Source organism: Melopsittacus undulatus (assembly GCF_012275295.1).
Source record: "Melopsittacus undulatus isolate bMelUnd1 chromosome W unlocalized genomic scaffold, bMelUnd1.mat.Z SUPER_W_unloc_2, whole genome shotgun sequence".
NCBI classification, from domain to species: Eukaryota; Metazoa; Chordata; class Aves; order Psittaciformes; family Psittaculidae; genus Melopsittacus; species Melopsittacus undulatus.
In genome coordinates this window covers 2226227-2370405 of record NW_022993944.1, presented here as the reverse complement: position 1 = coordinate 2370405, position 144179 = coordinate 2226227, and the positions used below count along the sequence as shown (strand labels likewise).

General features: G+C 44.1%; 2 protein-coding genes and 1 non-coding gene across 15 annotated transcripts; 1 reads left to right on the top strand and 2 right to left on the bottom strand.

The window, feature by feature from the left end:
* Positions 1-11888: 11888 nt before the first annotated feature.
* On the top strand, positions 11889-26660 carry LOC117438231 (CCR4-NOT transcription complex subunit 1-like). 2 transcript variants are annotated; one of them, XM_034073740.1, is made up of 6 exons: positions 11889-12043; positions 14367-14547; positions 14967-15099; positions 15202-15336; positions 15481-15578; positions 26548-26660. In XM_034073740.1, exons 1-5 carry the CDS (start codon positions 11900-11902, stop codon positions 15557-15559), a joined length of 672 nt encoding a protein of 223 aa, XP_033929631.1. In that variant the 5' UTR covers positions 11889-11899; the 3' UTR covers positions 15560-15578; positions 26548-26660. The 2 variants fall into 2 exon arrangements, with proteins under 2 accessions (XP_033929631.1, XP_033929630.1); XM_034073739.1 differs by lacking the exon at positions 26548-26660 and having other exon boundaries at positions 15481-16647.
* Positions 26661-38503: 11843 nt separating this feature from the next.
* Positions 38504-139395, bottom strand: LOC117438218 (CCR4-NOT transcription complex subunit 1-like). Of its 12 annotated transcripts, XM_034073707.1 has the most exons (50): positions 139328-139395; positions 128975-129253; positions 125117-125224; positions 122133-122231; positions 121535-121603; positions 121381-121435; positions 120744-120947; positions 118969-119137; positions 116141-116267; positions 115417-115527; positions 114008-114178; positions 113298-113425; positions 102740-102980; positions 101150-101269; positions 99708-99830; positions 99311-99462; positions 85104-85254; positions 83583-83784; positions 83078-83224; positions 81257-81381; positions 80193-80479; positions 78208-78286; positions 76567-76797; positions 75506-75646; positions 74486-74665; positions 71242-71358; positions 70730-70840; positions 70087-70164; positions 69598-69772; positions 68514-68644; positions 67663-67959; positions 64729-64869; positions 64522-64626; positions 63832-63951; positions 63113-63307; positions 61329-61471; positions 60641-60749; positions 60377-60546; positions 59022-59274; positions 56743-56991; positions 55974-56137; positions 55578-55695; positions 55029-55130; positions 54632-54805; positions 53123-53272; positions 50617-50797; positions 50065-50197; positions 49828-49962; positions 49586-49683; positions 38504-38616 (listed from the first exon to the last, which is right to left on the bottom strand). In XM_034073707.1, the coding sequence occupies exons 2-49, from the start codon at positions 129074-129076 to the stop codon at positions 49605-49607; spliced, it is 7152 nt and encodes a 2383-aa protein (XP_033929598.1). In that variant the 5' UTR covers positions 129077-129253; positions 139328-139395; the 3' UTR covers positions 38504-38616; positions 49586-49604. The 12 variants fall into 12 exon arrangements, with proteins under 12 accessions (XP_033929598.1, XP_033929597.1, XP_033929601.1 ...); XM_034073706.1 differs by lacking the exon at positions 38504-38616 and having other exon boundaries at positions 48517-49683; XM_034073710.1 differs by lacking the exon at positions 38504-38616 and having other exon boundaries at positions 48517-49683; positions 83093-83224.
* On the bottom strand, positions 84652-84779 carry LOC117438234 (small nucleolar RNA SNORA50). Its single transcript, XR_004550672.1, has one exon. It is a non-coding gene; the product is annotated as a small nucleolar RNA SNORA50 (small nucleolar RNA).
* Positions 139396-144179: the final 4784 nt, after the last annotated feature.

Sequence of the window (144179 nt, the reverse complement as noted above, 5' to 3'; positions counted from 1 at the left end):
GAGCTTGAAGAGGAAATCCCAGTCATCCAGGCATTCTAGAAGTCATCATGGACTGGTCAGAGGACAAAGATCTTGGAATGTCACCAGAGGAGGAGGTGATGCATGCTGAAGAGGCCCCACTATATGATAAACTGTCTTAAAGTGAGAATCAGTATGCCTTGTTTACTGATGGGTCCTGCCGTATTGTGGGAAAGCATCGGAGATGGAAGCAGCTGTATGAAGTCTCTGACAACAAGGTGCAGAAACTGCTGAAGCAGTGGGTGAATCAAGTCAGATCACAGAGGTGAAAGCCATCCAGATGGCCTTAGACATTGCTGAACGAGAAAAGTGGCCAGTACTTCATCTCTATACTGACTCATGGATGATGGCAAATGCCCTATGGTAGTGGATGCAGCAATGGAAGCAGAGCAACTGGCAACACAGAGGTAAACCCATCTGGGCTGATGCACTGTGGCAGGATATCGCTGCAGAACCTGGTGGTGAAGGTACGTGATGTACCCAAGAGTCGGGCCACTGAGGAACACCAGAACAACCAACAGGCGGATAAAGCTGCTAAGATTGAAGTGGCTCAGATGGACTTAGATTGGCAACATAAAGGTGAATTATTTTTGGCCCTGTGGGCCCATGACATTTCAGGACATCAGGGCAGAGATGCAATTTATAGATGGGCTCGTGATTGAGGGGTGGACTTAACAATGGACACTATTGCCCAGGTTATTCATGAGTGTGAAACATTAAACAAATCAAACAGCTAAAGCCTCTCTGGTATGGAGGATGATGGCTGAAGTACAAATATGGGGAGGCCTGGCAGATTGATTTTATCACACTCCCACCAACTCGCCAAGGCAAGTGCCATGTTCTTACCATAGTGGAAGCAGTCACTGGATACCTTGAAACATACACTGTGCCCCATGCCCCTGCCTGGAATACTATCCTGGGCCTTGAGAAACATGTCTGGTAGCAACATGGCCCCCCAGAGAAAATTGAGTCAGACAATGGGACTCATTTCCAGAACAAATGTACAGAGATTTGGGCCAAAGGGCATGGCATTGAGTGGGTATATCACATCCCCTATTGTTGTGATTTAAATCAAGTCTCCCTACTCCCGGAGAGTTAGGAAGAAGAATCCAAAGAATGTAGCCCCCACGGATTGAGATAAAAACGGTTTAAACTAAATCTGCACAGTTCCCCCTCTGTTTCCCTTCCCCCCCCCCTCACCTTCCCACTCCCGGAGGGATGGGAAGGAGAGCCGGAGGGATACAACTCCCACGGATCGAGGTAAAATCAGTCCAGCAATCAAGGTATAACAGAAGTAACTACCGGTACCAATAACAAATCAATGTTAGAGGAGACAAACAGAGAGAGAGAATACGATACCACCCGCCGCCACGAGGCCAGCAGCCGGAAACCCCAGACCGAGCTTCCCGTTCCCTCCCCGAGCTCAGCCCGGCGTGTTAACTCCTTCCCTCCCCAAGCAGGACGTGCTGTGGTATGGAATACCTCCCCGACTAGCCCAGACCAGGCGCCCTATCTCTCCCTCCTCCCTGGCAGAGCATGAGCTACTGCTGAACCCATGACACCTATCATGCACCAGCCTCTGGGAAAATCAAACGGTACAATGGGCTGTTAAAAATTATACTGAGAGCAATGGGTGTTGGGACTTTTCAGACATTGAATACACACTTACCAAAGGCCACCTGGTTGGTCAACACCAGGGGATCTGCCAACAGGGCTGGCCCGGCCCAGTCAGAACTTTTACATATTGTAGAGGGGGACAACGTTCCTGTGGTGCACATGACGAATTTGCTGGGAAAGGTAGTCTGGGTTATTCCTGCTTCAGGTAAAGGCAAACCCACTCATGGGATTGCTTTTGCTCACGGACCTGGATATAACTGGTGGGTAATGCTGGAAAATGGGGAATTCCGATGTGTACCTCAAGGGATTTAATTTTAGGGGAAAACAGCCAATGAACTCAATTGTATGCTGTTGCCTGCTATATAACACTTTTACAGCCCATCAACTAGATGCCTTCAGGTGACCAGCGACTGGCCCTAATTTCCCTCCAGCCATCATCCCAACAAATAATGGACTTTGACAAAAGCATACGAGGTCAGCAGTGACCAGACGAATTCCTCAATGCATCAGCAGGCAACAGTCCAACACTGCACACCATCTCTTCTGCTCCGAAAGACTTTTACAAGAGATGGAGCCCGACATCATGGACCGAATGAACTCAGCTCCTTTATAGGGATTGGTCTGTGCAGTAAGGAATGATACTTCTCTCTTTGTGTGTTTGTGGGTATATGTATATATATAAGAGTGATGGTATATTGAAAAATGTAGGATCTGAGCATGACGTGAATGGCATGGAATAAGGGTTGGATACTGTCCTGGGTTCAGCAGTAGCAGTCACTTTTTTCCTTAGTGCAGTGCTGTGGTTTTGACTTTCAGCCTGTGGTATTCCGTACCACAGCACATCATGCCCAGGATGTAAACTGGGAACAGTTACCCTGAATGGCTAGATCACTGCTTGTATTGGGCTGGGTATCGGTTGGTGGGTGGTGAGTGGTTGTATTCTCTTCCCTTGTTATTTCCCTTATCATTATTATTATTGGTGGTAGCAGTAGTGGTTTTGTGTTATTCTTTAGTTACTGGACTGTTCAGATCTCAACCCATGGGTGTTACATTCTTGGGGGTTAATGGAATTGGGGGAAGGAAGGGGGGGGGGGGAGTGAGAGAGTGGCTCCATGCTTCTGGGTTGCTGGCTGGTCTTAAACCACTGCATTGTTCCAGTCAGATGTCCAGGAGGTCTCTCCTGTTTCAGCTATGTAACATCACTCCTGCCTGTTCCCTGGGCTCCTTCCTGACATGCTGCAAACCACCCCTTAAAGCTGGGAACAGAAACACGCCTGTCTGGGCTTTAAAACAAGCATCATTTCCATGCTCTGTGAGCACTAGTGTGTGCCAGGAGCTGTCAGATGTTATGGCCACATCCAATATACATACAGGCAATGAATGCACTGCACTGCAATGGCCTGCAGCTGCTGAAGACTGCTGAAGTCTCTGGGGTAAGGAGACCCTGAACTGCTGTAAAAAAATCAGAATAACGAGCCAGTTTGTGTTGGAAGGGACCTTAAAGTTCATTCAATTCCAACCCCCTGCCACAGGTAGGTACACCTTCCACTAGACCAGGTTTCTCCAGTGTCATAGAATCATAGAATAGTTAGGATTGGAAAGGACCTCAAGATCATCTAGTTCCAACCCCCCTGCCATGGGCAGGGACACCTCACACTAAACCATATCCTGGCCTTGAACACTGCCAGGGATGGGGCAGCCACAGCTTCTCTGAGCAACCTGTGCCAGGGCCTCACCACACTCACAGGGAAGGACTTTTTTCTAATATCTAACCTGAACTTCCCCTGTTTAAGTTTAAACCCATCACCACCCCTTGTCCTATCACTACAGTCCCTGACGAAAAGTCCCTCTTCAGCATCCTTACAGCCCCCCTTCAGATACTGGAAGGCTGCTATGAGGCCTCCACATAGCTTCTCTTCTCCAGGCTGAACAGCCCAACTTTCTCAGCTTGTCTTCATATGGGAGGTGCTCCAGACCCCTGATCATCCTTGTGGCCTCCTCTGGACTTGTTCCAACAGTTCCATGTCCTTTTTATGTTGGGGACACCAGAACTGCACACAGTGGGGTCTCACCAGAGCAGAGTGCCCACTTAACTCTCATTACTCATTGCATATGGTAATTTGGGTAGATCAAGCACTGTGAATTACTGGAGTGGTCTCTAGGGGTCTTTTGGGGAGAAATATTCCCACTCATTTTACACTTATATGTAAATCCATTAATTAAGGACATTGGAATGCTTGCTTAGCCTTGCCAATTAACTGCATATTCTCATTTGGGCTAATTTATGAGCCTGAGAGGCTCCTTGAGCTGTTTTCTTTCTTTCCATTTATCTATCAGTAGGAGGAAAGCTCACATCTATTTGAAAGAAGACAGCTAGTTTTCTTGTTGCATGCCTTCCTTATCCTGAGAGTCTTTGAAGTTTTGTCCATGACTATGTCTCTATACAATGAACCCCTCTCATGTCTTATTCCCCCCATATCCCCATAGGAGGAGTGCGGTGCTGGGGCAGCTCCCAGCTACCACTATTCCCTTAAGTGCTTCCTGCCCTCTTCCTGAGGGGAAGGAGGAGGGAACATGCAGTCATGTCACATAAGCTGTCACCATGTTGTCTTTCCTGGAGCTGCATTTTAATGTGGGTAATGGCTATCTCAAAGTCTTAGTGTGCGGTTTTAAGATGGGGCTGCTCTGGAAAGGTGACTATGTGACCTTGGTGCAGTGTGTCACGGCAAAAGTAGGTCAGAAAAACTCTCTAAGACTCAGTTTGGAGTTTTAGAAAGCAGCATTCTTTATTGCAGTGCTGAGCACACACGTCAATCATTTCATAAAGGTGAGCACCCCCGTTACTTGCCAGCAGCAGCTCTATATTTAGCATGCTCATGCATATTCACAGTTTTTCCATGAAATTAGTTACATATTATCCCCAGGAACTAATTATAATATTTGCATCCTAATTACGCATGTACTTTCTTGCTGAGTGGGGGGCCTCTGGTGGTCACTGATAGTCTTCCTCACTGTGTTTACTAAATGACCTCAATGCTTGCGCATGCTCGCAAGGTCCTAGTGCTGAGTTAGCAGTTGGTATGTCCTCACTTCTGTTCTGTTCCAGTCTCTGTTATCTTGAAGACTGGCATCCCTGGTCTTATTTACTGCCTCCTTAGTTACTATCAGTCCCATAATGCTCCTTCCCTTGTCAGCCAGACATTCCTTACTCTCTATATGTTAGCAAGTTAGAACAATTTGCTGTATTTTACTATGTTGGTTTTAAGCCACACACATTATTGTTAGTTCAAAACTTTAATTTAAGCCTACATGACAGCCTGGAGGGTGAGTGGTGATGGAGGTCTTAGGCGGGTGGAGGAGCCCTCCCTTCATACTGAGGGGAATGGTTGGCGGGCTGAGGGGGAAGCTAAGATGGAGGGGTGATGAGGAGGTGAGGTGTCGACGCAGGAGTCCCAGACAACGCGGAGACGATCAATGTGATCAAGCAATTGCCAAAGTTTATTCAGATACAGTGCTCCTTTTATACCCTTACACCCTTAGGTTTCTTATGTAACAGCCTTGGATACTGAGCTCTAATTGGTTAGTCTAGAGGTTACTACCGTTTACAAAGCTAATGTTTATAACTTGTTATAATTGCGATTAAATACCTTACTCTAAAAATACAGTGGGAAACTACAACCTTGGCAGAGATCATTCTCTGCACGTTTTCAGTGGAAAATTACAGAGGCCTAACAAGACAATTGACCTTGCTTATGCCTGACAAGAATCTTCTTACTTTACAGTAACAAGGCTCAGGGTATCGGGCTTGGCCTTGGCTCTTTAAGAATTCCCACAGTGAGGGAGGGACTGTGTGGCAGTGGGGAAAAGAGTTGATAGAGGCATTTTTTAGCTATTTTCCCCTCCTCTCTTGTTGGCTGAGCAGGCACTTGGTGTCCCCCTACTGTGGCTGCACCCTCAAAGCAAAGGTAACTCAGTTTGGCAGTAGATCTGGCTGTGTGATTGCAGCAGTTGGTTAAAGCTTGAGGTTTAAGAAAGCTCAAGCTCCCAGTGCTTTCTTGAGGTGGTTTTATGCCTGTGGTGCACAACCTGTGGTTGTTGGAAGCCTGGTCAGTTTGTCAGGTTTTGCTGAGGAGTCTTGCTTTGGGCTTTCAGTCCCTAAACAGTGGGCAGATCAGGAAAGCTTTCTAAAGTGAGAAGCAAGTTAACTGTGGTAATCTAATTTAATCCATTATACCCATGATCAGTTGTTGTGATTTAAGACCAGCTGGTAACTCAGAATCACTCAGCTGCTCCCTCACTCTCCCCCTTCTTCCTCTCCCCGCTCCTGGAGGGATGGGGAGGAGAATCGAAAGAATGTAACTCCCACGGGTTGAGATAAGAACAGTCCAGTAACTAAGGTATAACACAAAACCACTACTGCTACCACCACCAATAATAATGATAAGGGAAATAACAAGGGAAGAGAATACAACTGCTCACCACCCGCCGACCAATACCCAGCCCAACCTGAGCAGTGATCTGGGCCTTCCAGGTAACTCCACCCAGTTTATATACTGGGCATGACATGCTGTGGTATGGAATACCTCTTTGGCTAGTTTGGGTCAGGTGTCCTTTCTCAGTTTCCTCCCAGCTTCCCTTCCTCCCTGGCAAAGCATGAGACTGAGAAAGTCCTTGGTCAGAGTAAGCATTACTGAGCAACAACTAAAAACATTGGTGTTATCAGCATTGTTCCCAGGCTGAAAGTTAAAACCACAGCACTGCACCAGCTTCTGAGAAGGAGAAAAATGACTGCTACTGCTGAACCCAGGACAGTATCCAACCCTTGTTCCTTACCATCCATGTCATGCTCAGATTCCACATTTTTCAATATACCATTTCTTTTGTCTCATATATATATACACCCACACACACACAAAGCGGTATCATTCCTTAATCCATGGACCAATCCCTATAAAGGAGCTGAATGCATCCGGTCCATGATGTTGGGCTCTATCTCTTGTAAAAGTCTTTCAGAGCAGAAGAGACGGTGTGCAGTGTTGGACTGTTGCCTGCTGATGATATTGCAGAACTCAACTGGTCACTGCTGACCTCATCTGGTTTCATCAAAGTTCACTCTTTGTTGGAATGATGGTCAGAGGGAAGTCAGGGCCAGTCGCTGGTCACCTGAAGGCATCTAGTTGGTGGGCTATAAAAGTGTTATATAGCAGGCAACAGCATACAATTGAGTTCATTGGCTGTTTTCCCCTAAAATTAAATCCCATTGAGGTACACATCGAACTTCCCCATTTTCCAGCATTACCCACCAATTATATCCAGGTCCCTGAGCAAAAGCAATCCCACTAGCAGGAATAATCCAGACTGTGCTCCCCAGATTCTGTCCAGTCAGAATCTCCCCAGGAATAACTTGTGCCCATCACCCTTTGTATGTTTGTATTGGCATCGTTACTGTCCTGTCCTAACAGCTCCCTGGTGGTGGCTGCTTCTGTGCTCTTTGTCATGCTTCAATGAGAGCCTGAAGGCCATTCTAAGTTCACTGCCGGTCTTATTCCTCCTCCACTTGGCTTTCTGTGCCACTGGAGACACAGAAAGTGCCAAAATCCCTCTACATGACACTCTACATTGGTGCTCTTATAAAGGGATTTTCCTTCAAAAGAATATTGCTCTTGATCACTTACATAGGTCTGTGGTCAGATCATTTCTTTGTCCCTTTAGTTACGATTTTCTTATTTCAGTACCTGTTTACTGTGCTCTGCAGACTTCTAACATTCTTTCTCTCCCAAATTGTCTGCACTAAATCCAGAGAGTAGCTACCTTATTAGCAGCTCAAATAAGTACTGTGGCATAAAATACTCATACATTCTCTGCCATTTATGTTTTGTCTTCACTGCTACCTCTTGCCTGAGTCTGGCTCTGTAGTTAGTTCAGTCTTGGAGTGAATTATCACCTTGGCCATAGAGAAATCCTGAAGAAACAAGTCTGTCTGGGGGGCTGGCCCTGGAGTCTGGTATCTGGATGGTTGCTGATTGTAGGATGTATTGCTTCCAGGTCGGAAATGCTGCTCCCTCATTTGCTTAGATCAGTCTGGAAGCACAAAGGAATTGACTTCTGTGCTTCAGGGCTTGGGCTGACAGCTTAGTGCTGCTGGAAGGAGGAGATCATGCTTTTCTGTGTGATTGTCTGTTGCCTCTACTTGTCTGATCACAAAGAAACCTGATTCGAGCTCTGGCTTCTTGATGAGTTGGAAATAGAGAGCCAAACAGGCGCTCTGTGATCAGGTTCCTGAGCTGTCTGTAAGAAGGGACAGCAAAACATGACCAGGACTGATGGGAAGGTGTGAGTGATGTTTTGGCTTAAGCTTTCTCTTGAAACCCTCGCCAATAATATATTTAATCCCTTCTTTCAGCTCCAAAAGTCATGGCTGTTTCTCTGCCAGAGGTCCTTGTGTGACATACGCCTGTGCTGGATATCTCTTGGAATCTGCCTGGCTCTCTCTGTTGCAATCAATTCCTGCTTTTGACACAAGGTGTCAGTGAAGGACTTTGAGCTGCTTTCCTCTGCCTCGATGCTGTATGAATGCGCTTGAATCTGTCTTTGAGTCACCCACGTTTCTACTGTCAAAAGGATGGTGAGTCGTCTCCAGCTTCTAAAAGCTGTGGTGGCCTGTTAGAGGGCTGGTATCATCTCTGGAGGATAAAAATCTGTTGATGCAGTTAGACAGCAGTGCTGCTTTTAAGCAGTGAGTTCAGGCTGGGACTGGAATGTAGGTTATTGGCAGGCTTTACTGTTGGTCTGCAGTGCTCTGTACTCTTGTGAGAAATGGTCTCTAGACAAAAACTTTTCTTGTAAAAGCTCATGGTAAACACAGCAGTGAAGCAGCAATTTATTAACATTTTTGCAAAAACAGGTGTTCTAGCAAGTAAGTATACACAGCAAAGGCAGAACTTTGATTTATATTTCCTATCCCATCTGCAAGTTCCCTCCCTTGTTTCCCCATTTGTTGGGTACTCCAAGGTTTACAGCCTATCTGACACATATAATCTACATGCCAACTGTCCCGCCTCTGGTTACATCTCCCCTTACTTGATTTCTTACACCCCTTCCTCTTATTTATTTATCTATCTCTTATGGTTCAATTTCGTAACTATCTGTCAGACGTGTTACCCCAACTTACTGTTTAACTAGCCTGCACCAGCCTAGTTTCATAGGTTGTACAAAGATAGTATTATTTTTAACCACAGAGTGTATCTTTTGTCCAGAGATGATATTGTCTTTAACCAGAGTGTGCCTTTCTAAGTTATGGTATCTCAAACCCTTTGTTTCATTTCCTTAGTAACTTAGCCCCAGCCCCAATATTGGAAAGTCACATTATTGCAAAGTCTTAATATTACAGAGCCCCATCCCCAATTATGCAAAGACAACACTGTTTCTCTCACACTCCAAAAGTTATATGGAGCCTGGGAAGTGCACAGAAGCATCTTCTTTAGAAACAGGAATTTCTTTACCTTGAAGTCAGTGCTCATGAGCCTCCTATTGCTAATATTCCTCTTTGTTCCGTAGTATTAGTGTAGGAAAAATATTTCTTTTTTGACCTGCCAGTGTTACAAAGGTGATTGGTATGGTGAAATCCAGCAGCAGGATGTGTCACCTTCTACCAGGGTAAGGAGGCTGTGAAATGGCCAGCTGAGAAGTGGCAAGTAGTAGGCTCAGTCTTGTTAGTGTGGGCCTTTGTTGGGAAAGGCTTTCCAAAGGCAGCATGTTTCTTCCACCACCACCTCTCTGTGGGTGCTAGTGCTTCTGTTGGTGGAGTTTGCCCATCTGGCGTCTTGTGCACCTTATGGAAACAATGGTGGGATGGGCTCTGTCCTGTCTTCAGCTTAAAGTGTGTGTAGAACTAGTCTCATGCCCCTGCAGGGCTCTGTCATGTTTTATTTGTGCATCTCAGCCTGCATTTTTCCTGTGAAAGCTCTTGGGTTTTCAGTCCTTGTAACCTTAAGGTAGTGGTGTTGCATCACATCAGCTTGGGGAAGAGCACAGCAACCATCTGAGCCCCAAAGATGTATTTGGGAGGTAAAGGCTGGCTAGGAAAAGAAAATACATGCGATTCTTTTAGATAGAAAGTATTTCTAAGACTGTGATCCTCTCACCTTCTCAGTTTGGTCCACAGGCCTCCATTTCTAGGACACTTATGAATCAACAGTGAAATTGGAGAGCTTGAAGCAAGTAGGTCACACTTGTCCTGGACTGCCTGACTCCACACCAGCTGGAGGCCATGTTGGTCTGCCTGAATGGTGTCCTCACATACACTGGAGCCATTTCCTGTCAAATGCATCTGTAGCAATACATAGTGAGTGCCAAGCTCTTGATACAGGGCTGGGTGGTGTGGAACAAACCAAGACTGGATGGGTTGGTTGGTTTTGAGTCTTGAAGAGCTTTTCCAGGGTTGCTGTGTGTAGCCCTCCCTGCCCAGAAGGGGGTGTTGCTTTCAGTCAGCTGAGGAATGCATTGCTTAAGTCTTGCTGCCCTAAATGACTCTTCAGTGTAATGGCATCCACTTCTCCCCCACTCTTTCCTCTTCCTCTTTCTCCATACAAAGGAGAGATGATGAAATAATTAGATGTGTACGGATTATGTAGTTGAGTCACTGTAGGGTGAAATGTGTGTCTTGTTGTCTAACCACAGAACAGTAGACACACCAGAGCAAATTCCTGCCCGAGCAGAGCTGTGGATGCTTGGAGGAAAGAAATAGATGTTGGAAGTGTGTCCTCTGTGCACCAGGCTTCTGCTGAGTGAAGTGTGTGCTTTTGTTTCCATAGTCCCAGTGATCTTTTTTCTCCCTTGGAGGCTGTCTTTGCTTTATGGCATTATGTACTGAGTGTTCACCACATCTCCTTTTGCTGAGAAAAGAGTGGGAGAGGCTGTGCTACCCTTCTCTCTTCCACTTTATTGCTGTGGTCCTGGAGTTCAGGCCCCAAAAGGCTGGAGTTGGGCTTCTCTTTTGGCTTAATCACATGGGGTGTGTACCCCCCTTGTGTGTAGAAGTTGCATTGTTACCAGAGCTACAGACTGCCTCTGAGCGTGCTTTTGGCACCTTGGTTCATGGTGGAGCTCATGGTGTTCTCATGGGTGTGGGGGGAACGCAGTAGATCCTTTCCCATGTGGCACCCTCTGCTGTACAACCAAGCAAGGAGCAGCCACTTGATGGTCCTGAAGTGTGGCCATCTTGAACTCTGTGAAAGGTTCAGTCCGAATCCCAAACTCAGTGGGTGTAGAATCCAAGCTGTAACGTGCATGATGGCAATGCTCTCTATCTCCTGACATCTAGGAACCCTTTGTGAAAAGCTGACGCTTGCTAGGACTGTGCAGGAGGACTGGTCCTGTCCCCAGGAGCTTTCATCTGCTGGATGAAGCTGAGCATATGGGAATGGTGAGACCTTAGAAGGGTTTAGACAGTTCCTGTCCTGTGAATGCTGGCTGCTTGTGCAGGGAGAGAGCAGGAGCTGAAAGGCTTGTCCTGCTAATCTCAGGGCTTTGTCCTGCATCCTCCAGTGTAACCACTGGCTGTGGTGGGTTAATCAGCTGTCCTGTTAAAACAAGCTCCAATAAACATTCTTTATTGGTGTCATGGTTTAAGCCCAGCCAGTAACTCAGAACCACGTAGCCACTCGCTCACTCTGCTCATGCCCCTACCAGCAGAGGCCCTGAGTATAATTCATGTTTAAGGAATGAATACTGACCTTTTGAACCACTGTGTATGCCTAGTTTGAAATCCAGTCTGCTGTAGGGAGAGAAGTAGCACCAAGGCAGCAGGCTGGACTCCAACTAGCCAGTACATTGCACCACTCTACAAGGGGAATTAAACAAAGCTACCCTGGGTACTGTGAAATCACCCTGGCCCTAAGCAGTGCAAGTAGGGCTGTAGCTGACTTGTGTGGATGTTGACATTTTCTTAAACTACCAAACAGTCTTGAGTGTAGATAGGGAGACTTCAGAGGCTGCAATTGAATTCCCCTGTGGCCCTCAACCTTGACTTCTTTTATCCTCTACTCTCCATTCCTTGAGATGGTCATCTAACAGGTTTGCACATTAGAGACCAAGTTTCCTCTGGAATCTGCAAAAGCCTAGTGTTTCCTTTTCATTGCTGGTAGGAAAAAGTGATCAACAACAGTAGTTGATGTAATAATTACTTACGGATTTGCTTTTGCAGTTTGTCCCTTTAGAGATTACTTATGGTTTAGCTGACCAGGTTTTCTCTCCACAGGTAGACATGTTAAGTGAGATTAATATTGCGCCACGAATACTCACAAATTTCACTGGAGTGATGCCACCTCAGTTCAAGAAAGACTTGGATTCCTATCTCAAAACCCGCTCTCCTGTCACTTTTTTGTCTGACTTGCGCAGCAACCTACAGGTAAGTGGTTTTTGAGGATGCTTAATTCAAATAGCATGGGACAGATGATTTCACTGCCTGAGTCGCCTTCCTTCTTTGCAGGAATTTTGTTTGGTGTGTAGCAAGCATGTGTTCCAGGCAGCGGTAAAGCCCTGTGAAACGCATAGGGAATGTTGACTTTAAGGACCCTAAAATGTTTTAATCTTAAAGCAGATGGTTTTTATCTACATGAGCTGCCAAATGCTTGTGGTGAAAATGTAAGGTTGTTTCTTCCCTTTGCATGTCTCCAGTGTACAACCTTGCAAATCTTAGTGAAGACTGTACTTAAAGCTGCTTGCATCAAGCTTGCTTGGGTTTTTTTTTGGTCTTCAACTTTTGTGTGATGAAGAATCTTGTGGCTTCTATCATGACTCCAGCACTGCTTACCCAGGCATTGTCTGAGTTTCAACAGTGTTTATGGAACTTGATTGAATCTTTTTAGCATCTGATTAAATTTTTATTCAGAATTGATTCATTGTTCTAGAAATCTGTGAATCTGCATGCTAATGCCTTAGGAGTTAAAGGCAAATTAGATAAAGGCCAGCTCATGCTTCATACATCACAGGGCTTGGCTTGCAGTAGACTTCATGCCTGGAGTTGGGCTTACTCAGAAAATTGCTCATATGGAAGCATTTGTATAGGTGGTGTGTGTTTCAGCCAGCCTCTGGCACTGCTGGTGAATTCACGTTGCCTTTGCCTTTTGACGGAGGCACAAAAATTTGTTCATTGGGTCTGTCAACACGTTTTTAATGCTTTTGATTATACACACACACGCACACGTAGATGCAGGAGTCACGGACAACGCGGAGACGATCAATGTGATCAAGCAATTGCCAAAGTTTATTCAGATACAGTGCTCCTTTTATACCCTTACACCCTTAGGTTTCTTATGTAACAGCCTTGGATACTGAGCTCTAATTGGTTAGTCTAGAGGTTACTACCGTTTACAAAGCTAATGTTTATAACTTGTTATAATTGCAATTAAATACCTTACTCTAAAAATACAGTGGGAAACTACAACCTTGGCAGAGATCATTCTCTGCACGTTTCAGTGGAAAATTACAGAGGCCTAACAAGACAATTGACCTTGCTTATGACTGCTAAAAATCTTACTTTACAGTAACAAGGCTCAGGGTATCGGGATCTCTCACTACGTGGCCTTGGCTCTTTAAGAATTCCCCCCCACACACACACACACATATATATATCATCATAGAGTCATAGAATGGTTAGGGTTGGAAAGGACCTTAAGATCATCAAGTTCTAACCCCCTGCCATGGGCAGGGACACCACACAGTAAACCATGCCATCCAAGGCTTTGTCCAGCCTGGCCTTGAACACTGCCAGGGATGGAGCATTCACAACCTCCCTGGGCAACACATTCCAGTACCTCACCACCCTAACAGTAAAGAATTCCTTCCTTATATCAAGTCTAAACCTCTGCTGTTTAAGTTTCAACCCGTTACCCCTTGTCCTATCACTACAATCCCTAATGAATAGAACCTCTCCAGCATCCCTGTAGGCCCCCTTCAGATACTGGAAGGCTGCTATGAGGTCTCCACGCAGCCTTCTCTTCTCCAGGCTGAACAGCCCCAACTTTCTCAGCCTGTCCTCATACAGGAGGTGCTCCAGTCCCCTGATCATCCTCGTGGCCCTCCCCTGGACTTATTCCAACAGCTCCACGTCCTTTTTATGTTGAGCAAACCAGAACTATACACAGTACTCCAAGTGAGGTCTCACGAGAGCAGAGTAGTGTCACGATCACCTCCTTCAACCTGCTGGTTACGGTCCTTTTGATGCAGCCCAGGATACAGTTGGTTTTCTGGGCTCCAAGGGCACACTGCTGGCTCATGTTCATTTTCTCCTTGACCAACACTCCCAAGTCCTTTTCCGCAGGGCTGCTCTGAATCTCTTCTCTGCCCAACCTGTAGCTGTGCCTGGGATTGCTCCGACCCAGGTGTAGGACCTTGCACATGGCATGGTTAAACTTCATGAGGTTGATATCAGTCCATCTCACAAGCGTGTCAAGGTCCCTCTGGATGGCATTCCTTCCCTCCAGCATATCAGCTGAACCACACATCTTGGTGTCATCGGCAAACTTGCTAAGGGTGCACTCAATCCCACTGTCCATGTCACTGACAAAGATGTTGAACAAGACAAAAGGATAAATGTTAAATTGAATTTGTGGATGCCCTGTGTTATTTTCTGTATAATCAAGAGATTTGAATGCTGTTGTTGTATGTACTGTACCTTTGGTTGCTGAAGCAATATAGACTGTTAATGCTTTTTCTGTCTTTCCTATTAGGTATCAAATGAACCTGGCAACCGCTACAACATCCAGCTGATTAATGCCCTGGTGCTCTACGTAGGCACTCAAGCTATTGCGCACATTCACAACAAAGGCAGCACACCCTCTATGAGTACCATTACTCACTCAGCTCACATGGACATCTTCCAGAATTTGGCAGTAGACCTGGATACTGAAGGTGAGCTGGAAATGCTTCTATTTCATGAGATGTCAAATTTAACAGTGGATTATCTGTTGGCACTATGAGAAATACAGGTGGTGATTTTACGTAGCTGCTAGGGAATTCACAGCAAGTCATGCTATGTTAGAATGTTCAAACCAAATGTTTAGGATATTCAAGGGAATGAGAAATAAGTTTAATGAAGAGGAATTGAATTCTTTCTGCCACATCAAGTGTTGGGGTGTTTTTTTTATGTTTTTGGGGGAGGATGGTTGTTGTTTTTTGTTGTGTTGTTTTTTTTTTATATTATCAGTTGGCTTCGTTTCTTGTACCTTTGTAATGCATTCTCACAAACCTTCATCTCAATACTAGCTGCTGCTTATTTCTTTCTGCATGTGTGTAAGGGAGACCATCTGTACTCTCTGTTTCTTCTGTAGGCCGGTACCTTTTCTTGAATGCAATTGCCAACCAGCTGCGATACCCCAACAGTCACACCCACTACTTCAGTTGCACTGTGCTCTACCTGTTTGCAGAGGCCAACACTGAGGCCATCCAGGAGCAAATCACTAGGTGAGATGGAAGGTGTTTTGAGTGCCAGCATCCAGCTTTTTACTTTCCTTCCTTTTGTGTTGGTTCTTTTGAGCTCTAAGTGGTTTTACGTTTGGATTTCAGGGTTCTCTTGGAACGACTGATTGTAAACAGGCCTCATCCTTGGGGTCTCCTTATTACTTTCATTGAGCTGATAAAAAATCCAGCATTTAAGTTCTGGAACCATGAGTTTGTTCACTGCGCCCCAGAAATTGAGAAGTGAGTATAAGTTAACCACAAAATTAACTGAAACTGTATATCTGAAGCAGGGGCTGAGTTGCACTATGAGGTTTTGGTGCTTCATAGTGGAAGCACCACTTGCTGCCATAAATGCATCTAACACTGCTTTGCTTCTGTGTCCAGGTTGTTCCAGTCAGTCGCACAGTGCTGCATGGGGCAGAAGCAAGCCCAGCAAGTGATGGAAGGGACTGGTGCCAGTTAGATGAAACACATGTCATGTTGTAAGTGTGCCAGCCTGGGGATCCTCATCCCATCAACTGACAGAAGACTCTGTAAGACTCCTCCTGATCTTCCCAGCCCCCTTGATTGGGTAGACACAACCAATCCTGGGTGAAAGTTGTTCTAAAAGTTTCAGTCATTCAAAAATGTTCCAAAGTTTTAAACCATTTTTTTTTTACTTTTGGCCAAATTCAGACGATGCTGTGAATATCATTTTGAACTAGTGTAAGTACAAGGAACAGAAACGTTTGTCTGGACTTCTGGGTTTGTGCAAATTGTGTAAAAGGCAGGTGGGTAACTGGTGCCTGTCCAGTTTTGTAATAAAGGGGCAGCTGCTGATGCCAAGCACTTGTCTGGAGCAGACCTCCTTGTCCTGATGTTCCCAGACTCCCAAAGAATATTGAAAAGCTAGTTGTCATATTATATAACTTATTTTTCTTTATGTGGATGGGGGACCTTTAAATCACTAAGTTGTTTTATCAAAAAAAAAAGTGGATGTGTTTGGAATGTGGGAATACTATGGAACATGGGAAAGGGGGAGGGGAGGGGGTTAAGGTTCAGTGTTGCTTTTTCATCAAATGCTGATAGATAGCAGGAGAGTACCTCCTTTCTGTTGAAGATGACACCTCAGGCAGGCCCTTTGGGAGAGGGTCAGCTGGCTTTAGTGAAGAAACCAGGGACCAGGCCTATAGGTTTTTTGTTGTGGGGGGAGTTTTTTGTGGTTTTTTTGGGTTGGTTTTTTTTTTGAGAGGGGGTATGTTTATTTGACACCTGTAAATTTCGGAAGGTAGGGGGGTTAAATCTAGACCTTTTCCCACCCTCACACCCCATGACCACACATTTTAAGTTAGCAAAAAAAAAAAAAAAGAAAAGGTAAAAACAAACAAACCCCAATAAAACAAAAAATCCCAAAGGCCTAATGCAGCCTATTTTGTAAGGACTTTGAATATTTTATAAAGTATTGGTCTATGTGTTGTATTTTGTAGCCTTTCTAGTTCTTGGGCTTTAGTTCTTCCACTTCTTGTATGTATGTATGTATACTGTAGTTACACATTAAAGTTATGAGACGCACGTGCCACTGTGCTTATTCTCTCCAGTTCCATCCTTCCTGGCCAGCTGGTCTTCCAAATTCTGTTCCACCCATCCAAAACCTGTGGTTTTCCAGTGTTTTGCCCTGTCTATTGAAAGCAGCTGGGTTTTCTAGGTGAGGTCTAAGGGGACAACAGTTGGGACTAGATAGTAGGGTCTTGCTTTGATGTGCAAAAGGGAAGGGCAGTTGTGTGGAGAGAGAAATATCTTAGCTGCAAGATCAGGAGCAGGGTTTGTCCCTGACACAGTTGTGCTAGAAAGGATTGTGCTAGCAGCAGAGGGATGCTGAGCACAAACAGCAGCTCAGCTTCATTTCTAATGACTTGTACCCTGCTATGATATTCTCTTCAGCAACGATCTCTACAAAGTTGCTAGTTAGCTGGAATAAGGATAGGTGGCTTCAGTGTTGCCAATACTACAAAATCCTGTGCCTCACAGCTTAGCAGATACTAGGAAACAGTTTCACTGATTCCTCTTTGGATAACACAACTAGTTTGTTAAAGCTAGTTGGCTGCTAGTTTTAAGAGAGGAGAGGTCAGGATTTCCAGCTCAGGTTTAAGTGATTGTGTACTTGGTGTGCTTTACCTGCAGAGCAAAAACCAGCTCCGAGGGACCATGGAGCCAGCTATACCAGGGGACTGCAGCTCAGGGAGGATTCTCTTCCTAAGACCTGTTTCTAGGTGGTGTGTTTCAGTCACTGGTGTGTCAAAGAGCAGTTTCTTGCCAGTTCCTACAATTTCCTGGATTTTTTTTTTTTGATCTGGTGTTGCAAATCCAGCTTGTTCCTCTTCCTGTATTGGATTAGGATACAGAGAATTACCAGCAACCAGTTTTTATCTAGACTGGATGCTATGGGACTTTTTTTCCTGCCATTTATCTCTAGCAAACCTTATGCAGAGCTTACTGACTTGTCTAATGACTCAAAGCTCAAAAGTCTCTCTTGTTCTGTACTAACACTGCTGTCCATGGCTGGTTCCCTTGAGGCTTTAAGAACTGCTAAGCTGGTGTAAAGAGGGGGTTGGAAGGTGGACAGGACTTAGCCAGGATCCCAGTAATTTGAGTTGGGCTGGTAGGATAGAGGCTGCTATACTTCATACCCTCTCTTGGCAGGTAAGGAACCTGCAGCTGGTTAGCATAAATCATGCTCATGCCCCTACCAGCAGAGGCCCTGAGTATAATTCATGTTTAAGGAATGAATACTGACCTTTTGAACCACTGTGTATGCCTAGTTTGAAATCCAGTCTGCTGTAGGGAGAGAAGTAGCACCAAGGCAGCAGGCTGGACTCCAACTAGCCAGTGCATTGCACCACTCTACAAGGGGAATTAAACAAAGCTACCCTGGGTACTGTGAAATCACCCTGGCCCTAAGCAGTGCAAGTAGGGCTGTAGCTGATCTTGATCTACACAAGTACAGTTTGGGTTTTTCTCATTTGCAATACTTCAAACTGCAGCAGCAGCAAAGATCCCTCCCTCTTACATGGGGCTCTGCACCCTGTTGAAGTAGATTGCACTTCTAGCTGCACCACTTGCTTGGCCTGCAAACCTCCAGTGCTCTGTAATGCAGAAACTGCTGAGGGAAAAGATATTAATATAGCTAAACATGATGCAGAGTAGTGCCTGAGTTCAGGGAAGAACTGTATTAATCAGAGGGTGTGCAGAACTGTGGCAGTGTTCCTTCAGAGCAGTCCCAAGCCCATACAGAAATGCCTTTTATAGAGGTAAAAGGAGATACCTGCTCTATTGAGCCTATGTGAAAACCAGATGGATGGGCTTGTACTCTTTAAAATGCTCAATATTAGCCAAATACAGTTGAAGAGTTCAGTGTTGTCAGCATCTCCACCTGTCAGATGTTTACTCTGAACAGTAAGGTATAAGAGTTAGCAGCTGGATTTCTGCCCTCTCTTACCTGGACAAGGAGCTTTTTTTGCCTTAAATTTCTGGTGCTACATGAGGGAACCCACTTGCTGTTCTGACAGTGTACATTTGCCTTCCTAAAGCAGCCATTAAGAGGTCTGGGCTTTCTGAAGTCCTCTAGCAGGTGGTTGTTGTGTTCCAGAGCTCTCGTGGTAGGATAAGGCCACCCAAAACCACTTTGTGCTATGGTAGATGGCTTAGGTAGAGGTAGCTAAAAAGCCACATGCCAGGTGCAGGACAAATGGGCCTGTATTCAATCTTTCCATCTGTTCTTGGGTTGTAGAAGAGATAGCTGAAGGCCAGCCTCTCCCCTTCCTGCACACAGCTCCAGGCAGTTCATTTCCAGGAGCAGTGAGGTTTCTAGTGTACCAGCTTCAGCAGCAGATGCAAGATCCTTTTCTGTCTGTAACATGCAAAGCTTGCTGCTCCCTTCAACTCAGTTTCTCATAAGCCTTCTTGTTATTTAGCAAGTCCTGCTCTGCTTTCTAGTCTGACCCGTAGGACTCCAGAGTGAGCAGAACACTCTCATAAAGGAGGTGCTTGCAAGGGGGTGTGAGTATGGAGAGAGCCTCACTTGAAAGGGTTGAGTTTTCCTCTTCCTCACTGTCATCTTCCCAGCTATCTTATTCCTTACACTCCTTGAATTCTTCTGACATGTGCAACACCTGTAATGGCTCAGGCAAAAAGACAAGTAACTGGCAGCGTGAGTACATCAGCTGCCTTTGCTGCAGAGCTGTGGGTTTAGAACCACGTAGAGCAGGTAAATTACTCCTCAGCTGCACTAAAGGTAAAACTGACTCAGATACCTAATCAGAAATAACTTGTGAGTTAGAACATACAAACAGCAAACCTGGGTGTTGGTAGCAGTGGTAAAGGACACCTTAGCCGACTAAACGGGCTGGAGAAGGGTTCAGATAAGGGCCACAAAGATGATCCAAGGGCTGGGAAACCATGTGAGGAAAAGCTGAGAGAGCTGGGAATGTTCACCCTGGAGCAAAGGGCAGGGGAGACCTTATGCCCAATGTTTTATTACTTAAAGGGTGGCCACAAAGAAGAGGAAGATTCTGCTTTTACAAAGAATACCATGGAAAAGGGGTGATGGGCACAATTTAATCCTGGGGAGTAAATTTACAGCTTACTCCTAGGCACAAGAGAAAAAAAATTCACAATGAGAACAATCAGACATTGGAATAATCATAGAATAGTTCGGGTTGCAAAAGACCTTAACATCATCGAGTTCCAACCCCCTGCCATGGGCAGGGACACCTCACACTAAACCATATCACCCAAGGCTTTGTCCAGCCTGGCCTTGAACACTGCCAGGGATGGAGCATTCACAACTTCCTTGCACAACCCATTTCAGTGCCTCACCACCCTAACAGTCAAGAATTTCTTCCTTATATCAAGTCTAAACCTCTGCTGTTTAAGTTTAAACCTGTTACCCCTTGTCCTATCACTACAATCCCTAATGAATAGTCCATCCCCAGGATCCTTATAGGCCCCCTTCAAATACTGAAAGGCTGCTATAAGGTCTCCAAACAGCTTTCTCTTCTCCAGGCTGAACAGTCCCAACTTTCTCAGCCTATCTTCATACAGGAGGTGCTGCAGCCCCTGATCATCCTCGTGGCCCTCCCCTGGACTTATTCCAACAGCTCCACGTCCTTTTTATGTTGAGCAAACCAGAACTATACACAGTACTCCAAGTGAGGTCTCACGAGAGCAGAGTAGTGTCACGATCACCTCCTTCAACCTGCTGGTTACGGTCCTTTTGATGCAGCCCAGGATACAGTTGGTTTTCTGGGCTCCAAGGGCACACTGCTGGCTCATGTTCATTTTCTCCTTGACCAACACTCCCAAGTCCTTTTCCGCAGGGCTGCTCTGAATCTCTTCTCTGCCCAACCTGTAGCTGTGCCTGGGATTGCTCCGACCCAGGTGTAGGACCTTGCACTTGGCATGGTTAAACTTCATGAGGTTGATATCAGTCCATCTCACAAGCGTGTCAAGGTCCCTCTGGATGGCATTCCTTCCCTCCAGCATATCAGCTGAACCACACATCTTGGTGTCATCGGCAAACTTGCTAAGGGCACACTCAATCCCACTGTCCATGTCAGCGACAAAGATGTTGAACAAGACCGGTCCCAACACTTATCCCTGAGGGACACCTCTCATTACTGGTCTCCACTTGGACATTAAGCCATTTACCACAACTCTTTGAATGCGGTCATCCAGCTGAGTGGTCCATCCATCAGATTTATGTCTCTCCAATTTAGAGACAAGGATGTCGTGTGGGACAGTGTCAAACACTATGCACAAGTCCAGGTAGATGATGTCAGCTGCTCCACCCCTGTCCATCAGCTCTGTAGCCCCATCATAGAAGGCCACCAAATTGGTCAGGCAGGATTTCCCCCTAGTGAAGCCATGCTGGCTGTCACCAAGCACCTTGTTGTTTTTCATGTGCCCTAGCATGCCTTCCAGGAGAATCTGCTCCCAGATTTTGCCAGGCACACAGGTGAGACTGACTGGTCTGTAATTCCCCGGGTCATCCATGTTCCCCTTCTTGAAAATGGGGCTTATATTTCCCTTTTTCCAGTCATCGGGAACTTCACTTGACTGCCTTTATTTTTTAAATATGATGGCCAGTGCCTTTGCAGCTTCGTTCGCCAGCTCCTTCAGGACCTGCCAGTGTTCAGAGCATCTGCCAGTGAAGACTGAGGCAAAGAAGTCATTAAGAACCTTGGCTTTCTTCAAATCCATGCTACCCAGTTCTCCCGAAAGCTTCCAGAGAGGCCCCATGTTGTCCCTAGTCTGTCTTTTACTTGCTATGTAACTATAGAATCCCTTCCTGTTATCTTCCACATCCCTAGCCAAGTTTAATTGTAACTGGGTTTTAGCTTTCCTAACCTGGTCCCTAGCTTCCTGGACAACATCCCTGTATTCTTCCCAGGCTGCCTGTCCTTATTTCCACTTTTTATAAGCCTCTTTTTTCCCCTCCAAGTTTTCTCAGCAGCTCCTTATCCATCCAAGGGGGTCTCCTGGCCCTCCTGCTGCACTTCCTTTAGTTGGATGCAACACTCCTGAGCTTGTAACAGGTGATCCTTGAATATTAACCAAGAGTCTTGGGCCCCCCTGCCCTCTAGGGCTATATCCTATGGAACATTACTGAGCAGGTTCCTGAAGAGGCCAAAGTCTGCTCTCTTGAAGTCCAGGGCATTGAGCTTGCTGCACGCTCTTCTCACTGTCTTGAGGACCTCAAATTCGACCAGCTCGTGATCACTGCATCCAAGACTTCCCTGGAGAGTCACATTTCCAACGAGCCCTTCCCTGTTGGTGAGTACGAGGTCAAGCAGGGCACCTCTCCTTGTCGCCTCCTCTATTACTTGCAGAAGGAATTTGTCTTCCACACAATTGAGGAACTTCTTGGATTGCTTGTGCCAGGCCATACCATTCCTCCAACAGGTATCAGGATGGTTGAAGTCCCTTATGAGGACAAGGGCCTGTGAGCGTGAGGCTGTTCCTATTTGTCTATGGAGTGCTTGATCCACAGGTTCCTCTTGATCAGGTGGTCTGTAACAGATGTCCACAGTAGTGTCTCCCATCGCTGTTCTCCCTTTAACCCTGACCCACAAACTCTCTGTTGATTGCTCACCTGTCCCCAGACAGAATTCCATACTCTCCAGCCTATCCCTAAACATAAATAGCAACTCCCCTTTTTGTTTGCCCATCCTGTCTTTTTCTAAAGAGCCTGTAACTTTCCATTCCAACACTCCAGTCATAGGGGCCATCCCACCATGTTTCTGTGATGCCTGTTATACCACCCTAAGGCATGCATACATCTCTTAATTCCTCATTTGTTCCCCATGCTATGGGTGTTTGTATAGAGGCATCTGAGCCGAGTTCCAAATAAAGCCAGCTTATTTGCTGGAGTGGCTGGAATATCTCTATGTTGCTCTGAGCATTTATTACAGGTGCTGGCAACTGTCTGGGTGTGTTGGGATCGAATGATGCCCCCCTCCCCCAACATATCTAGTTTAAAGCTTTCTTGACCATCCTGGCACGTCTCCTACCAAAACTGCTCTTCCCCGTCGTTGTCAGATCAGCTTCACCAGTCTCCAGTAGACCTGGCCTCTCAAATCAAGTCCCATTTTCTAAATACCAAAACCCCTGGCTATGGCACCACAGTTCTAAACATTTATTTACAGAAAGGCTGGACAGTGCAGCACTGAGAAGAACCTAAACCCCATTTCCATTCAACAGTCAATATGTGCTTGTTGAATTCAGGAAATGGGTTTTGCTATTATAAGTGCTCTTAATATCTCTTTGTTGCTGCCCTACAGAACATCGCTGCATTCCCTCAGCTAAACAGTCAACTGTGTTGGAGTGGAGATGTTAACAGTCAACTTGTGCCTATTGGTCAAAACTTACTGTGGTCTTTTGGAAGACATGGGGAAACACCAGCAAGGAGCTGTATGGCAAGACACAGAGCTAGCAGGTGTTTTATAGACTGTGACAGGTTTAACAAGTTGAGCTTTTCCTTGCCAGAATATGCAGTTCCAGAGGGCCATCAGCTACAACCACCACTTGAAAAAACAAAAGGGAAATCAGCCAACTTCCATTTTGGTACTAACAATGCAACACTTGTCACAGAAGAGTTCTTGGAGAGGATTTGAGCCAGGAAAGAGTCAGTGTGGTGCCAGGAGAGCACAACAGGACAAATAAATCAGTGGCAGCAAGTGACAGGTGGAATTGGCTTGCTGCCTAGGTGCATTCTTGGGTTAGTTTTGTTTGTGTGCTTCTAAACAGTGTCCTTTCCCCTAAACTCAAGGGGTAAGTTAACTCGTGCCCACTTCCAGAAGTGACCATCCTTCTTACCTAGGGTACGGGGTGCCCCAGGGGATGGTCAGTGACAGGGTCGGAGTGTCACCATCCGGCAAGTGATTCGTAGGAAAACCTAAGAACTCTCCAACAAAGTCTAAGTTGACAAGCACGTATTCTTTATTGCATCGCCAGGAGACATGGGGAATAGCTCTTCTGAGTGTGTCTCTCTCAAGCACCAAACAAGTCATGATTTTATAGTCATTAAACATACATATTCATTACAGTATGTGCATATTCATAAATCTACTTATACATGACAACATTCATCTAGAAAATTCCTCCCACATGCAGACAATAATGTGGTAGTGGTCTTTGGGACCCCTGGTAGTCGTTTCTTCATCATCTTCATCACTTTGTCCTTTGTCTGAACTTTGGAGTTGGCCAGTTTTGTTGTCCATTTGCCAGCTCCTCAGTTGGTTCAAACTGGTTTCCCTAAACATTAACAGAAGAGTTCTCTTCCTTATCACTGTTATAGAGTCCACCTGGGGTCCAGGTCGCTTAGTTACAAGCAAAGTGTTCTTTCTATTTACAATGAGCTATCCTTTATCTTCTCTTTCTTGTCCTTTCTCCATCTCACAAGTCACAGGCAGAGCTGCTTTGTGGGAACTGCAAGCTGTCCTGTTCCTGCTATGTGGATAATTAAAGGTGAAGAAGAACTGCTGAGAGTGCACCTGGGTCTTGAGTAAGCCAGGGAGTGTTTGGGTACAAGGTCAGGCTGGGAAGCAGCCTGGAGAGTGACTGTTCGTAGAATCATAGAATAGTTAGGATTGGAAAGGACTTTAAGATCATTTAGTTCCAAACCCTCCCTGCCATGGACAGGGACACCTCACACTAAACCATGTCACCCAAGGCTCTGTCCAACCTGGACTTGAACACTGCCAGGGATGGAGTGTTCACAACTTCCCTGGGCAACCCATTCCAGTGCCTCATCACCCTCACAGTAAAGAACTTCTTCCTTATATCCAATCTAAACTTCCCCTGTTTAAGTTTTAACCCATTACCCCTTGTCCTACCACGATAGTCCCTAATGAAGAGTCCCTCCCCAGCATCCTTATAGCCCCCTTTAGATACTGGAAGGCTGCTATGAGGTCTCCACATATCCTTCCCTTCTCCAAGCTGAACATCTAATCATCTATTACTAGAAATTATCTTACACACAATTGAGGAACCTCTTGGATTGCCTATGCCAGGCCATACCATTCCTCCAACAGATATCAGGATGGTTGAAGTCCCTTATGAGGACAAGGGCCTGTGAGCGTGAGGCTGTTCCTATCTGTCTATAGAGTGCTTCATCCAGAGAGTCCTCTTGATCAGACAGTCTGTCCTGGGTTCAGCAGTAGCAGTCATTTTTCTCCTTCTTAGTAGCTGGTGCAGTGCTGGGTTTTTGATTTTCAGCCTGGGGACAACACTGATAACACCAATGTTTTTATTTGTTGCTCAGTAATGTTTACTCTGACCAAGAACTTTCTCTGTCTTATGCTCTGAGAGGGAGGAGGGGAAGCCAGGAGGAAGCAGAGACAGGATACCTGACCCAAACTAGCCAAAGAGGTATTCCATACCACAGCATGTCATGCCCACTATACAAATTGGGGGCAATTACCTGGAAGGCCGAGGTCACTGCTCGGGTCGTGCTGGGTATCAGTTGGCAGGTGGTGAGCGGTTGTATTCTCTTCCCTTGTTATTTCCCTTATCATTATTATTATTGGTGGTAGCAGTAGTGGTTTTGTGTTATACCTTAGTTACTGGACTCTCAACCTGTGTGAGTTACATTCTTTCGATTCTCTTCCCTATCCCTCCAAGAGCGGGGAGAGGAAGTGAGGTGAGAGAGCAGCTATGTGGTTCTGGGTTGCCAACTGTGCTTAAACCATGACACGGTCTGTAACAGATCCCCATAGTAATGTCTCCCATTGCTGTTTTCCCCTTAACCCTGACCCACAAACTCTCTGTTGACTGCTCACCTGTCCCCAGACAGAGTTCCATGCTCTCTAGCCTATTCCTAACATAAATAGCAACTCCCCCTCCTTGTTTGTCCAGGCCTGTCTTTTCTAAAGAGCCTGTAACCTTCCATTCCAACACTCCAGTCATAGGAGCCATCCCACCATGTTTCTGTGATGCCAATGATATTGTATCCCTGTAGACATGCCCACATCTCTCATTCCTCTTGTTTGTTCCCCATACTACAGACATTTGCATAGAGGCATCTGAGCCGAGCTATAAATGAAGGCGGCTCATTGTGTGGAGTGGCTGGAATATCTCTGCATTGCTCCGAGCATTCTTTATAGGTGCTGGCAACTGACTGGGTGTGTTGGGATGGAATGATGCCCCCCTCCCCCAACACATCTAGTTTAAATGTTTCTTGATCTTCCTGGCAAGCCTCTTACCATAAAAGCTCTTCCCTTTTCATTGTCAGACCAGTTCCACCAGCCTCCAGTAGACCTGGCCTCCTAAACTGTATCCCGTGTTTGTTGTCTTTTAAGCCCAGCTGGCAAGCCATAACCACACAGCTGCTCACTCACTCCTGAATACCCAAACCCCTGACTATGGCACCACCCTTCTAACCATTTATTAATCTGGCCAATCCTCCTAGCCTTTTTAAAGTCCTCCCTTTTATTCTGGAGAATTGATGAAAAGACTGTCTGAGCTTTGGAGCCCCTAATCACCTCTCCCAGGGCTCTGTAGTTCTTCTTTATGTTCTCTGAGCTACTGATATCTATATCACTAGCACCCACATGGACCACAAGAAATGGGTAATAGTCCATGGGACTTACTAGACCAGGCAGCTTCTCTGCATCATCCCTGATCCATGCCCCTGGTAGGCAACACACCTCCTTTGAGACTTGGTCAGTCTGACAGATGGGTGCCTCTGTTCCTTTCAAAGTAGAGTCCCCTATCACTATGACCCACTGCTTTTTCCTGTCAGCACCAGTAGTGATCAGCAGGTTGTTCATGGTTTGAGGTGTGGGTTTCCTTGTTAGCCCTTTGTAGAAGTGTGAAACGGTTCTTGGTGGGGACATCAGATTTAGGAGGAAGCCCCTTGCTTTTAATTGTCCTCTTCCTCCTTTTTTGTTGTTTTTTTTTGTTGCTGTTTCCCAGCTTCCCAGGTTAATGGCCTCCTGCTTTCCTTCATGAGCTACAGTGGACGCTTGAGGCCCCTGCACTGTTTGGGCCTGGAGCAAGCAGTCCTGCTTCCTCTCAGCTTCCCTGACATCTATCAGCCTATTGACAGCATCCCACAGCTCAGCCACCTGCTGCAGGAGGACCTCCACCAGGGAGCACTGAGCGCAGCCCTGCCCATTCTGCACCTTTCCCTCACAAGACCAGTGCAGGCACTCTCCACACTCTGAGCTCTGCACCACAACCTCCCCACTTACCGGCTCTGTCTGGGTGCCTACTCTGGCCACCACTGGGGCAGCCAGAGCAGAACTCCCAGACCAGGCCCTGGTCATAAGACAAGTGCTCACCATCCTGCTTGAAGTGCCACGTAAACTGCCCTGCCACGCCCTGTTTGTCTGCCCTGTGAAAACTGCCTCAACACTCCCTGGTTGCCACGCTCCTAGTCCCTCGCGCTCATTTAACCAGTCAGGGCTGGTGCTGTCCCTCCTGGGCAAGTCCTGTCTAGGACTTGAGGCTCCCTTGGTGACTCTTGCCACTCTGAGTTGAGGCTCCTGGACACTGAGCTTCCCTCTGCTCAGATGTTGAAGGTGTCCTCTCTCGAGCTACTCACCTCAGCAATTTTTTATTGAATGGAATTTATAGTGACTGAAAACAGTCACTAGGAATTATGTAGTTGCTCTATGGCTTCATGGAACAGACCTGTATCTGTATGCTATATATTACCATGCTTGAGTGAATAAAGTAGAACTAGTTGTGAAAGCAGTGTGTGTGTTTAGCCTCTTTCTTTACAAACGTCGTAAATGGTGCTCTCTGTGTGTGGTAACTAAATTGCTTGACATTGTGGTGTCTGCGCGATCCAGTGGGGAATTTCTGGTACTGACATTCACTTGTTACAGGTCAGTAATACCTGTTGAACAGGGAATTATGGGATTGCATTAGAAAAATGAGACAAGTAGAATCAGCTGAACAGAAATTATATTTGAAAGTTTTACAGCAAATTTTAAAATTCTATGGATATCGTTTGTCTGAGAAGCAAGTAATGAATATTTTGTTATGGGTGAAAACAAATTCCAACTGGTTTCCAGCAACAAGGTCATTTCATACTCAGATAAGGGAGAGAGTGGGAGAACACTTACAGACTCAAAATTGCCTTGGTATGGAGGTTCCAGTTGATTTAATAGTGACATGGCATTTTGTCTATTCTGCATTATCTAATTTACAACCTGCTGAGGATATAATTCAGAAACATGATAAAACAAATTATCAAAATACTGACAATTTGAAAGAGCAAGGACAGTGCCGCGGCCAGGTGGAGGGGAGAAAACACCGATACGATGTAGGTTCACAAAATGCTCCGTTTATTGATTACAAGGCTGCTCTTAATATACTGTCTTACACGCGATCACGCATTACTTGATTGGCTGCTTTGCTTTGCCCACGAGGGATACACGCTCCCCTTTACCTCTCCTGATTGGTTTCACACCTTCGCTTCAGCTTAGCGTTACATCATGCTTCTGCAATTACTGGCATCCTGTTATTGCATTCCTGTTTTGCTGATCTTGACACTTCTTCTTCTTTTAACCTGGGGTCATAAGTTCACTTTCTCACAGCTTGCTGTAGGCCTGTTCAAGCGCCCATGCTTGACCCCCAACATCTCCCCCTCTTTTTTCAAATAAAGCGTTAGTCATAATACATTGTAACAAACAAGGTCCAAAAAACAAAATTAACAACATAATCATTATTGGTCCGCTAAACATCATGATTAAACTCCTTAACCAACTACTTATTCCTAACGATTTTAACCAAGAGTCTATAGGATTTGTTTCTACAGTAAGTTCTTTCATTGTGAATAGATTCAGAATGATCAGAAAGATTCATACAACACATGCCCAGAAGCATTCTAATGCAAAGGGGATGTGAAACAGCTGCAGAAGTAAACTGTACAGTGTTAACAGTCAAGGAGTTACACTCCCCCTTTTTTTTTTTTTTTTTTTTTTTGATCAGACAGAAAGCCATTTATTGCAAAGCATTAACTCCTTATATACTATTGCTTACACACACCTACAGCAATTTGGCATATCATGATTGGATACTTGTCTTGAAGACCCTTAGTGACTAACATATAATTGGTTAAGCACAGGTGTGAGAACTTGACCTCGAACACCCGCCAACAGTCCACAGCTCTCACAACTCAGTGAACTACAGCTTCCTCTTATCTTGCTTGCTTAGGCTTCCTCGGGCCTCTCACGGCCTTGCTGTATCCCCCAGAGTTATTCAGAGCTTATGTACCAAATATCCATTCTCCTGTGAGAACACTGTCTCCACATCTCCCTCTTTTTAGTTTTACTAAAAGTTTTTGACAATGTATTGCGTCTGCTCTATCACTGCTTGACTTGTGTAACATAACAACCCACTACTCTAGGTAGCATTATTTCAGTAAGATTAGTCTGATTTGAAGTCACTTGAACCTTTATAACATGTGGCATACCAGTGAATCCTATACACCATGTAATAGGATGGAATAATTGGGATTTAACAGATGTGCTCAGTATACTTGTCCATTACCCATGGTCACACATAATAGCACAGATATTACAAAGATTTTACAAAGATTTCTACCATTGCTGTTTCTTTATGTGGTTGAGTTTTGGGGCTTTACATATTTCGCTGGCAGTTAGTATGGTCCTGTTGATAGCTTTACACAGCTGGGCCTGCCCTTTTCCCCCTGGATGGCTCTCTGATAACAGCGGAGGCCATCCCTCACATCAAGGTCTGGCATGGCATGTGTCTCCACCGCTCTACACCTGCTGGTTGCAGCCAGCAGCGGAGCTAAATGTTCTTCTTGGTGGCAAACACAGAGGCCAACCCAGTCTTGCCCTTGACTGTGGTAGCAGGCAATTGGTCAATCTCAGTCCTTGCACCTTGTTATCAATGCAGAGTTTCACCTGCTTAACCCAGTAACAAGTCACTACTACAGCAAAGCACACACAGATTTACATTAGCAGAGTAACTATTACAGAGTGCAGCAGCATGTTGAAGATGCTGATGGCAGCGAGTGACTAACCAACGAAACTTCTTACCAGTGGAGTTCTCCCACCCTCTTAATTTGTTCCATTACCTGCTTTATAACACTACCATCATATTAGAATTTTTCTAGCTTTTACCTTAGCATTTTCTAGCAGCTGCTGCAAATTTGCATTCTTTAACATCTCTTTTACAAGTGACAAATCCATACAAGGTATTGTTTCTTGTTAGCAAGTGGCTAGTAAATACAGGTGGTTTTATATGCAAAATCACAACCTCTAATAATAGCTACTTTACAGGCACGCATATTCAAGGTGTTAATTTTCAGTTGCCCTCAAGTGATGTTTTACAATCATTTGTTTCTCTCTATCTCATTCTGCTTGGGGTTTCATGGTCAGCTCCTGTAGCTGATGCATCAAGTTCTTCCACTCATCTTTTTTTCTTTTTTTTTTTTTTTTTTTTTCCAAAGTCGCTCACCCTGCTTTGCACAGCTAAAACCACCGGCTTATCGGCAACTGCACTTTTGCATTAACCTTTTCTTGCCCAAAAGGTTAAACTGCTACCTGTTAAAACTTTTACATGAACCTGACAACAAAAAATATACAGAACACTGTCTGCCCTCATCACACACACACACACAGACACGCACATATATGCACATGGGATCCCACATACACACTCCACACAACTACAATATTTGAAACACAAAATCCAGACAATCATCGCTCCTACTGCACAGTCCCACATACAGGACGTGGCACAAGGACCCTGTAAAGACTATCAGGAAACCAGCTCCGAGAAGCATCATCACAGTGTGGGGTGGCAGGCTCAACCTTAGCAGGCGTCCCCGCAAAGGCTCTGCCTCCTTCACATCGCATGAGGCTTGGGCTTTTATACTGACTAAAATGCACACTCATTCCGACACAGGTGGCCAGCCTATGTCAGAAGAAGTTGCCAGCAATACCTCTAAAGGTTTCCAAGGGTCAATAGAAACATGGACATACTTATATTTACCAACTTCTAGTACATGAGTATCACAGAGAGACTGTATCAAAGGAGTTGTATACGGGGTCCCAACTCCACGGTCTGACACATTCTGCCCGATACCCCTGATAAGAGCATACAAGAGACCTTCCCATCTCGGGTGGGAAGCACACACACCACGGGAAACTGTGCAATACATCCACATCCCCCACCCATCTCACTTCTCCCTTTACAGCTACCCATTTATCATGAGGATATGGGGGATATAAATCAGGCTTCTTTTCCGGATGAATAGGCTCCAGGTCAAGAGCACCATCCAGGTCAGCATCGGCATTATCAGGCGTCAGAATCTCAGGAGCAGCAACAGCAAACTGATGAACGTGCACAGGCTCCTTCTCGGGGTCAATAGGGCTCAGGTTGAAAGGATCGTCTTCATCCCCGTCCTCAGTCTTCGCTGCTGCAGCAGCAACCGGTGGAGGTTCGGGGGGGGGGGGGGGCACGCTGGTCTCCATGATCTCATTTTCTGACTTTAACGTCTCTAAAACAGTTCTCCAAATGACCAACAAACTTTTCACAGCATCATTGCCTTTCGTGGCTGCATTCCACAGCTTAACTCCTGCCCCATTCCACAAGGATATCTCAAATCCGGTAGACTCATAAATCTCTGGGTAACGTGTCTTCGACCATTTCAACATTAACTTTAGGTCTGTCTCTTCAAGGGTTGCTCCCCCCACCTCAAGAAGGACTGAAAACATCCACAAATCAGGGGCTTCTTCCCTAGCAATTTTCTCCCAAGTCTCGAGATTAAAAGCTTCACCGACTCCCACAATTCTTCCCCTATCTTACGCCATTGATCTTTGGAGAATAACTGTCCCGTATTTTCTAACAACCCCCTTCGTCGGCACCAAAATAAAAAGTCCACAGGTTCCTGTCGGGGTATCGAGTACCCTGTTTTCTTGACTACGCTTCTATAGTAGCCTTTTCTATCGCTGATACAGCGAAACCCATCCCGAACCAGACCGCAGTCTGCCTGACTCACCGGTCAGCCGTGGCCACGTAATTTCAGCTCTTTTCCTGCCTCTCTCGGGCAGCCTGCCTCTCTCAGGCAGCCGGGATCTCCACCTTCTCTCGTCCGCGGCCTCTCTCTCTCCTGGTATCACGTCGGGGTCACCAGAATGCCGCGGCCAGGTGGAGGGGAGAAAACACCGATACGATGTAGGTTCACAAAATGCTCCGTTTATTGATTACAAGGCTGCTCTTAATATACTGTCTTACACGCGATCACGCATTACTTGATTGGCTGCTTTGCTTTGCCCACGAGGGATACACGCTCCCCTTTACCTTTCCTGATTGGTTTCACACCTTCGCTTCAGCTTAGCGTTACATCATGCTTCTGGCATCTTGTTATTGCATTCCTGTTTTGCTGATCTTGACACTTCTTCTTCTTTTATCCTGGGGTCATAAGTTCACTTTCTCACAGCTTGCTGTAGGCCTGTTCAAGCGCCCATGCTTGACCCCCAACAGGACAGACTGATGCAAATATCTTTTCTGAGAATCATAGAATAGTTAGGACTGGAAAGGACCTCAAGATCATCCAGTTCCAACCCCCCTGCCATGGGCAGGGACACCTCACACTAAACCATATCACCCAAGGCTTCATCCAACCTGGTCTTGAACACTGCCAGGGATGGAGCATTCACAACCTCCCTGGGCAACCAATTCCAGTACTTCACCACCCTCACAGTAAATAATTTCTTCCTTATATCAAGTCTAAACCTCTGCTGTTTAAGTTTCAACCCGTTACCCCTTGTCCTATCACTACAGTCCCTAATTAAGAGTCCCTCCCCAGCACCCCTGTAGGCCCCCTTCAGATACTGGAAGGCTGCTATGAGGTCTCCACGCAGCCTTCTCTTCTCCAGGCTGAACAGCCCCAACTTTCTCAGCCTGTCTTCATACAGGAGGTGCTCCAGTCCCCTGATCATCCTCGTGGCCCTCCTCTGGACTTGTTCTAACAGTACCATGTCCTTTCTATGTTGAGGACACCAGAACTGCACACAATACTCCAAGTGGGGTCTCACGAGAGCAGAGTAGAGGGGCAGGATCACCTCCTTTGACCTGCTGGTCACGCTCCTCTTGATGCAGCCCAGGATACGGTTGGCTTTCTGGGCTGTGAGCGCACACTGCTGGCTCACGTTCATTTTCTCATAGACCAAAACACCAAGGCCTTCTCCGCAGGACTACCATGAATCTCTTCTTTGCCCAACCTGTAGCTGTGCCTGGGATTGCTCTGACCCAGGTGTAGGACCTTGCACTTGGCATAGTTAAACTTCATGAGGTTGGCATCAGCCCACCTCACAAGTGTGTCAAGGTCCCTCTGGATGGCATTCCTTCCCTCTAGCGTATCAAGAGAGCCACACAGCTTGGTGTCATCGGCAAACTTGCTGACGGCACACTCAATTCCATTGTCCATGTCAGCGACAAAGATATTAAACAAGACCCGTCCCAACACTCGATCCTTGAGGGACACCACTCGTTACTGGTCTCCACCTGGACATTGAACCGTTGACCACAACTCTTTGAGTGCGACCATCCAGCCAGTTCTTTATCCACCGAGTGGTCCACTTATCAAATTGATGACACTCCAATTTAGAGACAAGGATGTCATGTGGGACAGTGTCGAATGCTTTACACAAGTCCAGGTAGATGACGGCAACTGCTCCACCCCGTCCATCCCTTTTGTAGCCCCGTCATAGAAGGCTACCAAATTGGTCAGGCAGGATTTCCCCCTAGTGAAGCCATGCTGGCTGTCACCAAGCACCTTGTTGTTTTTCATGTGCCCTAGCATGCCTTCCAGGAGAATCTGCTCCCAGATTTTGCCAGGCGCAGGTGGAGATCCCGGCTGCCTGAGAGAGGCAGGCTGCCCGAGAGAGGCAGGAAAAGAGCTGAAATTACGTGGCCACGGCTGACCGGTGAGTCAGGCAGACTGCGGTCTGGTTCGGGATGGGTTTCGCTGTATCAGCGATAGAAAAGGCTACTATAGAAGCGTAGTCAAGAAAACAGGGTACTCGATACCCCGACAGGAACCTGTGGACTTTTTATTTTGGTGCCGACGAAGGGGGTTGTTAGAAAATACGGGACAGTTATTCTCCAAAGATCAATGGCGTAAGATAGGGGAAGAATTGTGGGAGTCGGTGAAGCTTTTAATCTCGAGACTTGGGAGAAAATTGCTAGGGAAGAAGCCCCTGATTTGTGGATGTTTTCAGTCCTTCTTGAGGTGGGGGGAGCAACCCTTGAAGAGACAGACCTAAAGTTAATGTTGAAATGGTCGAAGACACGTTACCCAGAGATTTATGAGTCTACCGGATTTGAGATATCCTTGTGGAATGGGGCAGGAGTTAAGCTGTGGAATGCAGCCACGAAAGGCAATGATGCTGTGAAAAGTTTGTTGGTCATTTGGAGAACTGTTTTAGAGACGTTAAAGTCAGAAAATGAGATCATGGAGACCAGCGTGCCCCCCCCCCCCCCCGAACCTCCACCGGTTGCTGCTGCAGCAGCGAAGACTGAGGACGGGGATGAAGACGATCCTTTCAACCTGAGCCCTATTGACCCCGAGAAGGAGCCTGTGCACGTTCATCAGTTTGCTGTTGCTGCTCCTGAGATTCTGACGCCTGATAATGCCGATGCTGACCTGGATGGTGCTCTTGACCTGGAGCCTATTCATCCGGAAAAGAAGCCTGATTTATATCCCCCATATCCTCATGATAAATGGGTAGCTGTAAAGGGAGAAGTGAGATGGGTGGGGGATGTGGATGTATTGCACAGTTTCCCGTGGTGTGTGTGCTTCCCACCCGAGATGGGAAGGTCTCTTGTATGCTCTTATCAGGGGTATCGGGCAGAATGTGTCAGACCGTGGAGTTGGGACCCCGTATACAACTCCTTTGATACAGTCTCTCTGTGATACTCATGTACTAGAAGTTGGTAAATATAAGTATGTCCATGTTTCTATTGACCCTTGGAAACCTTTAGAGGTATTGCTGGCAACTTCTTCTGACATAGGCTGGCCACCTGTGTCGGAATGAGTGTGCATTTTAGTCAGTATAAAAGCCCAAGCCTCATGCGATGTGAAGGAGGCAGAGCCTTTGCGGGGACGCCTGCTAAGGTTGAGCCTGCCACCCCACACTGTGATGATGCTTCTCGGAGCTGGTTTCCTGATAGTCTTTACAGGGTCCTTGTGCCACGTCCTGTATGTGGGACTGTGCAGTAGGAGCGATGATTGTCTGGATTTTGTGTTTCAAATATTGTAGTTGTGTGGAGTGTGTATGTGGGATCCCATGTGCATATATGTGCGTGTCTGTGTGTGTGTGTGTGATGAGGGCAGACAGTGTTCTGTATATTTTTTGTTGTCAGGTTCATGTAAAAGTTTTAACAGGTAGCAGTTTAACCTTTTGGGCAAGAAAAGGTTAATGCAAAAGTGCAGTTGCCGATAAGCCGGTGGTTTTAGCTGTGCAAAGCAGGGTGAGCGACTTTGGAAAAAAAAAAAAAAAAAAAAAAAGAAAAAAAGATGAGTGGAAGAACTTGATGCATCAGCTACAGGAGCTGACCATGAAACCCCAAGCAGAATGAGATAGAGAGAAACAAATGATTGTAAAACATCACTTGAGGGCAACTGAAAATTAACACCTTGAATATGCGTGCCTGTAAAGTAGCTATTATTAGAGGTTGTGATTTTGCATATAAAACCACCTGTATTTACTAGCCACTTGCTAACAAGAAACAATACCTTGTATGGATTTGTCACTTGTAAAAGAGATGTTAAAGAATGCAAATTTGCAGCAGCTGCTAGAAAATGCTAAGGTAAAAGCTAGAAAAATTCTAATATGATGGTAGTGTTATAAAGCAGGTAATGGAACAAATTAAGAGGGTGGGAGAACTCCACTGGTAAGAAGTTTCGTTGGTTAGTCACTCGCTGCCATCAGCATCTTCAACATGCTGCTGCACTCTGTAATAGTTACTCTGCTAATGTAAATCTGTGTGTGCTTTGCTGTAGTAGTGACTTGTTACTGGGTTAAGCAGGTGAAACTCTGCATTGATAACAAGGTGCAAGGACTGAGATTGACCAATTGCCTGCTACCACAGTCAAGGGCAAGACTGGGTTGGCCTCTGTGTTTGCCACCAAGAAGAACATTTAGCTCCGCTGCTGGCTGCAACCAGCAGGTGTAGAGCGGTGGAGACACATGCCATGCCAGACCTTGATGTGAGGGATGGCCTCCGCTGTTATCAGAGAGCCATCCAGGGGGAAAAGGGCAGGCCCAGCTGTGTAAAGCTATCAACAGGACCATACTAACTGCCAGCGAAATATGTAAAGCCCCAAAACTCAACCACATAAAGAAACAGCAATGGTAGAAATCTTTGTAAAATCTTTGTAATATCTGTGCTATTATGTGTGACCATGGGTAATGGACAAGTATACTGAGCACATCTGTTAAATCCCAATTATTCCATCCTATTACATGGTGTATAGGATTCACTGGTATGCCACATGTTATAAAGGTTCAAGTGACTTCAAATCAGACTAATCTTACTGAAATAATGCTACCTAGAGTAGTGGGTTGTTATGTTACACAAGTCAAGCAGTGATAGAGCAGACGCAATACATTGTCAAAAACTTTTAGTAAAACTAAAAAGAGGGAGATGTGGAGACAGTGTTCTCACAGGAGAATGGATATTTGGTACATAAGCTCTGAATAACTCTGGGGGATACAGCAAGGCCGTGAGAGGCCCGAGGAAGCCTAAGCAAGCAAGATAAGAGGAAGCTGTAGTTCACTGAGTTGTGAGAGCTGTGGACTGTTGGCGGGTGTTCGAGGTCAAGTTCTCACACCTGTGCTTAACCAATTATATGTTAGTCACTAAGGGTCTTCAAGACAAGTATCCAATCATGATATGCCAAATTGCTGTAGGTGTGTGTAAGCAATAGTATATAAGGAGTTAATGCTTTGCAATAAATGGCTTTCTGTCTGATCAAAAAAAAAAAAAAAAAAAAAAAAGGGGGAGTGTAACTCCTTGACTGTTAACACTGTACAGTTTACTTCTGCAGCTGTTTCACATCCCCTTTGCATTAGAATGCTTCTGGGCATGTGTTGTATGAATCTTTCTGATCATTCTGAATCTATTCACAATGAAAGAACTTACTGTAGAAACAAATCCTATAGACTCTTGGTTAAAATCGTTAGGAATAAGTAGTTGGTTAAGGAGTTTAATCATGATGTTTAGCGGACCAATAATGATTATGTTGTTAATTTTGTTTTTTGGACCTTGTTTGTTACAATGTATTATGACTAACGCTTTATTTGAAAAAAGAGGGGGAGATGTTGGGGGTCAAGCATGGGCGCTTGAACAGGCCTACAGCAAGCTGTGAGAAAGTGAACTTATGACCCCAGGTTAAAAGAAGAAGAAGTGTCAAGATCAGCAAAACAGGAATGCAATAACAGGATGCCAGTAATTGCAGAAGCATGATGTAACGCTAAGCTGAAGCGAAGGTGTGAAACCAATCAGGAGAGGTAAAGGGGAGCGTGTATCCCTCGTGGGCAAAGCAAAGCAGCCAATCAAGTAATGCGTGATCGCGTGTAAGACAGTATATTAAGAGCAGCCTTGTAATCAATAAACGGAGCATTTTGTGAACCTACATCGTATCGGTGTTTTCTCCCCTCCACCTGGCCGCGGCACTGTCCTTGCTCTTTCAAATTGTCAGTATTTTGATAATTTGTTTTATCATGTTTCTGAATTATATCCTCAGCAGGTTGTAAATTAGATAATGCAGAATAGACAAAATGCCATGTCACTATTAAATCAACTGGAACCTCCATACCAAGGCAATTTTGAGTCTGTAAGTGTTCTCCCACTCTCTCCCTTATCTGAGTATGAAATGACCTTGTTGCTGGAAACCAGTTGGAATTTGTTTTCACCCATAACAAAATATTCATTACTTGCTTCTCAGACAAACGATATCCATAGAATTTTAAAATTTGCTGTAAAACTTTCAAATATAATTTCTGTTCAGCTGATTCTACTTGTCTCATTTTTCTAATGCAATCCCATAATTCCCTGTTCAACAGGTATTACTGACCTGTAACAAGTGAATGTCAGTACCAGAAATTCCCCACTGGATCGCGCAGACACCACAATGTCAAGCAATTTAGTTACCACACACAGAGAGCACCATTTACGACGTTTGTAAAGAAAGAGGCTAAACACACACACTGCTTTCACAACTAGTTCTACTTTATTCACTCAAGCATGGTAATATATAGCATACAGATACAGGTCTGTTCCATGAAGCCATAGAGCAACTACATAATTCCTAGTGACTGTTTTCAGTCACTATAAATTCCATTCAATAAAAAATTGCTGAGGTGAGTAGCTCGAGAGAGGACACCTTCAACATCTGAGCAGAGGGAAGCTCAGTGTCCAGGAGCCTCAACTCAGAGTGGCAAGAGTCACCAAGGGAGCCTCAAGTCCTAGACAGGACTTGCCCAGGAGGGACAGCACCAGCCCTGACTGGTTAAATGAGCGCGAGGGACTAGGAGCGTGGCAACCAGGGAGTGTTGAGGCAGTTTTCACAGGGCAGACAAACAGGGCGTGGCAGGGCAGTTTACGTGGCACTTCAAGCAGGATGGTGAGCACTTGTCTTATGACCAGGGCCTGGTCTGGGAGTTCTGCTCTGGCTGCCCCAGTGGTGGCCAGAGTAGGCACCCAGACAGAGCCGGTAAGTGGGGAGGTTGTGGTGCAGAGCTCAGAGTGTGGAGAGTGCCTGCACTGGTCTTGTGAGGGAAAGGTGCAGAATGGGCAGGGCTGCGCTCAGTGCTCCCTGGTGGAGGTCCTCCTGCAGCAGGTGGCTGAGCTGTGGGATGCTGTCAATAGGCTGATAGATGTCAGGGAAGCTGAGAGGAAGCAGGACTGCTTGCTCCAGGCCCAAACAGTGCAGGGGCCTCAAGCGTCCACTGTAGCTCATGAAGGAAAGCAGGAGGCCATTAACCTGGGAAGCTGGGAAACAGCAACAAAAAAAAACAACAAAAAAGGAGGAAGAGGACAATTAAAAGCAAGGGGCTTCCTCCTAAATCTGATGTCCCCACCAAGAACCGTTTCACACTTCTACAAAGGGCTAACAAGGAAACCCACACCTCAAACCATGAACAACCTGCTGATCACTACTGGTGCTGACAGGAAAAAGCAGTGGGTCATAGTGATAGGGGACTCTACTTTGAAAGGAACAGAGGCACCCATCTGTCAGACTGACCAAGTCTCAAAGGAGGTGTGTTGCCTACCAGGGGCATGGATCAGGGATGATGCAGAGAAGCTGCCTGGTCTAGTAAGTCCCATGGACTATTACCCATTTCTTGTGGTCCATGTGGGTGCTAGTGATATAGATATCAGTAGCTCAGAGAACATAAAGAAGAACTACAGAGCCCTGGGAGAGGTGATTAGGGGCTCCAAAGCTCAGACAGTCTTTTCATCAATTCTCCAGAATAAAAGGGAGGACTTTAAAAAGGCTAGGAGGATTGGCCAGATTAATAAATGGTTAGAAGGGTGGTGCCATAGTCAGGGGTTTGGGTATTCAGGAGTGAGTGAGCAGCTGTGTGGTTATGGCTTGCCAGCTGGGCTTAAAAGACAACAAACACGGGATACAGTTTAGGAGGCCAGGTCTACTGGAGGCTGGTGGAACTGGTCTGACAATGAAAAGGGAAGAGCTTTTATGGTAAGAGGCTTGCCAGGAAGATCAAGAAACATTTAAACTAGATGTGTTGGGGGAGGGGGGCATCATTCCATCCCAACACACCCAGTCAGTTGCCAGCACCTATAAAGAATGCTCGGAGCAATGCAGAGATATTCCAGCCACTCCACACAATGAGCCGCCTTCATTTATAGCTCGGCTCAGATGCCTCTATGCAAATGTCTGTAGTATGGGGAACAAACAAGAGGAATGAGAGATGTGGGCATGTCTACAGGGATACAATATCATTGGCATCACAGAAACATGGTGGGATGGCTCCTATGACTGGAGTGTTGGAATGGAAGGTTACAGGCTCTTTAGAAAAGACAGGCCTGGACAAACAAGGAGGGGGAGTTGCTATTTATGTTAGGAATAGGCTAGAGAGCATGGAACTCTGTCTGGGGACAGGTGAGCAGTCAACAGAGAGTTTGTGGGTCAGGGTTAAGGGGAAAACAGCAATGGGAGACATTACTATGGGGATCTGTTACAGACCGTGTCATGGTTTAAGCACAGTTGGCAACCCAGAACCACATAGCTGCTCTCTCACCTCACTTCCTCTCCCCGCTCTTGGAGGGATAGGGAAGAGAATCGAAAGAATGTAACTCACACAGGTTGAGAGTCCAGTAACTAAGGTATAACACAAAACCACTACTGCTACCACCAATAATAATAATGATAAGGGAAATAACAAGGGAAGAGAATACAACCGCTCACCACCTGCCAACTGATACCCAGCACGACCCGAGCAGTGACCTCGGCCTTCCAGGTAATTGCCCCCAATTTGTATAGTGGGCATGACATGCTGTGGTATGGAATACCTCTTTGGCTAGTTTGGGTCAGGTATCCTGTCTCTGCTTCCTCCTGGCTTCCCCTCCTCCCTCTCAGAGCATAAGACAGAGAAAGTTCTTGGTCAGAGTAAACATTACTGAGCAACAAATAAAAACATTGGTGTTATCAGTGTTGTCCCCAGGCTGAAAATCAAAAACCCAGCACTGCACCAGCTACTAAGAAGGAGAAAAATGACTGCTACTGCTGAACCCAGGACAGACTGTCTGATCAAGAGGACTCTCTGGATGAAGCACTCTATAGACAGATAGGAACAGCCTCACGCTCACAGGCCCTTGTCCTCATAAGGGACTTCAACCATCCTGATATCTGTTGGAGGAATGGTATGGCCTGGCATAGGCAATCCAAGAGGTTCCTCAATTGTGTGTAAGATAATTTCTAGTAATAGATGATTAGATGTTCAGCTTGGAGAAGGGAAGGATATGTGGAGACCTCATAGCAGCCTTCCAGTATCTAAAGGGGGCTATAAGGATGCTGGGGAGGGACTCTTCATTAGGGACTATCGTGGTAGGACAAGGGGTAATGGGTTAAAACTTAAACAGGGGAAGTTTAGATTGGATATAAGGAAGAAGTTCTTTACTGTGAGGGTGATGAGGCACTGGAATGGGTTGCCCAGGGAAGTTGTGAACACTCCATCCCTGGCAGTGTTCAAGTCCAGGTTGGACAGAGCCTTGGGTGACATGGTTTAGTGTGAGGTGTCCCTGTCCATGGCAGGGAGGGTTTGGAACTAAATGATCTTAAAGTCCTTTCCAATCCTAACTATTCTATGATTCTACGAACAGTCACTCTCCAGGCTGCTTCCCAGCCTGACCTTGTACCCAAACACTCCCTGGCTTACTCAAGACCCAGGTGCACTCTCAGCAGTTCTTCTTCACCTTTAATTATCCACATAGCAGGAACAGGACAGCTTGCAGTTCCCACAAAGCAGCTCTGCCTGTGACTTGTGAGATGGAGAAAGGACAAGAAAGAGAAGATAAAGGATAGCTCATTGTAAATAGAAAGAACACTTTGCTTGTAACTAAGCGACCTGGACCCCAGGTGGACTCTATAACAGTGATAAGGAAGAGAACTCTTCTGTTAATGTTTAGGGAAACCAGTTTGAACCAACTGAGGAGCTGGCAAATGGACAACAAAACTGGCCAACTCCAAAGTTCAGACAAAGGACAAAGTGATGAAGATGATGAAGAAACGACTACCAGGGGTCCCAAAGACCACTACCACATTATTGTCTGCATGTGGGAGGAATTTTCTAGATGAATGTTGTCATGTATAAGTAGATTTATGAATATGCACATACTGTAATGAATATGTATGTTTAATGACTATAAAATCATGACTTGTTTGGTGCTTGAGAGAGACACACTCAGAAGAGCTATTCCCCATGTCTCCTGGCGATGCAATAAAGAATACGTGCTTGTCAACTTAGACTTTGTTGGAGAGTTCTTAGGTTTTCCTACGAATCACTTGCCGGATGGTGACACTCCGACCCTGTCACTGACCATCCCCTGGGGCACCCCGTACCCTAGGTAAGAAGGATGGTCACTTCTGGAAGTGGGCACGAGTTAACTTACCCCTTGAGTTTAGGGGAAAGGACACTGTTTAGAAGCACACAAACAAAACTAACCCAAGAATGCACCTAGGCAGCAAGCCAATTCCACCTGTCACTTGCTGCCACTGATTTATTTGTCCTGTTGTGCTCTCCTGGCACCACACTGACTCTTTCCTGGCTCAAATCCTCTCCAAGAACTCTTCTGTGACAAGTGTTGCATTGTTAGTACCAAAATGGAAGTTGGCTGATTTCCCTTTTGTTTTTTCAAGTGGTGGTTGTAGCTGATGGCCCTCTGGAACTGCATATTCTGGCAAGGAAAAGCTCAACTTGTTAAACCTGTCACAGTCTATAAAACACCTGCTAGCTCTGTGTCTTGCCATACAGCTCCTTGCTGGTGTTTCCCCATGTCTTCCAAAAGACCACAGTAAGTTTTGACCAATAGGCACAAGTTGACTGTTAACATCTCCACTCCAACACAGTTGACTGTTTAGCTGAGGGAATGCAGCGATGTTCTGTAGGGCAGCAACAAAGAGATATTAAGAGCACTTATAATAGCAAAACCCATTTCCTGAATTCAACAAGCACATATTGACTGTTGAATGGAAATGGGGTTTAGGTTCTTCTCAGTGCTGCACTGTCCAGCCTTTCTGTAAATAAATGTTTAGAACTGTGGTGCCATAGCCAGGGGTTTTGGTATTTAGAAAATGGGACTTGATTTGAGAGGCCAGGTCTACTGGAGACTGGTGAAGCTGATCTGACAACGACGGGGAAGAGCAGTTTTGGTAGGAGACGTGCCAGGATGGTCAAGAAAGCTTTAAACTAGATATGTTGGGGGAGGGGGGCATCATTCGATCCCAACACACCCAGACAGTTGCCAGCACCTGTAATAAATGCTCAGAGCAACATAGAGATATTCCAGCCACTCCAGCAAATAAGCTGGCTTTATTTGGAACTCGGCTCAGATGCCTCTATACAAACACCCATAGCATGGGGAACAAATGAGGAATTAAGAGATGTATGCATGCCTTAGGGTGGTATAACAGGCATCACAGAAACATGGTGGGATGGCCCCTATGACTGGAGTGTTGGAATGGAAAGTTACAGGCTCTTTAGAAAAAGACAGGATGGGCAAACAAAAAGGGGAGTTGCTATTTATGTTTAGGGATAGGCTGGAGAGTATGGAATTCTGTCTGGGGACAGGTGAGCAATCAACAGAGAGTTTGTGGGTCAGGGTTAAAGGGAGAACAGCGATGGGAGACACTACTGTGGACATCTGTTACAGACCACCTGATCAAGAGGAACCTGTGGATCAAGCACTCCATAGACAAATAGGAACAGCCTCACGCTCACAGGCCCTTGTCCTCATAAGGGACTTCAACCATCCTGATACCTGTTGGAGGAATGGTATGGCCTGGCACAAGCAATCCAAGAAGTTCCTCAATTGTGTGGAAGACAAATTCCTTCTGCAAGTAATAGAGGAGGCGACAAGGAGAGGTGCCCTGCTTGACCTCGTACTCACCAACAGGGAAGGGCTCGTTGGAAATGTGACTCTCCAGGGAAGTCTTGGATGCAGTGATCACGAGCTGGTCGAATTTGAGGTCCTCAAGACAGTGAGAAGAGCGTGCAGCAAGCTCAATGCCCTGGACTTCAAGAGAGCAGACTTTGGCCTCTTCAGGAACCTGCTCAGTAATGTTCCATAGGATATAGCCCTAGAGGGCAGGGGGGCCCAAGACTCTTGGTTAATATTCAAGGATCACCTGTTACAAGCTCAGGAGTGTTGCATCCAACTAAAGGAAGTGCAGCAGGAGGGCCAGGAGACCCCCTTGGATGGATAAGGAGCTGCTGAGAAAACTTGGAGGGGAAAAAAGAGGCTTATAAAAAGTGGAAATAAGGACAGGCAGCCTGGGAAGAATACAGGGATGTTGTCCAGGAAGCTAGGGACCAGGTTAGGAAAGCTAAAACCCAGTTACAATTAAACTTGGCTAGGGATGTGGAAGATAACAGGAAGGGATTCTATAGTTACATAGCAAGTAAAAGACAGACTAGGGACAACATGGGGCCTCTCTGGAAGCTTTCGGGAGAACTGGGTAGCATGGATTTGAAGAAAGCCAAGGTTCTTAATGACTTCTTTGCCTCAGTCTTCACTGGCAGATGCTCTGAACACTGGCAGGTCCTGAAGGAGCTGGCGAACGAAGCTGCAAAGGCACTGGCCATCATATTTAAAAAATAAAGGCAGTCAAGTGAAGTTCCCGATGACTGGAAAAAGGGAAATATAAGCCCCATTTTCAAGAAGGGGAACATGGATGACCCGGGGAATTACAGACCAGTCAGTCTCACCTGTGTGCCTGGCAAAATCTGGGAGCAGATTCTCCTGGAAGGCATGCTAGGGCACATGAAAAACAACAAGGTGCTTGGTGACAGCCAGCATGGCTTCACTAGGGGGAAATCCTGCCTGACCAATTTGGTGGCCTTCTATGATGGGGCTACAGAGCTGATGGACAGGGGTGGAGCAGCTGACATCATCTACCTGGACTTGTGCATAGTGTTTGACACTGTCCCACACGACATCCTTGTCTCTAAATTGGAGAGACATAAATCTGATGGATGGACCACTCAGCTGGATGACCGCATTCAAAGAGTTGTGGTAAATGGCTTAATGTCCAAGTGGAGACCAGTAATGAGAGGTGTCCCTCAGGGATAAGTGTTGGGACCGGTCTTGTTCAACATCTTTGTCGCTGACATGGACAGTGGGATTGAGTGTGCCCTTAGCAAGTTTGCCGATGACACCAAGATGTGTGGTTCAGCTGATATGCTGGAGGGAAGGAATGCCATCCAGAGGGACCTTGACACGCTTGTGAGATGGACTGATATCAACCTCATGAAGTTTAACCATGCCAAGTGCAAGGTCCTACACCTGGGTCGGAGCAATCCCAGGCACAGCTACAGGTTGGGCAGAGAAGAGATTCAGAGCAGCCCTGCGGAAAAGGACTTGGGAGTGTTGGTCAAGGAGAAAATGAACATGAGCCAGCAGTGTGCCCTTGGAGCCCAGAAAACCAACTGTATCCTGGGCTGCATCAAAAGGACCGTAACCAGCAGGTTGAAGGAGGTGATCGTGACACTACTCTGCTCTCGTGAGACCTCACTTGGAGTACTGTGTATAGTTCTGGTTTGCTCAACATAAAAAGGACGTGGAGCTGTTGGAATAAGTCCAGGGGAGGGCCACGAGGATGATCAGGGGCTGCAGCACCTCCTGTATGAAGATAGGCTGAGAAAGTTGGGACTGTTCAGCCTGGAGAAGAGAAAGCTGTTTGGAGACCTTATAGCAGCCTTTCAGTATTTGAAGGGGGCCTATAAGGATCCTGGGGATGGACTATTCATTAGGGATTGTAGTGATAGGACAAGGGGTAACAGGTTTAAACTTAAACAGCAGAGGTTTAGACTTGATATAAGGAAGAAATTCTTGACTGTTAGGGTGGTGAGGCACTGAAATGGGTTGTGCAAGGAAGTTGTGAATGCTCCATCCCTGGCAGTGTTCAAGGCCAGGCTGGACAAAGCCTTGGGTGATATGGTTTAGTGTGAGGTGTCCCTGCCCATGGCAGGGGGTTGGAACTCGATGATGTTAAGGTCTTTTGCAACCCGAACTATTCTATGATTATTCCAATGTCTGATTGTTCTCATTGTGAATTTTTTTTCTCTTGTGCCTAGGAGTAAGCTGTAAATTTACTCCCCAGGATTAAATTGTGCCCATCACCCCTTTTCCATGGTATTCTTTGTAAAAGCAGAATCTTCCTCTTCTTTGTGGCCACCCTTTAAGTAATAAAACATTGGGCATAAGGTCTCCCCTGCCCTTTGCTCCAGGGTGAACATTCCCAGCTCTCTCAGCTTTTCCTCACATGGTTTCCCAGCCCTTGGATCATCTTTGTGGCCCTTATCTGAACCCTTCTCCAGCCCGTTTAGTCGGCTAAGGTGTCCTTTACCACTGCTACCAACACCCAGGTTTGCTGTTTGTATGTTCTAACTCACAAGTTATTTCTGATTAGGTATCTGAGTCAGTTTTACCTTTAGTGCAGCTGAGGAGTAATTTACCTGCTCTACGTGGTTCTAAACCCACAGCTCTGCAGCAAAGGCAGCTGATGTACTCACGCTGCCAGTTACTTGTCTTTTTGCCTGAGCCATTACAGGTGTTGCACATGTCAGAAGAATTCAAGGAGTGTAAGGAATAAGATAGCTGGGAAGATGACAGTGAGGAAGAGGAAAACTCAACCCTTTCAAGTGAGGCTCTCTCCATACTCACACCCCCTTGCAAGCACCTCCTTTATGAGAGTGTTCTGCTCACTCTGGAGTCCTACGGGTCAGACTAGAAAGCAGAGCAGGACTTGCTAAATAACAAGAAGGCTTATGAGAAACTGAGTTGAAGGGAGCAGCAAGCTTTGCATGTTACAGACAGAAAAGGATCTTGCATCTGCTGCTGAAGCTGGTACACTAGAAACCTCACTGCTCCTGGAAATGAACTGCCTGGAGCTGTGTGCAGGAAGGGGAGAGGCTGGCCTTCAGCTATCTCTTCTACAACCCAAGAACAGATGGAAAGATTGAATACAGGCCCATTTGTCCTGCACCTGGCATGTGGCTTTTTAGCTACCTCTACCTAAGCCATCTACCATAGCACAAAGTGGTTTTGGGTGGCCTTATCCTACCACGAGAGCTCTGGAACACAACAACCACCTGCTAGAGGACTTCAGAAAGCCCAGACCTCTTAATGGCTGCTTTAGGAAGGCAAATGTACACTGTCAGAACAGCAAGTGGGTTCCCTCATGTAGCACCAGAAATTTAAGGCAAAAAAAGCTCCTTGTCCAGGTAAGAGAGGGCAGAAATCCAGCTGCTAACTCTTATACCTTACTGTTCAGAGTAAACATCTGACAGGTGGAGATGCTGACAACACTGAACTCTTCAACTGTATTTGGCTAATATTGAGCATTTTAAAGAGTACAAGCCCATCCATCTGGTTTTCACATAGGCTCAATAGAGCAGGTATCTCCTTTTACCTCTATAAAAGGCATTTCTGTATGGGCTTGGGACTGCTCTGAAGGAACACTGCCACAGTTCTGCACACCCTCTGATTAATACAGTTCTTCCCTGAACTCAGGCACTACTCTGCATCATGTTTAGCTATATTAATATCTTTTCCCTCAGCAGTTTCTGCATTACAGAGCACTGGAGGTTTGCAGGCCAAGCAAGTGGTGCAGCTAGAAGTGCAATCTACTTCAACAGGGTGCAGAGCCCCATGTAAGAGGGAGGGATCTTTGCTGCTGCTGCAGTTTGAAGTATTGCAAATGAGAAAAACCCAAACTGTACTTGTGTAGATCAAGATCAGCTACAGCCCTACTTGCACTGCTTAGGGCCAGGGTGATTTCACAGTACCCAGGGTAGCTTTGTTTAATTCCCCTTGTAGAGTGGTGCAATGCACTGGCTAGTTGGAGTCCAGCCTGCTGCCTTGGTGCTACTTCTCTCCCTACAGCAGACTGGATTTCAAACTAGGCATACACAGTGGTTCAAAAGGTCAGTATTCATTCCTTAAACATGAATTATACTCAGGGCCTCTGCTGGTAGGGGCATGAGCATGATTTATGCTAACCAGCTGCAGGTTCCTTACCTGCCAAGAGAGGGTATGAAGTATAGCAGCCTCTATCCTACCAGCCCAACTCAAATTACTGGGATCCTGGCTAAGTCCTGTCCACCTTCCAACCCCCTCTTTACACCAGCTTAGCAGTTCTTAAAGCCTCAAGGGAACCAGCCATGGACAGCAGTGTTAGTACAGAACAAGAGAGACTTTTGAGCTTTGAGTCATTAGACAAGTCAGTAAGCTCTGCATAAGGTTTGCTAGAGATAAATGGCAGGAAAAAAAGTCCCATAGCATCCAGTCTAGATAAAAACTGGTTGCTGGTAATTCTCTGTATCCTAATCCAATACAGGAAGAGGAACAAGCTGGATTTGCAACACCAGATCAAAAAAAAAAAATCCAGGAAATTGTAGGAACTGGCAAGAAACTGCTCTTTGACACACCAGTGACTGAAACACACCACCTAGAAACAGGTCTTAGGAAGAGAATCCTCCCTGAGCTGCAGTCCCCTGGTATAGCTGGCTCCATGGTCCCTCGGAGCTGGTTTTTGCTCTGCAGGTAAAGCACACCAAGTACACAATCACTTAAACCTGAGCTGGAAATCCTGACCTCTCCTCTCTTAAAACTAGCAGCCAACTAGCTTTAACAAACTAGTTGTGTTATCCAAAGAGGAATCAGTGAAACTGTTTCCTAGTATCTGCTAAGCTGTGAGGCACAGGATTTTGTAGTATTGGCAACACTGAAGCCACCTATCCTTATTCCAGCTAACTAGCAACTTTGTAGAGATCGTTGCTGAAGAGAATATCATAGCAGGGTACAAGTCATTAGAAATGAAGCTGAGCTGCTGTTTGTGCTCAGCATCCCTCTGCTGCTAGCACAATCCTTTCTAGCACAACTGTGTCAGGGACAAACCCTGCTCCTGATCTTGCAGCTAAGATATTTCTCTCTCCACACAACTGCCCTTCCCTTTTGCACATCAAAGCAAGACCCTACTATCTAGTCCCAACTGTTGTCCCCTTAGACCTCACCTAGAAAACCCAGCTGCTTTCAATAGACAGGGCAAAACACTGGAAAACCACAGGTTTTGGATGGGTGGAACAGAATTTGGAAGACCAGCTGGCCAGGAAGGATGGAACTGGAGAGAATAAGCACAGTGGCACGTGCGTCTCATAACTTTAATGTGTAACTACAGTATACATACATACATACAAGAAGTGGAAGAACTAAAGCCCAAGAACTAGAAAGGCTACAAAATACAACACATAGACCAATACTTTATAAAATATTCAAAGTCCTTACAAAATAGGCTGCATTAGGCCTTTGGGATTTTTTGTTTTATTGGGGTTTGTTTGTTTTTACCTTTTCTTTTTTTTTTTTTTTGCTAACTTAAAATGTGTGGTCATGGGGTGTGAGGGTGGGAAAAGGTCTAGATTTAACCCCCCTACCTTCCGAAATTTACAGGTGTCAAATAAACATACCCCCTCTCAAAAAAAAAACCAACCCAAAAAAACCACAAAAAACTCCCCCCACAACAAAAAACCTATAGGCCTGGTCCCTGGTTTCTTCACTAAAGCCAGCTGACCCTCTCCCAAAGGGCCTGCCTGAGGTGTCATCTTCAACAGAAAGGAGGTACTCTCCTGCTATCTATCAGCATTTGATGAAAAAGCAACACTGAACCTTAACCCCCTCCCCTCCCCCTTTCCCATGTTCCATAGTATTCCCACATTCCAAACACATCCACTTTTTTTTTTGATAAAACAACTTAGTGATTTAAAGGTCCCCCATCCACATAAAGAAAAATAAGTTATATAATATGACAACTAGCTTTTCAATATTCTTTGGGAGTCTGGGAACATCAGGACAAGGAGGTCTGCTCCAGACAAGTGCTTGGCATCAGCAGCTGCCCCTTTATTACAAAACTGGACAGGCACCAGTTACCCACCTGCCTTTTACACAATTTGCACAAACCCAGAAGTCCAGACAAACGTTTCTGTTCCTTGTACTTACACTAGTTCAAAATGATATTCACAGCATCGTCTGAATTTGGCCAAAAGTAAAAAAAAAATGGTTTAAAACTTTGGAACATTTTTGAATGACTGAAACTTTTAGAACAACTTTCACCCAGGATTGGTTGTGTCTACCCAATCAAGGGGGCTGGGAAGATCAGGAGGAGTCTTACAGAGTCTTCTGTCAGTTGATGGGATGAGGATCCCCAGGCTGGCACACTTACAACATGACATGTGTTTCATCTAACTGGCACCAGTCCCTTCCATCACTTGCTGGGCTTGCTTCTGCCCCATGCAGCACTGTGCGACTGACTGGAACAACCTGGACACAGAAGCAAAGCAGTGTTAGATGCATTTATGGCAGCAAGTGGTGCTTCCACTATGAAGCACCAAAACCTCATAGTGCAACTCAGCCCCTGCTTCAGATATACAGTTTCAGTTAATTTTGTGGTTAACTTATACTCACTTCTCAATTTCTGGGGCGCAGTGAACAAACTCATGGTTCCAGAACTTAAATGCTGGATTTTTTATCAGCTCAATGAAAGTAATAAGGAGACCCCAAGGATGAGGCCTGTTTACAATCAGTCGTTCCAAGAGAACCCTGAAATCCAAACGTAAAACCACTTAGAGCTCAAAAGAACCAACACAAAAGGAAGGAAAGTAAAAAGCTGGATGCTGGCACTCAAAACACCTTCCATCTCACCTAGTGATTTGCTCCTGGATGGCCTCAGTGTTGGCCTCTGCAAACAGGTAGAGCACAGTGCAACTGAAGTAGTGGGTGTGACTGTTGGGGTATCGCAGCTGGTTGGCAATTGCATTCAAGAAAAGGTACCGGCCTACAGAAGAAACAGAGAGTACAGATGGTCTCCCTTACACACATGCAGAAAGAAATAAGCAGCAGCTAGTATTGAGATGAAGGTTTGTGAGAATGCATTACAAAGGTACAAGAAACGAAGCCAACTGATAATATAAAAAAAAAACAACACAACAAAAAACAACAACCATCCTCCCCCAAAAACATAAAAAAAACACCCCAACACTTGATGTGGCAGAAAGAATTCAATTCCTCTTCATTAAACTTATTTCTCATTCCCTTGAATATCCTAAACATTTGGTTTGAACATTCTAACATAGCATGACTTGCTGTGAATTCCCTAGCAGCTACGTAAAATCACCACCTGTATTTCTCATAGTGCCAACAGATAATCCACTGTTAAATTTGACATCTCATGAAATAGAAGCATTTCCAGCTCACCTTCAGTATCCAGGTCTACTGCCAAATTCTGGAAGATGTCCATGTGAGCTGAGTGAGTAATGGTACTCATAGAGGGTGTGCTGCCTTTGTTGTGAATGTGCGCAATAGCTTGAGTGCCTACGTAGAGCACCAGGGCATTAATCAGCTGGATGTTGTAGCGGTTGCCAGGTTCATTTGATACCTAATAGGAAAGACAGAAAAAGCATTAACAGTCTATATTGCTTCAGCAACCAAAGGTACAGTACATACAACAACAGCATTCAAATCTCTTGATTATACAGAAAATAACACAGGGCATCCACAAATTCAATTTAACATTTATCCTTTTGTCTTGTTCAACATCTTTGTCAGTGACATGGACAGTGGGATTGAGTGCACCCTTAGCAAGTTTGCCGATGACACCAAGATGTGTGGTTCAGCTGATATGCTGGAGGGAAGGAATGCCATCCAGAGGGACCTTGACACGCTTGTGAGATGGACTGATATCAACCTCATGAAGTTTAACCATGCCATGTGCAAGGTCCTACACCTGGGTCGGAGCAATCCCAGGCACAGCTACAGGTTGGGCAGAGAAGAGATTCAGAGCAGCCCTGCGGAAAAGGACTTGGGAGTGTTGGTCAAGGAGAAAATGAACATGAGCCAGCAGTGTGCCCTTGGAGCCCAGAAAACCAACTGTATCCTGGGCTGCATCAAAAGGACCGTAACCAGCAGGTTGAAGGAGGTGATCGTGACACTACTCTGCTCTCGTGAGACCTCACTTGGAGTACTGTGTATAGTTCTGGTTTGCTCAACATAAAAAGGACGTGGAGCTGTTGGAATAAGTCCAGGGGAGGGCCACGAGGATGATCAGGGGACTGGAGCACCTCCTGTATGAGGACAGGCTGAGAAAGTTGGGGCTGTTCAGCCTGGAGAAGAGAAGGCTGCGTGGAGACCTCATAGCAGCCTTCCAGTATCTGAAGGGGGCCTACAGGGATGCTGGAGAGGTTCTATTCATTAGGGATTGTAGTGATAGGACAAGGGGTAACGGGTTGAAACTTAAACAGCAGAGGTTTAGACTTGATATAAGGAAGGAATTCTTTACTGTTAGGGTGGTGAGGTACTGGAATGTGTTGCCCAGGGAGGTTGTGAATGCTCCATCCCTGGCAGTGTTCAAGGCCAGGCTGGACAAAGCCTTGGATGGCATGGTTTACTGTGTGGTGTCCCTGCCCATGGCAGGGGGTTAGAACTTGATGATCTTAAGGTCCTTTCCAACCCTAACCATTCTATGACTCTATGATGATATATATATGTGTGTGTGTGTGTGGGGGGGAATTCTTAAAGAGCCAAGGCCACGTAGTGAGAGATCCCGATACCCTGAGCCTTGTTACTGTAAAGTAAGATTTTTAGCAGTCATAAGCAAGGTCAATTGTCTTGTTAGGCCTCTGTAATTTTCCACTGAAAACGTGCAGAGAATGATCTCTGCCAAGGTTGTAGTTTCCCACTGTATTTTTAGAGTAAGGTATTTAATTGCAATTATAACAAGTTATAAACATTAGCTTTGTAAACGGTAGTAACCTCTAGACTAACCAATTAGAGCTCAGTATCCAAGGCTGTTACATAAGAAACCTAAGGGTGTAAGGGTATAAAAGGAGCACTGTATCTGAATAAACTTTGGCAATTGCTTGATCACATTGATCGTCTCCGCGTTGTCCGTGACTCCTGCATCTACGTGTGCGTGTGTGTGTATAATCAAAAGCATTAAAAACGTGTTGACAGACCCAATGAACAAATTTTTGTGCCTCCGTCAAAAGGCAAAGGCAACGTGAATTCACCAGCAGTGCCAGAGGCTGGCTGAAACACACACCACCTATACAAATGCTTCCATATGAGCAATTTTCTGAGTAAGCCCAACTCCAGGCATGAAGTCTACTGCAAGCCAAGCCCTGTGATGTATGAAGCATGAGCTGGCCTTTATCTAATTTGCCTTTAACTCCTAAGGCATTAGCATGCAGATTCACAGATTTCTAGAACAATGAATCAATTCTGAATAAAAATTTAATCAGATGCTAAAAAGATTCAATCAAGTTCCATAAACACTGTTGAAACTCAGACAATGCCTGGGTAAGCAGTGCTGGAGTCATGATAGAAGCCACAAGATTCTTCATCACACAAAAGTTGAAGACCAAAAAAAAAACCCAAGCAAGCTTGATGCAAGCAGCTTTAAGTACAGTCTTCACTAAGATTTGCAAGGTTGTACACTGGAGACATGCAAAGGGAAGAAACAACCTTACATTTTCACCACAAGCATTTGGCAGCTCATGTAGATAAAAACCATCTGCTTTAAGATTAAAACATTTTAGGGTCCTTAAAGTCAACATTCCCTATGCGTTTCACAGGGCTTTACCGCTGCCTGGAACACATGCTTGCTACACACCAAACAAAATTCCTGCAAAGAAGGAAGGCGACTCAGGCAGTGAAATCATCTGTCCCATGCTATTTGAATTAAGCATCCTCAAAAACCACTTACCTGTAGGTTGCTGCGCAAGTCAGACAAAAAAGTGACAGGAGAGCGGGTTTTGAGATAGGAATCCAAGTCTTTCTTGAACTGAGGTGGCATCACTCCAGTGAAATTTGTGAGTATTCGTGGCGCAATATTAATCTCACTTAACATGTCTACCTGTGGAGAGAAAACCTGGTCAGCTAAACCATAAGTAATCTCTAAAGGGACAAACTGCAAAAGCAAATCCGTAAGTAATTATTACATCAACTACTGTTGTTGATCACTTTTTCCTACCAGCAATGAAAAGGAAACACTAGGCTTTTGCAGATTCCAGAGGAAACTTGGTCTCTAATGTGCAAACCTGTTAGATGACCATCTCAAGGAATGGAGAGTAGAGGATAAAAGAAGTCAAGGTTGAGGGCCACAGGGGAATTCAATTGCAGCCTCTGAAGTCTCCCTATCTACACTCAAGACTGTTTGGTAGTTTAAGAAAGTATCAACATCCACACAAGTCAGGAACAGCCTTCTTCAGTCTCAAGAAGTACTAAGTATTGCAGCTTTGCTCCCATCATCCTGCACAGTTCAGACAAGGAAGAATAATAGGACAATGCTTTAACAGTGTGAGAAAGTTTGCTTCTAATCATTCCATGATGAGGAGCCTGGCATATGCCCAAAGATTTAATTAGGTAACATTAACACTTCTCAAAGTCTCTCCTCACTATGCAAGAGGCATGTAGTTTATCTCATTATTTTCAAGATAAGATGGAATCTATGTTTCTAATACAAAAGTATTTGCAATTACATAGTGCTCTTCAACCATTAGTTAACTGAACTCCAGTCCCCACACATCCTGTGGAGCACAAACTGTACAATTCAGCATGAGCTGAACAAAACAGGCAGGAACTGTCATCTGAACTTTCAACAGCAACACCACAAAGACTGCTTAAGTAATCTGGTTTTTAGTGACAAATGAGATAGGAAAACGATAAAGATGCTCTTGCTCCAACATGGTATGCCTGCCAGATTTAGGAACATCATAAAACTAGTCTCCTTTTGGGAAAAGAAAAGCCCTCTGGTTTCCCATGCAAAAGCTGGGTACTCGGGGAAGGTCTCATATAATACAAGTCTCACCAGCCTGTCCTTTCAGGTTGAACCTGCACAGACCTTGCAAGTGAGCTAAGTGTCTAGGGGTGCCAACAAACCCATATAGAAAGAGGCAAGCTTTATGCTTCCAACTGCAACAGATTTCATGAAGACAAGCCTGTATTGTGCTCTGTGTACAAAACATTAAGTGTTACAAACATAACTGAAACCTACCTGCTTAAGGAAAAAAAAACAAAACAAAAAAACACAAAAACCCACTGTTCTGCTAGCTGGTATGTTTCCAATTACCCGTTAACATCCGAATGGTTGCATTAATTCAAGTATCAGTTAAATGGTTCCCAAAATTCCACAGTCTCCACAAGAAAGAAAAGAATTAAGAGTACTTAGAGCATTAAAGCTTCCCATTATCATACTCATGAAATGGAGTCCCACCTTTAGATTGGGGGTGAAAGGGTCTGGAAGCCTCATGTTCCGTGGGAAGGCACTCAGGATCAGATTCCTTAGCTGAATACAGTTAGGTGGGATCACATCACAGAAACCATAGTGGTAGTCACAAAGAAATTCTGGGAAATCATGCAACAAGACCAGCAACACACGCAGAGTGCCCTGAAAAAATACAGTATGAGAGAGAGCTTGCAAAGCCATCCTAGGAAGAAATTCATCTGGGGGGGCTAGCCAGTTTCTATCTCACACTGGATTTGCACTTAACTTTAAGATATAAATTCTAAAAGCACAATAAATACTATTTTGCTACCAGAACACCTCTACTTTCATACCACTTTGGTTGGAAGCAGCATCTATTAGCTGTTTGTTGGTTTTTTTTTCTTACCTTGTAAAGAATTTGCATAGGTTTAGCAAGTTCCACATTCCTAAGGAAAGGAGCCAAGTACTTGAAGAGATCGATCAATAACTGAGCATACATAGGCCAACCCTGCCAAGAGAAAAACAGCAGATGGAAAATGTGCAATGAAGAGCAGTTAACTTCAAAACCATAATTTGATTGGTCTTCATAAACCTGGATCAGAGTTATGCCCCACTGCTAGCTTTAGCAGTGAGTGCAGCACAGCTTTAGCTGTGCGTTGTATGCTACGGGTGTTTCCAAAACACTCTACATGCCATTCTGGGTCAACAGTATTTGGGCTGGACTACAGCTCTTCCAGACTGACAAAGGCATGTTTATTAACTTCAAACTATGGGCTGTAGGGTGAATTACTGACACAAAGATTCTCCTCCATGCAGTTAGGTGACTCTGAATATGGAAGACAACAACATGGAACAGCTATGCTACTAGCACACTACAAGAGATGTGAAACAGCACCACACCAGATAAGCATCTGTGTGAGCTTTTTAATTCAGAAGAGATAAACTGCAGCCACACCTTCTGCTGTGGTGTATGTGCCAGCATTCTTGCAATAAATATCCGATGGGAGATCAGTTCCAGCCAGGCATAAACAAAACCTGGAGCTTTTGTAGGCCTCAGGATGTGAAATGTGTTACTGAAAGAAAAGTTAGAGCAGGTTAGAAGTGCACAGCAATAAGATTACTTTTCATAACATTGAAGGAGAACATACATAGCCCTTGAAGCAAGGCATTTTAGCCTCCTAGGTTTTACCAGTCATCTTCCTTAAAACAAGCAAGTAGACAGTACATAGGAGAACCAGTTACTCCAAATGTGATTAAGCCACCACAAAGGAACAGTGAGATAGCTTTTGGATGAAAAAATCTTGATCCTACGAGGAAAGAATGAGCACTGTGGCCAATCTCAAATACATACCAGAAAGCTGTGAGTGTCTGGAAGTTGATGGTTTCTAGCACATGCTCAGGAGCATTTAATTCCAACAGCAGCATGATGAAAATGCGATGGTAAGGAAGCTGCTGAAACTCACTCTGCCGAACATCATGGTCTTGCAGAAGAACTCCCACCACAATACCAAGGACCTAGAGAGATTAAGGCATGTCAGTGGTGACAGCAAGAATTACTTTGCAAGTCAACCTACAGGTAATACTTTAACCACCAGGTAAAAAAAAAAAACCTGCAGATTCTAACAAGAACCAAAACTTTCAGTTATTGGCAGTGTTCTGAAAATTAATATAATTTGTATCAGCAACTCTCAAACATGATACTTGGTTCTCCCTGTCCATGGGCTACAATGACTGACTGGGCAGTGTTGGGATACCTTAGCTACCTAAGACTACCTAGCCATAAACAGTAGTGTAAGAGTATAGGCAAGGCCCTCACAAAATCAAGGCAGACACCCAGGAATCAACTACTTTAAAGCATAATTTTAATGCCTCAAAACAACAGCAGAAGACTTTTTCATTTCAGGGCACAAAGGTGAGCTTCAGGTTTCTTTGATATGAATTCTTTGTGAACAAGAAAGCCACCTGGCATCCTGATGCTCCTGATAAACTCAACAGTTTATCAAGTCCTCAATTTGATCCATCAGCAGTAGCCTGCATTAAGGTCTACATTTCACATTAATCAGCAAAGGCACACCCAATTCTGCACTTTAAATGCAAGAAGTACAAAATGGGTTCCCAACCTTATTCAGAAGGTTGATCTTTGTAACTGTGTTGGTTGCCTCCCCAGAGTGCTTTACTAGCAGTGCAATAAGTCGCACAAAGGCATCCAGATTGTGGTAGCACTTGGCTCGAATCATAGTGGGGTTGGCAGTGGGGTTATGCTGCTGCTCAGCCTGAGCACGATAGCTGATTTCAACACACATTTCAGTGCAGAGGCGGAAAAAGCGGGTGATCAGGTCATCAGTTTTCAGGATTCCTTGCTGGTGCATCTATCCAGGAAAAGAAAAAAAAAAAAACAGAACTATAACCACAGAAAGTGCATTCGACAACTTATTTCAAACAACACACACTTTACAAAGAACCCACCTTGCATGGCACAATTTTTACCCTTCTCTTAAAGAGAGATGAGTAGCAAAGCTATCACTGCTACTCCTCCCAAATATGAGTATTTTCAAGGCAATATGAAGGTGGCAACACAGTTTCAGTGAAGGCATTTACTCCCAAATAGTCTTTTTGATCCAGGTTCTTTTCAACCATCATCATAGCTGAGGAACCTGTTTCAGTATCAGTTCTGTCACCAGCACTCAACCTTGCATGAAGGTCAGCAAGAGGCAGTAGCAGTTCAGTCTCTGGCCTTCAGGGCAAACTTCAGCTGCTAGTTCAGGAACCATCACTACTTTGCAGCAACATAGAATCCCAGACTGGTTTGGGTTGGAAGGGACCTTAAAGCTCATCCAGTTCCAACCCCCTGACACAGGCAGGGACACCTTCCACTAGAGCAGGTTGCTCCAAATGTCCAACCTGGCCTTGAACACTACCAGGGATGGAGCAGAAGACTGCAGAAACCATTTGCATTTGGAGACTGAATTTTCCTTACAGGAGCATTACATGCAGAGAAAGACTGGGTAGGCTTTTTTGTTTGTTTTGCATCTGGGTTTGTTTTTAGTAACATACACCTTAAATAGACTTTTTTTATTTATCATCTGTAGTATTAAAGCCATCAAAATGAAATAAATTACATTGCAGGAAACCTCTGTGTTTTGAATAAAGCCTCTTCTAAAATCCTACTGCACAGACACAAAGCTGTATAAACAGTATAACAGCTAACTCTTAGAGAACTTCTATTTCTGGAGAAACCTTTGTTTTAGAAAAGGAATTCATGTATCTGCCTTCAAAGTTCTATGCTCCTTGTTCTAAAGAGTAGTGCAAAGAAAGCAACACATTTTAAGCAGCCAAAATTATGGTTAAGTTCAGTAACAAGATCTTGTTTAACAGTTATCACAAAATATTCCTCAAAAAACCCCATATCTAATGCCTGTAAGGAAAAAATTATATATCAACACTGCACTTTGATATACTGCATTTGCTATTTCAAATCTGATCAAGTATGTACAAAAGGTAAGCAAACAATTGTGATAAGAGTGAAGCAGGACAAAATTGCATTGAGCATTACGAGTACACTATACTGAAGTATGTTTTATAAGCATACTTTAAGGTATAAAAAGAGGAAGGTCACATGAAGAGGTAAAATTTATTTTTAAAAAGTGAGTTTAACACAAGACCCATTGAAAACATTTCAAAAAGACACTATGCAGAAGTCAGACCAACAGAAAACTGAGAAAACACTGTAAATACACTAAGTCGGGGGCTTCCTTACAGCTGCAGTCAAGGAGCTGCCTGGAAGACAGTTTTATGATGATGATTGCAAATATATAGGGATTTTAGTACCACTTGTTTGGCTACTGAGGGCATCTTCCTGTTCAGTCACAGCTGGAAGGCAGATGTGTGCTGTTCACCACAGCTGTTAAGGTGTCCTGGAGAAAAATGTTGGAGGCCATTTAAAAATTTAGGCACCTCTTTAGCTAATGAAGTTTCAATTTTTTTTCTCACTCTAATGAATGATTCCAGTAAGAATAAGGATTCCCTTGTTCACATGGTCTGAAATAATTCACTTGCAACTCTATTTAGTAGCAATTTCCTTCTGCAGGCTGTCGGAGCTTTTACCTGTTACCCATAAGGAGCAACACTAGTAAAGCTTCATTACACAGAGCATGTCAGAACTATTCCTAAGAACTCTCTCAGCTGAAGCTCTCCCACCAAACTTAACCCAAAACTGAACTGACAACTTGTTGCTACAGTATCTGAAGAGCACAATTTCGTGAAGGATAGGAGTTTCTGCAGAACGTTACCATCAAAACCAGGCAAAATTTTGATAGTCAATTGCCATACACCTGAAAGTTTCAAAAGGATACTTTAAAACAAAGGGCATCACACCCTACTGATGTTGAATAAAAAGCACCTTTCTTTCCAAAAGCTCTACCTGTCCAACAAATGCAGAGAATGCTTTGGTACTGTCACGGCCTGCTGCAGCTGAATGGTAGAGGTTCACCCACTCCCTCAGTAGGTATTCTGCCTTCTCCCTCAGACCTGGTGGGTCATCATACTCAGAGGCTTGGGAAATTCCTGAATGCATCATGAAATTGGGACCTCCGTGAGCACGGTCAATCATTGCTTCATAGTTTGATCGGACTACTTCCATCAGCTGGGGTAACCTAACACAACAGAGCAAGAACTGAGTTAGAATATCTCCTCCCCCAGAAGGTGCAGGAACCAGAAAGCTCAGTCAAATATAGTTGAAAGAAAACAAATTATTTCTTATACTAAATCTTCATATCTTTCAGTCCTCACTGGAAGAGCAGAAAAGTCACGGATGCAGATACATTTATGATGAAAGAAGGAACTCTGAAATCATCCAAGCCTTGAAGTTCCACTCAAATTTATCCAGTAGTGTGCTGCAACAAAGCACCACAAGTACTAGAAATAACTTCACTTTTGCAGGCTTCAGAAGCCCTAAAATGCTCTGAGACAGTGAGTTGTCAGTGTTAAACAGCCTGGCTGGGGCACTACATTTGGCTGCAGTGAAAGTCAAGTCATACAGCAAAGACAGTGCAACCAAACTGCAGGCTAAAGGACTTTTGTTTCAGGACCTCCCATTAGCAGTTGTGTTGGTAGTGGCAGCCACTGCTAGCACCAGCACCAGGTGCTGGTTGCTCTCACAGAAATCCCAAGTTCTCCGAGCTCCAATCAATTTCTTCCTCAGACTCAGCAGCAATTGCTTCCACCTTAGTAACAGGAGGCCTGCAAGTCCCAAAGGTACTTCCAGATGCAGTGGCTATTTGCTGCCCAATTATCTGCTGGTGGATACACAAGCCACACAAGACTGGTGGATGATTACTTTGCAGACTCCAAACAAAATTGTCTAAAGAAGCAAATAGGATTGTTAAATTTGATTAACTGCTTGTGATTAACAAATAAGCATATTAACAACTAGATACTGAACATCCGAACACATCAAAATTTTGCCTAAATTTGAGATGAGGCAAGAATTCAATGAAGCTTCTCACAGTATCATGGTATTTTGGAGCACAGTGCATAGAAGGATTTTCCTGATCAAGCATTCAGCTTGCCATGATGCTGCAGCTGCCTCTATTTTTTGATATAAAAATCAGCACAATTACATTGAGTAACAGCTTTGACACAGGACTGCAGCCCTGGAGAAAACTTATAGCTGTATGATTTCAGACACTGTCTATATAATATTCAAATCATAAATGAGAACAAGTAGTAATATATTGCACAGTGTTTCAATCTCACCCTTCTGGGGCATTTCCTCTGGAATGAGCATTAATCCTCATGAGTGTCTCAATTGTGTGAAACAGATCTGCCTCTGTTACATGGGCAACACTTCTCTCATCCACCAACAGGATCTTTACCAACTGCATGGCAAATGCCACAGCCATGTAGTTCAAGCCATTCTCCATTGACTGTCAATATAAAAAAGGAAATTAAAGTTCAATCACAAATTTTGCAGTGGACTGACCATTACGATTCTCCTACAAAAGAGCAGGTTCCCTTTACCTGAGCCAAGTGGAGGTCATACTGCTGCATGTTAACAAGGTGATTGCGGATAAGCAGCTCCACAGCTTCCACATTGTACTTGTACTCATCTCTGCATTCAATCAGGCACCTGAAAAATTGGACTGCTTTTATAAAGTGTACTTAACACAGCTTAAGTGAAGCAATTCAAATCTAATACTTCAGAAACTACCATTCACCATGATTAATTACTTGGTTCCAAAAGAAGCCTCTTCTAGAGCATTCTCTGAGATAATGTTTGAGTTCAGAACAGCCATCAGCCTCAAGCATTTGTTGCCCTGCACAACTGGTCACAACAGCCCTTCAAGAGCTTCAGCAGAAGCAGCCTCTCTTCTGAGGACAAAGAGGCACAGCTACCTCACTGAAACATCAGTGCTCCTGCTGCAGGCATATGCCATGTCACATAGTTTGTGACAGCTCAGAGATTCTCTGTAAAATAAGGGACCCCCCCCCGAAGCATTTCTAATGTCTAATTCCATTGAAGATTCCTATCATGTTCTAGATGAAGCAGCATTATCAGAAGATCTAGTTACTTTTGGCAAAAAAGCTAGTTATTTTTGTCCAAATTGCAGCAATGCAAAATCTTAACAGGCAAGAGATTCAGAATAACACAGGAACTCCCAAAAACTGATGAAAGCTACATCAGTGTTCCTGTTGTCTCATAACTGACCTAGTAATTTGTTTATTACACCACGGAGATCCATAGGCACGACCGTCCTGCAGAGCCTTCAGCACAAGCAGATGGCACTCACGATAGCGAAGCAGAAGGTCAGCATCTGCCCCACTGGTGGCATCCAGTAAGCCTTCTACAGCCTAGAACAAATGCAACCTGTGAGCAGAGGAAACAAGTCCTCTTCCAAATCTTCTGCAAATTACATCAGCAAGAGTTATCACCAGAAGATTCAGATTTGCTAAAACCAATTTAGTGATGGTGTTGACCCCTTAATGAGACTATGTGAGATTTTACCAGCTACTATGGCATCAACATGTTCATTGCACTCAGCTGTCCTACCACAAACAAGCTTCTCTACACCCCACTGGCTTTATATATGCACCAGTCTGAAAGGTTTCATTAGTTTGTGCTGCAGCTTCTCTAAGTAAATGCCTCCTCACAAGCAATTCTGCACATGGCTCATGAAAAATAAAATGGAAGGAGATTTGTAGAACCTGCCAGAGGTCAGCTCTGAGATGCATCTGCACCAGTCTATAGCAAATGGAAGATGAGTCTTACAGGGGCGGCACAATTTAGATGGGCAAGTCCTAGTCAGGATTAGATCCTTTAATAGGTAACAAGCACTACCAGCCAAGAATAAAGAGTTTCCCTCCAGCTTTCAGTACTTGTGTTCCTCCACTGTTCTTGGATCCTCAGGTAGACAGCTCCACATCCTTCCACTTTCCTCAAATGGTTTTTTCTCCACATGTCACTACACTCTGCACTACTAATCAGGCACAGATACCAGCTCAGAACTCACTGTGACACTCCCCGCCTGGTATAGTCTACTAGTTCTGGCTGGGATGGATTTAATTTGCTTCCTAGCAACCCATAAGGTACTGTGCTTTGGATTTGTGCTGAAACAGTTGATAACACACCAGTGTCTTGCCAGTTGCTGAACAGCACTTGCACAGCATCAAGGTTTTCTTTCCCACCCTGCCTCCCCCACCAGTTGGTAGGCTGGAGATGGGCAAGAAGCTGGGAAGCAACACAGCTAGGACAGCTGACCCAAACTGAATCAAAGGATGTTCCATATCATATGACATCATGCTCAGCAATAAAAGCTCAGGGAAAGGAGAACAAAAGGGGGCATTCATAGCCATGTTTGCCTTCCCAAGCAAATGTTCCATGTGCTGAAGCCCTGCTTCAGGAGTGGCTAGACAGCTGCCTGCTGATAGGAAGTAGTGATTTTTATTTTTGTTCTGCTTGTGCACATGGCTTTTCTTTCCCTACTAAACTGCCATAATCTGAATGAACAAGTCAGCTTGCCTTCCCTTTATTTTCTCCTTGTCCTTCAGAGGAGCAGAATGACCCACCAGGCACACTCATTTATCAGTTACTGCAAAATACAATCCCCAAGTGTACCACTATAAATCCAGTCCTATGCTCAGTAATATCTACCCACATAGACAGTTCAAACATTGTCTTAGCCTCCAAATCATCCTGAAATCAAAGACTATTCCTGAGTGCAATAGCTCTCTACTTGCCCCATCTGAACAAAACTATGTCCCAGGATTCTGTACCTGCTTCGTTCCACAGCAGCCTGGCCACCAAATGAACACCATGACCCTCTTCCAATTTTATTTACTGAATTTCCAAAGACAGAAGTTGCTTAGTACTGTTCACCAAACAAGTTCCACAGGATGCATAAAGGTACACAGTCACCAGCAAGACAATCCACAAGCGAGATGAGTAATAAACTCTGGATGACTTGTTACAGGAAAAGAGTTGCTAACACTCACCTTCTGCAGTAGTCCAAGTGCAGCAATAGCATCTCGAGAGTTCCGAGCTACTACTACAGCCTCCAAGAGGCTGCGCAATGCTTGAGCTTGAGGATTCATGGACAGGGTGTGTGGAATGGACTGCAGGTGCTGTTCCAGTTCTGTCATACATTTGTCATAGATTTGTGCTACATCATCCGTAGCCCAAGCTTGCTGCTTAAGAGAAAGTGGGAATGAGTGATTTTTGCAAGGATCATATTTATGAAATCAAATACTAACTGGCTATTCGGTATCCAGAATTTAGACCTCTACAGTACTGTGGTTAGTTATGCTGGGATTTTAAATACACAAATATGAGCAAATTAAACGGTGGAAATAACTAGCAAACAATTCCAGCAGTCCATAAGACCAAGAATGCATACAAAAACCTGTTTGTTATCTCAAAATCCATGGTTGCCATCCATGACCTTCCTGCAAAAGTAACATGGGATTTGAATAAAATATTTCACTGCTACTGAAACTACATGTGGTAATTACAATTTGCAGATCTTGTCCCAATTTGGATTACAACCCCTTAAGACTGGATGTTTTAATGTTAAACTAATAGCAACATAAAACTAATGCATCTTACAGCCACTACTCCCAAGCCTGATTCTTACTATGCTTCTAGCAAAGGACACAATATTCACCAACAGGGCTATAGTACTACTCACAAACCAATTAATTAAAAAAATCTCTACCTTCATAGGCTGAGCCAAGAATCCTGTGGGCTGAGTTAAGTCATTGGTAGGCAGGAAGCCAGGGACATTGCGTGCAAACTCTTCATAAACAGCCAGCTGTTTTGGGTCCACACCTCCAACCTTTGCAATGAAATGAACAGACATTAACCTCATTGTTAAACAGTGGCACATAAGAAATTAGGGTAGTTTGTGTAACAGGTAGCTGCTCAGTCACACTCTTAAACTGAGTAGGATTCAGCTGCTCTGCACTGAGGTCCTATGTCTTCAGCCACACCTTCTAACAAGAGGATTTTTCTCTACAACTGCAACTCACATTCCCAGAAGAAGGAACAACTGAACAGCAGTTTCATGCACATTTAACACACAAGAAATGCTCTGCTGAGAGCACAAGATATGTCCTTTAAGGGAAGAAAACATGAGATAAGACAATGAAATAGACTAGTCATCTTTCAGTGAAAGGAACAGTACAGCACAAGAGACAGGACTTCCAACATCCTCAAGGAACTGAGGAAAATGAACACTCACTGCAGAACAACATATTCATGCCTTTCCATTACTAATCAAACTAATAGTTGCACTAGTAGACAAAACTAGCAATATACAGGATTGCTCAACTGAGACTGCCATCTACTTTTGATTATCAGGAGGGGGAGAACCACCACATCAGTGTGGCTTGGTTAATATCCTCACCTTTAACCTGATCTGTTCTGGCATCCTCTCAGCCTGGTAAGTTAACACAACAGGATCACAGTACCGACGACCCTCTTGTCTAGCATGTTTTCTGAGCTCAAATTCCTGTGAGGAAAAAACCCAAACACCACACTGACTTTTAGACACTGAGTCTGGATGTATATGAGCACACATAATGCTTCTAAAAGGCAGCAGTCCCATACTTACAGTTGCAAGCCTCTTGTCCATCTCAGGGCCTGCTTTTTCCACAGCTGTCTTTTGGATAAAGCAGCAGGCCAGCTCACAGTTGTCCTGTGCTATCTGGGCTGTTGCCTGCTCTATCATGTCCCTCTGTTGTGGGGAGGCTGCCTATTGAAAACCACAATCATCAGTGAAGGCTGTAAATATTATTAATAGCCTTAAAATCTGCACCATTGTCTGTACCAAACATAAGCAATAAAAAGGAATGCTCTTCGGAATGCACTCTCTTTGCATGGAATATACAACAGTAAATTTCATTTTGCATAACTTTGATTAAAACATGGAGGCAAGACAACAGCAAAGACTTTCAAACAAGGAACAACACAGCAGGAGGTTCTCCATCTTCACCACCAACCTATCTCCAGGGCACAGACATAAAGCTCTGCTTTGGAATGATGCGCCTATGATAGATGCTAATGCAGGAAAAACAAACCTCACATCAGAGTGTAAAAGTTCTCCCACTTCCTATGTTGCAATCAAAAGATACAAAGGTGCATCACTAAATGGAAGAGTAGTCCTAACCCTTTTCAGTGGGTTCCGTTTCTGATACAGATTTTCTTCTTTCCTTCTTGGAGTCTGGTTTAAGAGAACCCTGAACAGTTGGACTTACTTTCCAGGGTGCAAAGCAGCAATTCCCACTGGAAATAGAATATACATAAGCAACAAACCATCCAATCTACTTGGATTTGCTTGCCCATTAAGATCTATCCCTCTTTCATTAATCCCCGAGAACTAAACTACTTCTCTGAAAAGGAATTCTTAACTCACTTCACAAAATAAGCCAGATGTCAATTTCTAGATGTCTTGTATAGTACTTTTTCTGCAACACAATGTTTTTATAATTACCCCTTAAAGAAAACTTCATTGGATTACAACTGGCCCTGTATCAACACCAGATCTTCAGGGATAAAAAAATATTGACTATTATGTTACATTTTCACAGCATTTGTCACATTTTGCAAGCACTGCAACACACAGCACTAAGTCTTCCACAAAACTTGGGTTACTTTCGCTTACACATGTCCTTCAGGGGTACACATTAAATATGCCTGGCTCTAACACTGGTCTATGCTCACTCTCCCTCCACAACTGTCACATTGCTACCTTCTCTTGGATACCACCCAAGATATAACCAGAATTCTCCAAGGACCTCCTTGTCTGAACTGTAGTCATATCTGATACTTTACTGGGTTCAGCTCTGGGGCCCCCAATGCAAGAGGGATGTGGACCTGCTCAAGTGAGTCTAGAGGAGACCATGAAGATGTTCTGAGGGCTGGAGCACCTCTGCTCTGGAGACAGGATGAGAGAGCTGGGCTTGTTCAGCCTGGAGAAGAGAAGGCTCCAGGGAGACCTTAGAGCAGCTCCAATGCCTAAAGGGGCTACAAGAAAGCTGGAGAGGGGCTTTTGACAACGGTCTGTAGGGACAAGACAAAGGGGAATGGCCTTAACCTGACAGAAGGGAGACTCAGATGAGATCTTATGAAGAAGTTCTTTCCCTGGGAGGGTGGTGAGGCCCTGGCACAGGTTGCCCAGAGAAGCTGTGGCTATCCCATCCCTGGCAGTGTTCAAGGCCAGGTTGGACCTTGGAGCAACCTGCTCTAGTGGAAGGTGTCCCTGCCTGTGGCAGGTGGTTGGAACTGGATGAGCTTTAAGGTTCCTTCCAACCCAAACCATTCTAGGATTCAAGCATGAATCACAGTAAGACTGCATACCAAAGGAATATCCACCCCACCCCCATCAGAGGATAACAGCACTTTCCCTTATGGTTACCAGCTTGACACCCAAACTCCAAACTGTTAGCACAGGTGCTAACAGTGGTCACTGGCTGAGCTCACGAACAAAGCAATACTAAAACTGTTTACTCCCATCCTTGTGTTTAAGATGTATGGAACAAGATTAACTTGTATGCTTTTCCTGCTCTTCATCTCAGCAATCACGCTACCTGAAGTCCTGTATATGAAGGGTAATTTGAGGCCTGGGAGTTACAGCATGGAATATCCATCCCATACTTGCAGATGCAGTTCTCTGTAACATTCTGCAATCCCTTCAGAACATTAAATCCTGCCCTCAAGGCAATTACTATGCAAGAGAGCAATGCCACTGCAAAAGGTCCTTTGCACTGTCACTCCCTATGAGATGGGAGACAGTGACATGCCCTTAACCAAGAGATAGGCAGTCCCTGAACTACTTTTCTTTTAAATCCCTGAAAGGATATATGCCTTGATCTTTCAGATATCTTTATGCTCTTGTGTCTGTGCTGACACCAATGGTAAGCACAGCAACTACTCTAGGTAGCAGCTGCTGTTCTGGACAGCATGTCATGAACTGTTCCATTTAGTCAAGAAAGTAAAGCCACCACTTCAGCTCAAACTTTGTTTATTAAGAGACCTGAAAATAGCCTCTAGAAAACCCAATGAATTCACAAGCTGTGCAGAAGAGTCTTTATATATCTGCTAACAGCACAAGTGAATAAAATCTGCCTCAAGCGTGCATGCTGAAACAATCCATGACATCACCAGAAGGTCCCAGAATCAATTCTGTCCTCCCACTCTATTCTACCTCAAACCCCACAGAAAGATAAGCACTCCAAGGCTTCATAATGGGATCAGACTGGAGAGAAAAGGTTGACAAAATGAAAAGGTAGTTGGGAAGTTTGTGTGTAATAAAGCAAGATCTACTTTACAGGCTTTAGAGTGCTTGACATGAACTGTAATCTCAGTAGTCTTTCTGCTGTAGTTCTACAAGAGTAATGAAATTTTTGTCCACTAAATTAAGCTCCACACTAGTTAAACCACATAATTAATCAGCAAGTCTGCAGTGTGGAGAACTAATTTGCTAGTGCTGGATGTCTACAGTCCTGTAAGTTGGAAATAAGCTTCAGATGACGTATGCAGCTCTTACCCTCAGTGCAGTAACAAAACTATTTTTCAAGTTGGTAGCTATGCTCATAAGCAAAGGTTCCCTGCAAGTGATCATGGCCATCCCAGCAGTCAGGTTCCGCATCATATGGTGCGCAGCTACACGCATTCGTGACTCCTCTGAATCCAGCGCAAAGTCCTTCCTGACTATCTGCTCACAAGTAGTCATGGCAATCTTAATAGATCGATCCACTACTGGATGGACAAGCTCTTGCACTGCTCGCTCGATTGCCTGCCGCACACACTGCTTCAACTGTGGGTGGGCTTGGAACAGCAGGATCTGGAGAAGGGTTAGGGAAGTGAGAAAAAGTTGTTCAGAAACTGTGAATGTTTAGGTTAGATGGAATTCTAGTTTACTTTAAAGTTTACCGTCATAGCCCATTTGCAGCATGGCACTCCCATGTTCAGCATGCAGCTATTACAATGTTTGACAATTATATAACTGGGACATATGACCATTTTTCTTCCAAAGTTGCACAATGCGAAGACTAACTGAAGAGCAAGGTCATTGGCTGGTCAAAGGGAGCATGGAAGTTCCTTTTAAGCTTAAACCCCAAGAGCAACTATCCCAACTGACACTTATTGCCAGAAAAAAAACTTGATACTAACATCACAGTGAAAGATCACTTGACCATCTAAGATTGCTAATGCAACTACTAACCATCCCCAAAGTTCTCCATTTGATTACTTGTTAGCGTGCACCCACTCCATTACTTTTGAGAAGTGACTCTCCAATAACTTCAACTTACAAACTGCTGCTCCCACCAGCTGAGATCTGTGGTGACACTGGTGGTAAGAATTTTTATAGCAAAGCAAATCAGCTCTAAAACTTACCGTTGGATTTAAGGTAATATGTGGAGCCAACCCTCCTAAAGAATAGACGTTGATGTCATGGTAACTGTACTGGGGCTGTGGAGGAACCATTGCTGTACAAGTGGCACTGGTAGCTGGAGTTGTAGAAGCAGCTGTAGAATACAAGAATGTTTGTAATGAAACATTACTGAAAAGCAAATGCTTATAAGTGGAAGTATGATTCTCATTTAAACCAGCAATAAACCAGTAAGTGAACAAGAAGCTTTGCACTTTGATCATGAAGCCTCCTAAACTTATCAAGCAATGTTTATTCTCCATTTTCCCAATGATTAGTATCAAACTAGCTTCAGCACATTTTAACAGAGCTATTTGTTATGACACAGCTTAGCTCCTGATGTCCTGTTAATAGATCATCCTGCTTCGCTCCCTTCTAAAGAGTAGCTACACAGAGCATATGTAGAATTAGCCCTCAGGATGGCTTCCATTCCCTTCCCATCTTTCACAAAACTATAAAAATGCTCCCAAGCATTCAGCAATGTTACAATAGCATATATAGCTTCACATTTTTCTTTGTAGTAGCATAACCTGTTGGAACAAGTCCAGAGGAGGGCCACGAGGATGATCAGGAGACTGGAGTACCTCCCATATGAAGACAGGCTGAGAAAGTTGGGGCTGTTCAGCCTGGAGAGGAGAAGGCTGCGTGGAGACCTCATAGCAGCCTTCCAGTATCTGAAGGGGGCCTATAAAGATGTTGGAGAGGGACTATTCACTAGGGACTGTAGTGATAGGACAAGGGGTAATGGGTTAAAACTTAAAGAGGGAAAGTTTAGATTGGATATAAGGAAGAAATTCTTTCCTGTTAGGATGCTGAGGCATGGAAATGGGTTGCCAAAAAAAGTTGTCAACGCTCCACCCCTGGCAGTGTTCAAGGCCAGGTTGGACAGAGCCTTGGGTGATATGGTTTAGTGTGAGGTGTCCCTGCCCATGGCAGGGGGGTTGGAACTAGATGATCTTGAGGTCCTTTCCAACTCTAACTATTCTATGATTCTATAACCTGTCTTATATGAACTTCTAGAATGCAGTTCTGGATTCCAGATGTACTTACTAGTTGTTATGGGTGGTAGCTCTTCCAGCTGCTTCATGTCCTTCTTTGGAGCAGATAGCTGCTCATCCAGATTTTTCAGACGATCCTTATCTTTCAGGAGGCTTCCAGGCTTCAGTTCACTGATGTCTAGTGCAAGATTCTTGCAGAGCACCTCAATCTCAAACTTCAGATTCAACTGCACAACAAGTCTAGTTTAGGTTACATCACAATACCCAAAACGTTTACTGGGCTGCTCGATTCCCAAGCTTCCCATTCTAACCCCAGGCCTTTTAGAGACTTTTAACAGTGTCTGAGGATTAGACGAATATCTTGCATACTGACCTCACAGGAGAAGAGTTTCATCCAAGTTCTACCAAATTAAGCAACACCTAATTCTCCCCATGATAAAGTGAGAGGTGAAATCTGGTCCTTCACAACACACCCCTCTTGACCAATATGTCAAGAAAACCTCACACTCAGTAGGTATAGAAAAGAAAAACAGAAGTTTACTTTTAGATCATGTTCTTGATGTAGCTCAGCTAAAACATTCATAATGGCCATTGTCCATGGATTTGGAGGCCTGAAGACCTACAAGAGACAGAGGAAAGCAGCACGATAAACTCTTTGAATCGTCTTGGTAACTTAAGCCTGGAAATTTGTGAAATATAAACAGCTATGTGTGCACACAGCCATAGAAAAGCTTGTACAGCTACAAATAGGGTTGCATTTAGTACTCTGACTGGAACTAGATTAGGAAGCTAGCTGAACATTAAACTAAAAACACAATGACCTGGTCCTTCTGTGAGATCATTTCTATGTCAAGCAGAACTGACAAGATCTGATCAGGGTCAAAGAGAAATGGGGAAAAAAAAAAAAAAACAACACCCCCCCCCCAAAAAAAATACATCCTAGAACCTCTTCAATGGCATCTTTCTGCTTCTCAATAGAGTTCTGTTCAGGAATATAACAATGCATTTCAGCTCACATGACGTAGACTGCAAAAATGCACAAGCCATGTACTTTCCCTCAAAACAGAACTCCTTCAATTCAAGCCCTGTCATCCCTTTTCTTTCTCTCCATGAAATTCAATCTACTTTGTGTCATACTTGCTTTGTCACTTACGCAATAATTACAGCAGCATGAAGTCACTTACCACACTCCTGACACTAGATTCTAAGACTTTGGCAACAAATGGCACTACATAAAGCAATTCCTGCTGTCCCTTTACGTAAGCTTCCAGCAGTAGCGATTTCACATCCAAATCCTGAAAAATACATCAACAATTGATAAGGTGAAGAGGGTGGAGAAAACAGCAACCACACTGAAAAAAATTCTACTTAAACCCTATTTCCTTATAGGACATATTGGCAAGGCTGAGCCACAACAGTACTTAAATTTGACATACAGTTGCATAGCAGCAGTTACTTCTTTAACAGATTTACAGATATAAATTTTTACAAAGTATTAATTTATTTTGGCAAAAACTTTACTAACTTTTCTAATATAATATTTAGAAGTCTTAAATGACCAACTCTGGAATCATACACTGTACTTAGCACACAAAAAAGTGGCACCAGTAGGGTGATAAATGTCCCAAATAGCCTATGCTATTGCATAACAGCGTATCAATTCCCACCAAACAAATCCATACAGACAAAAGCTCACCGTGTGCAAGATAGGCTTATTTTTAGCCAGTGTAATCATTCCCAGCCAGTGACCAAGGTTCTTTAACAAGGAACGGTCTGAGAAGTTGGCTGCAGCTTTATCTGATGTCAGTAGCACCTAATGAAATAAAAGCAACACGAGCAACAATCAGAACATAATGAGACCCAAAACCCAAATCCAACAGCTGATCTGACTGAAGACAAAGATTTGGAACGTGAAGTTCTGAGATCCAATCACATTACAGAGATACTCAAGAACAGCCTTCACTTCTCAGCAGCATCCTGTAAATGTGCCCTGTAATGATCTCAAAATCCTTTTCTTTCAAGAGGGTCAAAAAGTAGGGTTACACTTTCCCAGACCTTCCCATTTACTGTAAGAGCAGCCAACATGGTTTTATCAGGGGGAAGTCATGTTTGACCAAACTTACAGCCTTCTATGAGGAAGTGACTAGGTGGAGGGATGATGGTAGAGCGGTAGATGGGGTTTTTCTTGATTTCAGTAAGGCATTTGATACTGTCTCCCACAGCATTCTCATAGATAAGCTAAGGAAGTGTGGGCTTGACAATCAGGTAGTGAGGTGGATCAAGAACTGGTTGAAAGGAAGAAGGCAGAGAGTTGTGGTCAGTGGCACAGAATCTAGCTGGAGGTCTGTGACTAGTGGAGTCCCTCAGGGGTCGGTGCTGGGACCAGTGCTGTTTAATATTGTCATCAACGACCTGGATGAGGGAACTGAGTGTACCCTCAGCAAGTTTTCTGATGACACTAAATTGGGAGGAGTGGCTGACACACCAGAAGGCTGTGCTGCCATTCAGTGAGACCTGGACAGCCTGGAGAGTTGGGCAGGGAGAAACTTGATGAAATTCAACAAGAGCAAGTGTAGAGTCTTGCATCTGGGGAAGAACAACCCCATGTACCAGTACAGGTTGGGGGTTGACCTGCTGGAAAGGAGTGAAGGGGAAAGGGACCTGGGGGTCCTGGTGGATAGGAGGATGACCATGAACCAGCAATGTGCCCTTGTGGCCAAGAAGGCAAATGGCATCCTAGGGTGCATTAGAAAGGGTGTGGTTAGTAGGGCAAGAGAGGTTCTCCTCCCCCTCTACTCTGCCTTGGTGAGGCCACATCTGGAATACTGAGTCCAGTTCTGGGCCCCTCAGTTCAAGGACAGGGAATTGCTTGAAAGAGTCCAGCACAGAGCCACAAAGATGATTAAAGGAGTGGAACACCTCCCTTATGAGGAGAGGCTGAGGGACCTGGGTCTCTTTAGCTTGGAGAAGAGGAGACTGAGGGGTGACCTCATCAGTGTTTACAAATATGTAAAGGGTGGGTGTCAGGATGATGGAGCTAGGCTTTTTTCAGTGATATCCAGTGGTACGACAAGGGGCAATGGGTCTAAACTGGAGCATAGGAGGTTCCACGTTAACATCAGGAAGAACTTCTTTACTGTGAGAGTGACAGAGCACTGGAACAGGTTGCCCAGGGGGGTTGTGGAGTCTCCTACGTTGGAGATATTCAAGGCCCGCCTGGACAAGTTCCTGTGTGATGTACTCTAGGTTACCCTGCTCTTGCAGGGGGGTTGGACTAGATGATCATTTGAGGTCCCTTCCAACCCTTGGGATTCCGTGATTCTGTGAAGACTGTTACAATTACTCAATTAGTAAACTCTAACCTGTCAAGGCATTGCTGCTTCTTAATGCTCCACCACAGACCTGAAAGCACTTCTTGGGAAGCCATTTAATTCTCATTTCAAGGCTCACAAGTATTCTGCTTGTTATTTCTGTTCCTTAGATTCAAAGAAAGAGCTGAACAGAACAAGGTCAGCTGTGCTCTAGAGAGCCAGGAGATTCTTTTGCGCTAACAGTGTAACCCGTGGTGGTCAGGTTTAAAAAAAGTGCTTGCTTGACAAACTTCTTTCACCCCCCTCATCTCTTCTAAGCTACTGTTTCTCCCTCCTCCTCCCTTTCACATATCAGAATAGAATCATAGACTAGTTAGGGTTGGAAAGGACCTTAAGATCATCTAGTTCCAACCCCCCTGCCATGGGCAGGGACACCTCACACTAAACCGTATCACCCAAGGCTTCGTCCAGCCTGCCTTGAACACTGCCAGGGATGGAGCATTCACAACCTCCCTGGGCAACCCATTCCAGTACCTCACCACCCTAACAGTAAAGAATTTCTTCCTTATATCAAGTCTAAACCTCTGCTGTTTAAGTTTCAACCCGTTACCCCTTGTCCTGTCACTACAGTCCCTAATCAACAGTCCCTCAACTAGCATCCTTGTAGGCCCCCTTCAGATACTGGAAGGCTGCTATGAGGTCTCCACGCAGCCTTCTCTTCTCCAGGCTGAACAGCCCCAACTTTCTCAGCCTGTCCTCATACAGGAGGTGCTCCAGTCCCCTGATCATCCTCGTGGCCCTCCTCTGGACTTGTTCTAACAGTCCATGCCCTTTTTATGTTGAGGACACCAGAACTGCACACAATACTCCAAGTGAGGTCTCATGAGAACAGAGTAGAGGGGCAGGATCACCTCCTTCAACCTGCTGGTCACGCTTCTTTTGATGCAGCCCAGGATACAGTTGGTTTTCTGGGCTCCAAGGGCACGCTGCTGGCTCATGTTCATTTTCTCCTTGACCAACACTCCCAAGTCCTTTTCCGCAGGGCTGCTCTGAATCTCTTCTCTGCCCAACCTGTAGCTGTGCCTGGGATTGCTCCGACCCAGGTGTAGGACCTTGCACATGGCATGGTTAAACTTCATGTGAGGTTGATATCAGTCCATCTCACAAGCATGTCAAGGTCCCTCTGGATGGCATTCCTTCCCTCCAGCGGATCAACCATTACCTTAGCCCTCTAGTAAATTTGGGTTGTTACACCCCCTCTTTTACAAGTGTGGTTTTCTTATCTGTACATTTTCCCCACACAAAAGAACTAGGCCATAATCAATTTTCCCCTAGGTTATAATTTACAAGCTTCACATAAATTTAGGGTCCACCTACATAAATGAATTTAAATGCAGATTTGCTGTCTCATTATACAATCAATATTAAGTCTTTGGTATATTCTTGATGGAAAACAGAAGAATCTTAGTATTCATAAAGGTAATCTGTTAATTCAATTCTAAGTTAGTAAGTAGATTTTTTAACGATATTCCATATATGAAGATCACCAACATAGTAAGCAAGTAGCAGGAGGAGAGCCTTCCTAAATCTTTAAACCTACCCCAGTATTAGAAAACTTGTGCTACTTACCTTGATATTTCTGTAGGTTTCATTCAGAACCATTTTATTAAACTCTGGATTCTTAAGTGTGTCAAGGAAGTTTGAATACAAGCTGTGAAAGTTGGGCTCAATACTGACTCTCTTCATTACAAGATACTGTGATACCCAAGGCATGAACTCTTCTTTCACTGTTTCCTTCAACTCTTCAACCTGTCTCCATACCAAAGAAAAAGCAAGTCACAGAACATGTAAGGTGATGACCAAAAACTTCTGGGGTTGGCTCGGACACATAATCATGGTCAGTCAATTGCTTTTAACACTAAGTTGCTTTTTAGAAAAATGCTTTGAAATCAGCATCTCATTATCCAAAGATCTGCTCAACCAATAAGGACAATAATGAAATCAGCACAACATAATAGTTTACCTCTCCCTCACTTAGCTTTTTACCAGGTAACTGCAAAATAAATATAGGCATCTTAGGTTAAAGCCATCTGTCCACCAGACAGCTCACCTGGCAGCAGTACTGCAGATCTCCACTGGTTCACTAAAAATCCAGCCTGAAATACAAAAGTCCATCAACTGAACCTTGCAGTATTAAATGGTACTCAACCCACTTACAATGTATTTGTTCAAACTTGTATTAAAGTTTTTCATAAAACTTGCATTAGTATTTTACAGTTCATTTAAATGACAAATAATCAGGAAGGACTATCCAGCAATTACTCTGGGCATCTAATAGAAGTGCTTTCCTGAAAACAGAGCATTACTGACCTAGAACACTTCAGTACAAAGGATATGGCTATACAGAAGCAAGGAAACTTGTAGGAGGAAAGCAAGATGAACAGCTATCTTTTACCCAGCTCTCCTTTCCCTGAAAACTTATATCTCCAAAGAGATTCAAGCAGTGTTAGAAACTATTTCTTTACAGTGTGCTCCCTCCCAACTTTTTGCAAGTTGGAATTTTTGTAGAAATATCATCACCCACCACTTTAGAATGCATTTCCAGAAATATATGAAAAATTGATTTTACTAGAGTTCTTCCATACTTGCCTTCTGTGTCATATTTGACTGAGACAGATTATTGAAGATGAAAGCAATTTTTTCCTGGACATTCTCTGGAGGTTCCACAATTCTCTCAGCTTGATCTGTTGCTACTAACAATGTATCAATGTTGGTAGTATTAATGGAAGGCTGGAGGAAGAACAAGAAGTTAAAAATAGACAATATCTTGAGGAGACATCAAAAGAAACTTTTGCTCTGTTCTGTCAAGTGAAAAAAAGACTTGAGTTTCATGAGGTGACATCTACTGTTTCAGACTCATTATCAGCAGCACTCTAACAGAGCCAAGTGGGTTTCTTACTCTACAGACCATGATCAATACTCAGAATAATGCTATCTACATAACATAATCAGGTGTGAAAGACATTAATAGCTACACTATGGACTGTCCCCCCAATTTGTTCACAACTTTCAGCTACCTTTAGTTTTTGCCTCCTTCACGTTTGAAGAGTTTATTTTAAGAGAACTACACAAAGACAGTAACAGGGAACAAGACAAGCTTGACTTTACAGTGCATCAGTTACCACACAGTAACAGCTCTACACACATGGGACCTCAGCACTTTCTGTGGAACAGAATCTGTCAACCCTGATTCTGCCAACCCTGACTCTGACTGGCAGTTCAAAGGTTTTTTTATGGAAGTGACTAAAGATCTGGAAAACCTAAAGCAGTGACAACTGCAAGGTCAAATGTGATTTAGTGTGCGGCAAGTGTTCTCAGGCCCCAAGCAGAATATCAGCTGCCAACTATTTCAAGAGTTCTATTGCAAGTCATTAACAGAAATGATGGCTCTCTAATTGTTTTAATAATGAAAGCCTCAATAAACACATTTCTACCTGACACTATAATGAGTCTGTAGTTTCATGATCAAAAATGCCTTCTCTCTACAAAAGCATTAGCCCTATTTTAAAAGGTTACACCCTTTAGATATATAATATGGAACACAGTTGTGCAGAAATTAAAGTGGATTTTGTCTATATGTACTCAATCCAGATAAGCAACATAACTCTGCTCCTGCTCCAGTAAAAGCAGTGGTGTGACAGACCGCTTACCGGCACATCTTTCTTGAAGCTGACTCCAGTTGGTCGGGTGATTGTAATGGTTTTTGCAACAGTGGTGGTGGTTGAGGTGGTTGCTATAGTGCTGACTTGGCAAGCAAGAGGAGTTTTTGCTGGAACTTGGGCCTGGGCCTGAGCCTGGGCAAGTGCGATACTTCCAGGGGTGGTGATTGAACCCTGCATCTTCACAGGAGGATCTCTGGATTGCTGTCCATATTCTATGTACTGAAAATGGATGAACAAGCACATACATAAGATCACATGCAGCTACAGAACTACAGGCTAAGTTTTAGCATAAGCATAAGGGTTTGCCAACAATCTTTAAAATAATTGATATTAATGCCATTAAGGGAATCTGCAAACTACAACTTCAGCCTTATAAAGCAGATCATGTCACTATTTACTTTCTTACTGGAGAGGAGCCTCAAGCTCTACCTCTGACCTCAACAGCTTGAAACCAAGCACCAAGAGACTTGACATGCTTAAAATTTTAGAGCACTGCGCAAAAAAAAAAAAAAAAAAACCAACCCTGCAGGCCTGGGATAGCAGAGCAAAAGAGGGGAAGAGCCTAAAAAAATGTGCCAGTTTCTCGATACTCACACAGGCTGCCCAGAGAAGCTGTGGCTGCCTCATCCCTGGCAGTGTTCAAGGCCAGGTTGGACAGGGCTTGGAGCAACCTGCTCTAGTGGAAGGTGTCCCTGTCTGTGGCAGGGGGTTGGAACTGGATGAGATTTAATGTCCCTTCCCACCTAAACCATTCTATGCAGCTAGCAACAAAGTAGGTAAGAAGTCTTACCCAAAGAATCCTACAGCTATATAGACATGGTAAAGTCTGAAGTTCACAATTAGTAAGCAAAATCACAGTTCTGAAATTGAAAACTTCTAGATTTTACATCTTCTACAGTAGAAAATTAGTTTCTTCCTCACTGTAATACATTTACCCAGAAAACGGTAACATCAAAGAACAGTTTCACTAATAGGTTTCAGACTATATTGGATTGTGCAGCTTTAGGGAGATGGCCTCTCTATCTTCATGTTAGAGCTGACCGTTTTTCCTCAGTTAGATCATGCTCTCAAGCTCTGACACTGGGATTAGTTTTTCTGTACTTCTATCAATGAAAGCACCTTTGAGGCAGACACCATGATTAACACTGGTTTGGACTGCAGAGTATTCCTATTACTCTGATCAGACATTCAGGAATGAATTTTTTCTCCTTTTTCCTCACCTTTATCTGGATTATTTTAGCAGGTCTAAGTATAAAACTGTATAAACCTCACTGAATGACTTCTATTTTAAAGGAAAACTCAAAATCCTTAAGGGACTGGAATATGAATCCACTGAAGCACCTGAAAACCTTTGTGCACAGCAGTGTGCACTGATTGATCATGCAGTTATAGTCAGGCTGTTATTTCTACACAAGCAACCCAAACATGTTTATGGAAATAGAAGAGGTACCATATAACCACCTTCACCTGCCCACCCTATCACACAGCAAAACCTTTAAAGAAAAGACATTTGACTCTGTGGATGTACACTGCCTAAAACTGACAGGTGAGACTATGTTTCCAAAGGAAAACAGGAATTTGCTCAAAAAAAATGAAACTAATAGAAAGCCAGTGTACTAACACACTCACCTCTTGTAAGTGATGAGGGAACTGTATAAAGTGACTAATAGAAGCCAAGTGCTGACAATACTGGGGATAGTCCTTCAATCTGTCAGACAAAACAGATGCATAAGCACAGGTCAGAAACAGTATTACAGAGAAATACAACAGTGGTGTGTCATTCCCATGATGCATCACAGAATTACTTCTGGACTCCTTGCACTAGCTGTGCTATTGTCCTGGGTTCAGCTGTAGCAGGCTTTTTTTCCTCCTTCCTAGTAGCTGGTGCAGTGCTGTGTTTTTTACTTTAGTCTGAGAACAGTGCTGATAACACACCGATGTTTTTAGTTGTTGCTAAGTAATGTTTACTCTGACAAAGGACTTCACAGTCTCATGCTCTGCCAGGGGGAAGGGGAAACCAGGAGGAAGCAGAGATAGGACACCTGACCCAAACTAGGCAAAGGGTTATTCCATACCACAGTACATCATGCCCAATATAGAAACTGGGGGAAGTTACCCAGAAGGCCCAGATCACTGCTCAGTTCGGACTGGGTATCAGTCAGCAGGTGGTAAGCAATTGTATTGGGCATCACTTGGGTTTATTGTTATCTTTTCCTTTTCCCTTCCAGTTTCATATTCTCTCCCCTGGTTATTTCCCTTATCATCATCATTATTATAAGTGGTAGTAGTACTAGTTTTGTATTGTACTTTAGCTACTGGACAGTTATATACTAAAAAATAACAGTTACAGCTGAACCCAGGACAGCTAAAAGCAAAGCATCTTCTAAAAATTACATTTTGTTGCAAAATTCATTTGAATTTAACAGCAAAACACAAGGTTTATTCACAGCAACTTATCCTACATCTCTATGCTTCTGACTGAGCACACAATTCACTTCCTCCTAAGCACTTCTCTGTGGATAATGCTTTTCAGTCCATCCTGCTACACAGAGCTTGTATTTATAGTCAGTGTTTGCAGTAAGATTGTTGGATAAGTAATTTGTAGCTTGGCTCAGTGCATTTTAAACAGCAAACCAGAGTACCCCAAAACCCAAAACAGAAGCTTCATCTATGTACACCAATTATTATAGTTCTGCTTATGAATGCTAGATGCTGCTACTACTCCTTGAGAGTAAAATCTTTAGGTCCTGCTTAAAATGGTTCTTAAGAGGAGTAAGAATATGGCTAAGTCTCAAGCATGTCAGCCTTCAGTGTCTTTACTCATTCTGCTCAGCTAACTCCATAACACAGTATCCAAGCACGAATGCTGCAAGCAACAGCTTTTATTAAAGATTAAATACTGCAAGGGCAGATGAACTATAAAAGGAGAATAAGGCTAGAAGATAACATGCTCCTTGCTTATGAGTCCACACGTTTCTACTCATTAACTAATTCCAGGAAGCTTTCTAATGCTTTTCAAGTTCAATTATCTTCTTGCAGAATGGAGATTTTTCCCCATGGGTGTACAAACCTGCCTACTATGGCAGCCTACCTTGAGAGATTCCTCTCTCTGCAATCCAGTAAAAGCTTTGAGAAAGCTTTTATTTTATTTTATTTTTTAAGATATTTTGCCATACTTGAGATTTCTGTGTTAAACCAAAGTCTTCGAGCTAGTTCCTAGCCAGCTTTCAGTAATGAATAGTGCAAACAGCACTCCATTAGAATGCACCTCTAAAGAGTAATTCCATTCACACTGTTTCCAACAAGCTGACTTCATCTAACTCAACACTTCACTGAATTATTTTTGTCAACAAGTTCACTAAGTAGTTTCAACATCTCACTTTACCCTGCATTTATACAGGTACTACACTGAACATTTTGGTGTTTAAAAGTGACCCTTTAAACAGTACATTAGAACATTTTGTTTCAGCTCACAATATCTTTAAAGTAATACTGAAGTTGAGATGTGTAAATTTCTAGCACATATGCACTCTTGCACTGCACAATTAGAGCAGGTTCAAGGCGTAACAGTACATATAAAGCCTTGTTAAAATATTACCAAAACCCACACTCACCTATTTTTAAATCTATCTAGTGCAGCAATACCAAAATAGTACATTTTGGATGCAAAAGGCTTTCGTAAGGCTTCAAGAACATAGCGCAGGGCCAGGCCCAATGCCATATAAGTAACCAGTCCTTTCTCTATGATCCCACCAAAGAGGCAAGCTGTTATGTGCAGCTCTTTATCTGGGTACTGGGGAAAGAAGCGGTATTCCTCAAACAAGTTCCTCAGCATACAGTTAAACACTTCTCGTTCCCGTTTTATGTTGGAGTCCTTAAACCTCTGCAGCATTTCCAAGACCTGCAAAGGAATGGTAAATTGTTACCAACAGATTTGCTTTATTTCAGCCCTCCTGCATCTTGAGGCTTCAAGAGTGCTTGCAACTGCTAGGGTAAACTGCACTACCAGAAGCTCGACTGCAAAATAGCTGCTTAAAAAACCCTCATATTAGCCATTAGACACTACACCGCTACAAGCAGCTTTCTCTTCAGGCTTCAGTTTTCTCCCCTTTCTTTTCAGTAACTGTCTTAATGTAAAAATTAATATTCAGTGCCTTACATAATTCATAGCCATACAAATATATTCAAATAAACTTGAAATACCTCAAAAAGTAAGTACATCAGACTGATAATTAATCTCATTGAGACTAACCAAAATAATTACCAAAACTCTGAAGGTAGAGCTTCAGGCACCTTTATATATTTGAATGCTGTAGTAATTTTTAGATACTTTAAACATATTCAAGATAAGTATAACTTATAGAGACTACTTAAAGGCACACTTTAGCACTTATTTTGAAGACACAAACTTCCACTCCATGTCAAACTCTTCCCACTCAGCATCATTTCAGGAATGCTAGACATCTAAAAGTCAAAGCTGAATGTAACTACCAAATGCAATTTTACAGCAAAATCATCCTCTCTTAGAAATACACAACTTCGAGCAAAAAAGCAATGCTGCAAGCATCTACCATGAGCCCTTTATTATTTTCCACTAAGGCTTATGTAGGAATAATTACCATCAAGTTTATAGCAAGTCATTGGACAGGTGATGCAACTGCTACTGAAGGAAACTCACCTCATCTACTGACATGGTTGGATGTGGTGGATGGTTGTAAATACGCTGGAAGTAGCTGTTCGCCTCATCGTCTATTTCTTTGCTAAAATGCTGATTAGCCTCTGGCCACACCTGAGATAAGTCAGCTGTTTAAAAAGGGAACAGTTATCATGCTCAGAACAACTTGAAGCAATCAGGATTTCATCTAGTTCTATTGAACTCTTTGACCAATCTATACAGAACCTGCTAGTTTTCCTGAAAAAAACAGGATATTTAACCTTTCCAGTAGTCAGAAACTTTTACTTATATATATACGATATATTGTATTTATGCAAAAGAACTAAATCTTAAGATAGAATTAACCTCCTACTGATGCATTCCTAGAACCTACTGCATCCCAAACTAACCTCAGCTGATGCCTGAACTAGATGAATGCAAACAGAGTAAAGCATGCTACACAAAGCTAACATGCAGAGAAACTTTCAAGCCAGCCAGCAAGCTTTGAGCAAGTTTACACTGGATGTTCAAGCCCAAAAGTTTTAACCAAAGGTTACTACAGCTGCCTCCATCTGTAGAGATGTAACTTTGCTTTCATGGAGAAGCTATCAAAAGAAACACACAGTAAGAGCAGTGTGGAAGGTTTAACATATGGCTATGCTTCCTAAAGGCAACAGTTAATTTCTTGAATATTTCATCCTGAGCATACTTCAGAGGCATAAATGAATGAAGGATAATGGCTGAGCATTAGGAACCAAATTATTCCTTCCAAAAAACATCTCCCCACCAACTTCTGTTAGTCTTATTTACATCCAATATTGCAGTCTGATTCACTGCTTCACCTGTTGTCTGCTGCAAGAGCACCTTACCCCAGAGTAGCTTTGCTTAACCTTGTGTCCTGAGTTCAACTGTAACAGGTATTTTTCTCCTTCTTTGTAGGTGTGTTTCAGCTTTAGTCTGAAAACAATGCTGATAACACACCTATGGTTTAGCTGTTGCTAAGTAATGCTTATCCCGATCAAGGACTTTTCAGTCTCATGCTCTGCCAATGAGGAGGGGCAGGGGAAGCCAGGAGGGAGCAGAGACAGGACACCTGAGCCAAACTAGCCAAAGGGATATTCCATACCATAGCACATCATGCCCAGTATAGAAACTGGGGGGAGTTACCTGGAAGGCCCAGATTGCTGCTTGGGCTGGGCTGGGTATCAGTTGGTGGGTGGTGAGCAACTGTACTAGGCATCACTTGGGTTTATTGTTTTCTGTTCCTTTTCCCCTTTTATATTCTCTCCCCTTGTTATTTCCCTTTTCATTATTAATGGTAGTAGTAGTAGTTTTGTATTATGCTTTAGTTATTGGACTGTTCTTATCTCAACCCATGGGGGATTACATTCTTTCAATTCTCCTCTCCATCCTGCCTGGAGGGGGTGGGGGGACTAAGTGGGGGAGTGAGCAAACAGCTGCGTGGTGCTGAGTTATTGGCTGGGCTTAAACTACGACACCTTGTTACAAACCCAAAATCACCTTCTTACCAGATGCATATGCTTCTCTGTAAAAAGGACAACACTTCTGCCCAAAACACAGCACAACAAAAAAAGAACACACATTGTTCATGTAAATCCATCGCATTATATATTTTTATGCTAATAGCTTTTTAACACTCTCCCCAGCCACTTGGTAAGCTTTCAATATAGAAGTTCAGAAGCAACTTTTCCAGACTAATGGCATAATACAAGAGCCACTTTGCTAACATTTACCACCTACAGATCCAAGCCTCTCCTGAAGGAAATGCAGATTAACTGCAGACCACTGTCACACTTCACAGCCACAGACAACACTACCACTTACAAGGTTTCATCTTACTCTGCTGGAATGTAGGCTGGTTCAGTCCAGATGCGCTCAGCTTCCTTTGCACAAAGGGGTCATTGTTCACCGCAGGAAGGCCCAGGGCTCCAGTTCCTATGCCAGTCAGGCTACCCGTAGTAAGACCTCCTACTGAAAAGGAAACAATGGATCATATCAGTTGTACCTTTTGCAGTAAATCACTCCAGGTATTTGAAATTTCCAACTCAGAGCTCTAGAGCCTCATAGCAGTCTAGTATCAAGCAGTTTTCTCTCAAGCAATTAATCTCTGTCCTAACCTAAAATAAGGCTGCCAAAATCTGTCAAAATTCACCCCCCCTCTTGATTCTCAAACTTCTACTGCAGTTGCAACATTCGAAATTTTCATCATCAACCTAGGAGCAAGGACTATGTAATAACATAGCTGTCTACCTAGTATTTCCAACTACAGCAGCAGTGCTTTAGTTCCAATATGCCATAGATACAAACCACTCCACTGGGATAGCGGTACCTGGAAGCTGTGAAGACAGTCCTCCAATGCCACTGAAACCCGTTGTCTGGGTTTGGGTAGAAAGAGGGGGGAACGCTTTTGCTGGTGACTGAGGAGTACTGAATGCAGAGCCCAAGTTTGGAGGGAAGCCTTGCATGCTCTGGGTGTGAGGAGCAGCTGAGCCACTTAAGCTAAGAGATGCCATTCCTGCAATCGAGTCGATCTGAATGAAGAAAGGAAGATTTATACACAGACACCCATCAAGCTGATTTTTGGCAGGTTTTGTATACAGACAGCAACATATCAAGACATTCATGAGAAGAGCTTTTCTGCATGGTTACTGCATGATTCTCAAGTCATCCAGATCGCCTCCAGAAGATTAGTCTGTCTACAGAATGCGGTATCATTTTTTCTTCTACAATCCCATAAAATCCTATTCCATCAGAAAGGCTGATTGTTCCAGTGTTCGCTTAAGTGTAACAGTAAATGCTTATAAGTAACAGCATGTTCGTACTAGAGTAGTTTATGCTCTGCAGTTTGTTACCTCAGACCTCAACCCAAGACTTACAAAGGCTATTTCACATCAAGCTTAGAGTATTTTTGACTGTCCGAAGTATCCCATTATGCCCAGTTTTCACAGCTAAATACCTGAATGCAGTCTTCACATTAAGACCTGGATGATAAATAGGACAGAAGGCACAACACCAGCTGACAAAGCAATAATTTAAGAGCTCCTGACTGGCAATAGCAGAAAACTCTGTTACCTACCCAAAAGAAAGCATGACTACAGATAACACCTGCTGCTCCATGTGGTTACATCAGTTATTTGCAGCAGATTTCTAAGATATTTGGTACACCTAATGAGGAACTTCAATAAAACAACAATTTACAAGGAAACTGCTCTCTGCATTTAGTTTATGTAATCTACTGATTCTTCAGACATTCTTAAATGCTGAATTGCCACTATTTAATGTGAAAAACTTGTCACTGCTTTAAAATCTTCCATTGAATGTAAATGCCAGAAACAAAACCTGTCTGTAATGTGTTGCTCCCAGAGGAAGAAGGAATGATGAGTGTCAGAGAGTAACTTAAATGTATATTGTTTTAATAGAGCAGTTGAGAGCTGAAAAGCCCCAGTTATAACAAGTCCTTATGCTCTAGCACTGTTGCTTGGACAGTGAAGCTACAAACAAGACATGATGTTCAAAGGCAGTGTTTAATTCTCAGAAGACTGAGTAAATTTTAGCACTTAAAAAGAAACACTCCGTTATTTTAAATAACCCAAATCTCTATCCCTCCTCAGTGCTATACTTCATCCTGCTATACTTGAGTTACTTCTCACAGACATTTGTGAAGTGAAAGACAGTTCTGAAATACAACCCTCAGGTATTACTCTAGTTACAAGTTATCTAGATATGCAAGCATAAAACTAAGGGAGCCAGATGATGTTTTACTTAGTCCTGCTGAAGAGCTCAAATAGTGCAGTGGAACTAGTGGTAAATCAACACCAGCTTCTAAAAACATGTCAAGTTATTCATCTACCTGTACTGGAGAGATGGCATCCAAGCTGCTAGCACTGGGCGGACGTCCTTTGGGCATGACTCCAGGTGGTGGCTGCCTGGCCTTGTTCATGACATTGCTGCAGTTAGCTACCATGGTGAGGATCATCTCCGACAGCTCCTGAGAAACACTCCTAGAACATGGAAGTAGGACAGTGAGCCATGCAACAATGAAACTAAACCCCCTAATTTATTTGGTTTTCCTATAGAAATTGGGGTCACATTTCACAAATAGAAGCTGCAAAACAGCCCCAGCAGAAGCTACATTGTTATTTGCAAAACTGATATTAGAGCATGTCTCAAGAGAAACATGCTATATATAAATAGAAATTTCTAAACTGTATTTCTAAAAATTCATATCCAACAGCATATTCTTGTGTTTCCGCTAATGAAAATACTACTTTTCCAGTTGCTGGAGCAAGTAATGACTTACAGAAAACTGTGATATGTGAATACATGGCTCCAGCAGTCCTTGAAAGAGCAAACTATCTACAACACTTGGTCTGCTGTTGTCCACATTATAGGGTCTATACAGTTCAGCCTCATGAATTAAACCACACAATAACTGATGCTGTGATCCCTTGCTCAAATCTGCTCAAGGCCTGTTCCTGTCCCAGACATCACAACTGGTGATTATTCCCATTCTGAAACTCATTACACACAAGGTTTCTCCTAAAAAGCAGACACCACATGACTAAAGCTTTAGCTATACACTCAAAAGACAAAAAGGATGAGAAACGAATATCATCACCTGCTTTAGTGAAATTCATCTGTTTATAAAAGTGAACAACATTAATACACCAACATTAAACCAAAACAGAGAGGAAGCCCAACTAACCAAGGAAATTGTATTCAAAAGCCAACAGAAAACTCAAACTTAGTGTCCTGGGTTCAGCCATAACAGTTATTTTTCTCCTTCTTAGTAGCTGGTGCAGTGCTGTGTTTTCAACTTTACTCCAAGAACAATGGTGATAACACACCAACGGTTTTAGTTATTGCAAAGTAATGTTTACTCTGACAAAAGACTTTACAGTCTCATGCTCTGCCAGTGAGGAGGGGCAGGGGAAGCCAGGAGGAAGCAGAGATAGGACACTTGACCCAAACTAGCCAAGGGGGTATTCCATACCACAGTACATCATGCCCAGTATAGAAACTGAGGGAAGTTACCCGGAAGGCCCAGATCACTGCTCAGGTCGGACTGGGTATCAGTCGGCAGGTGGTAAGCAATTGTATTGGGCATCACTTGGGTTTATTGTTATCTTTTCCTTTTCCCCTTTTAGTTTTATATTTGCTCTCATTATTATTATTGATGGTGGTACTAATAGTTTTGTTTTGTACCTTAGTTACTGGACTGTTCTTATCTCAACCAGCAAAATTTACACTCTTTTGATTCTCCTCCCCAAACCTCTGGGAGCAGAGATGAAAGAAGGAGAGGAGCAAGCGAGCAGCTGTGTGGTGCTGAGTTACCAGCTGGGCTTAAACCACAACAGTCCTTTGTGGCAACCAACGTGGGGCTCAAAGGTTTGAGATAGCGACAGATCTAAGCATAGTGTGTCTAATCATATTTGTGAACAGCATTCATTATTTTGGATTAATAGTCACTATTTGCTCTCAGAGTTGTTGTGCTTAATCTCAGAGTTTCAGCATGCTGCACCTTATTTGCAGCCAGTATTTTCTATTTTACTGTTTATCAGCTTGGGGAGCCTGGGCTAAAGTTCTTGTTTCACTTTACTTCATGGTAATGACGTGTAATACAACAGAATCATTGATCACAAAACTGGTCTGGTTTGCGTTCTCAGCATGGCCATCACCTCTATACTTTGGGGGGTAAGTAGTAAGAATTGTTAGCAATTACACATCTTATTTTTTCATCATCAAGGCAATGTATGAAGGAGACATTCCCTCACACCCTCTGCTCTTCAACCAGGTTATTTACAGCAGCATTTAAGAACTTTAAAGGTTTTGGATGTCCTCCTGATTTCCTTGAAACCAGCCAGCTCCTTTTGCTGGAGATCAATATGCTGCCACATATATGGCATATGTTTTACCTATGGCCATACCACCCTGAGAATGCCCAATCTCATATGATCTCAAAAGTTAAGCAGGATTGGGCTTGAGTCTTGTCTAAGGTTAAATGACAATCTAAAAGGACTAGCATGAGATTTTCCCCCAAGGCTGGACAATCATGAATGGTAGGGTGTGCAGGATAGTATGGGCAAAGATCTAGGGCAGTGCATCCCTCCAGTGCTTTCGAATTTTACCCCGAACAAACGCAAAATGCAAAAAAACTAGAAGAGTGAGATGAGCTGTCATTCTGACAATACCAGAGAGGGACAACTTGCTGCAACATGCTGGGGCTTGGCCTATGCCTAAAGAGCCCTGTTCTGTGAGGAGCAGGAAAAAGATGTCTCTGGATCTGATTAAAAAAAAAAAAAAAGAGCTACAGACAACACAGCTACTCAAGCCCCAAACAAAACACCCACTCCAACCACAGTGACAGACACTGCAGCTAAGCCAAAGGACCAACCTGTGCCAATATTAGTTGCCTGTATAAGCAAGGAGAAAAGCAAATGAGAGCCAAGAAGAGTAACTCGTGCATTAAAGAAAGATGAAGACCCAATGCGCACACTAGAGGGGACAGCATCTGAGCAAGTTATTACTACAGGAATCACAGGAAGAGGAACCTCAACTGAGCTGTGGAATATACAAACATATTTCAGCCATCTTCCAAGGGAGCACAAGGTCACAGGGTTGCTCTGATGCTGGAACAATGGGGCCAACAGTCACAAACTAGAAGGTAGGGAAGCCAAGCAGCTGGGATCACTTGCTAGGGAAGAGGGAATTGACAAAAAGATTGCAAAAGACAAATAGTCCCTCAGGCTTTGGAGGCATCTCTTGGCAACTGTGAAAGAAAGGTGTCCCTGCAAGCACAATGTTATGTGTCACTCAAACAAGAGAACCATGATGGAGGTATTCAGTCCCTGGGACAATCAGTCATTCTAGAGATAATTTCTTGTAAGCTGGATGCAGGGAATGTGCCCGTAGATCCAGATGAAGTCTATACACGACCCATGTGGTGGAAGCTTACAAGGAGTGCACCATCATCATATGTCCACTCATGGGAATCAATGACCTGGAGTGAGGCAGCACCACAAAGTGAGTCATCATCTCCAAGAGTTCAAAGACAATCTCACCCCTTCCATTATTTCAGCTGTGGAAAAAACTCCTGACCCAATAGTTGAAACAACAGAAAGATGATGTATCTGATCTATCCAGCTCCTCACATGTATCAACCCGTGTCTCAGCTATTAATAGCCTGAGAGAGAAGACAGAGAAGGTACATGCTACGGGCTACCCTACAGTTTTACTTGTGGGACCATGGAGAAGACATGAGAAACTGGGATGGAAAACCTACCTCAGTTCTCGAAGAACAGGTACATGAACTGAAAAGGAGAACAAAGGACAAGGATGATCATCCCAAGTCTTCGGTGAGCAGCTTCCCAGATGGGATGGAAGAGCTGGTTTCACTCCAGTTGTTACGATTGTTATTAGAGGGGCCCTGCCTGGATCCACGTGGAGGTGAGGGACAACTGGGTTTCCTGAACTATGTGGATCAGATGGCCTGGCACATCAGTCCCACAGGAGTAGATACCAGTGCAGAGTGTACCCTGATGTCGTCAAGCTGTCAAGGGATGGAACCCATTTATGTTTCTGGAGTGACAGGAGGATCCCAAGAGCTGACTGTACTGGAGGCTGAAATCAGACTGACAGGGAAGAAATGGCAAAAGCACCCTACTGTGACTGGTCCAGATGCTCAGTGCATCCTTGACATAGACTGTCTCAGGAGAGGGTACTTCAAAGACCCAAAAGGGTACCGGTGGGCTTTTGGTATTGCTGCCTTACAGATGGAGAAAATGAAGCAGCTATCCACCTTGCCTGGCCTCTCAGATGAACCTTCTGTTGTGGGGTAGCTGAAAGTCAAAGAACAAGCGCCAATCATGACCACAACAGTGCACCAGCAACAATATCACACCAGCCAAGACTCCCTGATTCCCATTCATAAGCTGATCCATAGACTAGAGAGATAAGGAGTGATCAACAGGGCACGCTCACCCTTTAATATGGCCAGTGCAAAAATCTAACAGAGAGAGGAGACTAACAGTAAACTATCGTGGCCTGAATGAAGCCACAGAACCACTGAGTGCTGATGAATCAGATATGCTAGAACTTGAACTATGAACTGGAGTAAAAGGCACCCAAGTGGGAAACCACAACTGACACTACCAATGCATTTTTCTTAATCCCTTTGGCAGAGGAGTGCAGGCCACAGTTCGCTTTTACTTTGAGGAGCAATCCAGTACACTTAAAACCAACTGCCCTGGGGTGGAAAAAACAACCTCACCATCTGCCATGGACTGATCCAGACGGCACTGGAACAGGGGCAAGCTCCAGAACACCTGCAATACCTTGCTGACTTCATCGTGTGTGGTGAATAGTCAGGGATTTGGGTATCTCTAATATGCAACTCGATTTGGGAAGCCAGGCCTACCGGAGAATAGTGGAGTTGGTCTAACAATGAAGGGGAAAGAGCAGTTTTGGTAGAAGGCTTGCCAGGATGCTCAAGAAAGCTTTAAACTAGATGTATTGGGAGATGGGGGCATCATTCCATCAGAACACTCCCAGTCAGTAGCCAGCACCTATAAGAAAGCTTGGAGCAATGTAGAGATATTTCAGCAGCTCCAGCCAATGAGCTGGCTTCATATGAAGATAGGCTCAGATGTCTGTACACAAAACCCCGTAGCATGGATATCAAACAAGAGGAATTAGAGATGTGTGTATGCCTATGGGGATATGATATAACTGGTATCAAAGAAACATGGTGGGATGGCTCCTATGACTAGAGTGTTAGAATGGAAGGTTACAGGCTCTTTAGAAAAAGACAGGATGGGCAGACAGGGATGGGGAGTTGAAATTTGTTAGGGATAGGCTGGAGAGCATGGAACTCTGTCTAGGATGAGGTGATCAGTTAACAGTTTGTGGGTCAGGGTTAAAGGGAGAACAGTGATGGGAGACATTACTGTGGGGATCTGTTACAGACCACCTGAGCAAGAGGAATCCGTGGATCAAGCGCTCCACAGACAAATAGGAACAGCCTCACATTCACAGGCCCTTCTCATAAGGGACTTCAACAACCCTGATACCTGTTGGAGGGAGGGTACAGCCAGGCAAAAGCAATCTAGGAGGTTCCTTGACTGTGTGGAAGAAACCTTCCTTCTGCAAGTAACAGAGGGGGCGACAAGAAGAGGTGCCATGCTTGACTTCATGCTCACCAACAGGGAAGGGCTCTTTGGAAATGGGATGCTCCAAGGAAGCCTTGATTGCAGTGATCATAAGATGGTCAAATTCAAGATCCTCAGGACAGTGAGAAAAATCATGCAGCAAGCTCACTGCCCAGGACTTCAAGAGAGCAGACCCAGCCTCTTCAGGAACCTGCTCACTAAGGTTCCATAGAATATAGCCCTAGAGGGCAGGGGGGCCCAAGACTGCCAGTTGACATTCAAGGATCACCTGCTACAAGCTCATGAGTGTTGCATCCCAACTAGAAGGAAGTGCAGCAGGAGGGCCAGGAGACCCCCTTGGATGGATAAGGAGCTTCTCTGGAAGCTATTGGGAGAACTGGGTACCCTGGATTTGGAGAAGGCTGAGGTTCTTAATGACTTCTTTGCCTTGGTCTTCACTGGCAAAGGCTCAGACCACACTGCCCAAGTCTTGGAAGGCAGGTGCAGGGACTGTAAGAATGAAGACCCTAGGCCCACTGTAGGTGAGGATCTGATTCCAGATCATCTTAAGAACCTGAACATGCACATGTCCATGGGACCTGATGAAATCTATCTGCGGGTCCTGAAGGAGCTGGCGAATGAAGTTGCAAAGCCACTGGCCATCATATTTGAAAAATCATGGTAGTCAGGTGAAGTTCCTGATGACTGGAAAAAGGGAAATATAACCCCCATTTTCAAGAAGGGGAACATGGATGACCTGGGGAATTACAGACCACTCAGTCTCACCTCTGTGCCTGGCAAAATCTTGGAGCAGATTCTCCTGGAAGGCATGCTAGGGCACATAAAAAACAACAAGGTGCTTGGTGACAGCCAGCATGGCTTCACTAGGGGGAAATCCTGCCTGACCAATTTGGTGGCCTTCTATGATGGGGCTATGGAACTGATGGACAGGGGTGGAGCAGTTGACATCATCTACCTGGACTTGTGCAAAGCGTTCGACACTGTCCCACATGACATCATTGTCTCTAAATTGGAGAGACATCAATTTGAGAGGTGGATCACTCAGTGGATAAAGAACTGGCTGGAAGGCTGCACGCAAAGAGTTGTGGTCAACGGCTTAATGTCCGTCTGGAGACCGGTAACGAGTGGTGTCCCTCATGGATCAGTGTTGGGACCGGTCTTGTTTAATATCTTTGTAGGTGCCATGGACAGTGGGATTGAGTGTACCCTCAGCCAGTTTGCCGATGACACCAAGCTGTGTGGTTCGTTTGATACGCTGGAGGGAAGAAACACCATCCAGAGGGACCTTGACACACTTGTGAGGTGCGCTGATGCCAACCTCATGAAGTTTATCCATGCCAAGTGCAAGGTCCTACACCTGGGTCAGAGCAATCCCAGGCACAGCTACAGGTTGGCAGAGAAGAAATGCAGAGTAGTCCTGCAGAGAAGGACTTGGGGGTGTTGGTCAATGAGAAAATGAACGTGAGCCAGCAGTGTGCACTCACAGCCCAGAAAGCCAACCATATTCTGGGCTGCATCAAGAGGACAGTGACCAGCAGGTCAAAAGGAGGTGATCCTGCCCCTCTACTCTGCTCTTGTGAGACCTCACTTGGAGTATTGTGTGCAGTTCTCGTGTCCTCAACATAAGAAGGACATGGTACTGCTGGAAAAAGTCCAGAGGAGGGTCACAAGGATGATCAGGGGACTGGAGCACCTCCCATATGAAGTCAGGCTGAAAAAGTTGGGCTGTTCAGCCTGGAGAAGAGAATACTGCATGGAGACCTCCAGTATCTGAAGGGGGCCTACAGGGATGCTGGTGAGGGACTACTGATTAGGGACTGTAGTGATAGGACAAGGGGTAACGGGTTAAAACTTCAACAGGGGAAGTTTAGATTGGACATAAGGAAGAAGTTCTTTACTGTTAGGGTGGTGAGGCACTGGAATGTGTTGCCCAGGGAAGTTGTGAATGCTCCATCCCTGGCAGTGTTCAAGGCCAGTTTGGACAGACCCCTGGGTGACATGGTTTAGTGTGAAGTGTCCCTGCCCATGGCAGGGGGCTGGAACTAGATGATCTTAAGGTCCTTTCCTATCCTAACAATGTGATGATTCTATGATACAGTGGAAGTTTTTGAGAAAGGGACGAATATCATTCAAATCCTGCTGAAGGTTGGTTTTGCCATAAAAACAGATTAAGATCAAGGGACCTGCACAGGAGATTCAATTTTGGGGAATAAAATGGCAAGGTAGTCGTCACCAGATCCCCACAGATGTGATCAACGAGGTAACAGCAATGTCTCCACCAACTAACAAGAAGGAAACAGAAGCTTTTTTAGTTTTTGTGGAGTTCTGGAGAATGCACATTACAAATTACAGTCTGATTGTAAGCCTTCTGTTATGTAACCCAGAAGAATGATTTCAAATGGTCCCACAGCAACAGTGAGCCTTTGAACATACTAAAAGAGAGATAGTTCATGCAGTAGCCCTTGAACCAGTCCTGATATGGCAAGATGGGAAAAATGTGCTTTACACCACAGCCAGGAAGAATTGTCCTACCTGGAAAGCATCTAGCAGAAAGCTCCAAGGGAGACTCAAAGTCAATACCTCAGCTTTTGGAGTCAGGGGCACAGAGGATCTGAGGCCAGCTATACCCCACCTGAAAATGAGATACTGGCTGCACTAATCACACAAGAAGCTCAAATAAGAAATCCCAGTCATCCAGGAATTCTAGAAATCATCATGGACTGGTCAGAGGACAAAGATCTTGGAATGTCACCAGAGGAGGAGGTGATGCATGCTGAAGAGGCACCACCATATAAAAAAAACAGTCAGAAAGTGAGAAGCAGTCTGCCTTGTTTACTGATGGGTTCTGCCGTATTGTGAGAAAGAATTGGAGATGGAAGGCAGCTGTATGGAGCCCCTTATGACAAGTTGCAGAAAGTGCTGAAGGAGAGGGTGAATCAAGTCAGTTTGCAGAGGTGAAAGCCATCCAGCTGGCCCTGGACATTGCTGAATGAGAAAAGTGGCCAGTACTTTATACTGACTCATGGATGGTGGCAAATGCCCTGTTGGGGTGGTTGCAGCAATGGAAGCAGAGCAACTGGCAATGCAGAGGTAAACCCATTTGGGCTGCTGCACTCTGGCAAGATATCGCTGTCCAAATGCAGAAACTGGTGGTGAAGGTACACCCTGTAGATGCCCATGTACCCAAGAGTCGGGCCACTGAGGGACACCAGAACAACAAACAGGTGGATCAAGCCGCTAAGACTGAAGTGGCTCAGATGAACTTAGATTGGTAACATAAGGGTGAACTAGTTTTTAGCCCAGTGGGCCCATGACACCTCAAGCCATCAAGGCAGAGATATATGATATATATGGGCTCGTGATCGAAGGTGAAACAAGGGGAACACAAAATCACAAAATGGAATATATAAACCTCTAGAATTAGTTTTAAGCAATGTTAAGTTCAATGGCTTTGTAACAGTAGCAGTGGAAAATTACTGAAGTGCATGGTACATAGAAAAAAAAATAGAGTACAGCTAGAGAACATACTGGCACAAGATAAATCATTATAGTTGATGTAGTCTTAAGAAAAACAGTCTAGAAGAACAGGACACAGGGATAAGGAGTATCTGGGAAAAGCAGGTGTCCACGATAGGCTACAGTTAAACTAACTGATAAGTAGGAGGATAGGAGGGTTATTATGTCTCTGGTGCTAACAAACCAATTAAACTGGTATAAGCATCTACTGCGCATGCTTCAAAAGCTGGCAGAAGTGATGAAGACTGTTGGAAGAAGTAAACGACCCTCAGAGACCACCACCACAATTCTGTATGCATGCGGGGAGCTTTCTGGAAAATAACGTAATCCATACGTAGCCTCATGAATATGTATGTGTGCCCAGGGACTATACAAGGATGGCTTGTGTAGCAATAGAGAGACACACGTTAGGAGGAGCTATCCCCCGTGTCTCCCGGCGCCGCAATAAAGAATACCTGCTTGTCAGCTTGAAAACTTTGTTGGCAAGTTTGTTCCTGGAGTTTTCTCCGAATCAATTGTAAACTTAAGAATGGACAGTATTGCCCAAGTTATTCAGGAATGTGAATCTTGCTTCAATTAAGCAAACCAAGCACTTAAAGCCTCTCTGGTATGGAGGACAATGGCTGAAGTACAAACATGGGGAGACCTGGCAGACTGACTGTATCACTCTCCCACTGAATCATAGAATCATAGAATAGTTATGGTTGGAAAGGACTTTAGGATCATTGTCATGGGTTCAGCAGTAGCTCATGCTCTGCCAGGGAGGAGGGAGAGATTGGGTGCCTGGTCTGGGCTAGTCGGGGAGGTATTCCATACCACAGCACGTCCTGCTCGGAGAGGGAACTGTAAGCTGGCCGGGAGGGGAAGGGGGAAGCTCTCTCTCTCTTCCGGGCTGGCCTCCTGGCGGCGGGTGGTATCGTACTCTCTCTCCCTGTTTGTCTCCTCTAACACTGATTTGTTATTGGTACCGTTAGTGATTTGTGTTATACCTTGATTGCTGGACTGATTTTACCTCGATCTGTGGGAGTTGTATCCCTCCGGCTCTCCTTCCCATCCCTCCAGGAGTGGGAAGGTGAGGGGGGGGGAAGGGAAACAAAGGGGGAACTGTGCAGATTTAGTTTTAACCATGACAATCATCTAGTTCGAACCCCCCTGCCATGGGCAGGGACACCTCACACTAAACAATATCACCCAAGGCTTCATCCAACCTGGTCTTGAACACCGCCAGGGATGAAGCATTCACAACCTCCCTGGGCAACCCATTCCAGTACCTCACCACCCTAACAGTAAAGAATTTCTTCCTTAGATCCAGTCTAAACCTCTGCTGTTTAAGTTTCAACCCATCCCCCCTTGTCCTATCACTACAGTCCCTAATGAACAGTCCCTCCCCAGCATCCCTGTAAGCCCCCTTCAGATACTGGAAGGCTGCTATGAGGTCTCCACGCAGCCTTCTCTTCTCCAGGCTGAACAGCCCCAACTTTCTCAGCCTGTCTTCATATGGGAGGTGCTCCAGTCCCCTGATCATCCTCCTGGCCCTCCTCTGGACTTGTTCTAACAGTACCATGTCCTTTTTATGTTGAGGACACCAGAACTGCACACAATACACCAAGGCAAGTGCCGTGTGCTTACCATGGTGGAAGCAACCACGGTACAATGGGCTGTTAAAAACTACACTGAGAGCAATGGGTGGTGGGACTTCGAAACACTGGGATACACATTTACCAAAAGCCACGTGGTTGGTCAGCACCAGATGATCTGCCAGCAGGGCTCGCCCAGCCCATTCAGTACTTTTGCATACTGTAGAAGGGTATAAAGTTTCTGTGGTGCACATAAAGAATTTGTTGGGGAACACAGTCTGGATTATTCCTGCTTCAGGTAAAGGCAAAGCCACTCATGGGTGGGTAAAGCAGGAAGATAGGGAAATCTGGTGTGTACCTCAAGGGGATTTAATTTTGGGGAAAACATCCAGTGAACTCAACTATATGCTGTTGTCTGCTATGTAACACTTCCATAGCCCAACAGCTAGATGCCCATCTCCTCCACTTTGGGCTTTGAAAAAAGATATGTGCTGTCATGATCATCAGCAAAGAATCAAGTCATGAGAAAAGCCAGCAGCAGCAGAACTGCCCTCAGGTCACCATCAACTGACCCTTACTTTCCTCTGATCATCACCCCAAAGAATGAACTTTGATGTAATCAGACGAGCTCAGCTGTGACCAGATGAGTTCAGTGGTGTCATCAGCAGGCAACAATCCAACACTACACACCATCTCTCCTGCCCTGAAAGACTGTTTCAAGAGATGGAGCCTGACATCATGGACTGGATGAATTCAGCAACTTTAGAGGGATTGTCCATGGACTGTGGAATGATATCTGTGTCTATACATCCACACACATGGGTGTATGTGTGTGTATGACAAAAAGGGATGGTATATTAAAAAAAAGCATGAGCATAACATAAATGGTATGGAGTAAGGGGTGGATACTGTCCTGGGTTCAGCTGTAACAGTTATTTTTCTCTTTCTTAGTAGCTGGTACAGTGCTGTGTTTTCAGCTTTAATCTGAGAACAGTGCTGATAATACAGTAATGCTTTTATTTGTTGCTAAGTAATGCTTACTTCAACCTAGGACTTTTCAGTCTCATGCTCTGCAGGGAGGAGAGGCTTGGGAAACCAGGAGGAAGCAGACAGGACACCTGTCCAACACTAGCCAAAGGGGTATTCCATACCACAGCAATTCGTGCCCAGTATATCAACTGGGTGTGTGTGTGAGGGTAGAGTTGGAAATGACAGCATGGAAGAAGCACTGCTGCCCTCTCACTAGCTCCTTCAGAGGAAGACTCCTCATACGCAGTTTGTGACCAAGTCACAAGCTTGGTCAGCCGGTGGTGCCCACAAGCACCCCAATTTTACTGTAAAAGCCCTCAGTAATAGAAGGAACACGTTGCTTTTTGAAGCTTCTCTGCTACATGATGCCACAACAGTGCTCACCAGTGATAAAGAAGTGGCACCAAAAATAAAGAGTCTCAGAACATGAAGGGTCCTGGTGGCTAAGAGCAGCATCTCCCTGGACACAAACCCGGATAAGTAATAACTACAACCTAATTAAAGAACAGGCTCCTAATTCCACTGATTTAGGAGATGGCAGACTTCAGCTGGTCAAGTGGAACTACCTTCCCAGACGTATTTAATGTTTACTGCGATGTTAATCTTCTGGTCTTTACAATGCTTGCTTCTATTTGTGACTGAAACCTGAACTAATCAAAGCAACTGCTTCATGAAAGAAATACAAGCATTTTCTTTTTAAAGCTCAAAGAGAATAACTAATGGAAAATGACTGCAAGTAGGTCACATTCTTTCACAAAAGGGAATACAAGTAGCTATAAAAAGAAACCAAAAGCTGAGAGAATTATGCCGATAGAGAACTAGTGAGCTCTTGGAATGAAATTAATAAATAAAACTTGGTAACACATTAAGATTCAGAACACAGTGACATTAGATGCCAGCCAAGTTTACAATTAACTATTAAACCTCTAAAATCTGAATGTGGTAGCATGCAAAATAAAAGTTAATTTGTGAGCTGTAGTCTTAGAAGATGCACTTTGAGTTGAAAAGTAACAGCCATCTTCTTAGTTCAAGAGGCATGCTAGGCCATTATATTCCAGAAGCAATATTCAAACAGCATTTTGGAGTTTAACTGCACAGGTCCCCGTAGAAATCGGGAGAACCCTTTACCTTAAAACAGAGCTACCCCAAATTCCCTTCTAGATTAAATATCCATCATGACAAATCTATATCAATATTCATTTCCTGGCATCTACATCAAAGGCATGAATCATCCTGGATACCTTTAAAGTATTTCTTAAATTTTTCAAAACAACACTGGCTAAACCAGGGGAAACAACAGAAGCATTAGATCAGGTTAGAACAAGTCCAGAGGAGGGCCACGAGGATGATCAGGGGACTGGAGCACCTCCCATATGAAGACAGGCTGAGAAAGTTGGGGCTGTTCAGCCTGGAGAAGAGAAGGCTGCGTGGAGACCTCATAGCAGCCTTCCAGTATCTGAAGGGGGCTTACAGGGATGCTGGGGAGGGACTGTTCATTAGGGACTGTAGTGATAGGACAAGGGGTAAGGGGCTGAAACTTAAACAGCGGAGGTTTAAATTGGATATAAAGAAGAAATTCTTTACTGTAAGGGTGGTGAGGTGCTGGAATGGGTTGCCCATGGAGGTTGTGAATGCTCCATCCCTGGCAGTATTCAAGGTCCTTTCCAACCCTAACTGTTCTATGATTCTATGATTCTAGGTAATGCACATTTACTGAAACATGGCAGCCTCTTTTGATGTCAAACTTTAACACCAAAGCTAGCATCATCTCTAGCTTTCAGTCCCTCTGGCTCACATGTCACACTATGCTACACCTAGTTACCTCAAATAGTACTGCAGTTAAATACCAGCTTGATCCGACAGCAGCAAGAAGTGACACCACAAATATTTTACAATCAGCCATTTTTACAAAATGTGAACACGGTATTTTAAAAATGGTTTGCCCAATTCCAGTTTCCATCAGCCCTTCTGTAGTCCACCCCTCCCTCTAGCAGATAAAACTGCTCTCTATGACACACACTTTTTATTCTGGACCTTAGATGAGCAATCTGGTTTGAAAAAGATCTTAGATATTTTTCACTCTGACTACTTCCAGGCTACCCCAAATGAAGACAACAGAAGTTACACATGTCTAGTTTCAGTCTCAATTACATTAATATCATCACTTACCACTTTGCTCCAACACATAGAATCACGGAATCATAGAATAGTTAGGGTTGGAAAGGACCTTAAGATCATCCAGTTCCAACCCCCCTGCCATGGGCAGGGACACCTCACACTAAACCATGTCACCCAAGGCTTCATCCAACCTGGCCTTGAACACTGCCAGGGATGGAGCATTAGCCCTTTCTGCTAGGGCAGCAACCACACACAGGCATTTGGCTTAACACAACCACAAAATCCTTTCCACAGTCACTGCATGCTGTCACATTCTGTAATTATGGCCTATATCCCTTTCTGTCCAAATTACAGCCCTGTATCTAGTCATTAACAACCCAGGATCTGACTAACCAGCCATCCCTCAGTCAAAGCTCAGCTCACTTGTTTGATTATAAAGACAGGAATGCTCAAGCTGTTGTCTCAACTCTGTCTACTCTACAAGAGTAGTCTCAGTGCAAAATTTAACATACATCTGGATCTATGCCTGCAAGCTTATTTACTTTCATTAACCCCATTCTCTGTGTGAAATTCCAAACCAGCTATGACCATGTGCCAGCAAATAAGCTGCAAAGAGATTACACATTCCATATAAGCAGTATAAACCTTACCCAGCACAAGCTTGAAGACATGCCAACATAGTTGCCAAGGTTTCTGGAGGAAGTTGAGCACTTTTGGGCTGATCTTTTTCTGGAGCAAGGCCGCTCAGGATAGATGGACATCTTCTCTTTAAAAAAGTCATACAGGCCTGAATGAAAGACTCCTGGGGAGGGGGGGGGGGGGGGGAAATAATGGTCTCTTAGTCACCCAAACAGCATCCAAGCCACTATTTCAAACTTGGCAATTGCACCATGGAAAGAATTGCACTAAGCTATTATAGTTCAGTGAAAATATTGAACTATCAGACCATGGACACTTTCCACAACATTAAAGCTACTTATAAGACTGTTAAAGTGACTTGAGTTAATCACTGACAGAGTGAAGAAATAAGAAAAAAAACTGTTTTACCCCATGCTCCCGAATTTTATCTGTGAGCCATTTGTCAAGTTTGAGGTATTCCCGTCGAGAGGCAAGTGCAGCAAGGTCAATAACAAAAGCAAATGGAGTACCATTTAGCAGCATTGACAAGGCCTAAAGGGGGGGAGGGGAGGGGGGGGGAAAAATATCAGAAGACTACTAGTGAAGACACAAGGATACCCCATGTCCTTTCTTCCCTTTTTAATCCACATATGTTTGTTAGTAAAGAAATCTTGCTATCACATAGAATCCCAGACTGGTTTGGGTTGGAAATAACCTGAAAGCCCATCCAGTTCCAATCCCCTGCCACAGGCAAGGACACCTTCCACTAGACCAGGTTGCTCCAAGCCCTGTCCAACCTGGCCTTGAACACTGCCAGGGATGGGGCAGCCACAGCTTCTCTGGGCACCCTGTGCCAGGGCCTCACCACCCTCACTGTGAAGAATTTTCTTCATGCTGCTATGCTTTTCTTAGTCAACAAAAAAAATTGGTACTACAAGCTTCATTTATAGCTTGCTCAGGAGAGAAATAAGCAAGAGCTCTCATTTCAAATCATGGCCCTACCCCTTCTTTGAAGCCACCTGGTGTTGATAGTTAAACTCCTCTTTATGAATATCCACCAGCAAATGGAGCTACCAAGTTGATAGTGCAACAAAATTAATCAGAAGAGCCTGTCCTCTCCCTGTAAACAGAGCTCAACCCCTGCAGAGTTTCTTTGAATGTGCTATCTCCTCAAAGCGGTCAACTTTTAACACAGAAACTGCTACAACAAAACTGTCTTCAAGCAGCAGTTGATGCTTTTGTACTGAGACATGCAATTATTTTGCATCTAACTTTAGGAAGCCATAAAGGCCTCAAAGAAGTCAGTCACAACTTCCAGTCTCTTTTGTGAACGTGTAAACAGCTGAGAAATAGTATTTTTAAGAGATCCCTGTTCCATGAATCTTAGCAGTGCCACCTTCACACAATACCTGATGGATATTTACTACATTCTAATTTTAATGATATTTAAGGTTAAAACAATCAAAGTTCTTCCTGGATATATAGTACATTCACATAGCAAGCAGGTCTATTATACTGCTTCCCAAGTAACTTGGCAACTAAGCTACGTAACTAACTACTGCAAACACCGAGTGAAATGTCTTGGGCTCATAAGTGGACAGCACTTGTACCCTAGAAAGCGTCTCTAGTCAGATACCACAGCTCAGCTGAAGAGCACTTAAAATTCACATGAGCATAGTATTTCTTTTTGCCTTTTTTTTTTTTTTAAACTAAGACTACGTACAGCAGTAACAACTGAATTCAGACATGCTTAAACAAAGCAATCCTTACTAAACGAGTCACAATTAAGTTAAACTTAGTTTTTGTTAAAAATGAGCAAGTCTGCATAAGACACTGGACAGAAAATAACAGCAGTGCTCTGGAAAACTCACCTTCAAGTCTTGTGCCACATCAAGAATACGTGAGAGTTTTGCCTGGTCATACTGCTCCCCTCTCATGTACCATTCTGCCATTGCATGCATGATCAGCTGACGAATCGAAGGAGACTGACCCTAAGGAGAATTACATTAGGATTGTATTTCATGCCTCTAGGAAAAGGATCAACTACATGAACATTAAATAGGATATTTTACTTCTAAAGCTTAACATGCAAACATTATTTGCTCTTTAGCTTCAGAACTTCTAAGTTGGGCTTTTTGTGCAATAACAAACTATCCTGGAGCTACTAAAGGATGCAGAATGACTAAGACTGGTAAGTATGTAGAACCCCATCTCCAAGTGTACAGCTCTAAATCTTCTCAATTGTAGAGAAACTGCTTTTGAAATATGCAAATTATTTACAACATGTTATGCTTGACATGATGTGCTGAAGTGAGAATTGCAATGCCACATCTTAACATGGAAAACAGTACCTAGCTCTTTACAGGGACATTTTGAAACTACAGCACAAATAAGATTTTCATAGCAGCAAGGGTTTTGCTTAAAAGGTTTCCTCATCTGGGGAAGTGAAACATCCTCAAGTTGTGGAATGACACTGTGTAACATGGCAGCCATCATTACGTACTTAATTCTGAAGCCTACACTGTGGGAAAATTGCATATTCTGCCATTTCAAGACCTTATGCAAAAAGCACACCACTTGTATCCTACCCCTCATTCTGCAATTTTTAAAGAGATATCAGAAAAAATATAAAACGTTCATAACACTCCAAATAGCAAATAGCCATAATTTTGCAGTGAATGTGAACTAAGCTTCTTATTAATGCTACTTGAACAGGACAATATGTTTTCTACTGCAGATTCCCTCCAACCCCAGAGGCTTCCACTGCTTTAAGTTTCTTCTTACAACTCCTATTTGCACAATTACCAGTGGACACAATAATGAAGGCCATACCAAAAGGCCTACTTATTTCCCTATTAAAAGCACGGACTTGCATATATATTTACCCCGTCTCTACATGGAAGCTCTCCCTGAAAAAGCTCAGCAGCAAATCCTAAGTTTTCAGGAAACATCCTAGATTTAAGAGTATAAATAGTTTCTTTATACCTAGAATAGCCTCCATCTTTTCAAAAGTACAATAGAGATAATTTTGGTTTAAACCTCCTCACCTCTTAGTGCTTCAGGTTTTTACACTTCAAATGTGTAAGGTAGAGAGTTGGGGGCAGGGGAGAACTGTTGCTGTTGTGAGATTTATGGTGTTTGTTTAAAAACAAGCAAACAAACTCTGGTCAACTTTGGTTAAAACTGAATAGTTAAAACAGTCAAACTTAAATTTGATCTCTACTTTTACAGGAATATTTTCTCAGTGAATATTACTTCTTTGTTCTGAATATATTTCCCCAAAGAAAAATCAAATCACAACAGTTTGCTTCAACTCATTACTTTGCATTAACCACTTCTTGGGTTTTAAATTACACAGTTCATAAGCTAATACAAGCATTGTTGTTTTAACTGTCCAAATCACTTAACAAGCTTTCAGTTACCTGAGCAAGCTACAGACACACTCCAGTGAAAATACTTACTTGTCCATGCCATGCATAGTGCAAAATGATAGCAGAGTTGGGATGGTTGCCAAGGAAAATTGGCATGAGTGTGGAGATGAGTTCGTGACGCAAGGTATGCCAGGATGTGTTGATCTGTAGTAAGGCCAACACCAACATATCTGGGCAATGCTTGATAGGAAAACTGAAGAGCTGCTTAACCTGCTCATACTGTCCCACTTCTGCCAAACGTAACAGAGACTCAATCAAATCTAGGCTCTTCCTAACAAAAGACAAAAATAGAAACACACCACACACAAAAAGGGAGGAAAAAAAAATTAAAGAGATCAGCTTACAGGATCCAGGATTCCAGCATTTTGTAGAACTGGAATAATATAAAGCAATGCCTGCTGCGAACCTAACTTAGATTAGGCATTAGGAAGTTCTTCACAGTGAGGGAGGTGAGGCGCTGGCACAGGTTGCCTAGAGAAGCTGTGACTGCCCCATCCCCAGCAGTGTTCAAGGCCAGGTTGCATGGGGCTTGGAGCAACCTGGTCTAGCGGAAGGTGTCCCTGCCTGAGGCAGGGGGTTGTAACTGGATGAGCTTTCATGTCCCTTCCAACGCAAACCAGTACGGGATTCTATGTGATTCTATGAAACCTCATGTTGCAGCTCTTGTCACATAGAACTAAGCTTACAAGACCATTCTTAACCATGAAAATTAACACTTCCACATTTTTTGTTTGGGTTTTTTTGTGTGGGGTTTTTGCTTGTTTTTGTTTACAAACCCATTTAAAAGCTTAAGAGCTTCTGATTCTGTTAGGGAAGGGGGAAAAGTAAAAGCTGATGTTTGAAAAAGAATGAAACTTGAGGTAAATAATTTAGCTTGAAACATACTTCCAGAGATGGAATACACCTTTTTAGAACACCTCCAAGTCCCCAACTGTGAAACTAGTGAAGACGTTATTTTTTCATCAGATTTACAGACAAACAATGATTGCCACCTTACCCAATTTACCCACATTCCCTACCCCCCAATTTCCTCTTCTTGGCCATAAAATGGAAATAGAAGTAGATATATGCACTGAAATGAGCTACACAGCTGTATCAAAAGAAGGGGTGTAAGGGTGAGCTCATCAGATTTATTGCATAACTCCACAATAGCTATACAAATTTACTGTTTAAAACCCAGGACTTCTTTCATATAAGTTCTCCTGGGTTCAGCAGAAGCAGTCATTTCTCTCCTTCTTAGTAACTGGTGCAGTGCTGTGCTTTTGACTTTCAGCCTGGGAACAGCAATGATAGCAACAACTAAAAACATCGGTGTTAAGTAATGTCTACTCTGACTAAGAATTTTCTGAGGCTAATGCTCTGCCAGGGAGGAGGAGAAGCTGGGAGGAAGCAGAGACAGGACACACAACCCAAACTAGCCAAAGAAATATTCCATACCACAGCACATCATGGCCAGGATGTAGAACTGAGGGCAGTTGCCTGGAAGGGCTAGATCACTGCTCAGTCGGGCTGGGCATTGGTTAGCGGGTGGTGAGCAGTTGTATTCTCTTCTCTTGTTATTTTCCTTATCAATATTACTATTGGTGGTAGCAGTAGGAGTTTTAGGTTATACCTTAGTTACTGGACTGTTCTTACCTCAACCTATGGGAGTTACATTCTTTCTATTCTCCTCCCCATACCTCTGGGAGTGGGGGGAAAGGGAGGTGAGGGAGTGAGAGAGCAAGCTGCGTGGCTGGGTTTAAACCATGACAGTTCTGTGTGGCGCCCAACGTGGAGCACGAAGGGTTGAGATAACAGATCTGACCAGAGTGTGTCTAATTATATTTGTGATAAGCATTTATTGTTTCGGATTAATAGTCACTCACCACAATGCTGATGTATTTGCTCTCAAAGTTGTTGCTCTTGATCTCACAGTTTCAGCATGTCATACGTTACTTATACCTGGTATTTGCTGTTTTAATGTTTATTGGCTGGGGGCCTTGGCCTAAGGTTCTTGTTTCATTGTACTTTATGGTAGTGACTTGTAATACAACAGAATCATTGATCATGAAACTGATCTGACTTGTGTTCCCAGTGCGGTCACCACCTTTATTCTTTGGGAAGTATATACTAGAATTGTATAACAATTACACATCTTTTTTTCTACTCCTCGGGTGGTCAACCTGCGAAGGAAACATTCCCTCATGCTCCCAGACCCCCAAACCACACGATTTATAGCATCATTTGAGAGTTATGAAGGTTTTGAACAGCCTTTAGGCACCCCTAAAGACCTGTCTGCTGATTGTGATGGGGACCACCATGTTGGCACGCATACAGAGTGCAGATTAACCACGACCATTTTGACTGACCTTGAAAGTTAAGCAGAGTCAGGTTTGGGCGTTGTCTAGGGTTAAACAACTACATAAGAGGACCAGGAGATTTTCCCTGAGGCTGCACAGTTATGAGTGGCAGGGTGTGTGGGATAGTATGGGCAAGTATCCTGGCCAGTGGGGCCCTCCAGTGCTTTGGATCTTCACCACTGAAGAAGTGCAAAATCCAGAAAAACTAGTAAAACACTTTAATCAGGTGTGTTGTCATTCTGGTCATATCAGAGAGGAAGAAATCATGGCAACATGCTGGGGCTTGCCCTACGTTTCCAGAGCCCTATTCAACACTATCCAGCATCTTCAAAAGGAAAATAACATCCCTGGATCTGATGGTAGCACAGCTACTCCAGGACCAAGCACAAGAGCTACACCAACCCTACCAACAAGTACAGTAGCTACTTAAACTTGGATCGCAACAGACAGCGCAGCTAATCCAAATCCAAGTACAGCAGCTACACCAGCCCCAGCCGACAAGTACAGTAGCTACCCAAACCCTGACAAAATATACTGCAGCTAAACCAGAGGACCAATTCATACCAATATCAGTTGCTCGTGCACGCAAGGGAAAAAGAAAAAAAAAAGAGAAAAAAGATGAAAGAACAAGATAAAGAAACAATAGCACTTTCTACCCAGGACAGAATCTGATCAGGTGTCATCATCACATGACGAAGAAGAAGAAAAGGTGACTTCCTGAACTCAGACCTCAATCAAATTACAAAATATGAAAAAAGATTTTACCCGTCAACCAGGGGAACACACCATCAGCTGGTTGTTCCAATGTTGGGTAATGGGGCAGACAGTCACAAATCAGAAGATAGGGAAGCCAAGCAGCTGGCATCACTTGCTAGGGAAGGGGGAACTGACAAAGCAATTGCAAAAGAGAAATGGTCCATCAGCCTCTGGACACTTTCTTAGGCCTTCTTAGCAGCTGTGAAAAAAAGGTTCCCATACAAGGACGGTGTTATGAGTCGTTCAGCCAAGTGGACTACTTTAGACAAAGGCATCCAGTCTATGAAGGAATCAGAAATAGTAGACATGATATATCACATCAAGCCGAATAACGGGGATGTACCCATAGATCCAGATGAAGTCAAACGTACACGACCCAAGTGGCAGAAATTTACACAGAATGCATCATCATCATATTCCCATTCATTGGCAACAGTAACCTGGAATGACATAGTACCTCTAACAGTGAATGAAATGATTCATGAATTCTGAGAGTTCGAAGATAATCTCACCCCTTCCATCACTGCAGCTGTGGAAAAACTATCACAGTTCAAACAACTGAGAGATGATCTGGTCTATCCAGCTCCTCACGTGTACCAACACATGTATCAGCAGTATTAACATGTATTAACAGAAGGCACCCCACTATTGAAGGGAAAAGACATAGAAGGTACATGCCACAGGCCACCGTATGGTTTTACCTGCAGGATCACATAGAAAACATGACAAAGTGGGATGAAAAAACTACCTCAGCTTTGAAGGAATGAGTGCTTGAATTGAAAGGAAGAACAAAGGGCAAGGCTGACCATCCCATGAGAGCTATGGCTTCAGTCTCTGATGAGCTGGTTCCCAGACTGAGTGGAAGAGCTGATTTTACTCCAGCTCCTGTGATAAAGACTAATCCCTGTCAACAAGACATAAGTGTCCAATACGATGACTATTAGAGATGACATGCCACAAGCCAGGTAGAGGTAGGGGACAATAAGATTTACTGCACTGTGTGGATCAGATGGCCTGGCACATTAGTCCCACAGGAGTATAAGGCTCCAGTACATATTGGTGCACAGTGTACCCTGATGCCATCGAACTGTCAAAGGGTGGAACCCATTTACATTTCTGGAGTGACAGGAGGATCCCAAGAGTTGACTGTACTGGAGGCTGAAATGAGCCTGACTGGGAAGGTGTGGGAATTCTTAAAGAGCCAAGGCCACGTAGTGAGAGATCCCGATACCCTGAGCCTTATTACTGTAAAGTAAGAAGACTCTTGGCAGGCATGAGCAAGGTCAATTTTCTTGTTAGGCCTCTGTAATTTTCCACTGAAAACGTGCAGAGAATGATCTCTGCCAAGGTTGTAGTTTCCCACTTATTTTTAGAGTAAGGTATTTAATCCCAATTATAACAAGTTATACACATTAGCTCTGTAAACGGTAGTAACCTCTAGACTAACCAATTAGAGCTCAGTATCCAGGGCTGTTACATAAGGGTGTAAGGGTTAGGGTTAAGGTTAGGGTTAGGAGCACTGTATCTGAATAAACTTTGGCAATCGCTTGATCACATTGATCATCTCCGTGTTGTCCGGGACTCCTGCATCGACAAGTGGCGCCCGAACAGGGACCCTCAGATCAGTAACCTTTGCAGAGGGTTTGAAGTCCGATCAGGAATGAGGGGGTAGGAGCCAGCCGAAATCGGCGCTGCCCCGGCGCTGCGGAAGTCAGCTAGCTGCAATGTTGGGATCTCGCCCTGATCAGGTGAGCGGCCGGGCAGGAGATGGGGCACTCGCTATCCAAAGATGAACAGGCAGTAATGAAGCTCCTCCAGCATTTTCTCTCTAAGGGAGGACTAGAATACGATAGTGCCACCTTAGAAAGGCTGTTAAAATTGTCCTGAGACCGTGATCTTCTGCTCACTGTGCAGGCAGCGTTTAAAGTTTCTGAATGGGAACATATAGGACAGACGCTGTGGGACAAGATCAGTAATGGGAACGTACTCAGAGGTGGAAGCCTCGGAACGGAGCCTATGCTAAAAAGACTGTTGCTCTGGAGTAAGGAGTTAATTGTGGGAGTCGGCGAAGCTTTTAATCTTGAGACTTGGGAGAAAATTACTAAGGTAGAAGCCTCTGATTTATGGATGTTTCCAGTCCTTCTTAAGGTGAAGGGAGCAACCTTTAAAGAGACAGACTTAATGTTGAAATGGTTGAAGATGCATTACCCAGAGACTGATGAGTCTACCGTACTTGAGATCTCTTTGTGGAATGAGGCAGAAGTTAAACTGTGGAATGTGGCCACAAAAGGCAATGACACCGTGAAAGGTTTGTTAGTCATTTGGAGAACTGTTTTAGAGACGTTAAAGTCAAAAAATGAGATCACGGAGACCAGTGTGCCCCCCCTCCTCGAACCTCTGCCAGTTGCCACCGCACCAGTGAAGATTGAGAACAGGGATGAAGACGGTCCTTTTGATCCGGGTCCTATTGACCCCAAGAAGGAGCCTGTGCACGTTCATCAGTTTGCTGTTGCTGCTCCTGAGATTCTGACACCTGATGCTGATGATGATCTGGATAATCCTTTTGACCTGGATCCTATTCATCCGGAAAAGAAGCCTGATTTATATCCCCCAGATCCTCATGATAAATGGGCAGCTGTAAAGGGAGAAGCGAGACAGGTGGGGGATTCAGATGTATCACACAGTTTCCCATGGTGTGTGTGCTTCCCACCCTAGATGGGAAGGTCTCTTGTATGCTCTTATCAGGGGTATCGGGCAGAATGTGTCAGACCGTGGAGTTGGGACCCCATATACAACTCCTTTGATACAGTCTCTCTGTGATACTCATGTACTAGAAGTTGGTAAATATAAGTATGTCCATGTTTCTAGTGACCTTCGGAGACCTTTATAGATATTGCTGGCAACTTCTTCCAACATAGGCTGGCCACCTGTGTCGGAATGAGTGTGCATTTTGGTCAGTATAAAAGCGATGTGAGCGAGGCAGAGCCTCTACGGGGACATCCGCTAAGTTTGAGCTTGCCACCTTGCACTGTGATGATGCTTCTTGGAGCTGGTTTCCTGATAGTCTTCACAAGGTCCTTGTGCCACGTTCTATATGTGGGACCATGTAGAGGGAGTAATAAATGCCTCAAATTTGTTTTTCAAATATTGTAGTTGTGCGGACTGTGCTTGTGGGATCCCAAGCGTGTGTGTGTGTTGAGGGCAGATGGTGTTCTGTATATTTTTTGTTGTAGAGTTCATGTAGAAGTTTTCATGAGCAGCAGTTTAGCACTTTGTAGAAGAAAGGGTTAATGCAAAAGTGCAGTTGCTTGCAGATATTTACGGTTGCTGGTGAAGCAGGCAGGCATGTATAGCTACTGCTGAGCAGGCTAGCGTTTGTAGCTGCGTAAAACAGGGTGAGCGACTTCTGAAAAAAGTTTGGTATCCATGTTCAGATGAAGCTGCCCTCCAATTCAGCTCCCAGTGCCCCCCCCTGGTGGAACGGCCGGGATGGACACTGGAGCCGAGGAGTGGGAAAAAAAAAGTATTGGGGCACTTTGTAACCTGGGGGTAAATCCAAGACTTTGAAAAGCAGTTCAGTTGAAATGAGAACTGCTAGCAAAAAAAGCTGGCTTTAAACCACGACAAAAGGGTATCTGGATCGCTCAAAAACAAGAAGGGGGATTTGTGGGAATTCTTAAAGAGCCAAAGCCACGTAGTGAGCTATCCCTATACCCTGAGCCTTGTTACTGTAAAGTAAGAAGATTCTTGGCAGGCATGAGCAAGGTCAATTGTCTTGTTAGGCCTCTGTAATTTTCCACTGAAAACGTGCAGAGAATGATCTCTGCCAAGGTTGTAGTTTCCCACTATTTTTAGAGTAAGGTATTTAATTGCAATTATAACAAGTTATAAACATTAGCTCTGTAAACGATAGTAACCTTTTGACTAACCAATTAGAGCTCAGTATCCAGGGCTGTTACATAAACCTAAGGGTGTAAGGGTATAAAAGGAGCACTGTATCTGGATAAATTTTGGCAATCGCTTGATCACATTAATCATCTCCGCGTTGTCCGTGACTCCTGTGTTGACAGGAAGGAGGTGCAAAAGCACCCCATTGTGACTGGTGCAGAGGCTCCATGCATCCTCGGCATGGACTACCTCAAGAGTGGGTACTTCAAAGACCCAAAAGGGTACCGATGGGCTTTTGGTATTGCTGCTTTGGAAACTGAGCAGATGTCCACCTTGCCTGGTCTCTCAGAGGATCCTTCTGTTGTGGGGTTGCTGAAGGTCAAAGAAAAACAAGTGCCAATTGCGACCACAACAGTGCACAGGCAGCAACATCACACCAAGCAAGATTCCCTGATACCCATCCATAAGCTGATTCGTAGACTGGAGAGCCAAGGAGTGATCAGCAGGACCTGCTCACCGTTTAATAGCCCCATACAGCCAGTGCAAAGTTTAACAGAGAGTGGAGACAAACCATAGACTATCCTGGCCTAAATTATGTCAAACAACCACTGCTGCTGTACTGGACATGCTAAAACTCCAGTATAAACTGGAGTCAAAGGCAAACAAGTGGGATATCATAACTGATATTGCCAGTGTATTTTTCTCAATTCCTTTGGCAGCAGAGTGCAGGCCACAGTTTGCTTCTACTTAGAGGGGAGGCCACTAAACTTGAAAACAGCAACTCCAGGGGTGGAAACACAGGCCTACCACCTGTCATGGACTGATCCAGACCGCACTGGAATAGGGGCAAGCTCCAGAACACCTGCAATACATTGATGACATTATCATATTGGGTGATGCAGTGAAAGAAGTCTTTGAGAAAGGGAGGGAAATAATCCAAATCCTGCTGAAAGCTGGTTTTGACATAAAACAGAGTAAGCCCAAGGACCTGCACAGGAGATTCAATCTTTGGGAATAAAATTGCAAGATGGATGCCGCCAGATCCCCACAGATGTGATCCACAAGATAACAGCAATGTCTCCACCAACTAATAAGACAGAAACACAAGCTTTCTTGGGTGCTGTGCTGTTCTGGAGAACACACATCCCAAATTACAGTTTGATTGTAAGTCCTCTCTATCATGTGACCCAGAAGAAGAATGATTTTAAATGGGGCCCTGAGCAACAACAAACCTTTGAGCAAATTAAACGCCACACAGTTCATGCAGTAGCCCTTGAACCAGTCTGGACAGGGCCAGATGGGAAAAATGTACTGTACACAACAGCAGGGAAGAATGGTCCTACCTGGAGGCTGTGGCAAAAAGTTCCAGGGGAGACTCGAGGTTGACTGCTCGACTTTTGCAGTTTGGGATAGAGAGGATCTGAGGCCAGCTATACCCCAACGGAGAAAGAGATACTGGCAGCCTATGAAGGGGTTTGAGCTGCTTCAGAGGTGATTGGCACTGAAGCACAGCTCCTCCTGGCACCTCGGTTGCCTGTGCTGGATGTTCAAAGGCAGGGTCTCCTCCACACATCATGCAACTGATGTTCCATGGAGTAAGTGAGCTGCACTAATTACACAATGAGCTCTAATAGGAAATCCCAGTCATCCAGGCATTCTGGAAGTCATCATGGACTGGCCAGAGGGCAAAGACTTCGGAACGTCACCAGAGGAGGAGGTGATGCGTACTGAAGAGGCACCACCATATAATAAACTGTCAAAGTGAAAAGCAGTATGCCTTGTTTACTGATGGGTCCTTCTGTAATGTGAGAAAGAATTGGAGATGGAAGGCAGCTGTATGGAGCCCCTTATGACAAGTTGCAGAAACTGCTGAAGAAGAGGGTGAATCAAGTCAGTTTGCAGAGGTGAAAGCCATCCAGCTGGCCCTGGACATTGCTGAACGAAAAATGTGGACAGTACTTAATCTCTCTACTGACTCATGGATGGTGGCAAATGCCCTGAGGGGGTGGTTGCAGCAATGGAAGCAGAGCAACTGGCAACGCAGAGGTAAACCCACCTGGGCTGCTGCACTCTGGCAAGATATCGCTGCCCGGGTGCAGAACCCGGTGGTGAAGGTACGCCCTGTAGATGCCCATGTACCCAAGAGTCGGGCCACTGAGGGACACCACAACAACCAACAAGTGGATAAAGCTGCTAAGATTGAAGTGGCTCAGATGGACTTAGACTGGCAACATAAAGGTGAATTATTTTTGGCCCGTGATACTTCAAGCCATCAGGGCAGATATGCAACATACAGATGGGCTCATGATCAAAGGTGAATGGACACTATTGCCCAGGTTATTCACGAGCGTGAAATATGCGCTGCAATTAAGCAAGCCAAACAGTTAAGCCTTGGTTTCTGTCTGACCATCATTCCCAACAAAGAATGAACTTTGATGATATCAGACGAGTTCTGCAGTAAAGGAACGATCAGCATCAGCAGGCAACGATCCAACACTGCACACAGCCTCTCCTTCTCTTAAAGACTGTTACAAGAGATGGAGACTGACATCATGGACTGGATAAACACAGCAGCTTTATAGGGATTGGCCCATGCACAAAGGAATGATTTCTCTCCCTCTCTCTGTGGATGTGTATATATGTATGTATATGAGGTAAGAGTGAATGGTATATTGAAAATGTGGGATCTGAATGTGACGTGAATGGTATGGAATAAGGGGTGGATACTGTCCTGGGTTCAGCAGTAGCAGTCATTTTTCTCCTTCTTAGTAGCTGGTGCAGTGCTGTGCTTTTGACTTTCAGCCTGGGAACAGTGCTGATAACACCACTGTTTTCAGTTGTTGCTCAGTAATGTTTATTCTGACCAAGGACTTTCTGAGTTTCATGCTCTGCCAGGGAGGAAAGGAAGCTGGGAGGAAGCAGAGCCAGGACACCTTACCCAAACTACCCAAAGAGGTATTCCATACCACAGCACATCATGCCCAGAATGCAAAACTGGGGGCAGTTACCCAAGAGGGCTAGATCACTGCTTGGTTGGGCTGGGTATCAGTCAGCAGGTGCTGAGTGGTTGTATTCTCTTCCCTTGTTATTTCCCTTATAATTATTATTATTATTATTGGTAGCAGTAGTGATTTGTGTGATACCTTAGTTACTGGACTGTTCTTATCTCAACCCATGGGAGTTACATTCTTTCAATTCTCCTCCAGGAGTGAGAGTGAGAGAGCGAGCTGCGTGGCTGGGCTTAAACCACGACACAAATACAGCAGGTTTCCCTAATTTCACCCTGGGAAAGACATTTAAATTTATACCACCTCTAAACCTTTCTATCAGCTCACAGTATGTCCCAAAATACATTAACAGAAATTCTCCAGAGAACTGGATTACTCCAATAAAAGCAAGAACTAGCAGTGCACTTTCAAGTATTACACATGAGAAGTTTGGATAACATGAGAACTTTCATCAATCAAACACTGTACAAATACTAATGGCTGATGTATTGGAATATACACAGCTACAAATAAGTCTGTTTGCATGACTACAAAGTCACATTCGGCCAGACAAGTAATCTAACTCCAGGTATGAAAAGCAGTTGGAAGCAGGTTTACCATGTAGCAATTTCCCTGTTGTCATCCTCTGGTGGTGCCTTCAGGATGTCTGTGGCAACAGTATGACAAGGGTAATTAGCAAAGCAGAAGATGTCAGGGTTTATGAGGGAATGTTGAATGAAGGAGAGCTGGAATAAAAGACAGCAGAAATAGTTTAGATATTTAGAGTTTAGGGTTTCTTCCACTTTATCAACTGCAACATTTTTGAAAATTATGCAAATCAATGAATCAATAGAGATGAGCCAAGATATATTATCAGTGTTTTACATAAGACTGAAGCTCACGCTTTCCCCAGGATTTCTGAAAAAAAAAAAAAAAAACAACAGATGTGCTGAGGGGACTGGTCTGCACAAAGGTGTATCCCTTTTGTACAGCCAGGTAAAAAATGCTCACAGCACAACTGTGCAGCAACAGTTCTACACTCAGCTGAATCATGCACCAGAATTCTGCTAAAACTAAAGGTGCTGCCACACATGTACACCAAGTGACCATCTCCTCTCAAACAATGCAGACACTGTTCAATTAACAGACTGTACTTCAGTAACATATCTGAGGCCTATGCCTTAACAGGCCAAGTTCTCCAGTGTGGTTTGTCTCAAAATTCTGTGGCTTGTCTCAAAATTCACATTACCAATCCACATTTACCTTTCAATAAATGCAGGAACTTGGCAGGTGTTGTACAAATACAGCAGAAACACTGGTACACTTACCTGGCCCTCTGCATGCTTCCAAGGTCTATATATGGCATTAACAGGAAAAACTTCCATGCCCAGCCCTCTCTGGATGCCAAACACTACAATATGCAGGCCCTTGCTGTCATGAATCTGAAATCCCAGATGGTCCAATTCATAGGTTACTACTTTAAAGTCTAGGCTAGGATTCTGCAACCAGAAAAACAAGTAGTCAGTCTTTAACATTAGAGTCTTCAGTACTGTCTTGTAAGAACCCCTCTTCATCAGTAATTTACCCAGCTTAACATACACCTGACTTCTAGTTGAAAACAAGGGCTTTGGTTTTAAAAAGAACAGGATTTAGATAGTTATAAGAACTTGATGCAAGTTAATGTTTGAAACTAGCCTGTGAGATTGCACTTCCCCAGCACCACAGGCAGTAATGTCTATCCTTCCAAACATTTCATTAACAGGTCCTAAAAAACAAAAAAAAACCACAAAAACCAAACCAACAAACCAAAACCAAAAAAAACCCAACCAACAAAACTAAAACCCCCAAACACACAACCCCTTTCTTAGCATGCTAACTCATTCCTTTTGTAGACTTGCATATGCTCGCCAATAAAAGGCAAAAGGGCCTGACCTACTGGCAAGCAGAACTTGCTTTTCCTTTTGGATAATGTACACTGCAAGTAATTGCAAAGCACCTATTTGCTTTTCAGCAATAGCGTGAACCCATAAGGATGAGGGAGCTTGGAGGGAACCATGGCCACTGTGGATCACAGACCACTCATTTCAGAGATACACGAGCACCAAAGAAAGCTAGTTGTATGTTCCAAGATTTAGGAAAATAAAGCAGGGACTCCTGCATAGATTAGAGATGACGTACAAAAAAAAAAAAAAAAAACACCCAATATAAGGTAGGCAAAGGAAATGGTACTCACATTTCACTGAGTTAACTACAAAAATTGCTGCTTAGAAGTAGTGGAGAAAGATTCTTATTTCTGAAGCCTCATCACGCACAAGAAACATTTAGTGTTTTGGAATGTGTAGCTACAAAAATATTTTGCCTTTTCATCATCAATGCCTACAGTGAGATGTTTTTCAAAACAAGGTGCCTGATGCACTAAACTTTCCACTGCCAGAATTAAGTTCAAGCACACAAACCCTCAGAGGACATATGCTGGAGTACATGGGAGCAGTGTGGAATAAAATCTGAAGCTGCACCCAAGCTTGCCATTCAGACAGCTTTTTCCCCACAACTCCTCAAAATATTCTTGTCCATGAGGAAAGAACACTATTACTCATTTAAGTACAGCAACACAATTATATTAATGAGATTCGAAGCCATTCAGGCTGCTAGGAGCTTAAAATGCTTTATATTCACACCAAGACATGCCCTTCTTGCAGATATTCTGCATAAAGACCAAGATGCTCACAAAACTTACCAGCTCTTTAAGAACATCAATTAAGACCTCTACATTCCAGGTATGGGCTTGTCCTCCATCACTTTTATCTTTGCCATCACTCCAAATCCCACTGCCAGGAGCCGAAATAGACTGCAAGTTAAATACACTCCCATCAAACACTAGGTAAGAATAAAGCAGTCTCAAAAGCTCCTAGCTACATAACTCCCAGCACTATAAAGGCAAAAAGTTCAGACCTGTAATGTCATCAGTTGCACACAACTGAAAATCTTTCATGCAAGAATGTGTTAAAGACATTTTCAGCAGAACAGTCAGACTTGTAAGTGTTGAATAGTAAAAGCAAGTCTTGAATTACTAGAGAACAGCATTTTAACTCCTTATTATAGAATCATCGAATAGTTAGGGTTGGAAAGGACCCCAAGATCATCTAGTTCCAACCCCCCCCTGCCATGGGCAGGGACACCTCACACTAAACCATGGCACCCAAGGCTTCGTCCAACCTGGTCTTGAATACTGCCAGGGATGGAGCATTCACAACCTCCCTGGGCAACCCATTCCAGTGCCTCACCACCCTAACAGTAAAGAATTTCTTCCTTATATCCTATCTAAACCTCCACTGTTTAAGTTTTAACCCGTTACCCCTTCTCCTATCACTACAGTCCCTAATGAAGAGTCCCTCACCTGCATCCCTGTAGGCACCATTATCTGCTGATTAAAATATATCTAAGCCCAACAGGTCACTCACTTGTAATGGAATACCATCTGTCAACCCCGAATGAGTTCGAGCCATCATCCCCAAAACCCTGGCAACCTGGGCAGCTGTGACTTCCCGAACACCAAACTGCATGATTATGTTGCGACATTCTTCCATGCTAAGATATAAAAAAAAATAAAAAATAAAACAAACAAAAACACACACACAAACCCAGGGAGATCATAATTCAAAAGCAGGTTTCACTGTGGCACAACATAAGACAGACCAAAACAAGACCTGTAGGTATAGTTGGGAGAAACTAATCACAAACTAAAATATAACCATTCACCCAGCCTCAGTCACGTTAGTCCAATGATCCAATATAATAAAATTCCATGAGAAGCAAGAAAATAAATTCAGTAGAAGTTCCATGCAATTATTTAAATGAAACATGCTGTGACATGTATTCTGTTCAAAGCTAGGTCTACTTAAGTGACAGCAAGAAATGTTTCACAGGCTATGCTCTGTCAAAGCAAAAGCACAGGGTAGGTTTAGCAGTCTGCTGTTAGAAACACTTCCATATACACATAACACATAACACCTGTTATACAGCTACAAAGAGTGAAGTTTTTGCTAGCTAAAAGTAAAAGGCTTTGAGAATGCATGTTCAAACCAATGACATACACTGTTCAAAAGGTAAGCTGTGAAAGTATGGATGCCTTCTGGCCTGGTGCAAGGCCAGGTGTCTCTGAGCAGAAGCTGATAACAAAAATATTTGAGAAGCCCAAAAAGCAAACAATGAGCAGATGCTGAAGTTTCAATTTTAGAACTGAATCCCTTTTTTGCAATATGTTTCACTTTGTGAACACTTCTTTAGACCAACAAGATGCATACAGCATCAGTAGATAACATATGCCTCCTAAAATAGTGTTTAACAAAGGAAAATATTAAATGTCTTCCAACACATTTCTATTGTTTCCTCACTTCCCTATTTGAACAGAAACTTATGTGAAAAACACATTTTATCACCTCCTCAAAAGTAGTCAATAGTCTTTTAAAATACAAAATCATTTAGTTCTCTTAGCTTATGCTTCTTAAATGGATCTTCCTAAAAAAATAAAAAAACAACAAAAAACACCAAAATACACGCCCCACAAAAAAAATAAAAAACCAAACACAAACAGAAAAACAAACAAAACCAACAAAACCTACACAACGCATTAGGTTCATATTGAGGGCTAAGACTAAGGCCCCCATCAAAACCAGCCACAAGTTTGCAGGCTCCTGTTACCACTACCAGTATTACAGCACTATCCTAAATCCTTAAAAACAGCATTCAGAAGTTGAGCTGGATTTGTGCAGATAGTAGGTATACAGCAGTAAAGACATTCAATATATAATAATGTAATATAGCCAAATTAACTCTTCAATAGAAAGCTTCCAAGTAGTCTAGCTTCTGCTTTTCTAGTAACTATTCCAACTTGCGTATAAACAAATAGCCCATATAACACAATACTTATGCCATATGCAAAGCTCTTCAGTCCTACTGAGGCCACATCTGCAAACCCACAGGGTCCCGTACATGACAGCCCATTTTGTATGGCTCCAGCAAGTCCAAGTGACAGCTTCCCATCTAACATTTCAGACTAGGGGCACAGAGCAAGAATATGGAACACTACTGAAGATGTGGGTCATGTATTACTATGAACATATGTGCAGATCCAGGGTGAGTTTAAGAGCTGTATTTTATCAAAATAAGCCTAAGCAGGCAAAGACTAATGCAGCTGTGAAGATACTCTAGCATTTCACTATCATAATTAGATCCTACAGCTACAGATGATCTGTTGTGGTTTAAACCAAATCCTCACAGTACTCTCACTCACTCCTCCCCTTGCTCCCCCAACTCCTGGAGAGTTAGGAAGGAGAATACAAAGAATGTAGCCCCCACAGGTTGAGATAAGGACGGTTTAATTGCTAAGGCACAACACAAATCACTACTGCCATTACTACTACAAATAATAATGATAAAGCCAATAACAAGTGAAAAGAATACAACACCCCACCAGCCACCAACCCATAACTCACTCCACCCTGCCCGGCCGAGCACCGCGTGCTCCTTCCTCCATTTTCCTCCAGAGCTCCACCCTTCCAGCTCTCTCCCCCAGTTACATCCTGGGCATCACGTGCTATGGTATGGGATACCTCATGGGCTAGCCTGGGTCAGGTGTCCTGTCTCTCCTTCCTCGTGCTCAGAAAAGGCCTTGAACAAAAACACCCTCAAAACATGCTCGCTATCAAGCAACCATTCCCAGCCCATAAGTCAAAACACAGCACTGTACCAGCTACAAGAAGGAGAAAAAATGACTGCTACTGCTCAACCCATAACATGATCTCAGTCATACTGTGTACCACACCAATCAAACCCCAGTACAAACAGAAAGCTGCTGCTGGCCAACTCATGAAGCAAGACTATTACATTCAATTCTTCTGTAACCTGTTTCATATGAACAGGGAGCTAAGAGCAGCCTGGTACAAAAGCAAAGTTCTTCCAAAGATCTAGTAAGATTTAGTTGGGATTTATTCTGCCTAGCCACTTCGGTTTTACTTAAAACAAGAAAGGGCAATTGTCAAATTCTTATAAAACCTTCATGAAGAATTTGAATACCTTTACCTAGCCCTTCTCACCATGACAAAATGTTACACAATCTCAACAGACATGCTACACACATTAGAAGAAAGCAAAATATAAAACAGGAATTAAAACAAGAGATCTCACAATACTCAATGAGATTCTAGTTATTTTAGTACTGCAAGTGTTCTTTACCCTTTGTCTCAAGAAACAAGAAGGAAAACCACCACCACCCAAGATGCTTACAAACCTTGTACAAAAGCCATAGCCAACTTCTTGCATGAAATCTGCCAGAGAACTCTCCATCATGGTTTTGGCTATCCCTCCAGAATCAGGCAGGATCCTGTCCATTAGAATATCCTGTTTTTCAGGGTATAGAAGTGGTGAAAGCACCACAGGACAACACTCCTGGGGAAAATCTAAAGGCAAGAAAAAAAAAAAGTCAAAAAAACCCAGAACACCAGTTAGAACACCAAATTGAAATAATTTGACTGCTGTGCTAGTTTCCCCGCTTCTGCAGAAATCAAGAGGGCACTCACTCATACAGCAGCCCCCCACCTCCCCATTCTCTACAGGCACTTGAATATTCATAGAATGGTTTGGGCTGGAAGGGACATTAAAGCTCATCCAGTTCCAAACCCCTGCCACAGGCAGGGACACCTTCCACTAGAGCAGGTTGCTCCAAAGCCCTGTCCAACCTGGCCTTGAACACTGCCAGGGATGGGGCAGCCACAGCTTCTCTGGACACCCTGTGCCAGTGCCTCAGCACCCTCACAGGGAAGAATTTCTTCCTAATATCTGATCTAAATCTTTCCTTTGTTAGCTTAAAGCCATTCTCCATCCTGTCTCTACAAGCCCTTGTATTCCTAGAGCATAAGAACACAGAATAGACTGGGTTCCCACAGGGTCAACTGCAGCTGCCCAAAAGGGCTAATAGCAAGTTTAGAACTGGATTGTCAGTAACAGCAGTTAAGAAAAAAAAAAAACCCAAACACAGAGCAGGAAACAACATAAATAGGACAGCAAAAGCCTCTCCTCCAACTCAGGAAGTATTAGGAAACAAAGGATCTGCTATTGAGTCTAAGAAATCTAGGCAATCTAAACCTGGGAAGCAAAGTCTAAGGGAGACACAGTAACAAGAGGTCCAGGTGCGTGGTTAGTTCAGTACACAGTGGAAAGCAGCAAAGACACCTCATGGGTGGGCTTTCCTGAGACAGCATTATCCTTAGTTAAGGTGATGCATAATGTCTCCATACTCTTTGCAGACACTCAGAGAAGAGTTCCCAATACGAAGTGGGGGGGGGGGGGGGGGGGGGGGAATTACAGAAGCTAATACACTAAATCTTCATTTAAGTATAACTTCTTAGCTCATACTTCAACAAACAAATATTTTGCTCTTGTATAAGGGGTGCCTTGCTCTAGGTCTGGAGAGAGCCAGGGAGTAGGATCAGTTAAATCCAGTTACTTTCTCAAGTCCAAATCCTTATTCTGATGGGTTTACAGCAAACACTTTCAGAAAGGAAGACCCTACCCCTGCCATCACAAGGACCATGGTAGCTTCCAGGAAATTAACCAGTTTTATTCAAAAGCACTCTCCTCCCTGTGCTACTGTTTCCTCATAGATCTGCACCCAATATACACAACCCAGTGCTTAAAATATACTATACCTGTCTGAAATTAGCTCCTTACAGCATAAGGAACAAACTAGTTTTTCAACTACCCTGCACTGAGTTGCTTTAAGTTAAATCTACAAATACCATCCCCCACAAGCATAGATTCAAATATCCCCTACTTAATACTGATGTATCACTCCTCAGAAAAACCAAACACGATACCACATTACTGCTTATTGAAATAAAACCAAGTACATGATGCCAAGACAGTGGTATTTTTCTGTCAGTTGATAAGAGTTCTGAAAACGTACAAGCTCCCCACCATCCATAACATACTGCACTGGCAGTAAACTACAAAAATCCATTTCAAAGTTTGCATTTAGTCAGGCTTCCTGACAACCACCACACTTACCTCTACGTAATGTTTTGAGGAAAGCGTCAATCTGTTCCTGTCCTACCCCAAAGGCTCCCTTCTGCTCAAAAAGGAGATGGGAGAGGAGAAGGTGCAGGACCTCTATTGCAATATCTTGGAAGCCACCTTCTTGATTTCCACCGACGTCTGCGTCAACGTAAGAGCGCAAAAGATCCGGGAGTTTCTGTTTGATAAACTGGGCAGCTTTTGAAGACAAAAGAGGCAAGAATCAAAACCTGAATTTCTTTTTAATATGAAGACTCTTTTCAGCTAGGTTCTATTCCCTTAATCTGAGTTTGTTTACTGCAAGCCACAACAATTAAGAATTAAATAGAGCTCTTAACCCATACCTCAGAATTCAAATATTACTGGACAGCTAAAAGAAAATATCGCAGTACCTGAATTTGATTCATTATCTAGCAAGTCATTCATGGAAGAGATCTTCAACTTCATATAAGACAAGGTGACTGTGTTATCTACTGCCCCTCTCAAAATGGTGTTAGACTCAAATGACACCACTAATTGCAAGGTCTTGCATTACTCAGATCACGCAGACACACATCTATCCATCTCTAGAAAGCTCACTGCTTACAAAGAAAAAGCGTCCCTGCTGCAGTACTTCAGAAACTTAACTTACCAAAACCTCGTAGATCTGAGCTGAAAGAGTTCAGTAAAGCAAGACCAAAAATCACCTACAAACAAGAATGAGTATCACAGTAAGGGGACATCATCCTTGCTAACAAGCTTAGTCAAAAAACATTAAAGTATTTTCAAAATAAGTGTTCACCTACCTCTTGAACCTTACTCAGTTTGATGACTTTACTCAATTGGGCAAATAAGTGGGGTGAAGGCTTTAGACTCTGAAAAAGATGAGTTAAATGGAAGCTGTTATGGAATTAGTGTCTTTTGAAATGCAGCAGTCTATCCAGAGTTCATTTGTATATCTGGAATATTAGTAACTATTCTGCTGTAGGTTAACACAAAGCTTATGTGGCTAAACAGATATCTTTGGAACTACTTTTAGATACATCTAAACTAAAAGTTTCTTCTGCATATCCCACTCTTTCACTCTCAAACCACTATCATGGCTTCGATATTGAAAGAGAAGCACTGATGAATGATTTTGGTTCTGGCTACCACAAACAAGCCATAAACTACTAACCTTAGATTAAGCTTAAAAATTAGTTTGCAGTCATTCCAAGTAATTAACTTGCTCTGTTTAATAAAACCAACTTGCGGACAAGCTAAACTTTTTAAAGACTTAAGTACAACCAATCTTAGCCGTAAAAAAACAACCCAGGAAAACCCCAAGGGAAAACCAGCTGGTTTCCTACAGACCAATTAACTGCAGTTATTGACACTGGGATCCCCTTCAAGAAACATACAAACCTTCTGATAGTGCAATGGATTGTCAATGGCGTAGGACAGAGTCGAGATAAAGTTTGGTTTTGTAATCAGCAATACACACTCCTGGATCAGAAACTGAGTCTGAAAAGAACAAGATAACTTGAGAACCCTCACAATGCTTCATAACAGGACAATAAAACATAGCTTCTACTGTCCACAGCGTGCAGCAAAATTAAACAAAGATAAGGTCTTTTTAATTGCGCAAATTCTCATTAATGGTAAAGGTTTTATTCCAGTTTTCTTCAGGTTTGGTTAGTTTTCCCTTTTAAGACTAAGTGATCAAACAATCTCCATCATATGTGAAATACTTCATTATCTGCAAGCATCTTCCCACATTGCAGAAGACAATCTAAGAACATTTGATTCCTATTAATGAGCTAAAAAGCATGTGGCAAAACGGCTTAAGGATGAACAGACTCCTGAGAGAACAGACACCAGAAGTGTCTGTTACTGGATTAGGACAAAGTTCTAAAACACAAAGAAAGGCTTTCAAAACAGAGCAGCAGTGATGGAAAAAACAATTGTACTGAAGCTATCTGGTTTTCCAGATCAACCAACTACAAGAGTCAGATATCAACAATTTGTTGTCTTCTGACTGAGGACCAGCAAAACATGCTTGCAATTGAAAGGCCATAGACCAAAAAAAAGTTAGCTTAAAGCTACTACAGGATCAACTACAACAAGCTCAAGACTGTTGCATCCCAACTAGAAGGGAGTGCAGCAGGAGGGCCAAGAGACCTCCTTGGATGGATAAGGAGCTGCTGAGAAAACTTGGAGGGGAAAAAAAGAGGCTTATAAAAGGTGGAAGCAAGGACAGGTGGCCTGGGATGAATACAGGGATGTTGTCCAGGAAGCTAGGGACCAGGTTAGGAAAGCTAAAACCCAGTTACAATTAAACTTGGCTAGTGATGTGAAAGATAACAGGAAGGGATTCTATAGTTACATAGCAAATAAAAGACAGACAAGGGACAACATGGAGCATCTCTGGAAGCTATTGGGAGAACTGGGTACACAGGACTGGGAGAAGGCTGAGGTTCCTAATGACTTCTTTGTCTCGGTCTTCACTGGCAAAGGCTCTGACCACACCACACAAGTCTTGGAAGGCGGACACAGGGACTGTGAGAATGAAGACCATATGCCCAATGGAGGAGAGGATCTGGTTCAAGACCATCTTAAAGAACCTGAATGTACACAAGTCCATGGGACTTGATGAAATCCATCTGCAAGTCCTGAAGGAGCTGGCAAATGAAGGTGCTAAGCCACTGGCCATCATGTTTGAAAAATCATGGCAGACAAGTGAAGTTCCTGATGACTGGAAAAAGGGAAATATAAGCCCCATTTTCAAGAAGGGGAAAACAGAAGACCCAAGGAACTATAGACCAGTCATTCTCACCTCTGTGCCTGGCAAAACCTTGAAGCAAATCCTCCTGGAATGAATGCTAAGGCACATGAAAAACAACAAGGTGCTTGGTGACAGCCAGCATGTTTTCAAGAAGGGGAAATCCTGCCTGACCAATTTGGTGGCCTTCTATGTTGGGGCTATGGAACTGATGGACAGGGGTGGAGCAGTTGATGTCATCTACCTGGACTTACGCAAGGCATTTGACACTGTCCCACATGACATCCTCTTCTCTAAATTAAAAACACATCAATTCAATAGGTTGCCCTGGAGGGATTTGGAGTCTCCTACGTTGGAGATATTCAAGGCCCGCCTGGACAATTTCCTGTGTGATGTACTCTAGGTTACCCTGCTCTTGCAGGGGGGTTGGACTAGATGATCTTTCGAGGTCCCTTCCAACCCTTTGGATTCTGGGATTCTGTGACCACTCAGTGGATAAAGAACTGGCTGGATGGCCGCACTCAAAGAGTTGTGGTCAACAGTTCAACGTCCAGCTGGAGGCCAGTAACGAGTGGTGTCCCTCAGGTATTGGTGTTGGGACCGGTCTTGTTCAACATCTTTGTCAGTGACATGGATTGAGTGTGCCCTCAGCAAGTTTGCCGATGACACCAAGCTGTGTGGTTCAGCTGATATGCTGGAGGGAAGGAATGCCATTCAGAGGGACCTTGACATGCTTGTGAGGTGTGCTGATGCCAACCTCATGAAGTTTAACTATGCCAAGTGCAAGGTCCTACACCTGGGTTGGAGCAATCCCAGGAACAGCTACAGGTTGGGCAGAGAAGAAATTCAGAGCAGACCTGCAGAGAAGGACTTGGAGGTGCTTGTCAATGAGAAAATGAACGTGAGCCAGCAGTGTGCACTCACAGTTCAGAAACTCAACCCTATCCCGAACTGCATCAAAAGAAGCGTGACCAGCAAGTCAGAGGTGACCCTGCCCCTCTACTCTGCTCTCGCGAGACTTCACTTGGAGTACTGTGTGCAGTTCTGGTGTCCTCAACATAAAAAGGACATGGAGCTGTTGGAACAAGTCCAGAGGAGAGCCGCAAGCATGATCAGGGGCTGGAGCACCTCCTGTATGAAGACAGGCTGAGAAAGTTGGGGTTGTTCAGCCTGGAGAAGAGAAGGCTGCGTGGAGACCTCATAGCAGCCTTCCAGTATCTGAAAGGGGCCTACAGGGATGCTGGGGAGGGACTCTTCTTTAAGGACTGTAGTGATAGGACAAGGGGTAACAGGTTAAAACTTCAACAGGGGAAGTTTAGATTGGCTATAAGGAGGAAGCTCTTTACTGTAAGAGTGGTGAGGTACTGTAATGGGTTGCCCAGCGAAGCTGTGAATGCTCCATCCCTGGCAGTGCTCAAGGCCAGGTTGGACAGAGCCTTGGGTGATATGGTTTAGTGTGAGGTGTTCCTGCCCATGGCAGGGTGGCTGTAACTAGATGATCTTAGGGTCCTTTCCAACCCTAACTATTCTATGATTCTACTACCTCTAACCTGCCTTCATGCTTAAATCTTATTGCAGATTTTTAGCAACCAAACCTAATAAGCAGATTCCTCAGTACAAACTGTACCTGATGATAATCTTTGCCACTGCTTTTACCATCGCCACTGAAATCCACATGCGAGAATAGGCAGCGTAGTAAATGCCTGTCTGCCTCAGGACCGTGCCTATTCACGATCTGGAAAAGAAAAACCGAAACCATAACTTGGTAGTGAATAGTCATTACAGAACAAGATCTGGATCTAGTACTGTGAACACAGCAGTACTTTTAGTGTTTAAGTCATGTACAATTTTAACAAAACTGCCAAGAATGTTCCTTTTTGGTCAGTAACCTTAGAGACCAAGTCATTAACCCTATTTGCAAATGAAAATTATAAACCAAGAGATAAAAAAAGGATCAAGTCATTGACACAGAAGCCATGCATTTCATGGGTAGTATTCTTAAAAAGCTAAGTAAAAGGAGTTTTCAAGAAACCTAGAGGAGGATTTCAAGCTTCTCTGCTACCAAAGAAGCCCAGAACCCACACAGTGCCATGGCCTCACTTTTTACTATGGCTACAGTGCCTAACTTCAGGAGTACAGCCATGGAACAGCCTTCACCTCTGTGCTATGACTGCAGCAGGAATTTATCCCAGAGCCAAGCCACCCCACAGCATCTCCACGGATCTTTGAGGCAGCTTCTGCATTGTTTCCTGATCATGACTGACTTGACTGCCATTACTCCAGGGTCTTTTAAAACATAAGGGAATACTACACAGGAAGCATTTCCTGCCATCTAAAGAAAAAAAAAAAGCTCATCTCAAACTTGCTTATTAGCAAGCTTTAAAAAAATCAAATGCCACAGGCTGAACACCTACAGCTGAGACTTTTTACCAAGCCTTTTCCCTGCCATTTTGCTCATTCAACTGAATTCTACAACTCAGTCAGAAAGAGGTGATCTGCATATTTGTTAATTTGCAACACCTATCACTCATCACTACATCTTAACAGCATTACTTCTTTGCTAGCATCCCCTGTCATTTGCCTCAAGTTTAACTCTTGACTACAGACCAGGTCATCAGCTTTGTCTGAAGTATCTTCAGGATGTTTCAGTGCTTATTCACTTCTTTAAATCTCATCTAACACAACAGCATTACTTGTTTTTAATAAAACCCATACTGGCAGAAATTTTAAGTCACAATCATCAGCAGCTTGTCTCTTTCGTCTATATTGTACAGCTAACATCAAATCCGACCTTTATTGGCAAGCTTTTTGCCATTGTTCCCCCAGGACAGACACAACATGTGCCAGCACAAACCAGCAGCTCTACATGTGTGCTGACTGCCTCCACCAAATCCACTACTTCACCCCATCATAAACATCCTTGTTTGCCAGTAGCTTCTTTGTGCAAAAAGATTCTGTGTACTCCAGCTCTGCTGTTTCTGATTGTTCCCATTACAATTCCTCTACAGTTACCTGACACTATGTTTCCCTTTCCCTCTCAGCCTGCTTATTCCAGTGCCTGCCAACTTTTGTTCTGCTGGAAAGAAACATCCAAGTTGGATATAGCACTGCTTCTTGACCGGAGTGCTGCCTTTGAAAGCAGCTATCCCCCATGATTAGGTAGGAAGGTGCTCAGAATGGTGCAAAAGCCAGTAAAACTGAATGGACAGCAAGGCCTACTGGTTAGCTCAGGCTTCAGAAAACAGACAACTTGTTGAGGCAATCCCAGTTAAATATGTACATTTGATGTGGTAACAAGAGTGGCATGAAGCTGGAGTAATCTCCTAGGGAGCTACTTGGTGCTATGACCAAAATGAATTCATCATAGCAGATGGACAGAGACAAAAGCTGTACATGCTAAAACCATCAATGCAACTTTTCTGCATCAGAATTATGTTGCTTCCTTGCACAGAAATAACTTCAAAAAGATAATAATTCAAAAATTTAACATATGGGGAGGAGGGAAAGAAGGTTTGAAGTGCAGTGTAGCATCTTTCAACTACATTCACATAAAAGCTTTTCCAGGGGACAGGAATGAGAATTGCTAGTTTTTCTGTAGAGAGAGAGAAAAATCATAGAATCACAGAATGGTTTGGGTTGGAAGGGACCTTAAAGATCATCCAGTTCCAACCCCATGCTCATAGGTAGTGAGACACAACTTCTTAAGATCTCTTCTCAGTCTCCCCTTTGTCAGACTAAAACCATTCCCCCTTATCCTGTCCCTACAGGCCCTTTTCAAAAGCCCTCTCCATATTTCCCATCTTCCCCTTTAGGCACTGGAATCTGCTCTAAGGTATCCCTGGAGCCTTCTCATCTCCAGGCTGAGCATGCCCACCTCTCTTAGCCTGTCTCCAGAGCAGAGGTAGTCTTAAAGCATCACCTATGTTAAATGACTAATTAGAGCATGTTTAAGCAGAAATTAGTACCTCAAGCTTTGTCAGTGTTATGCTTGAGTGATATATTTAAATGCAATTGTGCTTAGATATAAGCTTTGTAAAACAATTATGCCAAAAATTTATACCAGTGTACCGTGAGACAGAGTTAAAGCATGCATATATAATCTCTTCATCTAAGGAAAAATTGTACTAGTAACCACAGAAGGAAAGTAGTACCAGGAAGTTAAAACAATAAAAAGGACAAGGTACCATGGAGATTTTAAGAGCTTAGTCTTGAAATCCTAGATCTATCTTATAACCATACACAAAAGAGCCGTTTCCACAGACCAGACTCCAGCCTCTCACCACAGTGAGCCTGAGGCGTGGCATGAAAGATAAAGAACAAGTGGTCCCCATTACAGAGATCTATATTCCAAATGAATGGCAGATCAACCCTATCTTCTCCCAGATCAATGTTTATTATCCTTTACCTAAGTGTTTGTAATAGATCTGCAAGTCATGCCTCAGTCACACCTTGCTGGACAAATGGGCTGTTGAAACCAATAGTGATCTGAGGTGAGCTCCCTGCAAGCACTGAACTTGCAAAAGTATGGAAACCACACAAAGGTTACAAGAGACATATTCCATTTCCATCTCCATGGCTTACCAGATCATTTTAAGCAGTGAATACTGCTGAATTCACCCCCTTGCCTCAAGATAAGTAATGAATGTACTTTTAAAGTCAGTTGTTACTAGAAATTAACTCTGTATAACCCCTCTGGTCTCTTAATCTGATGCAAATCACTTCAGGACTGCACTAATGTAACGGGGGGAGGGGGGGAGGTAATATTTAACTGGCACAGCTGTCTGCTGGGAACCAAACGAAACCAGTTTCTAAAACAGACTCTGTAACATTCACTTCCTCCTAAGCACTTCTCTGTGGATAACACTTGTCAGTCCATCCTGCTACTCAGAGCTAATTTTAAAAAGGTCAGCTAAACCAGAATTCTTGCCCAGTTCTTAAGATATTTGGGTTTCAGTCTGCAGTTACCCTGCCTGCCTCCTATAAAACAGTCAGCTCAGACAGCCCAGACAGTTAGCTTGGCTTCACCACCAAGCCACGCTTCATCCAGTGAGATGAAGAACAAAGAAGTTGCATCTGACAAAGTGAAAGCATTCAGACATTCAGATGTAGGTATCCATGTACTCATGCTTTCAGTGCAACAACTGAACAGTAAATGCATTTTTTCCTCCCTCTCCCAGTGTTCTATGAAACATTTGAAAGATTTAACCTGAAAGAGTTGGGAAAGCTCTGGACACCGCCATCCAAGAGCAGCAAACCCTAATATACAACTACAAACTTAATACTAGTCTCAGCTGAGCTGCTGTATTCCATGACCTGAAAGATGAAACCAACTGGAATATCAGAGACACAAGCTGTAATTCTCAACACCACAAAAAACAGTGCATAGCAATGCACATGAGATCACCACAGAGCACAACCCAAATGAGAAGAAAGACTCCATTTGACACTTCCAGAATTTCTTTTGTAGCACCATTAGTCTACTTACATGCTGTATTTCCTGCTGGCTGGCTCGGTAGTTTTTCTTGGTTAAATTGTCCACCAGGTAGCTGATTTGAGACAAGGCCAGCGAGAGCGAGTCAAGATTCATTGCTGGTTGGGGCAGAAGCAGGCAGCCGAGCCTGGCGCAAAATCACCATTATTCCCCTTTAGTCACCTCAGAAACAGGTTAATTCCCCCACACACACTCTTCGCATCTATCTGGTTCTGTGTTACTGTCTTCAGCTCTTCTTTCGCAGTTGTCTTCCTCTGTTCTGAAACATGGCACCTGAAAGACAGTATTACATTAAAGTACTGTAGCAACATCACAGAATTTTCTTTTATTTATTTGCTTCCAAGCTAACTTGGTAAAACAAGTATGTTAAAGTTTAACAAAGGAACTGGCAATACAGACATGATCGATAGCTTCACTTACAGAAGCTGTTTGACATAACTACATCTACAAGGAAGTACTACAAAGTTTTCACAAAACAAGCTTACTTGTTCTCACAACACGTGACCACATTTATTGGTTTCTGCATTTTGCCAGGCTGCAATCATAGAATCATAGAACAGTTAGGACTGGAAAGGACCTCAAGATCTTCTAGTTTCAACCCCCCTGCCATGGGAAGGGACACCTCACACTAAACCATATCACCCAAGGCTTCATCCAACCGGGCCTTGAACACTGCCAGGGATGGAGCATTCACAACCTCCCTGGGAAACCCATTACAGTACCTCACCACCCTTACAGTAAACAATTTCTTCCTTAGATCCAGTCTAAACCTCTGCTGTTTAAGTTTCAACCCGTTACCCCTTCTCCTGTCACTACAGTCCCTAATGAAGAGTCCCTCCCCAGCATCCCTGTAGGCCCCCTTCAGATACTGGAAGGCTACTAGGAGGTCTCCATGCAGCCTTCTCTTCTCCAGGCTGAACAGCCCCAACTTTCTCAGCCTGTCTTCATACAGGAGGTGCTCCAGTCCCCTGATCAACCTTGTGACCCTCCTCTGGACTTGTTCCAACAGTTCCATGTCCTTTTTATGTTGAGGACACCAGAACTGCACACAATACTCCAAGTGGGGTCTCACGAGAGCAGAGTAGAGGGGCAGGATCACCTCCTTCGACCTGCTGGTCACGCTCCTCTTGATGCAGCCCAGGATACGGTTGGCTTTCTGGGCTGTGAGTGCACACTGCTGGCTCACGTTCATTCTCTCATTGACAAGCACCTCCAAGTCCTTCTCTGCAGGACTACCATGAATCTCTTCTTTGCCCAACCTGTAGCTGTGCCTGGGATTGCTCCCACCCAGGTGTAGGACCTTGCACTTGGCATGGTTAAACTTCATGAGGCTGGCATCAGCACACCACACAAGTGTGTCAAGATCCCTCTGAGTGGCATTCCTTCCCTCTAGCGTATCAAGAGAGCCACACAGCTTGGTGTCATCAGCAAACTTGCTGACGGCACACTCAATTCCATTGTCCATGTCACTGACAAAGATGTTGAACAAGACTGGTCCCAACACCGATCCCTGAGGGACACCACTCGTTACTGGACTCCACCTGGACATTGAACCGTTGACCACAACTCTTTGAGTGTGACCATCCAGCCAGTTCTTTATCCACCGAGTGGTCCACCTATCAAATTGATGACATTCCAATTTAGAGACAAGGATGTCATGTGGGACAGTGTCGAACGCTTTGCACAAGTCCAGGTAGATCACATCAACTGCTCCACCCCTGTCCATCACTTTTGTAGCCCCGTCATAGAAGGACACCAAATTGGTCAGGCAGGATTTCCCCCTAGTGAAGCCATGCTGGCTGTCACCAAGCACCTTGTTGTTTTTTATGTGCCCTAGCATGCCTTCCAGGAGAATCTGCTCCAAGATTTTGCCAGGCACAGAGGTGAGACTGACTGGTCTGTAATTCCCCTGGTCATCCATGTTCCCCTTCTTGAAAATGGGGCTTATATTTCCCTTTTTCCAGTCATCAGGAACTTCACCTGTCTGCCATGATTTTTCAAACATGATGGCCAGTGGCTTTGCAACTTCATTTGCCAGCTCCTTCAGGACCCGCAGATGGATTTAATCAGGTCCCATGGACTTGTGTACGTTCAGGTTCTTAAGATGGTCTTGAAACAGATCCTCTCCTCCAGTGGGCCCAAGGTCTAGGTTTTCACAGTCCCTGCGTCTGCCTTCCAAGACTCGGGTGCTGCGGTCAGAGCCTTTGCCAGTGAAGACCGAGGCAAAGAAGCCATTCAGAACCTCAGCCTTCTCCAAGTCCTGTGTAGCCGGTTCTCCCGAAAACTTCCGGAGGGGGCCTACATTGTCCTTAGTCTGTTTTTAGCCGCTACATACCTCTAAAATCCCTTCCTGTTATCTTTCACATCCCTAGCCAAGTTTAATTGTAACTGGGTTTTAGCTTTCCTAACCCGGTCCCTAGCTTCCTGGACAACATCCCTGTATTCATCCCAGGCCACCTGCCCTTGCTTCCACCTTTTATAAGCCTCTTTTTTCCTGTGAATTTTTCTCAGCAGCTCCTTATCCATCCAAGGGGGTCTCCTGGCCTTCCTGCTGCACTTCCTTCTAGTTGGGATGCAACACTCCTGAGCTTGTAGCAGGTGATCCTTGAATATTAACCAAGAGTCTTGGGGCCCCTTGCCCTCAAGGGCTATATCCTATGGAACCTTGCTAAGCAGGTTCCTGAAGAGCCCAAAGTCTGCTCTCTTGAAGTCCAGGGCAGTGAGTTTGCTGCACGCTCTTCTCACTGTCTTGAGGACCTCAAATTCGACCAGCTCGTGATCACTGCATCCAAGACTTCCCTGGAGAGTCACATTTCCAACGAGCCCTTCCCTGTTGGTGAGCACAAGGTCAAGCAGGGCACCTCTCCAATATTATTATTTACTAGCAATAACTAGTAAACAGCTCTCTAAGAATAACTACCCTTCCAGCACTGGGAGAAAGAAGAAAATCAGATGCAGAATGAACTAGATAACACACAGCAACAGAAGTCAGAATCATTTAAAGCATCAGTAGCAAGTTTATTTAAAAAGTGCTTTTTAAGCATCTCTGCAATATTTTGCATTGACACCATCAAAATAGTGTTACACTCAACTGTACACACCAAAACAAACAATTGTGAATGAGTAACACATAAGGAATTGCAATAAACCAACCCTCACTTGGGGCTTATACCAAAACAGGTTTTTCCAGCTACAACAGCAGAGCTTGGCAGAATAATAAATTTCTATGACAACAAAAAATTTGCCACTTGACATCTCACCTGTAAAATTACAGATTGACAATGCAATAAAACTGCATCCCAAAGCAAGTCCTGAATAATCAACAGTCTGAAGAGTCTCAAAGAAAGCTGTAAGCTGCTCTGAGAAGCAGCACTGTAATTTATCAGAGGTGGAATCAAGAGGAAGAGTCACTGTTCTGAAGCTCTACTTGATCAAAACACAGAAGTCACTAGGCTTTGTGCCAAGAGTCTGAAGATACATTTTAGGATGAATATTATTGCTTTACTGTTTTGGCTATACAGCCAAAACCAGGAGTCCATGATTTCTGCCTCATCACTGAGATGGATTACAGAAGTGATGTGTTAACTTAGCATATGCGACGCTTAGGTCACATGAATTCAAAGCAGCCCCTGCAGCACTGTAGTTTCTCCAAGAACAAAACAGAAGCAGCACCAAGGTGAGCTGAAGAGGCTGTGCTAGATAGAACTTAAGAACTCTTCCCCTTCACACAAAGGTTTTTACTCCCTCACTCTTAGAACTAAAGCTTATTTAACATCTGCCCACATTTTAAAACATCAGGAGCAGCAAATCCTATCACAGGTAGTGAAGACTATTCTGCTCTTTGGAAAGTTTATTAGCTTAAATAAAAACGTGGGTAAAGTAGTTGTAAGGGAAGTCAAATTATCAACAGATTTGCAGGCTTTCATCATGCCACAGAAAACCCTGTGTGCTCCTAGAAGCTACGCAAGTTCCTGCTTGTGCAGGAAAACCTTCATCTCATGAAAAAAAACATTTTCAAGGGGAGATATTGAAAGCATTTTTCAATGACAAGGCAGTTGTGCTCTGAAAGAATTTTAACATGTGTTCAAAACTGCAGCAAGAATTACAGAAAACTTCCTATTCTTTTGTATACCTCTGACAAGCTGTAATTAATTACCTTTATATACAGATTTAAAAGCCTGAGTCACTCTTTTGAAGCTCTACTTGATCAAAACACAAAAGTCTGAAACATCTTTGTCTGAAGGAAGAGAGGCACAAAAGTTAACAAGATTTCTCAATAGCACAGTACCTGATTTTTTTTTTTATTTTAATAACTCCATTCCTCTTTGGAATAATCCAGAAAGTGTCACTGGGCCTGGCAAGTACATACTTTCCAAGATGTTCTTATTGGCAAGGTTTAACATACCAGACCAATCTAAAGCTTCTGAAAAACAGTTAAAAATTAAGCAGACGGACCACCATGCCACAGTACTTGCACCTACCAAAGTCACCACAAGCAGCTAGCAAGGGGAATTCAGTCCCTGTGGGAGCACCAGATTTCAGCAGCCAGCCTGAAAAACTAAGGACAAAACCAAAACTCCAGCTTGTTCACTTCATTTATAAGGCAGTAACAGAAGTTTCAGAGTTTGCCTTTCAGGCCCTTAGGAAGAAACCCCACATTTCTCCAGGTATTGCTCCTCAGACTGATACAAACAGCATAGCAATCACACCTATCCCACCCAAGAAAACAAAAAGAAACAAAAAAAAAATCAATATTTTAGATGCTGGAATGCTTGAGCTGGGGTCAGTCATGAGATCCTCCCTACTGCCACACAACACCCTACAGAGCATGGACACTGACCACCCCACCCCCCATCATCATTGCTGCTTTCTCCCAAGAAAAGCAGGACTACCATCTCAATGTGCTTTACCTGGAGGGATGCACAACAAGCTTTACCACTTTAACCGCAAAATCTGGCAGTGCTACTAAAGACCCCAAGCTAGTCAAAATAGGACTTTCCCTTTCAAGGAAGCAGAACAAGAATCTGAGCAAACACAGAGACTCCCAAACACAACACAACAGCTAAAGGAATAAACTTCCTATTTATGTTCTAAATATATGGTTTGCATACACATGCCGTATGAAGACGGGCTGAGAAAATTGGGGCTGTTCAGCCTGCAGAAGAGAAGACCTCATAGCAGCCTTCCAGTATCTGAAGGGGGCCTACAAGGATGCTGGGGAGAGACTATTCATTAGGGACTGTCGTGATAGGACAAGGAATAACGGGTTCAAACTGAAACGGGGAGTTTAGATTGGATATAAGGGGATGTTCTTTACTGTTAGGATGGTGAGGCACTGGAATGGGTTGCCCAGGGAGGTTGTGAATGCTCCATCCCTGGCAGTGTTCAAGGCCAGGTTGGACAGAGCCTTGGGTGATATGGTTTAGTGGGAGGTGTCCCTGCCCATGGCAGGGGGGTTGGAACTAGATGATCTTAAGGTCCTTTCCAAACCTAACTATTCTATGATTCTAAGTGCACAGGTACCTCTCAAGTAATTAAATGTGAGGCTAAAATACAATTATTACAGCACTGATTAAACAAGCTATGAATGCTATGCAAAGCAGACTTTATTTTTAGGTATGTATATTTTAGTGAAAATGAATCTCCCTCCACTGGGCTCAACAATTCAAGCAGCTTCCAGTCCATGGGGAAACCCACCACCTTCCCAGGTTCAGAAAAGGCAGCCCTTAGCCAGAGCTCACAACATAAATGCAGATTTGCTGACAAAATTAGCTACTTTCAACTACAGATCCTATGATACAGCCAGGAATTAAGCTAGGAGGCATGGGACTCAGGAACTCTTACAATATTACCAAACCAAACACCACAAAACACACACACAAACAAAAAACACACAAACAAAAAACACACAAACAAAAAACACACAAACAAAAAACACACAAACAAAAAACACACAAACAAAAAACACACAAACAAAAAACACACAAACAAAAAACACACAAACAAAAAACACACAAACAAAAAAAACACACAAAAAAAACCAACAAACAAAAAACCCCCAAACAAAAAACACACAAAAAAAAAGCACTGAAAAAACAAAACAAAAAAAAACGAAAAAAAAAAAACAAAAAAAAACCGAAAAAAAACCGAAAAAAAACGAAAAAAAACGAAAAAAAAGAAAAAGAAAAAAACCCAAAAAAAGTGAAAAAAATTAAACAAAAAAGAAAAAAAAGAAAAACAAAAAAAAAACCCAAAAAAACGAAAAAAAAATGAAAAAAAAAAAAAACGAAAAAAAAAGGAAAAAAAAAGAAAAAACCCAAACAAAACAGAAACAAACCAAAAACCACAAAGAAAAAACACAAAAAAAACAAACAAACAAAAAAACCAAAGTCTGGCAAAGATAGTACTGTCCTCAACCATGGTACAATGATAAGAATTCCCAGCATAATTCACAGCAATGATCCACAGGGTCACAAAATGTAACTGTCCATTTTTCCTAAGTTACCTTTTCCCAGTTTCTCTTCCACTTACTCAACCAAGCACCACCAGCAGCCATTTCAGCATCAATTAAAAGGAATTAAACACCTAGCAGCACTATGCTAGAACAACAAACAGGATTAGGTATGTTAAGGACAGAAGGAAGGATGGATGAAAAGAAAGGACAGAAGGAAAGATCACAGAATGGTTTAAGTTGGAAGAGATCTTAAAGATCTTCTAGTTCCAACACCATTGCATCTTGCTACAAGTTTGGTTTGCAGACACCAGGCCAGGAGGATCAACAGTTAACAGCAAACTTAAAAAGCATAAGGGCAGAAATACCCAAGACAATAAGCCTAAAAAGGACAAATAAGTGTACTACCAATAGTCACCTCACCTGGACTCCTCCAGTTTGTAATTTTAGTTGATGCCAATATAGATACCTTAGAAACAGGAAACACTTAAATTACAAGCACTCAGAATGACTTGTCAACTGTCATACCTGTTCTGTTACCTGCTTAAAAAAATATAGTTCCACTAAGAACAGATGCCACCCTTCCTTCCAACAAATGGGATTCAGAAAGTTTAAGCTCATGACAAACCCACAGACTAGGTGTTGTATTTTAGTTTTATCTCATTTCTGTTGTAGAAACAGTCCAAATTGTTAAAATTAAACTACAACTGCTCAGTAGCCTTACTGTATAAAGAGAGCATGGTACCACCCCAAGTCAGGGAACTATTGCAAAGAAACTATTTCTAACAATACAACATCTGTTGCTATTTCTAGTTTCAAAACAAGAAAGTCCATCTTACGGGGCAGCATGTCCTTAACTGAAGGACAGTGTTGAGAAGCATTCCTTCCATGGGGTCTGCAGGAAAGTTCAGTCACTCATTATTTACTACAAGCTGCTTTTTACAGACTCCTGGTTTTCACTGGGTAAGTAGCAATGCTGATCTCAAGAGGCTGCCAAGCCGGGCTTGGGGTGGGTGGAGGGGGGAAAAGTGGGCTGGGCCAGCATCAGCCACTTCCTAAGTCTCCCAGAGCTCTATTTGTCACAATCAGCACTACAAAAGTGGGTTGGGAAGAGAAATGAAAATAGTTCAAAAGCTAAAGAGCTCCATGCCACTCAGAAATTATCACTGCAGGTATAGCCTGCACCAACAGACCCAAAACACCAGCTGCTCCCATCCTGAGCAGAGTCACAGCTCAAAGTTCACTCAGCTTCTCCTCCTGCTGACCAGATGGACATGGGCTGGGGAAGTAGGTGGTGGCAGAGCCAGGAGCCATGCAGGTCAGGCTGCAGGCACCTTGTGGGCTGCCCCACTCACACCCTGGAGACAGCAGGGCTGGGTGCACTCCTACCAGCCCCACTGGATTGACAACTGGCCAACGTAAAGTCCCTCTACAAAAAGGGCAGGAAGGAAGATCCTGGGAACTCCAGGCCTGTCAGCCTGACCTCAGTGCTGGGAAGATCATGGAGCAGATGATCCTAAGTGAGATCATAAAGCACATATGGGAAAAATGAATGGATCAGACCCAGACAGTATGGGTTCATGAAGGGCAGGTCCTACTTGACCAACCTTATCTCCTTCTATGACAAGGTGACCCATCTGGTTAATGAGGGAAAGGCTGTACACATCATCTATTTGGACTTTAGTAAAGCATTTGAAACTATCTCCCATAGTGATAGTTCCCATAGGAGAACCTGAAGAAATTGGCTGCTCATGGCCTGGATATAAGTATTCCTCACTGGGTTGGAAACTGGCTGGATGGCAGAGCCCAAAGAATAGTGGTAAAAGGTGTCACATCTAGTTGACAACCTACTACCATGACTAGTGGTGTCACAGAATCCCAAGGGTTGGAAGGGACCTCGAAAGATCATCTAGTCCACCCCCCTGCAAGAGCAGGGTAACCTAGATTACATCACACAGGAACTTGTCCAGGCAGGCCTTGAATATCTCCAACATAGGAGACTCCACAACCTCCCTGGGCAACCTGTTCCAGTACTCTGTCACTCTCACAGTAAAGAAGTCCTTCCTGATGTTCACATGAAACCTCCTATGCTCCAGTTTACACCCATTGCCCCTTGTCTTATCACTGAAAAAAAACTAGCTCCATCATCCTGACACCCACCTTTTACATATTTGTAAACATTGATTGTCCCTCAGGGGCTCGGTGTTAGGGCCAGTATTATTTAATATCTTAATTGATAACCTGGATGACAAGATCGAGTGCACCCTCAGTAAATTTGTGGATGACACCAAGTTGGCTGGAAGTGTTGATCTGCTGGAGGATAAGAAGGCTCTGCAGAGGGATCTGGACAGGCTGGATGGATGGGCTGTGGCCAGTGTGACAAACGGCAAACTGTGTTTGTTCATTAAATACCCAAATAAGGAAATGGAATGCAGGCTTACTTAAGTTTGCAGGATTGCCTAGGCACCTGGGACACCTGGAAGGGAAATGCAATATGAGGTTTGTTCATCAAAAGGTTTAAAGAATAACCTGTAACCAATTAATATGTGAAATGTAAAACACTGTTAAGAAACTCTTTTGTATCTACCCGCTTGCAAAACCTTGTAACCTTTCAAAATGTTGCTTGCTAGACCTTGATAAACTCTTTGTAACTGTCACACAGAGCTAGCTAAGCAAAGTGATAGACCACAGGCATCTGGTGTTTAAACAAGATATCCCAAAGACGGGATGTGTCGAGTAGATATGTTGAAACTAGGTAAAAGGTCAGGAGGAAGACAGCTTGCCTTAATCCCCACGACCACCGGGAGGCAGAATATAGCCCCCCAGCAACAAGCCCCACATGCGCAGAGTACTACGGAAGACTTGCATGCCGCAAGACTATAAAAGGCAGGACCCACGGGGAAGGAATTTGCGTGCCGTTGGCGGAGCGGAGACTCCTCAGCCGCCCAGCACTGTTTTGCTTACTATTGCTTGCTTAATAAATTGATTCATTTCAAATAGCCAGTCTCTGCCCCTCATTGAGACTCATTTATAACAGCCAGTGGTTCAACAAGGCTGGGTCCTGCATTTGGGCCACAACAACCCCATGTAATGCTCCAGGCCTGGAGAAGAGCTACTCATGGAGAAAGCTACTCACAGAAAAGGACCTGAGGGTGCTGACAGCTGCTGAACATGAACCAACTTGTGCCCAGGCAGCCAAGGACAATGGCATCCTGGCCTATCAAAAACAGCCTGGCCAGCAGGGCCAGGACAGCAATCATCCCCCTGTACTCAGCACTGGTGAGACCGCACCTCGAATCCTGTGTTCAGTTCTGAGCCCCTCACTACAAGAGGGACAATGAGGTGCTGGAGTAGGTCCAGAGAAGGACAATGGAGCTGGTGAATGGTCTAGAGAATAAATCTGATGAGGAACACCTGGGGGGGGGTTTATTCTGAAGAAAAAGAGAATCTTATCACTTTCTACAACTATCTGAAAGAAGGATGGAGCCAGGAGATGGTTGATTTCTTTGAAATAAGAAGTGATAGGACAAGAGGAAACGGCCTCAAAATGCACCAGGGGAGGTTTAGACTGAAGATTAGGAACAATTTCTTCCCCGAGAGTGTGGTCAGGCACTGGAACAGGCTGCCCAGGAATCGCTGTCTCTGGAAGTGTTCACAAAGTATGTAGATGAGGCCCTCAGTAACGTGCCTTACTGGTAGCCTTAGCAGTGCTAGAGAAACGGGTGAACTTGATGACCTTAAAGGTCTTTTTCAACCTGGCTGATTCTACGATTCGACACCACTCGCCATCCCTACGGTCACACAGAGATCTCGGCCCTTGCTGTCCCGCAACAGCTTCCCCTACGCGCACGCAGCCTTTCCGCGAGACCGTACTGTGCGCGACAGCCACCACCTACCTTAAAGGCCAAGAGCAGGCAATAGACTGTGGCCGATCGTGCTTTTATCCTCCGTTTCGCTACAAAATGGCGGACGGAGTCGCGCGCTCACAGCGCAACCTTTCCCCTCCCCCCGTCCCTTCGCGGCACGCCAGCGCGAGAGGGGAGGGAGTGCGGATAGGCGGGACTTCCCGCCGAGCTTCCCTCCCCATCTGCGCTCTACCAATCAGAGTGCAGCGGCGAGAGCTACCTGGCCAATCAACGCAGAGCGACCTTTAGGGGGACGTTCTGCTTTCCTCTCCGCCTTAACCCCACCCTCACGCGGAGTTGGCACCGCACTCCCATTGGTCAGAGAGCGGCTCGAGTTCTTCCTACTCTTTTAGCCAATCATCTGGGATTGGCAAGGCTCTGAGGCGAGGCGGAAAGGAGAAATAGCGGGGAGCGTCAAAGTGCGTGTGGGGTGTGTGTGTTTTTCTTCTTTCTCCTTGAATGGTGTTCCCCCATACTCCCTTATCTTTGCTTTGCTGTCTCGTGTCTTCTCCCCCAGCGGTGGTAAGGCCCCAGGCACAGTGCCTCCCCTGCCCCGGCGCTGCCTTGGTACGCTCCCAAGCCCTGGGTACTACACATCTTGTGCCCCGGGGCTGCGCTTCCTCCCTGGGCAGTTCTGCTTCTCCGTTTGCATGCTTCCGGCTCCCGGTCCCGCAGAGGAAGTTACGGGAGCATCTCAGTCACACCCCACCCCCTCCCCAGGGTTGGGGTCGCCACCCTGACACCCCAAAGCAGCCTCTGAAGAGCACCCGCGCTCTTTAAATCGCGTAGGACGTCTCCTTATGACTTCTAGGTATCCCCTTTACCTGGTTCAAATATACCTGATGTTTCGCTAGTAATGGTCCTTGTCTGCCTCTGCAGTGATCTGAGTGAGTGGGGGAGTCCTCCCGATAAATCTCAGGGGCGCCCAGAGGGGTCCCGTCCTCAGCAGGTCCCGCAGCCGGACAGAGATTGTCCCATCTGGGTTGCCAAATTGAAGCACGGAATCACTCTACAACTCAGAGTTATAAAGCAGTTATGTTTATTACGGCGCCGGGTGCAAGAGGGATCGCTCCTCCTAACTTGCACCCAGAGGGGTTAAGCAAGCAGATATTTATTACACACAAACATGCATATTCATTAGGTTCCCGAGAGAGCAGCGGGGATTTTACAATTAGTTTAGGTACTCGTTAACATAAGTCTCCTCCCTTTTGGTGCTTGCGCACTGCCCTCCGGTGGTCATGGGCAGGGGTCTTCAAGATGAAGTAAGCAATCTTCCTCGGGGTGCACTTTTCACCTTTGGCACAGTTGGATGCCCCAGTAATCACAAATTAGCTGAAACCAACCGTATCTGCAAGTTTCCGATAGCTGGCAAAAATTTAGAACAGCGTGACCTTTGTACAAAATTTATTGCAAGCAGAACAGGATGGGCAGACAAGGAGTATCCCAAGCTAGCAGATGCTCGGGAGTCACTGTCTCTAAACTAACTGATAAGTAGAAGGACGGTAAGAGATAATTCACTCATTAGGATGGAAAGAAATAATTCACTCATGTTAGACTACTAAATTCTGTTATCACACCACAGACTTACAACACAAACATTGTTCTCTATCTTAGGCCTAAGTTAAGTTAAAAGTATTTTAACCCTATGTTTTACAGGCACTTGCTTTCCTTATATCACCCCTTCCTGCCCATCTCAGCCCCCCTACAAGCTGCCTTCCAGACCTGGGGGACAACACTGGGACCCCCAGGACCTCCCCCAGGTACAAAGGTACCCCCAGGGTATTATGAGGCACTGAGGAAATGCCTCAACTCTGGCAAAGACCTCCTCCCCAGCTGCTATGGGGTCAGCACTGACAGATCCCCCCTCTCCAGCCTGACACCATCCAATCCAAAGCTCAGAGAGCTAGGATGGAGGTTTGGGACACAGCTTCATCTCACCCAGGACAGGCAGCAAATACTGGGGCTGTTCAGCCTGGAGAAGCTGCGGGGAGACCTCAGAGCACATTCCAGTATCTGAAGGGGGCTTACAAAGATGCTGGAGAGGGACTCTTCATCAGGAACTGTAGTGATAGGACAAGGAGCAATGGGTTCAAACTTAAATAGGGGAGATTTAGGTTAGATATAAAGAAGTTCTTCCCTGGGAGGGTGCTGAGGTGCTGGCACAGGGTGCCCAGAGAAGCTGTGGTTGCCCCATCCCTGGCAGTGTTCAAGGCTAGGTTGGACAGGGCTTGGAGCAATCTGGTCTAGTGGAAGGGCAGGGGACTGGAACTGGATGAGCTTAAGGTCCCTTCCGACCCAAACCATTCTAGGATTCTGTCTCTCTTCCTCAGCCCCAGAGAAAGCACCTCATGCCTGCCTAGTGCACCACAAAATAATGTTTATTGAGTAGAGGTCCCTCCGCTTTCTGCACGCATAAAATACATTTTAAAAAGCTGGTATTTGTAAGCAGTCAGAGGAGCAGTAAGGCAAACAGAGAAACAGCCACAGCACCTCCATACCCCCCCACCCTCAGCCACATGGACCCCTCGGGAGGGATCGAGGGAGTCCAGCAGCTCCCAGGGTGTTCTGCTGACAGAGAGGGTATGCCACAAAGTGGCCACACACTAGCTATATAACATGCAGAGTTTATTAAACAAGCACACTAAAGCAAATAAGCACACTAAAGCAAGCACACTAATATAAGTTAGGTAAATATTTATATATATATAGTGAATAAGTACAATAAAGCAAATCAGAGATTTTGATATAAGTACCAAAGAAAGCTAGGAATGCATGAAATCACTACCATATAGAAAGAACAGAGATTAAGAAGAAACACATCACCGGTTACCACTGAATCATCATCCAGGCCCACACTTCCAGCTGGGAAGCCCCATTGCAGCCAATGACAGAAGTCTCAGGTAATTGGGAAAATTCCTACGCAGGGTGTCCATCCATAGGTGACGCTTCTGCTATGGCCACAAGAGGGTCCTGCTTTTATACCCTTATCAAAACAACTGGCTTTATGCCAGATTTCTAATTGTTTATTTGCGGAACCATGTAGTTTCTCATGTGTTGGCCAGGCACCCCAGTGCAGCCAAGTATGAAGGTCACAGAGCCACAGAACTGCCTCTTTCTGACAAACAGTCATGATGAACATAAACATATATACTCTGCTGAATACACTGTGGCAAACTGCCGCGGAACGGACTCAGTCAGAGATCAATATGATCAGACCAAAAGCCATTTATTGCAAAGCATTAACTCCTTATATACTATTGCTTACACACACCTACAGCGATTTGGCATATCATGATTGGATACTTGTCTTGAAGACCCTTAGTGACTAACATATAATTGGTTAAGCACAGGTATGAGAACTTGACCTCGAACGCTTGCCAACAGTCCACAGTTCTCATCACTCAGTGAATTCCAGCTTTTTCTTATCTTGCTTGCTTAGGCTTCCTTGGGCCTCCCATGTCCTTGCTGTATCCCTCGGAGTTATTCAGAGCTCATGTACCAAATATCCATTCTCCTGTGAGAACACTGTCTCCACAGCAAACAACATCCTTTGTTATGTTTCTCAGTCATGAGAGAAAATTAACTCTCAGCTAGGTTCCCTATTACACAGGGTGACAACCAAAGTTGTGGGACACTGTGTCTGCCTCCATTTCAGCCATGGGACCTCCTTGTGCCCAGCACACCTTCAGGAAAGCCAGAGCCACAAAACCCACTGGGTAACAAATCCCTTTCCATCTTGATGGGGGCCAGTCACTGAAAGGCATCTGCTGCTGGGCTCCATGGGAGGTGGCTCTCTGCTCCCCATGACCCTCTTATTTCGCTATCCAGAGGGATGTGGACAGGTGGAGAGTTCAATAAGGCCAAGTGCAAGGCCCTTCATCTGAGTCAGGGCAAACCCAAGCACAAATACATGCTGAGGGAGACTGGATTGAGAGCATCCCTGAGAAGGACTTAGAGGTGTTGATTGATGAGAAGCTCACAGCCTTCACAGGGTCCCCCATACATTCATGCTGTGCTTGAGGCTTCCTCCTTCTCCAAAGAGGGCCAAGACAGATTTTGCACAAAGCTGGGCTGGACCCTCATCACAGATGCAGATACACATTAATTCCTCCCTCACCCAGGGTTTTAGAAGCCAAACAAGGAACAAGGAAACTCAAAGACTGAATAAGAGTGGTTTGCTGTTAAGGTTTAACTCCTCGAATTGAAGATTCAGCTGGAGGAACTGCTCAAACCAGGAAAAGTATAAGTGAAACTATCATCCAGACAGGTAACAGAGGGACAGCCCAGAGCAACACCAGCCACAGAGAGTGTAAACCACCAAAGGAATAATATAAAATGGATTAATACTGACTGCTTTATTCTCAAAGCATCCCTTAAAACCTACACCTGGCCTAGTCCCATTCCCTGGAAGAACAGGATTGGAAATCTGGAGAACAGCTTTTGCTCTAGTGTAGTGTCACTAGTAGGTCAATGCAGCCACAGCACCTTCTCCAGCAAGTGAGCAACCCCTGACAAGGAGAACATTGCACCAGTATGTCTGGGATTGTCCTGATCCTCCCAAGAAGAATTCAGGCTGAAGGCAAGATCCTGCTTTGTAACAGAAAGTGCAGCCCAGGCAGAGGGAGATGTAAGAGTAAGGACAGGAGATGGGCAAGGTGGGCCACAGGAAAACAGAGTTCAAACCAAACACTGACACACAAGAGGACTATGGGGGTGATGGCCCGTCTGATAAACATGGCTACTAGTTCTCTTTACACAAGAGATACAGTCTCCCTCCAGTGTTGGGAAGAGTTGAAGCTATGGAGAGGAGCTCCACCAGCACGGGGGTACACAGAGGAGAGCA

Excerpts from the sequence above, each read along its gene's own strand:
- LOC117438231 (XM_034073740.1), top strand. The coding sequence starts at position 11,900 with ATGTTAAGTGAGATTAATATTGCGCCACGAATACTCACAAATTTCACT. Across the intron at positions 12,044-14,366 it reads ACTTGCGCAGCAACCTACAG|GTATCAAATGAACCTGGCAA; the intron begins GTAAGTGGTTTT and ends CTTTCCTATTAG. Across the intron at positions 15,100-15,201 it reads ATCCAGGAGCAAATCACTAG|GGTTCTCTTGGAACGACTGA; the intron begins GTGAGATGGAAG and ends TTTGGATTTCAG.
- LOC117438218 (XM_034073707.1), bottom strand. The coding sequence starts at position 129,076 with ATGAATCTTGACTCGCTCTCGCTGGCCTTGTCTCAAATCAGCTACCTG. Across the intron at positions 64,627-64,728 it reads TGGACAAGAGGCTTGCAACT|GAATTTGAGCTCAGAAAACA; the intron begins GTAAGTATGGGA and ends TTTTCCTCACAG. Across the intron at positions 63,952-64,521 it reads CAGAACAGATCAGGTTAAAG|GTTGGAGGTGTGGACCCAAA; the intron begins GTGAGGATATTA and ends TTCATTGCAAAG.